This window comes from Clarias gariepinus, chromosome 12 (assembly GCF_024256425.1).
Source record: "Clarias gariepinus isolate MV-2021 ecotype Netherlands chromosome 12, CGAR_prim_01v2, whole genome shotgun sequence".
NCBI classification, from domain to species: Eukaryota; Metazoa; Chordata; class Actinopteri; order Siluriformes; family Clariidae; genus Clarias; species Clarias gariepinus.
In genome coordinates, this window is record NC_071111.1 from 2423531 (window position 1) to 2567709 (window position 144179).

General features: G+C 39.4%; 2 protein-coding genes across 2 annotated transcripts in view; both read left to right on the plus strand.

The window, feature by feature from the left end:
* The first annotated feature begins 26164 nt into the window (after positions 1–26164).
* Positions 26165–100214, plus strand: LOC128534668 (scavenger receptor cysteine-rich type 1 protein M130-like). The gene is given in 26 exon segments (XM_053509113.1): positions 26165–26257; positions 27757–28087; positions 29365–29660; positions 29775–30089; positions 30174–30494; positions 30597–30926; positions 74935–75243; positions 81353–81652; positions 87950–88258; positions 89479–89784; positions 91191–91502; positions 91610–91924; positions 92009–92329; positions 92464–92793; positions 92871–93185; positions 93353–93418; positions 94007–94312; positions 94506–94577; positions 94663–94785; positions 94868–94966; positions 96460–96522; positions 96824–96889; positions 97000–97077; positions 97278–97340; positions 97440–97502; positions 100146–100214. Coding segments are annotated over 26 exon segments (5523 nt in total). The 5' UTR covers positions 26165–26199; the 3' UTR covers positions 100202–100214.
* A 40322-nt stretch (positions 100215–140536) lies between these two features.
* The window catches only part of LOC128533928 (scavenger receptor cysteine-rich type 1 protein M130-like), a 14044-nt gene continuing 10401 nt past the window's right edge, over positions 140537–144179 (plus strand). The window contains exons 1-3 of the mRNA XM_053508164.1: positions 140537–140747; positions 143385–143702; positions 143814–144128. Coding sequence (XP_053364139.1) covers positions 140537–140747; positions 143385–143702; positions 143814–144128 — 844 coding nt within the window. The remainder of the gene's footprint in view (positions 140748–143384; positions 143703–143813; positions 144129–144179) is intronic.

Below are 144179 nucleotides of genomic sequence, written 5' to 3' on the forward strand. Positions count from 1 at the left end.
TCAAAGTCTCTGATGTACGGACACCTAGAGGAAGTTCATTCCACCACCTAGGTGCCAAAACAGAAAAGAGCCTGGATGAATGCCGCCCTCGATCCCTGAGAGATGGTGGGATGAGGCGAGCAGTGCTGGAGGATCGGAGGGAACGTGGTGCAGTGCGTGGTGTAATTAGTGCAGAGAGGTAAGTGGGTGCTGGGCCATTTTTAGCTTTGTAGGCAAGCATCAGTGTTTTGAATTTGATGCGGGCAGCTACAGGAATCCAGTGCAGGGAGCGGAGAAGTGGGGTGGTGTGGGAGAACTTGGGGAGGTTAAAAATGAGATGTGCTGCTGCATTCTGGATCAGTTGCAGAGGACGAATCGTGGACAGAGGCAGGCCTGCCAGGAGTGAGTTGCAGTAGTCCAGTCTTGAAATAATAAGGGACTGAACAAGCACCTGAGTAGCCTGTGAAAAAAAGAAAGGGGCGAATTCTTCTGATATTGTAAAGAAGAAATCGACAAGAGCGAGTAAGGTTAGCGATGTGTTGGGAAAATGACAAATGATTGCCCACGGTTACCCCAAGATTACGGGCGGTGGCTGAAGGAGTGATTTGGTTGTTGTCCAGGGATATCACAAGGTCTTGACCTGGAGATGAGTCACAAGGGATCAACAACAGTTCGGTCTATCTGGACGGAGGATGGGTTTCTGGCTCCTGAAGGGTTACCACCCACTACATCGGTTTTTAGGGTGGTAGTCGGTAGGTCCTGGCTAATGGGTGTCTGTTGCACAGGGCACTGGCTGGTTGGTGGTTTCACAAAACTGAGATTTAGGGGTACAGGTGACTTAGTGGAGGTAGAGGGACATAGAGAAGGAGGTGGGGGAAACACTGCAGCACAAGCTAGTTTAGAGAGAAAGCTGAAAATTTAGTTGTCACTTATGTGTCCAGTATGTGTTTGTTCATCACAAGTGTTTACCTTGTTTTGTGTCAACGGCTGTAACTTTTGCCATGACATCAGAGAGGAACATCTGGGGAAATACTCAAAACTATCACACAGTCCTCTCTCTGGAACTTTCTTGAAGGTCTCCATTGACTATGCCTTTCTAAACTTGTTTTGTGATGTGTTTTTATTTTTGTCTTTGCATTTAAGAATTTATAGCCATTAGAATGTGTTACAAAATTTTGCCTGTTGTTAAGATACCTGTACCACTGCTGTTGTTTTGTTGAAAAATGTAATTAAAAAACTATCACACAAATCACTGTTAACTTGTATTTATTCCAGTTCTTCCATTTACTTACCAGTTTTCATTCTTTCTGCAATTTCCTTGGAAACCCTAAGCGTAAAGGTTCTTCCTTTGCTGTCCTTCACATTCATTGTTATATTATTCATTTTGTTTTTTCTTGCACTTGGTAATGCATGGTCTTTATATATGCGAAGTGAGAGACCATGGGACTATACTCAAGGTGTGTGAAGCTACCGAGAAAAATCATAGATGCACAAGCACAATGTATTTGTCTTTATTATAATTTATACCAGTGTATAAAAGTGATCTAAATGTTGTATTTTTCAATTGACAATGCACACTAGCACAATGCAGCACATGCAAGTGAAGCAGCAACTACAGATTTCAGCATCAGTCAATGTTGACCACATTACATTAAATGTCTGTGACATTTTAGTTATTCCATAAAAAATATTACTTAAATATGCAGCTGAATACTATAAGTGGTCTGTATGAAAAAAGTACAATAAACTTATGCACAAATCCAACATAAAGAATTTAAAGGAAAAAATTTACTGCGGTCAAAAGATCGTAAACTATTTACGAAATGGCATGCACATTGATTTATTATGCAATTATATGGATTGAAGCACGAAACACTCGTGATCATCGTTATGTGGTGAATGTGGCCAATCATGAGAAGGTCTGACATCATCACAGCCTGGTGCAGTCACTCCTGAAATGCTGCGCTGGCTAAGCAAGCCGGCTGTTCTCGAAACGCTTTCGCGTTACTTTGATGCCACACGTGAACGTCACGTGGCGTCGGCGCCGGTTCAAGTCGGACAAAATTTCTAACCGGCATGCACTACTTCAAGTCAGCTGCCGATCGGTCTGTGCAGCGCCGCATGAAGTCGAACACACCTATTTTCTGCTCCTTTGTGCCACCAGCCAGACGCTCATAAAGTGGAAAGTACGTATAAAGTGCGTAAACATTCACAAACAGCACCACTACACTTCCTTTAATGAACTTCAAGAGAAAAGTCTGTAATATAAACCGCAAACACAAATGTAAAACAAATAAGAATGAAGTGTCCATATTAGAATTAACATCAAGGAAGAAACAAAACATAAACATTAAAGAGTTTTCCCTTATACATTTTCTTAAATAAAGTTCTTCCTTGTAAAACTTTTATAAGCCATCTATGGCAACACTGCCCTCTACTGCTGGAGGTAAAGACGACGTCCCACTTCTGTTCTTGGGGGGTTTAATGGTCATTTACAGTCCACAACTTTCAACAATTATAATAATCTGGTATTAAGTAAATTAAACAATGGACCACTTAATAATATACTGTAGACTGTATTATGAGGTCAAATTTAAGTGCAAAAATAAGATAATTGTTACCTGGTATATGCAATTTAAAGCATATAAAACCAACGATATTTAGTGCGACATCCTTCATTCTTCAAAACCTCCTGGATCCGGCTGGACACAGAGTCAGAATTACACGCTGCCAGTCCACACGCTGTTCAAAGACCCTTTCACCCTTTGACATTTCCTTTCCCACGCTGTCAGATTCTCCACCACGTGGTCTTGTTTTTCCTAGACAGTCATGTGTTTTTCCCCCACACCCCTTATCCACCCGTCTGCACACCAGTCTCACATCTCACTCTGATTACTCCAGGATTTAATCTACTCATGCAGCTACACACAGTCAGATCACACTGACAAACTCTGAAGTGTCATTTTATCCCCAATTACAGACAATTAGTATTTATATTTAAATTACCACAAGTGCTATCAGTTTCCCAGTGACTTTAGTGTTACTGAACATAGTTTAACTGTCCCTTAAATACTTGCCTTATCCATATTTATTTAAAAGTGACTCATTTCAGAATTATCACTTTGATAAATTATTATCCTGGACATTTTCAGTGTAATAATGCTGGTACGTCGCACCCTAGACTAATAATTACCTCAGTGCTGAAGTTCAGTTTAAAACACAGAAGGATAAAAAGGTTTTTAGACACTTTAGTAGCAGATTCTCTATTTTTGCCAGACTACATTTATGACCTTCTCACCTGCTGTTTCCATCACTTTAGGAATTAAAAGTTAGGAATGATTTGGCAGGATGTGTAGGATGTGTAATTCCTGAGTTTTAGGCATTTTGTACAGAGGTGGACACCCCGGCTTCAGAAACTAAAAGTCCTGACACTTATTGTTTCCATCAATTAACTAAAGCAGCTGATTATAATTAACACAACTCTTCACCCAGACCTGAACTAACTGGTGACGTCACCTGTTCTGTGCACAGAGAGAACTAATACATGGAGTATGCTGTCCCAATACTTTTGGACACCAGTGTGTGTGTGTGTGTGTGTGTGTGTGTGTGTGAGACAAACACCAGTCTGGGTCTCACGCTCACTAACCCAACTGTAAGTAAACTTTGACTAAATTCCTTTATCACAGTGAAATGACTAGAATATCTGACAGTATATAATTAGTGTAACACACTGCAGGTGCACTGACCGGGCCGCTGCCCTCACATTGCTTTTACTCTATTCAATTTTACTGCTTGAAATTTTCTATCTGAATTTCAGAATATTAAATTAAATGTGGATTGAAATCAAGACTTTTACAGGTTGAAATGGACTAATGAGAATTTCATGTAAATTTCGGAGGACATAAATTTACAGATGAAGCTTTTTAAAGTCAAATATTTCAGTTTAATAAATTCAGTAGTATTTAAATTTTAAAACTAAAGATTCAACAGTGATTACATTTCAGAATGTGTTTTTAAAGGCTGATTTAATTACAATAATTATGATTCTAATTTGCTTCCATATTCCTTGTTGATGTAGATGGACCATATGAATTTTGTGGCATTTTAAAGATTTCTTGCAAATTTTACATCCACAAACTCATAGGATTATTATTATTATTATTATTATTGTATCTTGTTTATTGTACTATTAAGTTTTTTTTAATAATACGTTTTAAAAAATCATCAGGAAAACATATTTTACCCAACAGAAGTGTCAGGTTAGAAGTACTTTACTGCCATCTTGTGGACTGTTATAAACATTACACTAATAATTTATTATTGTTAATAACAATTTTAAGGTTTATGTGTTTACTATATATTTTATAAATCATTTTATAGTCAAATGTATCAAATACTTTTAATAATGTTTATGAAATAATAGTGTGAGAGAGACTGTGTGTGTGCTTGTGTCCTGTGATGGACTGGGACCGTGTCCAGGGTGTCCAGGGTCCTTTACTTTATGTTGTCTTTTCTCTATAGAACTTAGATAGTTTCTGTTAATTTATAATGTTAATCTGTTTTGCCTCAGCTAGTCAGATAATTAGGTTTCTTAGTTAGTTAGTTAGTTAGTTAGTTAGTTAGTTAGTGTTAGTTTATGTTGTATGTAGCACCTTGGACCTGGAGGAACGTTGTTTCATTTAATCGTCTACTGAACTGTATATGGATGAAATGACAATAAAAGCCGACTTGACTTGAAATGACCCTGTCGAGGTGACCCTGTGTGTGTGTGTGTGTGTGTGTGTGTGTGCTGCAGTGGTGTATCAGTGTGTGTATCTGCTCTGTGCAGGTGTCAGGCATTAATGCTGTATGACAGCCGAGTGCTTCCTCTCTCTGAAATCAGTGTGTGATGTGGTCGACTCTCATCACTCACACCCCTCAGAGACAGGAGGCGGAGCTCTGTTCATCAGTCACACCCCTCAGAGACAGGAGGCGGAGCTCTGTTCATCAGCGCTGATGTTATATTGATATATATGGAGAAAGTGAAAGATGCCGCCTCTGATTTGTTATTTAGTCTGTATGATGTTTTTTCTAATAAGGTAATGTTGAGTGTGATTGGTCTCTCTCTCTCTCTCTCTCTCTCTCTCTCTGTAGGGGGCTGAGTGAGGGGACACACTTCTCTCTGTCTCTCTGGGTGAGTGGAGGTGAACACATCGTGTACAGTGAGGAGGGAGATGGAAATCTGTCTGACTTTTATTCTTCTCTCATCCACACTCACACTCACAGCAGCTGGTAAGTACACACTCATTATTCACACTAACACATCACACACTTCTCACTACATCAACTGGGATTATAATGTATATATATCAGAAAAATATATTTTCCCCTTCTTTTTTCACATTTTTTTTTCACACAAATGATTGAAATCATCAACACAAAGATAACCCGAGTAAAGACAAAATGCAGTTTTTAAATGATGAATTCATCAGATGAGAAATAACGTAATTGACGTGTATGAGGGTTACAAAGACATTTCTAAGGCGTTGGGACTCCAGTGAACCATCACTCACAAATGGAGAAAACCTGGTAGTAAATATTCTGTGGACTGATGAGACAAAAGTTAAACTTTTTGGAAGGTGTGTGTCCCGTTACATCTGGTGTAAAACTAACCCAGTGTTTTATAAAAAGAACATCATACCAACAGTCACACATGGTGGTGGTAGTGTGATGGTCTGGGGCTTTGCAGCTTCAGGACCTGGACGACTCGCCATAATTGATGGAACCATGAATTCTGGGCTCTACCAGAAAATCCTGAAGGAGAACGTCTGATCATCAGGTCGTGACCTCAAGCTCAAGTGTACTTGTGTTCTGCAGCAGGACAATAAACTGAAACACACCAGCAAGTCCACCTCTGAATGGATCTAAAATAAATGACATGAATGTTTTTGGAGAGGCCTAGTCACAGTCCGGACTTAAATCCTGTGACATGACCTTACACAGGACGTTCATGCTCGTAAACCCTCCAGTGTGGCTGAAATAAAACAATTCTGCATAAAAGAGCGGCTCAGAATTCCTCCACAGTGATGTGAAAGACTCATTGCTAGTTATCACAAACACTTGGTTGCAGTTGTTGTTGGCAAGAGTGGAGCAACCAGTTATTGGGATTAGGGGCAATTACTTTTTCACACAGGGCCAGGAAGGTTAGGACGGCTTTTTACCTTAATAAATAAAATCATCATTCAAAAACTACATTTTGTATTTACTGGGTTATTTTTATATACAGTAATGTTAAAAACTTTTTGATGATCAGAATCATTTAAGTGTAACAAATATATACAAATAATAATAATAATAATAATAATAATAATAATAATAAAAGCAAATGCTTTTCAATGGCTACACACACACACACACACTCTCTAACTCTCTCTCTCTCTCTCACGCATACACACACACACACACACTCTCTCTCACTTTCTCTCTCTCTCTCACACACACACAAACACACACAACCTCTCATTTACACACACACAAACACACATACACTCTCTCTCTCTCTCACACACACACGTCATTATCAGTCTTTGACTAGATATGCATTACAGAAGAATTTGAGGTAACTTTTACTTTGAAAGGAGCAGATTTTATGAGTATGCATTAAGTATCTGTGTGTCAAATCATTTAATGTTGCAAAACCTGGACAATTAATTTTGATGATTTCTATAAAACAGGGCATAACACACCCCTGGTTTTTATTTATTTTCAAGATAAGGTGATGTGAAGTAACCCCTATTTTTTTGAGTAACATATATACATACAGACCTTGGGTTCTGGGGGGTCGAAAAGGGGTACCCCCAAAAAACGTTTTTTCAGAAATATCTCCATAACCACAGCAGATAGCCAAATTCCGATTGCAGAATCTGAATCTACATAAAAACTTACATACATATACCCAGTTTCATCTCCATATGACATAAAGCAAGCGAGTTATCAAGGAAAAGAGGATTTCAAAAAGGGGCGTGGCATGTCTAAAAGCACTTTGAGGCCAATAATTGAGATGGCTGCCATTTTTCAACGAGTGGGAGTTGGGACAAAAAAATTGGGGGTTTTTATTTTCATGGCAATATCAACAATTGGTGAAAAAATCAGCAAAATCTGTGATCATGTGGTGGAACCCACTGGTTGATTTGAGATGGAATCACCCACATGTGATGGAGAGCCAACAGGAGAAGTCAGAAGAACCATCAAAAATCGCTTGCAGAGCTTCTTGTTTTTGGTGAGTTGGGACATTCTTCACACTATAAGAAAATGTACAGTTAAGTATGGCCGCAGGATGGAAGCGGATTGGGACATGTCTGTCTATGAACTGATGGCGTTCATCTCCATCCTTCTCTGGAGGGGGGTGATCAGAATTCCGTCGCTGGCTGATGCATGGGTGGCAACATTGGGGATCTCGCACGTCAAGAGCCCGATGGCCCGAAACCGCTTTCAGGACATCATGAGACACCTACGCTTCGATGACAAGGACACACGCACTCAACGGGTAGCAACGGACTAACTAACTGCATCAAGTCTTACAACCCGGGCCAGCACATCACTGTCGACGAGCAAATTTTTCCAACCAAGTCTCGCTGTCCTTTCCAGCAGTACATTGCCACAAAACCTGACAAGTTTGGAATCAAGTTTTGGGTTGCATGTGACTTGAAGTCAAAATACATGTGCAACGCTATCTTGGCAAGGACCTCAGTCGTCCCTCTGGGGAGAGACTGTCCGAGAATGTGGTCATGAAGCTGATGGAGCCTTTCATGGACAAGGGAAGAACTGTTACCACTGACAATTACTTCACTTCATTGTCACTTGCTGGACGACTGCTCAGCCGGAAAACTACCCTTGTTGGCACCATAAACAAGATTCGTCGTGAGCTTCCACAATCAGCCAAACAATCTTCGGACCGCAACGAATTCACCACACAGTTATGTTGTCGTTATTTTTATCTATTTTTATATAAAGTGCTGTATTATTTATTTGATCTATATTAATATAAGCATTTATATAAGTGCTGTTATTTTTTCTTTTCTATTTTGAACCTAGAGCAAGAGCTCCCAATTTCATTGTGCTATTACTGTATACTATATATAAAAGTGCAATCACTATAACATTTTATCTTTTCTTATCTTACTTATCAGGTGTTTTCAACAACTGGCACTACACTCACAGTTTATGCGCCCAAGCGGAGGAAGACCGTCTGCATCCTCAGCACCATGCACAACATAGTTGAGATTGGGGATAACAGAAAAAGAAAGCCAAACACAGTCACTGACTACAACACCATGAAGTGTGGCGTGGACGTTATGGACCAGAAGGTTTGACAGTACACCATACGGGCAGGAACACGGCGATGGCCAGTCGCTGTGTTTTACAACTTGATTGACATGGCAGCAATGAATGGTCATGTGCTGTATCAGGCATGCACTGGAGTGAAGGAGAGCAGGGTGGATTTCCTGGCGCAGTTTGCAACTGAGCTTGCTAAGCAGTTTATGCAAGCAAGGATGGTGGACAAGGAGCAGCTGCTTAGGCAACAACCTGCCACACCACACCCAGGGAAAAGGGCCAAGTGTCAGGTGAACTTCCAGTGCAAGAGAAATAATGCAAGCTTACGCTGTATAGCCTGCTACAAGTACACATGTGGAAAATGCAAAAAGGAAACTGAGTGGCAGTGCCAGATATGTGCCAACAGATCACACCAATGAACTGCTAAAATACTGGTCACTCACACACACACACACATACACAAACACCAGATGGTGCACACTTATGTAAATATATATTTTTCTATTAGTGGTAGTAGTTTTTATGCTGGGAGAAGGCTACGTGGAGATAAATGAGTGGAATTTACATACCATTTGTCTTCAGTATGCCTCTTTTATGCTTTTCTTTTTATTCTATTTTATTGTGTCAATTTGTTGGGCAGTCGTGCAATACATTTCACTTCATGCCGTACCGTGTGTGTATGTAAATGTGACAAATAAAATTTGAATTTATGTTGTATGTTTTTTGTTTAAGAAAATAAACGCTTTGAACTTTGGAATCTTTAAATAAATTTTTTCTACACCAATTGTACCCATGGTATGGCCCCTTACATATTGCTCCTAGATGACTGTGATCCCTGATTGTAAAGTCAATAGCACCTTGTACGTCGCTCTGTAAGTAATTGCCACATTTACAGAACAAAGGCAACTGTTCACATGTGATTAAGGATATTAGGTTAAAAACAACCGGACCAAATGGCCCCTCTCTGGTAGAGCTAGGGGGGTAGGGCCAAATGGCCCCTCTCTGGTAGAGCTAGGGGGATAGGGCCAAATGGCCCCTCTCTGGTAGTTCTAGTGTTCAAATCCACATCCTTATTTTTAAGAAATTATTATTAATTTGTAAACTAAGTATTGATGATTATTATGATATAATTCAGACTAAATGTATTTGCAAAGTAAAAAAAAAGAGGTTATGTAGTTGTGTGTGTAGACAAAGTGAGATTGTAAATACATTAGGAAATAATGTAAATGTTTAAATTTTTTTTTCAAAATCATTTTGGTTTCCTGAAATCGAGCTCCTTAACAACTTCCCCTACACATACAGGCGCCTCATCCACCAATAATGGCGCAGAGACGGAAATCTAGCGAGAGGTAGCATTACATAAACTCCATTAAACATTCTATAAACACTAAAGCACTTTGCTCAACATATTCCTAACAAAACACTGACTGGATAGTCAAGCAGACTCACCAAGTAAACACAATAGAAGAGGCTGTAAATATGAGGCTACATGAGCGTATCAGGTTCAGTAAACATGTCACGTGCACAATGAGCTAAACTAGCTGTAGCTTCTGTAATGGCGGCACACTACGATACTTTACAAGCCTTCAATAAAGTTTAAATTACATAGCTTTTTCATTTATACAAGAATAATATTAATAGCAACTGGTTTTTACATCGTCATACTATTTGGCTTCGCATTTTTCTGTGCTTTTTGGGGAATGCGCGAGTTTTCATGTCTACCATTCAGCTTGTTCAGTGAGTGGAGTGCAGGATGTTTAGACATTCTTCCTCCATCGTTAGCGATAATTTTACTTGTGATAGGTGTGTGTTAGCGAGTACTCTGACGGAGAAGATATTAGTGTTAGAGGAGCGCATCCAGACTTTAGAGAGGGTTAGAGAGCGCGAGAGTAGCGTTACTCCCGTAGCGGACAGTCTGGGTGCCGCAGGCGGAGATAACCAGCCCCCGAATCCGGCATTGAAGCCCTCACAGCGGGGAAAGTGGGAGACGACTCGGCGGCAAATTCGTTCAGCCAAAGCTAACGCTAAGGGTAGCCCACCGGAGCACACCTCTTCTGCGCTTCACGTGTCCAACAGGTTTGCTCTCCTCAGTGATGCACCAGCTGAGAAACCTGAAAGAGCTCTGGTTATAGAAGACTCTATACTGAGGCACGTGAAATTAGCTAGGCCTTTAGGGGCGCCAGCTGTAGTGGTTAGGTGTATCCCGGGAGCCAGAGCACCGGACATAGCAGGTAATCTTAGGGCTCTAGGACAGCATAGGTTCTCTAAGATTGTAGTACATGCTGGAGCTAATGATATACGCCTTCATCAGTCAGAGGTTAGCAAGAATAACTTTTCAGAGGTGTTTAAATTAGCAAAGGCGATGTCCGATGAAGTAATATGCTCTGGTCCCATCCCAATGAGACGTGGCGACAACTGGTGATAACTTACAGCAGGTTATGGTCGCTGAACCGCTGGATGTCCAGGTGGTGCTCCGAAAATAATGTGGGCTTTGTAGATAAATGAAAGACCTTTGAGGGCAAAACTGGCCTGTTAGGGCGGGACGGTGTCCATCCCACTCGGGAAGGGGCTGCTCTCATTTCCTGTCGTATAGCTCATAGTCTCAGAAGAGGCCTAGTTAATCGGTGACGATCCAGAGCCCAGGCCAGGGAGCAGACAGACAGGCTAAACCAACCGTCTGCTAGCTGCATAGAGTCGTCACTCAAGGCTCACTATATTGAGACTGTGTCTGTTCCCAGAGTTAAGCAAAAATGTAGAAAGACTCAGAAACTCTGTTTTAATAATTTAATTAACATAAAGACCACAAACTCGGATCACACTGAATGCGCAGCTGGCACCTCTGATCTGAAGCTAGGACTGTTAAATATTAGATCTCTCGCATCTAAAGCCATTATAGTTAATGAAATTATCACGGATCAGGAATTTGATATACTCTGTTTAACTGAAACCTGGATTAAACAGAACGAGTATGTAGCTCTAAATGAAGCTAGTCCTCCTGGATACAGCTACATAAACCAGCCTCGGTTAACTGGTAGAGGAGGAGGCGTCGCGGATATTTACAATGATAATCTGACTATCGTACAAAAACACGGACACAAATTTAATTCATTTGAAATGCTTTATGGTAACATAAGTGTATTTAGGTATATTAAGTCAGCTCAGTCGATTGCACCAATTGTCATTTACATTTAGGCATTTGGCAGACGCTCTTATCCAGAGCGACTTACATTTTTGTATCTCATTACACATCCGAGCAATTGAGGGTTAAGGGCTTTGCTCAAGGGCCCAACAGTAGCAACTTGGTGGTTGTGGGGTTTGAACCTGGGATCTTCTGAACCGTAGTCCAATGCCTTAACCACTGAGCTACCCCTGGCCCATTTACAGACCTCCAGGGCCGTATTCTGAATTTGCAGATTTCCTCTCAAACCTAGTCGTTTCTGTAGACAAAGTGTTAATTGCTGGAGATTTTAATATTAATTTTGAGAATCCAGAAGACCCACTGAGAACAGCATTTATGTCCATAATGGACCCAGTAGGAGTAAATCAGTGTGTAGTAGGACCCACTCATAAAGCAGGTCACATTTTAGATTTAATAATATTCTTCGGATTAAGTATAAAAACTTTATTCACAATTCCACTGTCTAAAGTTACATCAGATCACTATCTTATCTCAATTAAAGTGTGTCATAGTGATAATGTACGCACAGCGCCGCGCTACCATATTAAACGTACATTCACATCAACTACCACACAACTTTTTTAATAAGAAAATTTTAAAGATTAGGCATAAAATAGAGGCTTGGAAACCAAACAATGTAATTGATGCAGATGTTAAACTAGCCATGTTAGATCGGAACCTAGAATACTTTACTCCCCTTGAAGAGAATGTATACTAGAATGTATTCATTAACTTGTATACTAGATCCTATACCAACACATTTTCTTAAACAGATAGTACCAGCAATAACAGAACCCCTGTTGAGAATAATTAATTCCCCACTCAGCATTGGGTATGTTCCAAAATCTTTTAAATTAGCAGTTATCAAACCAATAATTAAAAAACCTGACCTTGACCCCTGTCAGCTGTCCAATTACAGGCCAATATCAAACCTCCCCTTTATCTCTAAGATTCTAGAAAAAATGGTAGCGGAGCAGCTATGCTCATATCTACATAGAAATGGCATACATGAACTGTATCAGTCAGGATTTAGGCCTCATCACAGTACAGAGACAGCACTCGTTAAAGTAGTAAATGACCTCCTATTGGCCTCTGATCAGGGTTGTGTAACTATGCTTGTATTACTCGACCTCAGTGAAGCTTTTGACACCATTGATCATAGTATTATTCTTCACAGATTAGAAAATGTAGTAGGAATTTAAGGGTACAGCCCTCTCCTGGCTCAGATCCTATTTCACTGAGACTTAAATGGTGATTATTCTGCATGCTCTCTAGTGGAGTTTGGCGTTCCACAGGGTGTGGTTTTGGCGTCACTGCTTTTTTCCCTTTATATGCTTCCTCTGGGCAACATAATCCGTAAGCATGGTATTAGTTTTCATTGTTATCCTGACGACACACGTTATATGTCTCAGTAAAACCTGATGAGAAAAACCAGCTTACTGAAATTGAGCAATGTGTGCAGGACATAAGAGATTGGATGCTAATTAACTTCCTTCTGCTTAATCCGGATAAGGCAGAAGTTCTAGTCATAGGACCGCATACAGCTAGGAGTAAAATTTTAGATTACACCGTAACTATAAATGGCCTTTCTGTTCCATCAAGTGCAACAGTAAAAGACCTCGGTGTGATTATAGATTCCAGCCCTTCATTTGAAGCTCATGTAGATAATATTACCACGATAGCATTCTTTCACCTCAGAAATATTTCCAAGATAAGAAATATATAGTCGCTAAACGATGCAGAAAAACTAGTTCATGATTTTATCACCTCTAGGTTGCACTATTGTAATGCCTTACTGTCTAGTTGTTCAGCTAGGTGCATAAACAAGCTTCAGCTAGTCGAGAATGCAGCAGCGAGAGTCCTCACTAGAACCAGAAGATATGAGCACATCACCCCTATCTTATCTTCACTGCATTGGCTCCCTGTGAAATTTCGCATAAAGCATTAAATGGTCTCACACCACAGTATCTGAGTGAACTGCTAGTGTCTAATGATCCGCCACGCCTACTTTGATCAAAGGATGACGGCTGCTCATCAGTACCGCGTATTATGAAAACTACAGCTGGGGGCAGAGCTTTTTCTTACAAAGCCCCAAAGTTATGGAATAGTCTTCCAAATAGTGTTCGGGACTCAAACATAGTCTCAGTGTTTAAGTCTAGGCTAAAAACCTATTTATTTAGCCAAGCATTTTTAAAAATATATTAACCTTAGGTAAAGGAGCAGATCTCACTCTCATTAATCACTCAGGTTTGTTGACGGTGAGGTGATTTTTTGCTTTACATCTCAGGAAGCCCTCATGTCTGTGTTTCCTTCTGGCTCTCCCTTTTAGTTATGATGTCATAGTTAGTCCTACCGGAGTCTCTGCTTGCACTCTACAGTAAATATACATTCACATTATACATTGTGTGACTGTGACCATACCTAACTGCTATCTCTTCTCTTTTGCTCTCTCCCCCTCTTTCTCTTCCCTCTCTCCCCCTTTCACTCTTTCTCTCTCTCTGTCGAGCTACACATGCCATTCCTGAGCTGCCAGTGATCCAGACTCCCTCTGCCCTCCGGACCAGTCTGACCCATCCTGGTGCCCCGCTTCTGCTTGGAGATCTCGTCACATGGATGCCCCGTGTGTCTCTTTGGGATGCGTCTGGTGTCTGAAGATGATTCTCTCTACCTAGAAGACGGTTCTGGCCTTGACTCTGGGGACTTGACAGTTCGATAGTTCAGGACTGGAACTTCCTACAAGTCTACCTGAGTCTCCAATAACTTCCTGGACTTCATATTAACATCAATTAACATCAATTAACATCAACTATTATAGCTGAACTGCCTGCCACCTAACACACTTTATAAATGCAGATCATTTCCTGCTCTCTGTTTCACCCAAATGAGGATGGGTTCCCTGTTGAGTTTGGTTCCTCTCAAGGTTTCTTCCTATTACCATCTCAGGGAGTTTTTCCTTGCCACTGTCGCCCTCAGCTTGCTCATCAGGGACAATCTGATCATTTTGATTCATACACATTGACATTTCATACAAAATAATTATTTTGATTGTGTAAAGCTGCTTTGCAACAATGACGATTGTTAAAAGGGCTATACAAATAAAATTGAATTGAATAACAAATTAAACCTGCCGACCGGCATCAAAACAACATCCCACTTACATCTACATCAGAGCCACAAGCTTTTCACCTCACTTGGTGAACTTTTTACCAGTTACTAACCTGTAAAGAACAGAGAAATGATGAGAGGGGAAATGTGTCACGTCTCCTTCCCTCGCTTCCATCATTCTGAAGATGAGGCAATGCCCCCTTGTGGTGAAATGAGGATACAGTCCCCAGAGCAAACACACAATACATTAAGTGAATAAGGCTCTCCTACAGCAATACACATTCACACTATAAAAGATTATTGATTATTTTATCACATAATGTTAACACACATTCATTGGTGTCACACTAATGTTAGGCTAATGCTGATCCACCGTACTTTGTGAGGACTCTGGAGAAAGCTGTTCTGTCGGTCAAGTCAAGTCAAGTAGGCTTTTATATTTATTTCAACCATATACAGTTCAGTACAGGATGAAACAAAACAATGTTCCTTCAGGTCCCAGGTGCTACACACAACATAAATTTACAACATAGGCCAGAGGCATTTGGGTTTGTGCGTTTGCTGGCTTTTACCGCTGAGTGGCGCTATATAACTATAGCCTGACGCCTCGGGCATCAGTCCATTCTCTCCAGGATTAATAAGACACAGCTCCTTTAGAGCTGCACGTACTAGCGGATAAAATCAAGTAAAACATTGTAGTTAAACAAATTTATAATCACAGTATTAAAATAACAGTACAAATGTAGAATTCAAATTAAATAGAATCTTATTAGGATCAAATTTAAGTGAAATAAATGTTAACACAGTGAGCCTTTAGCTGGCGTGTGTGTCTGGAGCCAAAAAGAAAACAAATAAACAGTTGACCTTAACCTTGGTCCTGATAACCGAGAACATCTCGGCTCTGTAGATACAGCTCAGTCCTGGAGAAATATCGAACAGGAAGTCGAACATGCCACAAACAAACAACACTATGTAAGACGACGGTGGACAGACGGGGCTACGGGTTCAGCTGACTTAAATACAGAGGTGGAAAGTGACGAATTACATTTACTCGTGTTACTGTAATGGAATAGTTTTTTGTGTACTTCTCCTTTTTAAAGTAGTTTTTAAAAATCTGTAATTTTACTTAGATACGTTTTGTATAAAGTATTGTACTTCGCTACATTTGAAATCATATTCGTTACTGAGTAAAAAAATAAATAAATGAAAATGAAAAAAAAAATCAAATAATGCAACGGGGAAGGAAAAAAAATGCACCCCGGAGACCACTGCACTGATTGATTGACGGAGAACAAACTCACAAAAACGATGGAGACGGACAAAACAGATGCCAGTGATGCAGAACCAGCTGAAAGTGAAATACCATCAAACTATTATGATCTTCCATGATTTTCTCTCGGCTATCCGGCGCAGAACGTCACACCATATTTAAGCGACCACTTTGATTTCAAGCACAAGAAAGGCAACAGCTTTTTTATGTAAAGGTGTTCCTTCAATTATAAACAACTAGTTTGAGATTTATATCTTCTTGTCTTTTTTTAACTACACTAGAATCCCCCACCCCACCCCCGCTGTTAAAAAAAGTAACTCTGTAACTTTTAAGCCCAATCCCAATTCTATTTTCTACCCGAATCCGAAGGGACGCGTTTTTAGGGATCACAGTAATTTTCTGGCCCACGATGATGACTGGCTTATTATCTATTTCAGATTTCCAAGAGCTATCCTCTTGGAGCTCTGTGCGGAGTTGGGTCCAAATTTGGAAAGAGAGACAGCGAGGAGCCACGCAATACCCGTTCCCTTACAGGTGCTGACAATGCTTGGTTTCCTGGCAACTGGTCCTTTCCAAGGGGAACTGGCAGACCGCTCAGGGTTAAGCCAGTCGTCTTTGAGCCGTGCAATGCCAGCTGTATGGGACGGGATCATCCGCATGTCTAGCAGGTATATAAGGTTTCCATACCATCCAGTTGACCAGCCAAACATTTAAGCGCAATTTGCAGTGATCGCCGGTTTTCCTAATGTAATCAGAGCGATCGACTGCACGCACATTACTATAAAAGGCGCCATCTGAAGACGAATTTGCATACGTGAATCGGAAATATTTCCATTCAATAAATGTGCAAATTATATGTGATGCTCAAATGCACCTAACAAATATTGTGGCAAGGTGGCCTGGGTCAACTCATGATTCATTCATCCTCACAAACAGCATGGTTGGGATGAGGCTCCAGAGTGGCAGGGTGCGCGATGGGTGGCTTCTTGGTGAGTAATGTATTTAAAGAAATTATTCCAGCTAAGTTCTTATTTTATTTTGTTATTAATTCCGGAGGACAAACTTGCAAATAACAGTTTATATCCGGTCTACCTCCGATAGGAGCACCTCCAATTCACATTCTGTGAAGTTTCTCTTCTTGCTTGTTTTTGCCATTGCTTTTTTCGTTTGGTTTTGCAGAAGTGGAGTCATTACCATATTTATACGGGGGAGGAGGCAGGGAGGGGTTTTGCGCTCATGCACGTGCACTCAATTTCACGTTAATTCGGATGTACAAAGAGAATATGCGTGGGATTATGCGTGCGTACGCACATTTACAGCTTTGTTCGTACGCAATGTTTTAGTATAAATTCATGGCAAGTCTTTGTACATAAGGCCCCAGATCTGTTGCCTTGGGGCCGGGATAGTGCAGGTGTGATAATGTGCAAAAACTATATAACAAAACTATATAAGACACATAGCCATTATAAGACTCTACTTTTATTGAAGTGCATCACAATGACGATAAAACGTTATGATGAGGATCACGATGATCAACATCCCAAACCTCATTTAAATTAAATTAACAAATATTATAAGTAAACATCAATTATACCGGATTTTTCTTTTTAGATTCTGTATCTCGCAGTGAAAATGTACCTATGCTGAAATTTGTAGAATCCTCCATGATTTCTAAGTAAGAGAACTTGCAAAATCACAGGATGATCAAATACTTATTGACCTCACTGTAGATATATACACTTATATGTGCAAATACCCAGTATGAATTACAATTGCGCTCAAAACTGAATGGCAGCCACATTCCTAAAAACAAATAAATGAATAAAAATGTTAGCCTATAACGTTCAGAGTAAATGGATGTGCAATTAATAAGTATGGACAATATATACAAAGAGGCCAAAAATGTATCCACACTTCAACATTTAAAATATACCCCTCTCTTCTGTAGGTCACATGACAGCATCAATGATGGTGATACACCTGACATTCTTAGAGGAAAGATAATAATTCAAATTGAGTTTTTTTTTTTTTTTTTTAAAGGCCATAGATAACAATTGTAAAAGTGTGTATACATTTTTGTGCCCCTCTGTGTCTGTTGATGGACCATAGACCATGTAGTGCATCTTAAACATTTACACCTGAGGCATTAGCAAACACCATCCACTGGACATGATTTACACACATATTTAACACATTCTAAACATTTACACCTAAGCAGGTATTTGTAAATACAAGCTAAACAAAATACATTATAAACATTTACACCACAGAAATATTCATAAACATCTCTTAGTTACATAAGGCAGTATTTTAGCCAGCTGGAGCTTGTTTGTGCTAAATAACATTACCAATAGCAGTGTTATAAGCTAATCAAATATTAGCAACCATAATCTAAAGCTATCTAAAACAAGGTGAAATACATTAGAACATTTATAAACATCTGTAAACTCCATAAGGCATTAGCTTAGCCACCGGGAAATATCATGTTTGTGCTAAGCTACATAAGGCAGCATGTTAGCATGATTTACCTAAACTATGTAAATTGAATTGAAAGCCAATGTGTCACATAAGCTGACAAGAGCTAGCTGAAGTGAGGAAAATATTTACTAATATTAGTTTAATATAATCAGAATAAGAGTTATATAAGACTTAATAACTTACACATTGTCATAACAGCTTGTTTGAATGTCCTCTGCTGGATCTGTTCTCTCTTCAAAATGCGTCAGAGTCACACAGTCTTCTTCTGAGGTAAAGGTAAACTCCGCCCACTGTCCAGAACATTCTGTAGCGCGCGTCATCTTCCAAACGTGCAGAAAAACTCACTGAATCAAGCCTGTGTGTGTGTGTGTGTGTGTGTGTTTTCATGCCGTTGCCCGGGGGGCGTGGCCTTGTATGTAAAGTACCCAGACTGTTTTCCGTGTGATTGACGTATGGGCGTGTCCTGCATCGGGTCATTAGCAGATAATGAAGTGCGACAGAAAGTCTGTGTCTCTCCTTGGTTTCACATGGATTACATAAACTGAGGATATTTATTATTATTTAAACTGCTTTATTTAAAAGTAGACACTTTAATCGTTCTATAGATATATTTATCATGTCAGTGTGTGTGTATTCGCAAAGTTTCAGTTCAGTTTATTGACGTGTTTCAAAAAGACTTTTTTTTATTTTACAAAAGCACAATGTTTTGTGGATATTGTGAGTATACATAAATAAAAGTAGACCCTTTACAGATTTAAATGATGTACTACACTTATGTGTATGATCAAACATGTCGGAGTATTGTAAACTCTTTTCACGGTTACCATAAAAAAACGCACGTGTCCCCGCCGGCGGCAAGTCAGACTCCTAAGGGTTAACCTACTGTAGCTTCCACTGCTCTCTCTCATAACTTCATGGTGGGGCTCATCAGCTTTATGCCTCTGTAGTTGCTGCAGCTCTGCATCTCCCTTGTTCTTTAATACTTAAGGTTATAAAACAATAGTTAGGGTCAAAACAAAAATCCTAAACACACTTTAAGGGGCTTCTCTCTTTGCCTGTGTGTCTCCTTATCTGAACAAACAAACAAAACAAACAAACAAACAAAGACAGACATGTTCAGACATGTGAGGCTTGCATAAGAGAAATTTAGTTTAGCGTTGGTGACTTGCAGAGTCACATCTCCTGTTTGCAGCAGTCAAAAATGAGAAGAAGATTTACAGTAAGCCAGGCTCTGGATCATATCTTTTCTGAAAATGAGGCAGAGGACACAGAACAGCATAGTGATACAGATGAGCAGGTTTCCGAGGAGGAAGACATTGTAGAGTATCTGCTCGTTCACTCCGACACTTTAAAGAGGAATCGTAGAACAAAGCAGGTTTAAACGGCAGAAATGAGCTGCAGTGTTTGGTAGTGTTTAGACACCGGGCTCTGTCAGTGTTTTATCTGTTACTGTATGTGAGTATTTTTAACATGATTAAACACTGCACGCTGCAGTTGGAAACTGTTTGAAAAACGTAAATGCATCAGCTGTGCATCCAGCAGCAGTAACACTACAGAGAGCAACAGCTCCGAGTCCAGTACAGCCCTGAGTCCAGTACAGCTCTAAGTCCAGCACAGCTCCGAGTCCAGTATAACTCCAGTCATGATTTACAGCACTAGAGGAGGCAGTTTGATTAGCAGTATAATGCTGCCAAAGAACCTAAAACTGATTTTCAATTGTTATTGTTTTTGTGTGTGTGTGTGTGAAACATATTGAAATATATAACATCTCTTTCACAGCACCAACACCACTAAAGAAGAGAAGTTAGAATGGAGGTAAATGTCAACCATTTTAATGTTACAGAAGTATTAAATGTGTAACCATTGAATCAAAGATAAAAATTAAAAAAAGGCTTAAAATATTTCACTTTACCTGTAATAAATCTAGAATAAACTGGATTTTCCATTAACTAAAGTAAAAAATTGATATAGTTGATATTAATGCCTAAATATTATTAGGCCATTAATAGCCATATTAATGCTGTGAAAGAAATGTTATATATTTTAATATGTTTCACCAAAAAAAAAAAAACTATTGAAAATCAGTTTTAGTTTCTTTTACTTACATATCACAACATACATAGCACAGATGTTCAAGTCAAAGCGGGACCTTTGCTTGTGCATAATAACAGAATACACTTAGAGTAAAAGCTCCCTTTATTTCTCTCTATATATTTGTTCTTTATATATGAGATTATGCAAAGTTTTGCAAAAGCAAAATGCCTTTGGTGATTAAAGCAGTTTTTCATAAAAGCATTCCACTGGAATGTTCCCCGGAATGACTGCAATGGGCTCTGTAAAATCAAATCAGGTTTATGTCTTCGTTTCAGAGAATTTATCACAAGTCCCACTTTGACTTGAACACCACTCGTAGATCAGTGTTATGATGTATATTAGTCCAAGAAGTATGTATTTGAATGGAAGTACCATTTTACAAGACTGGTACAGGCTTTACAGTAACAGTCACACTTGTACTTACTTGTACACTATTGTTCCTTTTTTAGGTGCCAGCTTATGGGACGGCGGTGTAAGCTCTGTGCATTTGTCGCATCATCAAAAGGAATTTCAATCATTATCGAGTGAAGCATGGTCATGTTAATCACATATTTTGAGATTTACTTGTTTAGCTTTCCATTTATATGAAAGTTATTTTTAAAAATACTTTTTTGCTTTTTACTTTGAAATAAATATATATGGGTCAAATTTGACCCGTAACACTTAATATTATAATAAAAATATATACAGTATATAACAAATTTATTTAAGTGATGTGTTCTAATACCCCTCAGTAATAGTCAGGTAACATAAACAACCTTTTATTTATTTAAATAATTCTCTTGAGGTTCATGTAATATATTTTTTTTTTATTGAAAACGAGAGGTATGCTGTTAAAGTAAAAGCTCATGAGGTCACAGCAAAAATATTAAAAACATTCTTTTAATGGACAAGGAAGCGTAACAAAGTAACCAAGAGGTAAGGAAAAAAATGGATGATAAATAATTGTTTTGAGGGTAATATGGCTGATTAAAGACACGGGTCAAAACCGACCCGTTAACATAAGAGATAGTAACAGAAAGCTAACATAAGAGGAAGGTTAAATAATCTACAGTAGTAAGCAGCTCCACTGCCAACTCTCCTAAACACTTCCATGCCTCCACTGGAATGTCATCTGGATCAACTACCTTTCCACTCTTCATCCTCTTCGTAGCGGTCTTCACTTTATCCTTACTAGTTCCATGTACTGCCTGATTCACTACCTCCACCTCATCTCTCTCATTCATCATTTTTTTTTTGTTTACCACAACATTAAATGAGCATTGTTTAATGATGTACTTTATATGATGACCTGGTCAAAAAGTATGCATGAAAATAGACCTTTAAATGGTGATAAATCTTAAAAACATTAGACAGAATATATATTTGAAAATTATTCAGCCAACACCATGGCATACTCATAACACATAGATGTTAGACTACATTATACACGGCCCTGTCAAAAAATAAGTGTCACTTTTGGTCCGCCTTTTGCTTTAATTACAACATGCATTTACTGTGGCATCATTTTGTTAAGCTCACGCAATGCCATAACATTAATTTCTCTCTTGTATTAATCTTGTATTGATGTGAGAGTCTGACCACTGTGTAAAAAGTCTCCAACACATCTCAAAGATTCTCAACATGTCACTATCTATGAGGAAATGTGAAGCTGAAGGCACCTAATGCTCTGGCCGATCATCAAAGTGGACGGCAGAAGTAACATTAACCGACATTAGTCAGTCTCCTCAAAGTGTCTGTCTTTGTGGACATCACGAGACTATGTGTGTTCAGATAAACTGACAAGGAATCCTGTCATTACATCTGTGACAGATCGCCTTAGGCATGTTACTAAAGGCTCCATCAGTTAGGGGTAAAGGAGCTGTGTCAAGTTCCTGTTGAACTGGAGCAACATAAATGGTAGTTTCCCCCCCTGGCTTGCCACCTTCAAAATCCATCTGTTGTAGCCACTGTCCTCTGGTCCAACCAGGGACATTTTGCAACTGCCCCACTCGGCTATAGATAACCAAAGAAACATACTCAGTTACCAGTTTATATAAAAAAAATCCTTGAAAAAATAGTGAAGGCAAAAACTGCAATGTGCGCGCGTATGTGAGAATCGAGGAAGAGTCTGTGTAAGATGAGAAGAAGGAGAGGGGAGCTTACTTTAGATTTACACACACACACACACACACACACAGCGCCTGCGTGCACAAACGGAAACACTTATCTGTCGGGATTTATTTTTACTTTTTTTTAAACGTAAAGTGCAGGTTAATTTATTTTTATTTTACTTAACACTTTGTGTTAATTATTTGTATGTATTTATTTTTTTGGGCTGTAGAAGGAATAATTAATTAATTAAAATTTCCATTATTTCTTATGGGAAAATTAAATTTGGTTTACGAGTGTTTTGGAATACGAGCCACTTCTGAATCAAATTATGCTCGTAATCCAAGGCTCCACTGTATATTAAACACTGACAATCTCTCCTTAGGTGCGAACTAATATGATTTTATTAATTGCAATCTTAACATCCTCCCTTTAGAGTGCAATTAAGAAACATAAAATATGCCAATGACCAAATAAATCATGAACTACTGTAAACAATAGAACTTATAAGGTAAAACTACAGTGCTGATAAGGTAATATGTTTAAACAATCAAATTTACCACACAATATAACTACCAAAAACTGTAGCTTGTGCCCTTTATCAGTCAGGAGCTGAGAGGGAGGAGAAAGGCTTTAATCATACAAGTTAATATCTGCTCCTTTGTGCCACCAGCCAGACGCTCATAAAGTGGAAAGTACGTATAAAGTGCACAAACATTCACAAACAGAGCCACTACACTTCCTTTAATGAACTTCAAGATAAAAGTCTGTAATATAAACCGCAAACACAAATGTAAAACAAATAAGAATGAAGTGTTCATATTAGAATTAACATCATGGAAGAAACAAAACATAAACATTAAAGAGTTTTCCCTTATACATTTTCTTAAATAAAGTTCTTCCTTGTAAAACTTTTATAAGCCATCTATGGCAACACTGCCCTCTACTGCTGGAGGTAAAGACGACGTCCTACTTCTGTTCTTGGGGGGTTTAAATGGTCATTTACAGTCCACAACTTTCAACAATTATAATAATCTGGTATTAAGTAAATTAAACAATGGACCACTTAATAATATACTGTAGACTGTATTATGAGGTCAAATTTAAGTGCGAAAATAAGATAATTGTTACCTGGTCTATGCAATTTAAAGCATATAAAACCAACGATATTTAGTGCGACATCCTTCATTCTTCAAAACCTCCTGGATCCGGCTGGACACAGAGTCAGAATTACACGCTGCCAGTCCACACGCTGTTCAAAGACCCTTTCACCCTTTGACATTTCCTTTCCCACGCTGTCAGATTCTCCACCACGTGGTCTTGTTTTTCCCAGACAGTCATGTGTTTTTCCCCCACACCCCTTATCCACCCGTCTGCACACCAGTCTCACATCTCACTCTGATTACTCCAGGATTTAATCTACTCATGCAGCTACACACAGTCAGATCACACTGACAAACTCTGAAGTGTCATTTCATCCCCAATTACAGACAATTAGTATTTATATTTAAATCACCACAAGTGCTATCAGTTTCCCAGTGACTTTAGTGTTACTGAACATAGTTTAACTGTCCCTTAAATACTTGCCTTATCCATATTTATTTAAAAGTGACTCATTTCAGAATTATCACTTTGATAAATTATTATCCTGGACATTTTCAGTGTAATAATGCTGGTACGTCGCACCCTAGACTAATAATTACCTCAGTGCTGAAGTTCAGTTTAAAACACAGAAGGATAAAAAGGTTTTTAGACACTTTAGTAGCAGATTCTCCATTTTTGCCAGACTACATTTATGACCTTCTCACCTGCTGTTTCCATCACTTTAGGAATTAAAAGTTAGGAATGATTTGGCAGGATGTGTAGGATGTGTAATTCCTGAGTTTTAGGCATTTTGTACAGAGGTGGACACCCCGGCTTCAGAAACTAAAAGTCCTGACACTTATTGTTTCCATCAATTAACTAAAGCAGCTGATTATAATTAACACAACTCTTCACCCAGACCTGAACTAACTGGTGACGTCACCTGTTCTGTGCACAGAGAGAACTAATACATGGAGTATGCTGTCCCAATACTTTTGGACACCACTGTGTATCTGTGTGTGTGTGTGTGTGTGTGTGTGTGTGTGTGAGAGAGAGACAAACATCAGTCTGGGTCTCATGCTCACTAACCCAACTGTAAGTAAACTTTGACTAAATTCCTTTATCACAGTAAAATGACTTTTCTATCTGAATTTCAGAATATTAAATTAAATGTGGATTGAAATCAAGACTTTTACAGGTTGAAATGGACTAATGAGAATTTCATGTAAGTTTCGGAGGACATAAATTTACAGATGAAGCTTTTTAAAGTCAAATATTTCAGTTTAATAAATTCAGTAATATTTACATTTTAAAACTAATGATTAAACAGTGATTAAATTTCAAAATGTGTTTGTCAAAGGCTGATTTAATTACAATAATTATGATGCTAATTTGCTTCCATATTCCTTGTTGATGTAGATGGACCATATGAATTTTGTGGCATTTTAAAGTATTTAATTCCAAATTTTATTCATTTATTTATTATTATTATTATTATTATTATTATTATTGTATCTTGTTTATTGTACTATTAAGTTTTTTTAATAATAAGTTTTAAAAAATCATCAAAAAAACATATTTTACCCAACAGAAGTGTCAGGTTAGCATCTTGTGGACTGTTATAAACATTACACTAATAATTTATTATTGTTAATAACAATTTTAAGGTTTATGTGTTTACTATATATTTTATAAATCATTTTATAGTCAAAGGTATCAAATACGTTTTATAATATTTATGAAATAATAGTGTGAGAGAGACTGTGTGTGTGCTTGTGTCCTGTGATGGACTGGGACCGTGTCCAGGGTGTCCAGGGTGTCCAGGGTCCTTTACTTTATGTTGTCTTTTCTCTATAGAACTTAAATAGTTTCAGTAAATTTATAATGTTAATCTGTTTTGCCTCAGCTAGTCAGATAATTAGGTTTCTTAGTTAGTTAGTTAGTTAGTTAGTTAGTTAGTTAGTGTTAGTTTATGTTGTATGTAGCACCTTGGACCTGGAGGAACGTTGTTTCATTTAATCGTCTACTGAACTGTATATGGATGAAATGACAATAAAAGCCGACTTGACTTGAAATGACCCTTTCGAGGTAACCCAGTGTGTGTGTGTGTGTGTGTGTGTGTGTGTGTGTGTGTGTGCTGCAGTGGTGTATCAGTGTGTGTATCTGCTCTGTGCAGGTGTCAGGCATTAATGCTGTATGACAGCCGAGTGCTTCCTCTCTCTGAAATCAGTGTGTGATGTGGTCGACTCTCATCACTCACACACCTCAGAGACAGGAGGCGGAGCTCTGTTCATCAGTCACACCCCTCAGAGACAGGAGGCGGAGCTCTGTTCATCAGTCACACCCCTCAGAGACAGGAGGCGGAGCTCTGTTCATCAGCGCTGATGTTATATTGATATATATGGAGAAAGTGAAAGATGCCGCCTCTGATTTGTTATTTAGTCTGTATGATGTTTTTTCTAATAAGGTAATGTTGAGTGTGATTGGTCTCTCTCTCTCTCTCTCTCTCTCTCTCTCTCTCTCTGTAGGGGGCTGAGTGAGGGGACACACTTCTCTCTGTCTCTCTGGGTGAGTGGAGGTGAACACATCGTGTACAGTGAGGAGGGAGATGGAAATCTGTCTGACTTTTATTCTTCTCTCATCCACACTCACACTCACAGCAGCTGGTAAGTACACACTCATTATTCACACTAACACATCACACACTTCTCACTACATCAACTGGGATTATAATGTATATATATATCAGAAAAAATATTTTCCCCTTCTTTTTTTCACATTTTTTCATATTTCTCACACAAATGATTGAAATCATCAACACAAAGATAACCCGAGTAAAGACAAAATGCAGTTTTTAAATGATGAATTCATCAGATAAGAAATAACGTAATTGACGTGTATGAGGGTTACAAAGACATTTCTAAGGCGTTGGGACTCCAGTGAACCATCACTCACAAATGGAGAAAACCTGGTAGTAAATATTCTGTGGACTGATGAGACAAAAGTTAAACTTTTTGGAAGGTGTGTGTCCCGTTACATCTGGTGTAAAACTAACCCAGTGTTTTATAAAAAGAACATCATACCAACAGTCACACATGGTGGTGGTAGTGTGATGGTCTGGGGCTTTGCAGCTTCAGGACCTGGACGACTCGCCATAATTGATGGAACCATGAATTCTGGGCTCTACCAGAAAATCCTGAAGGAGAACGTCTGATCATCAGGTCGTGACCTCAAGCTCAAGTGTACTTGTGTTCTGCAGCAGGACAATAAACTGAAACACACCAGCAAGTCCACCTCTGAATGGATCTAAAATAAATGACATGAATGTTTTTGGAGAGGCCTAGTCACAGTCCGGACTTAAATCCTGTGACATGACCTTAAACAGGACGTTCATGCTCGTAAACCCTCCAGTGTGGCTGAAATAAAACAATTCTGCATAAAAGAGCGGCTCAGAATTCCTCCACAGTGATGTGAAAGACTCATTGCTAGTTAACACAAACACTTGGTTGCAGTTGTTGTTGGCAAGAGTGGAGCAACCAGTTATTAGGATTAGGGGCAATTACTTTTTCACACAGGGCCAGGAAGGTTAGGACGGCTTTTTCCCTTCAATAAATAAAATTATTTAAAAACTGCATTATATTAAAATGTGTTTAATCATGTTGCTTTGTAGCCTGGTTGTTTCATCCAGCTGTATTTACTCAGTGCACCTTCCAAGTGAGAGATTTAACACCATGTCAAAAAAACATGGACAAAAATAATAAATAATATATTCAGTGAATTTGAAAAGGATCACTCCTCCTAAAATTGATTGATTGGTGATTATACGACTGTCCATGAGAATTAAATTATAAATAGATTATTTCAATAAGTCATAAAATAATAGAATATATATTAAAAAAAGGTTTTGTGAGTGTGTGTCTGTGTGTGTGTGTGTGTGAAAGAGAGAATTGAGTATATTTGCATGCGTATTTGTGTAAGATTAAAAAAAAATAGTGTGTGTTGTTTGTGTGAGAGAAAAAGGCATAGAAAGTGTCTGTTGCGTGTGTCTTTTTGTGAGTGTGTGAGAGAAAAACTGTGTGTGTGTGTGTGTGTGTGTGTGTGTGTGTGTGTGTGTGTGTGTGTGTGTGTGATAAACCCTCCCTCTCTCTCTCTCTCTCTCTCTCAGACAGTGTGAGGTTGGTGAATGGTGGACGTCGCTGTGCTGGGAGAGTGGAGGTTCATCAGGGTCAGTGGGGAACAGTGTGTGATGATGACTGGGATATGACTGATGCTGCAGTGGTGTGTAGAGAGCTGCACTGTGGGGAGGCTGTAGATGTGCAGAAGTTTGGACCAGGATCAGGACCAATCTGGATGGATGATGTGGGCTGTAGTGGATCAGAGTCGACACTGAAGGACTGTGGGTCACGAGGCTGGGGAGTGAGTAATTGTGGTCATCATGAAGATGCTGGAGTCACCTGCTCAGGTAAACTACTGACTTTAGGGAATAAAAACAATGAGTTAGATTATCAGCATGATTTAACTGTAATTCTATCCAGACATTATTTGAATTCCATTTTGTCTTTATTTAAATGTAAAGCCTGGTGCGACTCTACCAAAGAGCTGACTGAGCCTGAGTAAGGGTCCATTTGCAGGAGGTTCATTATGACAGGCAGTGGCAGAGCCAGACTTTTTTCATAGGGGTGGCCAGGCTGGGCCCAGCACTCACTTTGGGGTGGCACAGAGACTGAGGCCTAGGTTCAGGTTTTTATCTGTATGGTAAAGTGGAGGAGGACAAATACTCACTAATTTGGGTCTAAATGATCATTTGTATATGCAGGTAACTGTGACTGTTAAATATGTTTACAAATATACAGTGAGGACTCGTTAATAATAAATATTTTATATTTAATAGAACCTACAATAAAACCTCTGATATTTTTAGTTAATATCATATATTGTTAGGAATAAGGATTTTCTAAGAGATTAATTTAAAGTAACTACAATTAAAATGTTTCACACAAAACTCTACTAATTACAAAACAAAACAAACTAATGTGTGCAAAATTAATCTGCAGTCATTTAATTAATCAAAAATGTCAATTGAACATTATTGTTTAGGCCACATTGGAACCAGTTATATGACAAAATGTAACAAAAAGTAGCTTGGATTTCTTTTTACGTTTAGTTTTTATTTTATTTTGTTACCTTTATTAATTTATAATATAACTTATTAATTTCCCTCCTAAACTTCACTAATAACTAATGAGAAAAACAGACAAAAATACATGGGGCCTCATGCAGGAACATTTTCTTGTTCTTGTATTAAATATTTCTGACTTTTCTCTGTGAATGGTGTTTATATGAGTGTTTCACATCAGATTCATTAAACTACACACACTTGTGGTAAATCCCTGGTTTCAGACTGATTAGTGCCACCTGTTCATGAAGAGCAGCGCGTACATGAGATTTGATCATTCACATAATCAACACCCCTAAAATCCTCATCTAAGGCTCCTGGTCCACTCTGTTTGTGGGAAAGTTTCATTCACAAAAATGGATGAAGGACATAAAATCTGAAACCACCCACACATAAGATATATAAACTACATTAAACTAAATATATTTGTTACATGATTAAAATTTAACTGTAATTATATGACTGTGACTGCAATTAAACTTAGCTATGAGAGTTTAATTTTACAGCACACTTTTTTTTTTAAACATTTTTCTGCTGAATCATGCACAATATTTACACAATGAAATGAAACACAGCTCACAGAAAGCCGAGACTCAGTGCTGGTCCTCATCAGTGCTCTGGGAGAGTGGAGGTGTATCATGGAGGTTCCTGGTCCACAGTGTGTGATGCTGACTTTGACCAGCAGGATGCAGAGGTTGTGTGTCGAGACCTGGGCTGTGGGATTCCTGTGAAGGTGCTGGGATCAGCTGCTTTTGGCCGAGGGGAGGGTCAGGTGTGGACAGAGAAGCTTCGGTGTATAGGAAATGAATCTGACATTACCTTCTGTCCAACAATATCTTCACCAAAACACTCACACTGCTCCCATGACAACGATGTGGGATTAATATGTTCTGGTTAAGTATCATGATTTAACTTCTGTTTAAATAGAGACCACATACCTGTCAATCAAACTTTAAGGTGTCTTTGTTAATGTTCCTCTTTCACTGAGCTCTTAGCTGTTTGTTCAGGTCACACAGAGGCGCGGCTGGTGAACGGTTCTGACTCCTGTTCTGGTCGAGTGGGGCTCCAGTACCTCAGTGACTGGGGCACAGTTTGTGCTGTAAGCTGGAATATGAGAGCTGCAGATGTTCTCTGTGCACAGCTGGATTGTGGGAGCGCTGTGGCTGTGGTGGGGGTGGACTGGTTTGGGGAGGGGAGTGGCCACATCTGGGCTGATGTGTTTGATTGTCAGGGGAATGAGACACACCTATCACAATGTGGCATCTCATCATGGAGTCGAGCTGCATGCTCTCATAAACACGATGCTGGAGTCATCTGTAATAGTGAGATATTAACCTCACCTACACCATGTTAGTGAATAAACTCAGTGTTCATTAGAATATTTAAATGATGTTCTTCTGTTTCAGGATCATCCATGGCGTTTCATGAGGGGCGAGTGCGGTTGTCTGGAGGGAGCGAGTGTCAGGGGGAGGTGGAGATTTATTTCAGGCAGGACTGGAGGAGAGTTCTCCTGGACTCGTGGAGTCTGTCTGAGGCGTCTGTGCTCTGCAGACAGCTGGGCTGTGGCTCTGTGCTGAACTACCGCTCCTCTCCATCCACCACTGAACACAAACACATGTGTGTAACGGGTTTCAGCTGCTTTGGGAGTGAAGCTCATCTGGGGAACTGCAGCAGTGCACAACCTGTCAACTGCAGCTCTGGGGAACAGCTGTACATCACCTGCTCAGGTAAGCAGGTATTTTTCATTTTCTATTAAATATGGAGTAATTATATAAGATTGGTGAAATAGCAAAATTATTTAGACTTTAATATTTTGGGTCATACCACAGGTATCTTGAACCGTGCCATCAGCTCCATCAGGCTGGTTGGTTCTGGGGGAGACTGTGCAGGAAGACTGGAGGTTTTCCACAGTGGCTCATGGGGGACAGTGTGTGATGACTCGTGGGATATTGAGGATGCGCAGGTGGTGTGCAGACAGCTGCAGTGTGGAGTGGCCCTCAGTACCCACATACCAGCCTGGTTTGGTCCTGGAACTGGGTCCATATGGCTGAATGAGGTGGAGTGTGAGGGGAACGAGACGTCCCTGTGGAACTGCAGATCTCAGCTGTGTGAAGAGGGGGAATGTGGACACCAGGAGGACGTAGGAGTCGTCTGCTCAGGTACAGTGTGATGTCTGAGATTCAAACTGTCACATGGTAAATATGGACAAGTTAATAAGATTTTCTTCTCTCCACAGAGTTTAAAGAGATGCGACTCACAGAGGGCTGTGAGGGGAATCTGGAAGTGTTCTACAATGGAACCTGGGGTAATGTGTGTTACAATCAGATGGATGATGAGACAGTAAACATGGTGTGTCGAGAGCTGAACTGTGGAAGGCGTGGCAGTCTGTCACCCACTGAAGCAAGAGTCAAATCTGCTCCTAACTGGCTGGATTATCTGAAGTGTAGGAAACACGACTCTAATCTGTGGCAGTGTCCATCTTCACCCTGGGGACAGAACACATGTGATAATAGTGATGAAGTGGCTCATATTACCTGCACAGGTGGGTGGAGTCAGACTTCTCTGGTTCTGTACATTGATATAAACTGCAGTGTTTCATTGTGAATAGTGTTTAACTAATGTTACTGAGATATGAAGTTAAAAGTCTGATAAAAGTCTGCTCTGAGAGATAAACCTGCTGTGTAACATTTCATTAATGTGTGTATTTTATTACTGCAGATGATAAAACGTCTCTACATACACAAGAAAAGTGCTCTTCACTTCCCTCTCAGAAACACTGCTCAAGTAAGGAAACATAAGGAAAAGCTTTTAGTGCTGTTCTTCATTTACAGTCAATTTCATTACTCATTGTAAGAATGGATTTCCTCCTCTATCCATGAAATCATTTGCTGAGAACTTTATTGAATCATCCTGAGGTCATTATTTTTCCTCACATTTCATAAAAATAAAAGCAACAGAGATAAAAGCAGTAAACAGAACCCAAAGCTCATCTTCTTGCTTTAAATCATTTTATTCAGTGACCAATTCATTAATTTTTAACATTTTATATTTTCAGGATGTTTGTAATTTGGTGGTATAAAATCTTTATACAAACAGTTTTTGTTAAACTTGACTCATGTGTGATGTGTGTAATGTAGAGCACTGGTCTCTCAGGCTGAGTGGAGGAAAGGGAAGCTGCTCTGGGAGGTTGGAGGTGTATCATAACGCTACGTGGGGCTCCGTTTGTGATGATCAGTGGAACATCAGTAACGCTCAGGTGGTGTGCAGACAGCTGGGCTGTGGCTCGGCGCTGAGTGCTGATAGGAATGTTAGCTTTGGTCCTGGTGAAGGGACTATCTGGCTGAACAGAGTGAAGTGTCGAGGGGATGAGATTCACCTGTGGGACTGTCATCATTCCCTGAAGAAACACACTGACTGCTCTCATGCTGTAGTCACCTGTGCAGGTCAGAGGGGTGTGCTAACTTTTCAGCTTTCTCTCTCCACTCACTACACTTTTCTCATAGGGTTAAGACTCGATAACTTTTATTTATAATCTTAGATGTTAGCTCGATGTTAGCTTGAAAGCTCAGCAAGCCAGAAACCTGATCTAGTGAGAGTGTTTTTTTAATGCATTAGTTTTTTTGTCTGCAAATACAGACATATCCACAGTGTCCACTACTACACCCACCACCACCACCACCACTACAACCATCACCACCACATCAGGTATGTATATTTGTTACAATACAATATTTGTTACTGTTCACTATTTTTCTCGTATTAAGATCCTCTTCTGTGTTTTTGACTTCAGGAAGAGGCGCTCCAAATACCCCACCCACCCCTCCACTGGTTCTCTTTGTGTTGGGAACGCTGCTCTTCCTGGCCTTAGTGCTTCTGGTGGTACTGTTTTACCAGAACAGAGTGCTCAGGAGAGGTACCACACATTCACACAGTTTATTTTCTCTACAACACCAGTTATTATTATTATTATTATTATTATTATTCTGCACTCCCAGTTGTCTCTAAGACGAGGCGTAAGACTCAGCCTGAGGCAGTCTATGAGGAGATCAACCACAGATACATCACTAGAAGAATCACGAGCTCCACTCAAAGAGGTGAGTGATATGTGGACTGTTCTACATCACACTTATTGTATTCCATTTAAACTTGGAGCTGAAATTCACTGCATGCAAATGATCAAATCACTCAATACTAAATACACCCCTCAATGCAAACTCAGTGATTAAAGCAGGATTTTACCCCAAATCCAGTCTGATTCATTTATTTACAAAAATATTATTATAAATGTGCAGTTAGAGTACATGTGGTCAGTGGAGGATTTAGATATTGGTGACATGGGCAGTCATGGGCAGGGGACAGAGTGTGTGGTGAAAAAAGAAAATAAAAATGTAAAGGGATGATAACATTTGCACAAACAGTTTTCTGTCACTCATTTGCACATCAGACGTTTTATGTCACATTGTGGGTCAATTAATATCATTAATCTCAGATCATTCACAATACTGTGGGTATTTACTGTTGTATTATGTGTATTATTATATTATGTACACACACACACACACACACACACACACACACACACACACACGCACACACTCATAGAACGGGCGTAAGGCAGATAGAGGGGGATGCACCTGCACAGGAAAACTCTTTCTCTCTCTCACACACACACACACACACACACACACACACACACACACACACACACACACACACTTGCACTAAATCAGAACTGTTAATAGATGTTTATCAGCAGAATTCTGTCTCAGTGCCGGATCTAGTGTGTGTGGCAAATCTCCCCTTCAGAACGCTGACAAAAAATAATTAATAAATAAAAACTTTTCAAACTTTTTCAATCAATTTGAACAAAACAAAATAATTATCATAACTTTTATATGAAAAAAAAATGCAATTTTATGTAGTCAAGCAGAATAATAATAAGTTAATAAACACAAGTGTGATTAAAGTCTATTTTATTACATACATGATATTACACTCATAAAGTGATGACAGCTGCATTATTATTATTATTATTATTATTATTATTATTATTATTATTATTATTATAAAACTTACTTTAGTCCTGTCGTGTGCTGAATCAATACTTGTTAAAAGCACAGATATATGATTAAGTGAACACACACACACACACACACACGCCGTGGTGTAACGACCTGATCACATGGTGCGTCTCAGCTTGTATTGTGAGTTAAACCGTGTTGCTTTGACATTGTGGATAAAAAGATCCTTCACATTATTATCAGTCTAAATGAATCCACTGAATCCAAATCTAGGATCTTGTTAAAAGTTGAATGTGAGATGTTACTGGGGCTCAGCAGATCAGTACTGGGGCACGTGCCCCGGGGTTCCTGCAGGAGACCTGAGGTGATGTCCATCTCATCCGCTCCCTCCCCATCTCGTACAACTGAGTGGGAGAGCTTCAGTCAGTCCCCTGCCTCGTTCACAAACTAGAATCAGGGCTGGAGATTAATGTCCCACACGGTGACATGAAAATATGTGGCACGCAAAAGAGTGATAGAAAACTGATCATGCAAATGTTATCACCATCCTGCGCATTCAGATCAGTGCCGCCGCTGGCAGGATGTCACCCCGGGTAGCTGTCACTCATCCCCTTTCTCTCTGCCTTACTCCGTGTGTGTTAGTGTGTATTAGTGTGTGTTGTGTTGTGGTGCAGTGACTCAGGACCAGTTGGACGAGGGGACTGATGATGGTATCTTTGCTGGACTCTTGGTACTGCAGAGCTTTATAATGGAGTGGGTGTGGCTCGCTCTTTTTTGATGTTTCCAGAATTTAATGTCCCTTGAGTGTATTTTTATCAGTAACTTCCGGTTTCAAACTCTGGCGTGTCTGACTGCTGCTGCTTTCCGGTGTATGTTTTTGAAGCTCTGTAGCTTGTTTGTTTTTCGAGTTTTATCTAGTCTCACCTGGATTTGTTTTATCATAACGTTTTACAAACTTACCTGGATAACACCTTCAGTAAGAACTGTACTTGGCAATCGCGAGCTTTTGCCACCACGCAACGGCTGTTCTACTGTCCTCCGTGGGTAAGTTAATACTTTTTTTCGGGGTGTCGGTTGTTGGCTGCTGGTCATCGGTCATGTGCTTGTCTTGGCGGAGGTGATCTTAAAAAGGGCTGCCTTGCCAAGTAATTGCATTGTAAAGTGGCCAGTCTTTCTTTTTTTCTTTGGTGTGTTGGCTAACGTGTGTTTTTAAAACCTGGCTAGTATATGTGGCTGTAGGATGTTTTTTCTTCTGATGCTCGTTGGAGGTTTGTTTGTTTTTACTACTTTCAGCGTGGTCTTGCAGGATTCATTACTGCCTTTTGGCTTGTGGAATTATTATAATATGCCATTTTATTTATCTTTTGACTTGCATTCTTTGAACTTTAAAATCTTTCCAAAACTGCATGTGGAACTCCGCGATCACTGTATCGCACTTGGAATTGCCCGCCGGCCCCGTTATATACACCGAGGCTCCCAGTGTACAAAGACTGCTTCCACTGTCTTAGCTACTGGAGTTACGATACCTGCTGTTTGGTCTTCTTCTCGCCGATGGCATACAAAAGCACGTCGGGAAAATGGGACCGTGAACCTTAAGAACCTCCGTCATCTGGGATCGGTTTCATCGGGTGCTCTATTAGGCACCTCCACTTCGTCAACGATTACTCACCCACCAGTCAAAATGGCTCTAGTGAATGCTAGGTCACTGGCAAATAAAACTTTTATTTTAAATATTTTTTTTTTTATTTCTCATACCTTGGACTTTTTGTTTATGACTGAAACTTGGGTAAAAAAAGTGTGACATGTCATCTTTTGGTGAGCTGTACAGCACTCCCAGACCAAGTGGACATGGTGGTGGTGTGGCCACTGTTTTTAGAAACTCATTCAAATGTAGGCTTTTGCCTGTTGATGCCTTTCTCAGTTTTGAGGTGCAACTTCTAAAAATTGATCTAAATGGACCTTTGCTTTGTGTGTTAGTCTACAGACCACCTAAAGTCTGTTCAACATTTATTCATGAGTTTTCGGAGTTTCTGTCTACTCAAGTGTCTCGTTGTGACAGAATATTGGTGTTAGGGGACTTTAACATTTATGTTTGTTGTCCTTCTAAACCTATGGTTAAACACTTTATGAGCCTTATGGATTCACTTAATTTTGTACAGTTTGTCTCAAGTCCTACACATAATGGAGGCCATACGCTGGATCTAGTCTTGACTCGTGGTTTCTCTGTACATATCTCAGAAATATCCGATGCTGGCATTTCTAATCATTATCCTGTTATCTTTGAGCCTGCTATTTCATATATGCAGCCTATTCTTTCTCAGTCTGTACACTCCTCTCGTGGTTTTCATGCAAATACTACTGTTGAATTCTGTGAGTCTTATTCCGAGTTTATTTCAAATTCAAATGCCTCTCTGTCATCTTGTATGGATACTGAATTATTGGTTGAAACGTTCAACTCTGCCTGTTATTATGCTTTAAATATAGTTGCTCCACTTAAGCGCAAAAAGCTTAAGCTTAGTCCTCAACCCTGGTTAAATGCATTCACTCGCACTCTCAGACGAGAGTGTAGGAGGGCCGAGCGCAGGTGAAAAAAAGATGGACTTCAGGTTTCCTACCAAATTTTTAAAAACTCCTATCAAGATTCTGTTAAGGAGGCAAAATCCAAATATTTTTCAAACTTGATTGCAAAAAATGCCAATAGGCCCAAAGTTCTTTTTAAAACCATAAATTCTGTCCTTAATCCTGCTGCTTGTTCAGTTCCTGATGTCAATACTGAGACTTGTAAACAATTTTCAGACTTTTTTGTTCAGAAAATAGAAGACATTAGATTACAGTCCTTTTCTGACTTAGAACTTACTAATCTGGCACACTTAACCAGTAGTTTTATAAACTTTCAGCCAGTGTCTTCATCTCAATTGCTCAAAATAATCTCTCAGATGAAACTCACATCTTGTCAATCTGATGTATTGCCAGGTTGTTTGTTTAGAGAGGTTTAAGGCACAATTAGTCCCATTCTTTTAGCCATTGTAAACAGCTCTTTAATAAATGGGGCATTTCCTGAAAGTTTTAAACATGCTATTATTCAACCCTTATTGAAAGGCCCTCATCTTGACCCCGCAGTACATAACAACTATCATCCTATTTCTAAACTTTCGTTCATCTCAAAGGTTTTGGAAAAAGTTGTACTATCACAGTTTACTTCATACCTGTATACACATAATATTCTAGATCCGTTTTAATCTGGTTTTAGAGCACTGCATAGTACTAAGTCTGCATTGCTAAAGGTCTCAAATGACATTCTGTTGTCCATTGATTCAAGATCTTCTGGTATTTTAATACTTCTGGACTTAAGTGCTGCATTTGATACGGTTGATCATAATATTCTTCTGAATCGACTTGAGTGTGTTATCGGGGTGCAGGGTTTAGCCTTAGAGTGGTTTGCCTCATACTTAAAGGGGAACTTTTTCTGTAAATATTGGATGTTTTACTTCTCCCGTTGCACCTATCCAGTGTGGTGTTCCACAGGGATCCATTCTTGGGCCTCTTTTGTTCTCCATGTATATGCTTCCTCTGGGTTCAATTTTTCGGAAACATAATATTAAATACCATTTTTACGCTGATGACCTCCAGTTATATTTTCCCTTCAAATCAGGAAATGACTTTTCATTTGATCATCTTTTGTCATATCTTAGTGATGTCAAGACCTGGATGGCAAAAAACTCTTTGCAATTTAATGAAAATAAAACGGAGGTGCTGCTATTGGGCCCTACTGCTATTAATAACTCTATCAAAACACAGTTAGGTTCTCTAAGTAACAACCTACATGACTACGTTAAGAATCTTGGAGTCCATCTTGATCCTTTTCTTCATTTTGACAAGCATATAAATTCAGTTGTAAAGAATAGTTTTTCATCTCGGATCATTGGCTAAGGTGAAACACTTTTTATCCAGTAAAGACCTTAAAATTGTAATTCATGCGTTAATTTCTTCTCATCTGGATTACTGTAACTCTCTGTATGTTGGCCTACCTCAATCTACACTCTCTCAGTTACAGAGGGTTCAAAATGCGGCAGCCAGATTCTTAACAGGTACTAAGAAAAGGGATCACATCACCCCAGTTCTTGCTTCATTGCACTGGCTTCCTATAAAATTCAGAGTTGAATTTAAGATTCTTCTTTTTGCATATAGGGCATTGCATAATTCTTCTCCAGACTATATCTGCAATCTTATCACACCCTATGTAGCTTCTAGGTCTTTAAGATCAAATGATCAGCTAATATTATCTGTCCCCCATTCACGTTGTAAAACGAAGGGTGATCGGGCCTTTTCAGTAGTTGCCCCAAAACTCTAGAACAGTTTACAACTGCATATCAGAGCTTCTACATTATTGGACGTTTTTAAATCAAGTTTAAAGACACATTTTTACTCATTAGCATTTGAGTGATGTTGTGCATGTATTTTGCATAATAAATTTGTGTTTTGTGAATTTTCTTTTTAATTCCTTTTATATTTGTTTTATTGTTTTATTTTTTGCTGTTTATTTTTATTGTAAAGCACTTTGGATCAACTACGGTTGTGTTAAACCTGTGCTCTATAAATAAAATTTGACTTGACTTTGATTAACTGATCTCGGCCTTATTCTGCCCTGCACGTGTTATTCCTGGTGTTTCTGTTAAAATCATTCTGCATGCAGTGTCTCGATTGTGTGTTTGTCCCATGTGTGGACTTGGTGCTGTGTGAGTGAGACCCACACTTCACTGACACACAGGGTGATGGGTTCAATCACTGATTCAAATATTTTGAGCCAAATTCTAATTGGAATTTCTACAAATGTTTGTCTTTAAATGGTATAGAATTATATGTAAATGTTTTGTTACTATAAAGTTCAGTCTCGTGTGTGTAGTTTAAATGAGTGTTTTGTTCCCTGAGAGCTGGATCTTTTTGGAAGATGACAGTTTCAGTCTTGTTGAGGTTGAGCGTCAGGGTCCAGGTCTGACAGGACTGCTGCAGCAGGTCCAGGTTCTCCTGTAGTCCCTGAGCGCCAGGGGACAGCAGGACCAGGTCCTCTGTGTACAGCAGGAGTTTAATCTCTGAGACGTGTAGAGTGAGACCGGGTGCCGCAGACCGCTCTAGGACAGAGGACAATTTGTTTATATATATTAAATAATGTTGGACTTAAACTACAGGCCTGTGTCACTCCGCGCTCCTGAGAGGTGAAACGTGTTTTCCCCCTACACCACTCTCTACCACTCTATAGAACAGGCCTTGGTGTCTAATGAAGTCAAAAGACTCAGAAATCAATAAAACAGGCCAATATTTTAGAATTTTAAATATCATGTTTTTGGGTAAGTGTGTGTAGGTTGTACATGTGATCATTGTAAAGTCAGGACATTGTAAAGTCTGACTCTCACACCCTCACACACACACACACACATACTCTCTCTCTCTCTCTCTCTCTCTCTCTCTCACACACACACACACACACACACACACACTTTCTCTCTCTCCAGTTACATTATAAATGTAATATCCCAGAGACACACACTCTAGTTCCCCCATAGTGCCGTTTTGATTGTTGGATTTTTGCTTTAGAATATTTCCGACCCCGGTTGGTTGTATGGATAGTTTTTGATGAATTTTGTTAGACCTGGTGGTTCTAGTGTGTATGGTGTCCTGGGGGAACTCACCTTCAGCACCGCCAGAAAGAAAGAAAGAGAGAGATAAATAGAGAGCGCTGGGTGTGAGAGCGTGCAGAAGGCTGTTTGGCGTCCTGCCCATTCTTTTTTTTTTTTTTTTTATGTGTTACACTTAAAACGTATAAAGTTTAAGGTGAGAGAGAGAGAGCAGGCCCCATGGCCTCTGAGGCCGGTGTGGAGACTCTGTCCCTCCGGCATGGCGCCAGGTGCGTCCCAAAGGACGGCGTGCGGATTGAGGACATGTTAGCGGTGGGGGAGCAGGTCCGGTGTGAGAACATCCACTTTGCCTTCTGGATGAATAAAGCCGTGGTGGTGTGTGTGAACAGGGTTGACCTCGCGAGCGCACTGCCACGGAGCACAATATGTGTAAGAGGAGCCGCTGTTAAAGTCACTCCTGTCTTTCTCGCGGCGCAGGCGGTCATATCCAACATGCCTCCGTTCATAAAGGACAAGGCAATGATGAAGGAGCTGGCCCGTTTCGGGAAGTTCGTCGGCCCCATGAGAGCCACATCCCGCTCGGTGGTAAGAGCTCCAACATGTGGCATGTCCTGTCCTTCCGCAGGCAGGTGTTAATGATTTTAAACAACGAAGATCAGGCGCTGGACGTGAACTTTAAATGCAAAGAGGGAGACAGCGGCTACACCGTCCTTGCCACCACGGAGCCGCTGAGGTGCTTCGAGTGCGGGGATGTGGGACACAAAAGGCTGAGCTGTCCGCACGGACAGTCAGCTGGAGAACCCAGCGGGCCGCAGCGACACACCGCAGCCGTGACTCGAACAGGTCAGCCCTGAACACACCACCATCACCACAGAGACACACACCGGGAGCGGAAAACAACACGGACACCACTGTACACACTGTGAGTACAGTATCTACCACAGACAATGACCACGCCCCTAACACAGACTCCGTCCCAACCCAGGAGGAAAAGAGAGGAACTGTTCAATACAAAACACATCAGTAAACGTAAAACCCGCAGTCAGACCCTGAGTAAAGCAGCAGCACAGCAGATTCGGACCCAGACACAACCATAGAGATCCAGGAGCAAACAAACCGAAACCTACAGGAACTAGACCAGCTACAGATACAGGAATTAAAAAAGAAACATTTAGCAAGAATATCAGTAATAAATGAAAAAAGCAACAGAAAAAGAATCATAAAAACCCACCGACACTCAACAGGAAGAAAAAATGGACAGAAGCTAAACAAAAAATAAGACTGTATGACTGAACCTTAAATAAAAAGAAAAATTAAGACCAAAAAAAAGTTGTTGGTGGGATGAAGGGTCACGGGTTCTGTCCTTATATATATTTAAATAAAAGTACATTATATATTGTGTATAGGTGCATGTATAGGTGTGTATGTGGTGTGTGTATGTGTGTATATATATGAATACAGTATGTAAATTTGTATATATTTGGTAAAATAGTCCGCTTTTTTAAATTTGTAATAAAAAAGTTGAGTTTAAAACCTCAACCTCAACCTCTCTCTCTCTCTCTGTGTGTGTGTGTGTGTGTGAGCGTGCATTCAAGAGTGCAGGCTTTCCTGTGCAGGTGCATCCCCCCACCCCCCTGCCTTACACCCGGTGTGTGTGTGTGTGTTTACGTGACATGTATCTTATTTGATGGATGTTCAAACACTTTTAAGTTCATCTGTGTGTGTGTGTGTGTGTGTCTGATGCCTGTCCTGCTCTCCTCTAACAGGAAGTCTCCTCTCTGAAGAACAGTATTCTGGGTATGAGCATGTGGATGATGAGCTTCTCTCAGGTAAAAAAGGCCAGAGTGTGAGTTTGTCTGACTCCATTAACTGAAAGATATTCGAATTGCAATTAAAGATGAGAAATGACTAAATGTGTCCTTTCTGAGACGTGATTATGATGTATTGTATAGAAGAATTACAGTAACTCCAGTGTTTTAATGCTGACACATGAGATCTCACAATCAACCTTATCTTACTTTAAGCTTCTGAAATCCCTCTTATCACATTTATCAAAGCTTCTTTGGATGAGGATTTTATTGAGTATAAATGTGTTTAAAAGCCCAAACACACAAACTCTTCTTTTTCCAGTAAAGTCTGGGATTGGAGAAAAGGCTGAGTATTATGATGATGTCATCGACACCAGTGACTTCATAAGTGGGTGCAGTTGTTAACTGATCAGATAAATTGAGTGACTTGACATTAAACCATGAGGTCAGAATGTGATGGAGCTGTTTGTACAGAGCCTCTGCTTTTATTTCATTTAGGTGATACAGGAAGAGTTGAGCCACCAGAGGACTACGATGATGCCGTCACTGCTGGACCCATCGCTGATAACGTGGAGGGTGTGCTTCTGTTTTGGGATTTGTTTTAGAGAGCACACACACACACACACACACACACACACACACACACACACACACACAAATCCACAGTGTACAAACTGCCACTTCAGTAAACTTTAAATCTCTTTAAATCTCTGTGTTTTGGTGTAGAGGATGAAGCTGAGAATTATGATGAGGCCATTACAGCTGATCAGAAGTCAGTTATACTGACAGGTATGATAATAATGTGACAGTGTTGCATCCACAAGCATCCAAATGATCATTAATGACATTCATGTGGATTTAATAGCTTTTATCTCTACATTCTGACAGAGGACGTGTCCGAGAACTATGATGATGCAGTTACGGCTGAAACAAACACAAACATCACCACAGGTCAGGGAGTTTCTCTGTTATTAAAAAAATCCCCTTAAACATTTCTATAATAAACTTTAAACAATGTGCTGCTGAATTCTGCATTCTGATTGATGTTGATTAATTTTCTATAACAGCAGCTCTGACATACTGCAGCTGTAAATCACAGGTTTATATTAATGCACTCGTTCCACTACATTATGGTTTCTATAGTAACAGCTCATCCACAGGGACGTGTACAGCAGACGCTTCACATTAACTGATGAAAAACAAACACACAACAAAAAAGTCTTGCTATAAGTGTAGTAAAGTGTAGCTCCAAGAGCTCACAGTGCTGAGACGCTAAATGCTGATTAACATCAACATCTCGTCTGCTGCATTTGACAGAAGTCACACTCACATCTAAAAGAACTCAACAATTCATAATGTGGGGAATTAATTCATGCATTTCATTTTAAATAATTACACAACTTTCTTTTTAATGTAAAGTTTAATTAAGCTTTTTAACTTACCCATGATATATTTATTTATTTTCATAATGCTGCTGCGATACAAGTCACACCCACATCTAAAACAATCAGAAGTAAATAATGTAATTATTGTCATTAATAAAATTACTTCTGTCTATCATTTTATCTTACAGTCCGAAAATGTATTTGTTTAAATACTAATAGTTTAATACCATTTTCCATTAATTAATTATTAGAATTAGTGCCCCATCTGCTGTGTAGCCCACAAGTGGCACCATCACGTTCTATAGAGTAGACCAGCTTCAGAAGGTTCTAGGTTTGGCAAGAGCCAAGAGTTAAGTGATGCACTGAGTCAGAAACCCAGGACACAGTAGTAAAATTTAACTATTTATATTTACTAATTAAGGGTGTGTATGGTTAACAAACATCACAAAGGGAATGCAATTTACACCACAATGTTTTTAAAGAGAACTCTAGTGATGCATTCAATATGTAACTAAAATAAATAAATAAAAAATAAAAGAGTGCGCACATGAAGAAAATAAAACCGGCCCGGGTCTACTAGAGTCTTAGTGCTCCACTTTGGATCATCACACGAATTTCCATTCGGTTCGTTATTGTGTGTGGACACAATCCTTCCTACCGCACTTGAAGATCAATCAACTTGATAGTATCTTATGGGCTCGTCATCCATGACAGGGAAAAGTAATCCAAGGAATCAATTCGAAAAGGTTCTGGGTCCAGTCTCGACTAAAAACCTGACCTATGGTCAGAATCCCCAAAATCAATTCACCAATTAAATATTACAATGGCTTATGGCACTGGTTGAACTACTGACAACAAAGTAAAATGCAATAAAAAACATAAAATATCATAAAGCTTAGGTTAAATAATAATAATATAAATCATTCACAACAGTAATACAATGTGACGTAGATGTACATCACTCAGAAAAATAGATGCCACATGTTATCATTAACACCGGTGACATTAAACACGTGGCTTAGCATCGGACAATTAGCTTAGCAACTAGCAAGTCTCCAGGCTGCTGTCCACGCTAGAGCAATACAAACCAGTAGACTGTTAACATGTTAGACCCTCACTGTTGCACTCATCAGATAAATGTCATCACATTTAACTCCAGGAACAATTTGCTATGATTTGCTCCTAATCGTGAGGGAAAAAACACAAATCCATTCGCTTCTTCAAGTCTAGAAAGTTCCAGCGCTGCGCGCGCGTTCTTTTGACCTTTCACCCAATAGGGACAGACAACCAGCTGGGACAAACCATTTAGTAAATAACCACAGGGGGGATCTTTAGAAACAACTGATTTCAGGACAAACCACATGCTTGCACGGGGGGATTTCAGAGTCTGTCTATTTGTCTACTTCCATCTTTCACTGTCATAATCAAAACCTTTATTAGTTTGGATTCTTTAATATTACTTTAATATAATTATTATTTTCCATCATTTTAGTAACCAGTCTATAATTTTCTTATGGCTAATTATGAACACTGGGTTACAGCTGCATTTAATATAAGCCACACCCACATCTAAAACAATTCAGCTAAATGTATTTTACATAATGAATTAAGCAATTTAACAATATTTTTGAACTAAAAAATCTACATTAATATCACTGAACAATAAATAATTAAATAATATTTAATGGCTTTTTATTTAATCTATTCTCTGTAACATATAATTATTAATTTCTACAAAAGTATCACTTGAGCAAATCCAAACTAAATTTAAAAATGCTGATGAAAAGAAGCAACAAGTTATAATTTTAAGCCCTTAAATGAGATTGACATGAAAAGCGTGGCAGTACCACCTACTGGCCCAGAGTGGTACTGCAACAGAGGAAGGGAAATACACATGAGCTCCATATATGTACATATAGCACTTACACTCATGCAATGTTACATTTTAATTATTAATGGAACAAAAATTGAATATTTAAATATGTTTATTTTTTAAATATAATTTGTTATTTATTTATTTATTTATTTATTTATTTAATGTGAATAGCACCTATTGGTCACATAGGAGAGCAAGTGTACTTAATAATGATTTTTTTTCCCCTTTAGCAGTTAAAATTAATCAAAATACATTCTGGTTATTGTGGTAGTTAAACTTATTAAAAAAAAATTCTTAAGTAGTAAACCTTTCAATTTCCAATTATTCTGAACGTGATGAGGATATAAACATAATATATCAAATAAAAAGCAGATATAATACAAATTATAAAAATAAAACTGTGGCTGTTAGATGAGATTTTAATATCACAATCTACAAGTAAACAAATGTTTCTGTAATTTTAATAAATATTGCCATACAATACATTTATAATATTCTTGCTAAAAATAAATCAATGAATAAATAAGCAAGCATGTTAAAGAAGGCTAAAATTCCATCTTATAAAGAGTGATATAATTTCTTCTCCTCTTACTGCAGTAAAGCTCCAGCAGGCGACTTCATCAGCTCTCACCTCCATATCTCGGTGGTTATAGTGGAGTCTCTGGCTAGTAGCTTTCACACACTAATGGGAAAATGCACCGTTCCTATTGATTAATCCTTTTTCTCACTACAGCAGCTGGTGGACAATAAAACATCATTAAACGTTTATAATTTAATAGTGTATATATTTAAATAGTTACTTTTCGCTCCTCACTTGCATGGAATACTATTTTAATATAGTGTTAATATAAAATCAGTATAATCAAGTTAATATGTAATAGTTTATATATTTAAATTATTTCTGTTATCTTTATTTTTCATATAAACGTCGTGTTCTACTCAGTAACTCAGTATTTTACTATAAGATCAACACACACACTGGTTTATTACTTCTTCATTTATTTGTTGATTAGACAATCCAGAAGATTATGATGATGTCATCACTGAGGAACAGGATGGAGGAGAGACAGAAGGTGAGTGACTTCTTGTTTATTCTGTAATGTACATAAGTGCACAGGCAGCAAAGTCAAAGATTAGATTATATATGATTAGATTATATATGGTATATAATAAATATCAACTTTCAGAAGAGTTTTTAGAACAAATGTTCTCTCTGTTCTGTCATTTAACAAGTGCATTTATTAAAGAGTTTAGATAAGACCTACTGTAAATATTACCTGTGATATATAATATAAACATCAGCTGACTGTTTTTAGAACAAATCTCTGTTCTGTCATTTAACAAGTGCAGCCAGATTTATTACACACTTTAGATAAGACCTGTATATTTATGGCTCTTTTACTTCCACATTTTTATAAACACAATCTTGTAAGGACTGGAATCTATTTATTCCAAACATTTAACAGGAAAATAGAAATGTAATACTATATAAAATGTATTATTGTTTTGTAGCATTTCTACAGTTGAATCAGTTTGTAAAATGATGTGAAATTTGATGGACATCTCTATCACATCTTATACACATGGCGTGTGTTAATATTAAGAAAACTCATCTGATAAATGTCCTCTATTCTCTTCATTTATTGTTTAAAGATCAAAGAAATCCTACATAGTGCATCATTTACTGTATTTGAAGGTTTTACAAAACAATGACTATTAATCCAATACAAAGGAGATATTAAAGAGGTAAATGTGTTTATTTTACAGAATATGATGAGGTGGAGGAGAAATCTCAGAAAGACAGGGACCATGTGACTGAGACACGCCCCCAAAGGCCTTTTCTCAGGAAATTACATTTCAACTTTTATAAACACAAACAATGATTTGATTCTACTTCCAATAATTTCATGCATTCTGAACCATGTTCATTTTCTCACCTTGTTATTAGCAAATAGATTAGGGAGAGTTAAATCAGCTCCATTATTACTGAACCAAATGTTTCCAGCTTTCCTTTTACAACACATTTCTGACAATTCATCTGAATATCTTGTCTTTGTAAACAATATGCAAGCAATATATACGTCTAGGTTTCATGCTGTGTGTTTAACTATAAAACATATCATTGAAATGAAGGTTTTGTTGCAGTCTCTATTAGGGAGCTGTGTATGTTGGAAGTTTCATTACGGATTCTCAGATTTTCATGTGAAATTCTCAGGTTTCCTTTAAACTCTATAATTTCTTTCCTTATTCTCAGGATTTTGTTTAATAATATTATATTTCTTTAATATTCTCAGATGTTTGTTTTGTGATCTCAGGTTTTATTCAATATTCTCACTTTTTAATGAGTGACGGCTCGTTAATTTTAATGTTACATCTTAATAAACAATATACAAGTAAAGGTGACTTTTTAGCCTCGCAGAATGAGAACAATTCAATATTTTGCATTATGCAGAGTTTTATTTGCTTTTTCTCCTATTGTGTAACAATCATCTATTTTTATACAATTAATGAAATGAAAGTGTTTTAACGTTTATTAATTTTGTAGATTGTGATGATCTGTGTTTGAGTTGAGTAAATCACATGCAGGGAAAAATTAATATCACACAAGTGTATACTGCTCTACTGCACCATGTTTATGTTTTTATTGTGTTTATTTTAGGACTTTTTTGGAATTACAAATCAAATGTCACTGTTCTTGTACAATAACAATAAAGATTCTATTCTATTCTCAGAAACACAGATAAATACACAAACTCACATAATAAAAACATTTACATTATTTTAAAATAAATCAGAATTAAACACATGATGAGGACTTACATTAACACCAACATTACACACATCATAACTCCAGATATAAACACTATTATTCATGGGTTCATATATCATGGCATTTTTTCTTTCATAATTAATGATAACTCCAATATTAGGGTATTTGCTATTTTATTATTAATAATAACAATAATTCTGCTTCTTATTATTAATCAGTTGCCTAATTACAGCGCCCTCAGCAGGTCAACTGCAACAAAATGTTTCCCTAAACTGAAGTGATTTACTGCCATCTAGTGGATGAAATATGCTATTAAAATCCACATCATTATTTTAAGAAATGATTATTAATTTGTAAACTAAATATTGATGATTATTATGATAAAATCCAGACTAAATGTATTTGCAAAGTAAAAATAAAAACATCAGTAGGTGTGTGTGTGTGTGTGTGTGTGTTACATAACCTACTCACTCACATAGTGCAGAGAATACATCCAGGACTGAGTGGAGAGAGACACAGATGATCTTATACACAGAATGTACATTTGAGGAATAAATATGAAGTGAACATCACATACCTGACATTTCCAGGGGGGTTTTGCTGCTTACCATACACTGATTTACAACACACACATACACACACACACACACACACACCCTGTGACCAGCAGTGACTACATTCCTGTCCACCGAGGTCAGTCCATGTGCTGGTTGTCCCCAGTCACAGGTGCAGACAGAGACTTATCGTGTGTCAGAACAGTGGACCTTGAGGAGGTGGATGTGTGTAAGGGAGAGTGCACACCCAAGAGTCAGCTCCCTTGTGATGAGACAGTTTTTGATGTCTGTGTCTCACTAATGTAGGAGAATGGATGCGATGATCCGACAGATGCTTTTGAAGCTGCAGAGCTATACACCTCACTAAGAACACTGATACTTGAAAATATCTAAAGATAGGCTGTAGTTGTCCCCATTTATCAGTTGCTCTGCTGTGTACTCATTATTACATGGTGTTACTGGTGTCTTAATGTATAATAATAATTCAAACTGGAATATCAGTTTTCTTTCTCCTGGTACATTTATAAATAATAAAGTAGACCTAACAATGGTTATAAAATTATTGCAAAATTCTGATTATATAGCAGAGACATTATTCAAATCTCATGTAGTGTAGTCTAATTCCACCTCAAAAACTGTTATTAAAACACATCCGCAAGTATTAGTGAGGTATTGCCCAGCCTTGTCACAAAATGTAACACACCTACCCTTCACTCTTCGTCAGATCAGGTATAACTATGAGTTTATGTATATTGTTGTTTTAAGTGACCTGCATTATACAAAATAGTTTTCATTTAACAAAACATATTTTCCTGCAGCTTCTTTCCAATAAACATTTATTGAACGTAATTGTGCCTTTTTTATGCTAATAAAAGCATATATACAGCAGTCTGGGTAAGTGAGAATTGTTCAGGCTGAATTGCACATGTACTGTAAACAATACATAAACCTATTTACATGAATACCTAACAGTTCTGCAAGAGAAAACAGTGCAGTACATAAGTACATTAAGAAACTACAAAAACTAAATATTTCAAAAAGTAAAACTTAGAAATAAGTCAGTCAATTATTTTTACAGTATAACAAAACGTTTTGTAGCAGTTTCAACTTTTAGTTTCTTTGAAAGAAAAATATGTGCTGTATATAAACATCACCAAAATAATAACACAGATAAAAAGGTCAAACTAAATGTAATTGCCTGTAAAATTCTCTAAAACAAACAAGGGCAAATGAGAGCACACAAGAGCTGAACGTGAGCTACACAATGTCCATAATCCATATGTTGCTTTCCAACACTGAATTGAATTCAGACCAGAAGGCTGGGAAACTGTCATAGCAGTCAGCCATCTCTAGAACCCCTCCACATGTGTGTCCAACAGGCCTTCTTGTGAATTCGGACATGTTTGTAAACATGATCTCAATTCTGTCAGAAGTGACCTCATCACTTCCTGTGGTGAACCTTAGAAACTTGCCAAGTTTCTCCTCATCTAACTCCCTGATGTACCTTTTAAGGTGGTTCTGAACCTCTCTTTGCTTTGGCGCCATCACAGGGAACTGAAGGAGTCCCAGTACTTTCTTAGGAGATGGTTTAAGGTTGTCATACATCTTCAAAAGCTCATCGTGGTTAAAGGTGAAATTTGGCTGCATCACCTCCTTCCAGCAGTCTATCACATACATTGGCTTTTGCACAAGCTCTTTGTGTGCAATCTCCATCAGGATGTCTTGGAGCGTCTCAGCTGCAACTTCATAGTTGTCTAAGACCTCTAGTAGCTCATCAGTATCAACAGTGGAAAAATCTTTGAGAGCCCTCTGAAGGATGTCATGATCTTGGCAATTTACAAAATGCATGAAGGTTTTAAGTAAGTTACTGCACACTGATCTATACAAGATTGCTTCCATAAGGGGAAGAGCTAGCTTGATTGGTAGGTATTGACATGTTTGGTAAACTTTCACCAGAATTCTGCCAATGGCCTTCAAGGTTTCATAACTGAAGTCATGCCTAATGAAAGGGACTTTCACTGTTGTTCCTACTTTGAAGCGATCATAACATTCCCGCCAAAAAGAACAATACACATCTCTAACAGCACCTGAACCAGCACCATTTTCCTCTGTATTATCAGGAAGTTATTCTTTTATAATTAAGAGTTGTTTAAGCACTGCTGGATCAAAGAATTCCTTTATCATTTCATTTAGGCAGTTGCCATGATGTACAGTATGGTTACTACTTTCGGCAGTCTAGATGTGGAGAGTGGCTGTTGTGAAAGTGCTTCACTGGAAACATGTGACATAGAGCGAGGTGGCTGTTGTGGAAGTCCTTCACCAGACACATGTGACATTGGGGGTGGCTGTTGCCGCAGCATGACATCAAAATCATATGGTTCTGTGTCATTGTTGTCACTTGTATTTCCAGTATCACCTGGACCGAATGTAACGTCCTGGTCAGACAGATCAGATGTGAGGTCAATGTTTGGAATAATGAGCTGCATTTTATCTGTTACACTGTAGAAGTGATCAGTGATGTATTGAGGACCTGTGATACCATGAGAGTCAGTGACTAATAATAAGGGGCTGTCCAGTTTCCCACCTTCCATGACAATATTTGAGGATTCATCATTTTGCTCATACAGTAGAGCAGGAGGTTATGCTGTTCCTGAAAATCATCACCACTCTGTTGACCAACATCATTCTCTTTCTCCATATCATCAGCATCCAGCTGCAGATTATCTTGATCGTCATCATCGTTTAACTTTTCTACCTCATCATTGTCTTCTGTTTCATCTGTGTCAGTATCACTTTGTAACTGCTCCTTGGGAAAAGTAGCAATATAGACACATAGCCTGGCTATGCAGAGAGTATCATAAATTAATCCAATGGTTACATCCTCAGTGACTCGATTTTGTATGATGCCACACTTAAAAGTTTAAATCTGTTTTATGCCCTTTGGTTGACATTCCATTTGGGAAGAAGAGATTCTTTCCTTTTTGTAAGACAATATCCATGCCACATTTTACTCCAAGCACTATTGTTCTTGTGCCTCCTCCTTGTTTTACTTTCACTTGCTTTAATTGTCAATTCTCACTGTGCAGCCACCCTATTTTGCGATGAGTAGCTTTCCCTTTCTTTATTGCAGGACCTGAAGATTCAGTGTTTTGCACTTGATCATTAGTTTTATTTGGATCAGTTTCCTCTCTCATCTGGAACTTTGTCCTGAGCTTTTCGAAAAGACCCATCTTTTTTTCTGAACAGCTGCAATTCATTACAGGTAACATCCACATGGTAAGGAATTTATGTTGAGTTTGTCAACAACTTTAACTTTTGTTTCATTTTTTTATACTTTTGAGGTGATAAATAAATATTAGCAAACATCCTCTTAATGAGATAGTTTGTCAAATTATTTTCTGTTAGCCTAGATAAATACATTTGATTATAAAATTGAATTTAATAGTTATATTTGCAGTTTAAATTGCAATTTTAATGTATGTCAAATAATTGCAATGTGATTTTTCTTTTAATCAAATCCTAGAGTCCTAAAACTGACAGTACATTCCTGACATGCACTAACGTCTCTAAGCTACACTAAGCTCAGAGTTAATCTTTGTAATGTTATTTGTACTGCAAAGTGCTATATGATGAGTCCATCCTGATAAACCAAACATTTATTTCACATATTAGTACCTTTTCCTCCTCCAGACAGCTGATTACATCTTCAGTGACATTGTGTTAACGTAAAAAATCAGAGACCGTGATGACTCTATACATTGGCAGTGCTGTGAAGAACAAATACAGTAATCAATATCCAACATCTGAAAGAGTTGCTTTTGTAAAGTTAGCACAATATAATATATGCCAATGATTAAATATGGCTTGGTTTGTTCTTATAAAATCATTCACTATTACCGGTCCTATGTAAACATTATCTGGCAGGATATGGAGAGCTACTAGAATCCATGGCTTTTATTATTGAGAAGCTTTGCACTGCGTTACAGTGATGATGAATGTCCTTTTAGAAAAAACAAAAAGCTTGCAGTAAATTGTATAAAACTGATCTGCTTTCATCCTCTTGTATGAAGAAATATTTACAAAGCCTTCATCATATCATAGGTTTAAATTAGTTTCATAAACCAGTTCTGCTTGCATTAAAATAACACAAATCTATAAATCTCCTTAATATTTAATACCATGTACAGTTTGCAACGACATCCTCATTAGTACATATGAATATACATGATTATACAGTGAGATTCCTGATTTGGTAAATAACTTGAGGTGCACTTTGGCATGTCACATTAAGTGCAAGAAAGATCCCAGAGCACAGAATGGGTGCTGATCAAGTGGGTCAGAGTGAGAGGAAAAAATTAGGGATCAAACAGTACCTGAAGCACGATGGACAATGTTTAAACAATGTAAGAAACAAAGATAATCAGACCAATCAAAATAATCGATTCATCACTCCAAATCAATAGAGAACACAAACAGGCCACATAAAACTTAAACAAGGGTTACAAACACACAAGCATGGCCACTACCAGGCAGAATACATGCACAACACATGCACAAATACACACTTTAGCTATGAAAGAAGTGAACCCAAAAGTCACCTGTTCTTTAGCCTGGGTTACAGAACCAATATACCACTGTATCAGTCATACTGACTGAGACTGAAAGCTACTGACAACCGAACAAGTTTACAGGGTTGTTAACATTCAGGCGTTTCACTAACTTTACCTTGCAGGTGATCAATATACTTTACCATGAGGTTATATATCTAACTAGTGCTGCACTTCCGAGGTTACCTACCAATTTCATTTATTTTACTGTGTAAACTTACCTGATGCAGCCATGGTTCCCCTGCACTCTGGTGTGTGTGTGTGTGTGTGTGTGTGTGTGAGGGGTATCCTTCAGATAGAAAAGGCTTCAGTTTAGTGTTTTTTTTTTTCCTCGCGAAATTCTTTTGTTATTTTTCTTAAAACCTTTGAAGTTTTAAACTCGGACATTCCCTGCTCCTCCCCTTCCAAGTCTCTTATTATTATTATTATTATTGTTGTTGTTGTTGTTGTTGTTATTATTATTATTATTTTTATCCCATCTTGGCTCTAACACTCCGTCGTACCTCCCACTGTCTAGAACATTCTGTAGAGCTCCAGAACCCCGTACAGCGCGTGACATCTTACACACGCGCAGGACACTCACTGAATCTGTGTGTGTGTGTGTGTGTGATGGTCGTTCATGAACGATTCGTTTTTTTTTTTTTTAATGAATCTTTAACGTGACTCAGATGAATGAATAGACTCGGAGAGTGATTCGTTCACTTTCTACTGGGCGCGCATGCGCAAATTAATTAATTATATTATAATTAAATGTAGACGTATTGGGAGTCTGTTTATTGAAAATGCAACATTTTAGTTTATTTCTGATCAAAAGAACGAAATGAACTAAATGACTCAAAAAAAGATTCGTTCATTTTAATCAACAGGATTCAAAGAACCGAGTCACTAAAATGATTCATACTTCCCTTCACTAGTGTGTGTGTGTGTGTGTGTGTGTGTGTGTGTGTAGGGGGCGTGGCCTTGTATGTAGATTACCCAGACTGTTTGGACACAGAGTTAGTTTGAGATGTACAGAGTTAACATGTGCTCGATGCAACCTAACTCACATCTCTTGTAGACGCTTTGTTTTGTTTCTTAAACGCTCCGATTGGATGAAATGAAGATGAGTGACATCAATCCATCTAATGGTGTAAAAGGGGGCGGGACCCTAATATGTGTTGACAGTGAAGTCCGTCACGGAGAGACAGACGCTGTTGGAGTCTTAACGAAGCACAAGCTGAGGTTCATTGTTGAGTAACGCAGCCGCTTTACCACTGAAAGTCTTTAAAAGCTGCTTAAGGTCAATATGTTTCATCATCTGAGTGGTTTTGTGGAGTTAGTTACACATCTTTTGTTCAAGCTGAAGTTATAACTCGTTTCAGTTAGCATTTCTTAGCATTGTGTCACACAGTGATCACGTGGTGTCATGACTAGACCTGTTCCAGTGATTAGAATAAATGTCCTGTGTCTTCATCTCTCAGCTGACCGAGTTGTAGATGTGATATAAAAGCGCTCGGACAGTAATGTTACAGTAGGTAGTCAATGAGAATGTCCATTACCGCCGCGACGGGTGTTTACTCGGTGTTACGGACGCGTTTTGTCCCTCCAGTAAAATTGTCTCCCAGATGGACTGAATGAGCCTCAGCTTCCCCGAACAAGGTTTGTCTGCCCCCCTTATTGGAACGTTGAGCTAAGTTGTACGGTATGTGTTTTTAAAGTATTTTGATTGTTTTCACTTGTCGGCAATCGTGTGTTCCTTATTCTGTTTTAAATGTCATTTTATTGCCTTTATATGCCTTCATCTGACTCAGATTATCTGAACTGCAATCAAATGACACCTGGGGTCCGTTCTTCAAATGTCGCTTGACACACCCGAGATGAATTGACACATCTAAGATGAGATTATCGTGATAATTACGATCTGACTAAGTCGGTTCTTCAAGCACACCTGTTGTTGAAGATTAGTATAGATGGATTGAGTTGTCTAGGATTATTGCGCATTCATGCGTTGGTTTAAAAGGCGATATGCATCGACAGTAGAAACACTAATCACAAGCCCTTCGATTGGTTGACGAAATGAAAAAAGAGCGGCTCAATTTTTTTGTAACGTGTTATGCACTGAAATGCCCATCCCCCCGCCCCCTACAGAATCCCTATCAAATATTATATTAAAAAATAATTTCATAGGTTAATGGCTTACAAATTACATGAGACAATAAAATAAAATAAGCAATATAAAATAGCAATAAAAAAATATTTCATATATGTTGTATATGAAAAAATCGGAATATTAATTTATTATTCATTTATTTGCATATTCACGACAAACCCCTGAAAAATAAATTTTAAAAAATTAACATTATACAGGTTCATTATAATATTAATATCATATTTGATAATAATAAATCTGTAAATTCATGTTCTAATATAATATTTGATAGCGATTATATGTATATATATATATATATATATATATATATATATGCAAGATACTTTTCTTTTCCCATGTGAGTCAGTCCGCGTCAGTCGTGCTTTTTAACCAATCAGATGTGACCTCACTATTTCAACCAATCATAACCCACCAGGAGCACAGCCTAAATCCTGTTTACATGAAATAAAGCTGCTACCGAGCAGGTTCAAGCTTACGGACATGTTGCTATGACAGCAAATGCGAAAAGCGCATCAAGAATGAAACAATCTAAGATTGGGACAAATCCACAACAATCAAATCCAGCTAACTGGGTTAGCGACGTATGAAGAACGGACCCCTGCCCTGCAGTTTGGTTGTAACTATTTGTCTGAGGACAGTGTTTATGTGTGAAGTGATTTCAATTGATTACTTTTTAAAAATTTGCACTTATTGCCAGTTTATTTATATAAAAGGTTTGTGCTGTGTTTTGTGACAACCTAGCTGATATTTAATAATTTTAAAATAATGCATTTACATGTTTTTAGAAAATTTATTATTTCTATAACTTGTATGTAAATATAAACATTTAAAGATAACACTACACAGTCCATGTATTTACAACACACTCTATTTTCAGTACTAATTATTTTGAAAAATATGAGATAATAAATGGTAATCAGTTTTACCCAGCGAAACATTGCTGGTGGCCCAGAAACAGTAGCTATACCTCGTTGGTGAACTTATCAGCACAGTTATGCTGGTTCACCAGCTAAAGCAGACCGTCACTACCCAGTATTAACCAGCACAGACCAGCATCTAAATCATGCTGGATTTTCAGCAGGGGTACAAAATCAAATCAAATTACTACTGACCCACTGAGGGCACATGGGACGTGTTGGAAAAAAAATCTGAGGAAGAAAAAAAAAGACTTAAGGAAAAAAAAAAAATGGTCCAGCAGGTGGCTGTAGTGCCAAACTTGATCCTTTACCGGGAAGGGGAGGGTTTTTTATTTTTTATTTTTTATTTTTTTAACAGATATTTACACTATTATTTTAAGACAGGACACACACACAAAAAAACACAGCAAAATACCTATAATACTAAAGAAATACACATCAGAAATAACATTCAGAGCATCTTAAAAAAACGGACATTAAAAAAGCAGTGATTCAGGAATGTGAGTATATACACTTCTAGCCTCATCTTATTAATATATTCCAAAGACTGGAAGTATTTAACAAAATTACACATAAGCAAGATAAAGGAGGGAGTTTTACCACTTACAGCTATGAATGTGGTATTTACCCCAAATTAATACAAGATGAACAGTGTCTGACATACTAGAACCAAGATTATCCATAAAATATACAATATCTATATAACTAAAAGAAGGTATATTATAGGGCTGCAACAACTAAACGATAAAATCGATAATTATCGATAATGAAATTCGTTGTCAACGAATGCCGTTATCGATTAGTTGGGCTGCTCACGTCACTAAGGAGCGCGACCACAAGATGCACAGATACACACAGATACACAGCCGCTTGCGCAATCAAGGTTACAGAAGCGTCTGCAGGAAAAAGCGCGCGCCCCGAGTCCTCCAAGGTTTGATAGCAATTTACATTAAACGCCTCTAAGAAGACGGTAACCTGCACGCTATGCAAGACCGAGCTTTCATGGCATGTCATGCACGAACACTTAAAAAGAAAACATGTTGGTGTTACGGATGGCGAAACGTCAGCAGGGTCGGTAAAAACTGTATCTCCATCGTGTAAAAGTTGTATAGTTTAAGTGCTTTTGTTTAAATTGTTTGCTAACTTCGGGACAGTCGCGCTAGATCGGGCTACTCGCTAGCATCACATTGCGCAATCACCTCATGAGCAATAGTGAATAGTTAAATGGCGCTACTTTAGATTAGCTTAAATTACACGGTGCGAATAACAGGAGAATATTACATTTAGTGATTGTTGTGGTTTTCAGCGAATGCAAATAACAGTATATTTGTGACTATTAGCTTTTTGCATTTCTACAGTTTTTTTATAGTCCACTACAAAGTTAACTTGTAATTTACTGTGGTTTTACTTATGCATACATCATTTTATTATACAAAATTACATTATTTTAGCTGTTTATATCTTATCAACTGAATATATCAGTGTATTTTTTAAACTCTCTCTCTCTCTCTCTCTCTCTCTCTCTATATATATATATATATATATATATATATATATATATATATATTGTATATATTATATACTACATTTCATTTAAGGTTTAAAATGTCAAAGTTAAAGATTATTAAACTCTATATGTGGCTTTTGCATTTTTAAAAGTTTATTTTTATACATAAATAATACCCTGATTTATGTTTTTTTAATAGTTATAAACAAAATATAAAATTAAAGAAGCGGTTAGGTTTTTTAAATCTGATTAATCAAAAACATAATCGCCCAACTAATCGATTACCAAAATAATCGTTAGTTGCAGCCCTAGTATATTATACAATTTAGTGACAACCAGCTGTGTACATCTGACCAAAAAGACTTAACAAAAGGGAATTAAAAAAATGATCAAGAGTTTCTGTCTCAGAAGAACAAAATATACAGAAATCTACATCAAATTTAAATCATTTAGATAAAAAGTCACTGACATGGTGTATAGGCGATACTATTTTAAAATGGGTTTCTTTTATTTTTGGGTCAATGGGACTTGATAAATAAAAAGAAAAGTATTTTTCCCTTAAAGAGACTTTTTAAGAGAATTTTCTCTTACAATGCAAGATTTAAAGTTTTCAAAATGTTTTTGTGTAAAGACCAGACTGATTAATCTGTTATTGCAGTTTTTGTTTAAAAATTAACATCACAGATTTTTAGAGAATACAAAGAAGGTTTTCACCAAGAAAACTGCATACAACCTTCTAACATTTGAAGAAGAGGTATAGAGACTGCTATACAAACTTTTTTATATTCCTTTCTTGATGTACTAACCCCATATTCCCTGAGAAAATCATCGTAAGATAATATTTGATCCCTGGTGCTCAATAAATCATAAAAAAAATTTACGCCACTGTTATACCAGTCAGCTTTATGAAAAGACTTCCTGTATAGAAATAGCGCCGATATTCCACAATAACAGATTGTGTGGAGAAGAGCATTTTCCTGAAGAGCAAGGCTTGTTTATGGAAGTCAGATAACTTCACTGGAATTTTTGCCACCTCAAAATCACATTTAAATGAGAAATCAATACCTCCAACCTTGTTAAAAATGTTATTATGGATACGGTACCATGTCGAGTGAGGCTGACAAATTCACTCTTTTATCCATTCGATTCTAAAAGATGCATTTACAGATTCAAGTTCCACGGCTTTTTGCAATCCTCGACTAACTGAGTTTTGCGTAGGTAAAGAATTTTATTCCTCCATATAAATTTAGATATTATGGAATTAAATGATTTTATTGCTTTGGGTGAAGTATAAAGGGACTGACACGAATACAGTGCATCTGGATACAGTTTTTACAGCGCATCACTTTTTCCACATTTTGTTACGTCACATTAATTTTTTTCCTCAGAATTCTACACACAACACCCAATAATGACAACATGAAAAAAGTTTACCTAAGATTTTTGCAAATTTATTAAAAATAAAAAATTATTGAGAAAGCACATACATACGTATTCACAGCGTTTGCAAAATGGAGCTCAGGCGCATCCTGTTTCCCCTGATCATCCTTGAGATGTTTCTGCAGCTTAATTGGAGTCCACCTGTGATAAATTCAATTGATTGCCCGGCCATCTACACTGAGCGATCGGGGGAGAAGGGCCTTAGTCAGGGAGGTGACCAAGATCCACCAATCAGGCCTATGTGGTAGAGTGGGCAGACGGATATGGAAGCAGATCAGTCTTATAAACAATTCACACAAAATACACGATGCACACATGCGTGAAACGCAATTCACGTGCACAGAAAAAAAATATTCACAAAAAAAACCTCACGTGCACAATATATATATATATATATATATATATATATATATATATATATTTTTCATAATATACAGTTCACAAATGCAAAACACAATTCACATACAGTGGGGGAAATAAATATTTGATCCCCTACAGATTTTCTAAGTTTGTCCACTTACAAAGAAATGAAGGGTTTTTTTTATTATAGGTTTATGGTAAAGGATTGAGACAGAATATCAACCAAAAATCCAGAAAAAGCACATGTTTAGTCTGCTGTGTGTGTGTGTGGCATGAAATTTACACAAATTTAAAAAGAGGCCCGAATCACTGCAGGTCTTCAGAAGAGCCTCAGAGGCTCTTAACACCAGAAGCGCCGCTCCAGTGTCACCCACTTTTAATGCGGTTCACTGGTCATTTTGACCGCCTATTGTTTTGAATGGGAAGCTGTTGCTGACACACAATGATCGCTAGATGGCGCTTTCACCCAAAGCAAATAGTTTAGCTCCAAGATCAAGTTGCACTTGGACAATGCGCCATTCATTCCCGCGTTGATAATCAGCTGTATTTTTTTTTCATATTCAACTGAGAAAACCTACTACAGAGTCTCTAAGGGGACAAAGGAAGAGAAAAAAAACGGCAGAAGTAAACAAGTCATGTTTTGCATTATAACCCAAACTTCTGGCGTTTTTTCTCCTCTTTTGTCCATCTAGGGGCTTCATACAAAAACTATTTGAAGCTTCTGAACTTTTTGGATGTTTTTTAGTGTGACAGTGCTTTAGATGGAGCAGGAGGAAGAAAAAAAAGCTGTATTTTGTTTGTTGGTGAAATATGAATCAGGCAGGCTCTGACGGACAAGTAGCCAACGATTAACACCTCCCAACCCCTTCTCAGAAGAGTGCCATAGTCCATTGTTAGTTTTAATGATTTGGCTGAAACTAATTATCACTAAGTACCCTACCATCAGCTGAAGCTAATTCTATACATGTAACAGAAAATGTAGATGCAGATTGCAAATATATAAATATGCATGCTATTTTGAATAATGTATGTTGCAATCGATTTTGTCAACAAAGCTTTGCGGATGTATAGGCTTTGACAATAAAATCGTTATAACTTGACCCTAAAGTTTAGGACGGAAAAACAGAAACGTTCTTTCTGGTAAATCAACAACTGCATATGTAGTTTATTTGTAATGACGCAAATGATCAAGTGTTTAATTGTTGTTGTCGTTTTCTCAAACATGATTTTCCAACTTGTTTATAAAGATTCAGACAGACTGAATTTAAGAATGCAGCCCCAGGAACCTAAAACCCCCACACACACACACTGAAGAGCAAAGCGGAGATGCGCATTCACACCTCTGACCGTCTTTTGTCTTGTAAATGATTATCCTCATTCACCTTCCAATCCCCCCAGCGCACACACTCTGTACACTGTTGCTATGATTGTTAGGGCCCTCGGTTATATACAGCACTTTAATGTATGGAACACTTACTTCCTGGTTTGTTTTGTTTTATTTTGAATATTGCTTATTACCATATTCCGCGAAATAAACAATGATATCATTGTGTAAATTATTAACATATTGGTGTCTTTTAATTAAGGACAAAAACAGACCCTGCGCTTGTGTTTAGGACTGATGCTGAACAGCTGTGTTCATAGGTTTAATCAACGATTTACAAGACAACAGTTAAAGCATTTGTGGATGGAGAGGTGTGTGTGTGTGTGTGTGTGTGTGTGCGCTCCTGCATTTCTCAGTTGGCTTTAACACAAACACATTTGCGCAGACAGGTCTAAAGAACCCCTCCCCCCGCCAAAAAACACACACAGAGCAATTGGCACCATGTCATAGTCAGTATTCTCCACTGAGGTTTCCCTCCTTCCACCCCTCCTAAGTTCAAGTAAATGATTTTTTAAATACCCAAACAATCCCCCAACAATTAAAACACGCACACATGACTTTAAAAATAAAATGTATTCTTGTAAAACTAGTTAAAGGTAAAACATTAATTTGTATGAAACATGTGAATACTTTTATTTATTTTTGCTTAAAGGTCATTAAAATTCCCGGATAACACCAGCTGCTTATCAGTCTCTATCTGGTCCTTTTATATTAAAATATCAATTTTTAAAAACTATCAAAACATGTAACAGGTTTAAGTCTTTGTTTCCCACAAAGTATCAGACGTTTTGTAGTTCCATGTTCAGAATATAGACCTGACCAAACATCATTCTAAATCTGAGCACTTTCTGCTTGCTTGTCTTTTATTTTTATTATATTTTCTTTGTCTTTGGCCCTGACACCTTTTACCGGTGCTACCTAATGATCACACGAAGTGGCGAGGTATCAGGACCCTTTATATAAACACGCTGATTGCCTGACGGCGGCGTTGCCTGGCAACCGTGTGTATAAATGTCCGCGCCTTTGCCTGTTCAGAACTCCGCATGGTAGCGGCCTGCAGATCTGCCCGTTCTGAACAGTTTATGCGCGGCTCTGCCCCTCGCGAGAGCTACGTTGTTACACAAACATTCCCCTTGTTAATATTTTAACTATTTATTTTAACTATTTAAATCTTTAAACTATTTATTTTACTATTTTGACTATTACTGTTTAATTTACATCAAAATAACATTAAAACAAGAAAAAAATATTTTTTTAAACATTGTTGATTACATTTGGGCTAAAAAAACTGTTGTCCTCTAAAATGTAACCGATGAGGACTCATGTCCATCAATTTGATATACAGTACATTATGCTGGAGAAACTCCCAGGTGGGAAGACACTGCTTTGTGTAGTTTAAAGACAAGAAAACCTTTAAAACAAACATCAACAGCCTCCCCCAAAGAGTCAGGATATAACTCTTATAACTATATAACTATAGACTGACGCCTCAGGCCTTAGTTCATTCTCTCAAGGATTAATGAGACGCAGATCCTTTAGAGCTGAACGTAGTAGAGGATAAAATCAAGTCAAACATTTTAATTAAACTAGTTCATAATCACAATAGTACAAATGTAGAATTTAAATTAAATATAGGAGTTTCTTATTTAAATTGAATTTAATCAAAGTAAATGTTAACACAGTGAGTCTTTATATTTTATCACGTGTAACACTCGCATAGCCAGAAAACTCTGAGTGTGTATCAGAAAAAGTGGGTGTGTTGTTGTTAGATTAATGGGCAAAAACTATAAACAGGGGGCGCTATTCTGTATTGTTTTCAATGAACTTGAGCATCAGAAAATAAACCGAAACTCTGTGTATACTCATTTACATTTACATTACATTTAGGCATTTGGCAGACGCCCTTATCCAGAGCAACTTACATTTTTATCTCATTACACATCTGATCAGTTGAGGGTTAAGGGCCGCACTCAAGGGCCCAACAGTGGCAACTTGGTGATTGTGGGGTTTGAACCTGGGATCTTCCGAACCGTAGTCCAATGCCATAACCACTAAGCTACCCCTGGCCCATGATAAATTAGTGATGTCTTTGGTTTCGGCTGTAGTGATGAAGGTGATGATGTCATCTCGTCGTCTCCACAGCAGTGGACGTGTCTATAATTCACTTTTCATACAAATTACATCATCTGAAATTAGTTTTCCATACGTTTATATAAAAGCAGACATTTCTCTTTCTGTAAGTATATATTTTTCACGTCTGTGAGGCGGTATACCCATTGGACATATGGATTATGGACATCTACACACACATGCACATTTTCACACTTCCTGGTTTTCCACTTATTTTCCATTTAAATTCATCTTTATATATTTTTTTTATTGTATAGATAAGTTTTTTTTATATTTCTTATATATATTTTGAAATATTTTTTTTATAATTTGCTCTATTTATTTCTTGTTAATTGTTTTAAAATTTTTAAGATCACAGGCGGTCGTTTAAGCATTTCACTGCATATCGTACTGTGTATGACTGTGTATGTGACAAATAAAAATAAAATACATTTTATATAGTATTACATTTCTATTTTCCTGTTAAATGTTTGGAATAAATAGATTCCAGTCCTTACAAGATTGTGTTTATAAAAATGTGGAAATAAAAGAGCCATAAATATACATAAATATACTGTATATATTGTAATTTTAGAATAAGGCTGTAACATGACAAAATGTGGAAAAAGTGATGTGCTGTGAATACTTTCCGGATGCACAGTTTATATATACATATATATATATATATATATATATATATATTGTTCTTTCATGTCTTCTGGTGCTCAATGTCGACACATTTTTACGTTTTAAATAAGATATTGTAGCATTTTTACGCCGGAAAGAATGCTGGAGAGAGCTTCCTGGCTGCCCAATGCAAATGGCTGGGAGTATTTTATTGAGCAACAGCACATTCCACAGTCACTAAACAGACATCTAACACACACACACAACCTGGCCGAAGCCACTACCCCAAACACCTTTCCCCAACACGGTGAACACATCATAACGCCTCCCGCAAAGCATGATGGTCATCTGTCAAACCCCACCCACGCCACACTGCCCCCACCCGAGCTGTGACCGTCCCCGGTCAACATGGCGAACTCAGTCTTGGAGGCGTGATGGTGGCCGGCGCTGGCGTTGTGAACGCCGAAGTCCTTCCGCGGGGGAAGGAGGGGTGCAGCCCCCCTCCCGAGGCGGACCGGCCTCCACAGAGTTCAATGTTTCACTGGCGTTGGGCCGCTAGGGAGCAAGACGGTCTCGGTGGAGCACGACCACTCGCGACCGCCCCGTCAACCGCACCCGGTAGACTACATCGGAGAGCTGGGCAATGACCGTGCAGGGGCCCACCCAGTGAGACATGAGCTTAGGCGAGAGCCCCCTTTTCCTTCCGGGGGAATACACCCACACCTGCTCCCCAGCAGCAAAGTCTCGCCCCTGGCTGTGAGTGTCATACACGCGGCGCTGCTTAACACCGGCGTCCGCCAAGTGTCTACGTGCCAACTCGTGGACACGGAACAGTTTGTCTTTCAGTAAAAAAAAAATAATCCAACCCCGGCTTCGTGGGTAAATCCACTTGTGGGGGGGACCCGAACACAAGGTCCACGGGCGTGCGCAACTCGCGACCGAACATTAACGCAGCTGGCGTCAGCTGTGAGGACTCCTGCACTGCTGTGCGATAAGCCCAAAGCACGAGAGGCAAATGTTCGTCCCAATCCTTTTGACGGTCGCTGGTAAGCACGGCGAGTTGGGTGGTGAGCGTTCGATTGAAGTGTTCCACGAGGCCGTCACTCTGCGGATGAAGGGGCGTAGTGCGGGTCTTTTTCACCCCGAGGCGCTCGCACACCGCTGCAAACACCTCCACCTCGAAGTTACGCACCTGATCGCTGTGCAACTGCTCCAGGGCGCCGAATCGGCAGAACACCTCATCCACCAGCACTCGAGCCGTGGTGGAAGCGCTCTGGTCAGGGACAGCAAACGCCTCCGGCCACTTGGTGAAATAATCCATGGCCACCAGCACATACCGGTTCCCGCGATCGGAGATAGGAAACGGCCCAAGAATGTCCACGCCCATACGCTCCATAGGTGCCCCCACCCGAAAGTCTTGCAGGGGTGCCCGCGAGCGCTGGGTAGGTCCCTTCTTTGCCGTGCAGACGTCGCATCTGTGCACAAAGAGTTCAGAGTAGAAGCGAGCGCGCAACCGCCGCAGCATTTTAGTGACTCTGAAGTGTCCCGCACACGCATGCCCGTGTACCATTCCCAACACTCGTGACCGCAGGTTCCGCGGCACCAGCAGCTGAAAAGATTTGCCAGCGCCGCACGGTCGTTCCCAGTGATGGTAGAGTAAACCTCTCCGCAACACTAGTCGGTTGAACTGCGTGTGGAGAGCTTTTTCCTCGGGCCCCAGGTGAGCAACCGTGGCATAATTCGGTCTCTGGCCCGCGTTAACCCACCCCAGTACCCGCTGCAGCGCCGGATCCTTCTCCTGCTCGGCAGTTAGCTGATCACAGTCCATCTGTGGCACAGGCGAAACGGCTACCGGCGATGGTTTACGCGACGCGATAACTCAGCTGCACACCGGATCGGACGGCTGATTACCGACGGGGGCTCCTGAGGACTGCGCAGGGAGAACATTCGGCTTCACGGGGGTCGGAGAGTGTTCGATGTCGCGATCACTCACGCGCTCCTCCACCCGCTCGCAGTGCCGACAACGCTCTTTGCTGCACGGCCGGCGGGATAAAGCATCGGCGTTAGCATGCAGTTTTCCTGCTCGGTGCTGAACGGTAAAATGGTAGTCCTGCAACCGCTCGAGCCATCGTGCTAACTGCCCCTCGGGCTCTTTAAAACTAAGCAGCCACATCAGCAAAGCGTGATCGGTCCGCAGCAGGAAGGATTGCCCGTATAAATACGGCCTAAAATGTTTAAGGGCCGCGACGACCGCTAGCAGCTCGCGCCAGGTGACGCAGTAGTTCCTCTCCGGTCCTGACAATAGCACGCTCTTTACCTTTGGAAACCTGAGACAGGACGGCCCCCAGCCCTACATCGCTTGCGTCCGTGTCGAGGATAAACATACGAGATGTATCAGGATATCCGAGAACGGGCGACGTGACCAAAGCTTCCCGTAACCGAGTAAAAGCACGCGCGTGCACCCTGTCCCAGCGAAATGGCTGATTCTTTCTTGTGAGCCCGTGCAGCGGACTGGCGATCGTGGCAAAATCCTTCACAAACCGGCGATAGTAAGAGGCTAACCCGAGGAAGGTGCGCAGTTGTGACACATTTGGCGGTTCAGGCCAATTCTGTACCGCCGCAATTTTTGCTGGATCGGTGGCAATACCTCTAGCACTAATTACGTGTCCTAGAAAAGCCGTCTCCCGCCGCAACAGCTGGCACTTTTTGGGGTTGAGCCGCAAATTCGCCCACCGGATAGCCAAAAATACTTCACGTAAGTTAGCTAGCGCGACCTCAAACTCCTTGCCGTGCACCAATAAATCGTCCAGGTAAACGACACAACGGTTGCGAGGAATATCTGTCAACACTTTCTCCATCAACCGTTCGAACGTCGCTGGAGCGTTACAGAGGCCGAACGGCATGCGCCGAAATTGCCATAGCCCTTGCCCGATCGAGAACCTTACCTTACCTGGACGATTCGTTTAGCTAATGGGAGGCGTCTCGGATGTAGCCGAACAGGCGCTGCGTTACCCGTATCGATCGTGTGCTGCACCAGATTGGTATGTGTGCACTCGCGCTCATCTACCGCGAAAATATCCGCGAACTCGTGCAAAAGGGACTTCACGGTGTCGGTCTGTGACTGGCTAAGCCCTACACTGCTACGCTGCATTAGCTCGGCCATTATCCTAGCTCGGTCGGCTACCGGATGTTTACATGGCGCGTCCACCGGAAGTTCCGCCCCCCTGGTGCGTGCTTCTAACCCGTCCGGCTGCGCTTTGGGCACTAGCAACCTGGCTAACCTGAAGTTACCGCTCAGAGTTCCATCCACGAGATTCAGTACCGCACCCCACCTTTCCAAAATGTCTAAACCCAAGATACAATCATCCTCGATGTCTGCCACAAAGAACGGATGGGAAAGAATGATTGCACCTACTTGTATTAGCACTGTGCGACAATTCAATTCAATTCAATTTTATTTGTATAGCGCTTTTAGCAATTTTCATTGCCGCAAAGCAGCTTTACACAGTTAAAAGAATTATTTAAGTTTGTATGAAATGTGAATTTGTATGAATCAAAATGGTCAGTTTGTCCCTGGTGAGCAAGCCGAGGGCGACAGTGGCAAGGAAAGACTCCCTGAGATGATAATAGGAAGAAACCTTGAGAGGAACCAGACTCAACAGGGAACCCATCCTCATTTGGGTGAAACAGAAAGCAGTAAATGATCTGCATTTATACAGTGTGTAGGGTGGGAGGCAGTTCAGCTATAATAGCTGATGTTAATTGATGTTAATATGGAGTCCAGGTAGTTATTGAAGACCCAGGTAGACTTGTAAGAAGTTCCAGTCATGAACTATCGAGCTGTCAAGTCCCCAGAGAAACAGTTGCCAACACCAGTCAAGGCCAGAACCATTTTCTAGGTGGAGAGAATCATTCCCAGACACCAGACGCATCCCGGAGAGACACACGGGGCATCCATGTGACGAGATCTTCAGCCAGAAGCGGGGCACCAGGATGGGTCAGACAGGTCCGGAGGGCAGAGGGATTCTGGATCACTGGCAGCTCAGGAACGACATGTGTAGCTCGACAGAGAGAGAGAGAAAGAGTGAAAGGGGGAGACAGGAGGAGAGAGGAAAAAGAAAGAGGGGGGAAAGAGAAGAAGAGGAGAGATGGCAGTTAGGTATGGTCACAGTCACACAATGTATAATGTGAATGTATATTAACTGTAGAGTGCAAGCAGAGACTCCGGCAGGACTAACTATGACATCATAACTAAAAGGGAGAGCCATAAGGAAACACAAACATGAGGGCTTCCTGACATGTAAAGCAAACAATCACCTCACCGTCAGCAAACCTGAGTGATCAATGAGAGTGAGGAAGACAGCATCCAAACATACCAGTTCACCATAATACTCTACGTCCATGAGTCCCCCAGATCTGCTCCTTTACCTATGGCAAATCTATTTATAAAAATGCTTGGCTAAATAAATAGGTTTTTAGCCTGGACTTAAACACTGAGACTGTGTCTGAGTCCCGAACACTATTTGGAAGACTATTCCATAACTTTGGGGCTTTGTAAGAAAAAGCTCTGCCCCCAGCTGTATTTTTCATAATACGCGGTACTGACAAGCAGCCTGCATCCTTTGATCGAAGTAGGCGTGGCGGATCGTAAGACACTAGCAGTTCGCTCAGGTACTGCGGCGCGAGACCATTTAATGCTTTATATGTCAAGAGTAGTATTTTAAAATCAATGCGAAATTTCACAGGGAGCCAATGGAGTGAAGATAAGATAGGGGTGATGTGCTCATATCTTCTGGTTCTGGTGAGGACTCTCGCTGCTGCATTCTGGACTAGCTGAAGCTTATTTATGCATCTAGCTGAACAACCAGACAGTAAGGCATTACAATAGTCCAACCTAGAGGTGATAAAAGCATGAACTAGTTTTTCTGCGTCGTTTAGCGACAATAAATTTCTTATTCTGGCAATATTTCTGAGGTGAAAGAATGCTATCCTGGTAATATTATCTACATGTGCTTCAAATGAAAGGCTGGAATCAATAATCACACCAAGGTCTTTCACTGTTGCATTTGATGGAACAGAAAGGCCATCTAAAGTTACGGTGTGATCTAAAATTTTACTCCTAGCTGTATGCGGTCCTATGACTAGAACTTCTGTCTTATCCGGATTTAGCAGAAGGAAGTTAATTAGCATCCAATTTCTTATGTCCTGCACACATTGCTCAATTTTAGTAAGCTGTTTTTTCTCATCAGGTTTTGCTGAGACATATAACTGTGTATCGTCAGCATAACAATGAAAACTAATACCATGCTTACGGATTATGTTGCCCAGAGGAAGCATGTAAAGGGAAAAAAGCAGTGGACCTAAAACTGAACCCTGCGGAACGCCAAACTCCACTAGAGAACATGCAGAATAATCACCATTTAAGTCTACATACTGATAACGATGGGTCAGATAGGATCTGAGCCAGGAGAGGGCTGTACCCTTAATTCCCACTACATCTTCTAATCTGTGAAGAAGAATAGCGTGATCAACGGTGTCAAAAGCTGCACTGAGGTCAAGTAGTACAAGCATAGTTACACAACACTGATCAGAGGCCAATAGAATGTCATTTACTACTTTAACGAGCGCTGTCTCTGTACTGTGATGAGGCCTAAATCCTGACTGATACAGTTCATGTATGCCATTTCTATGTATATATGAGCATAGCTGCTCCGCTACTATCTTTTCCAGAATCTTAGAGATAAAGGGGAGGTTTGATATTGGTCTGTAACTGGACAGCTGACAGGGGTCGAGGTCAGAATTATTGGTTTGATAACTGCGACAGGCCCGTATCTTCAAATAACTTCCCGATACGGTGCGAATGCTCAAAGCCGGGTCCGGCAGCATACAACCGCGCTCACCTTGGTCTACTACTCCCCAGCACAGCAGCGAAATCGTAGAGCCAGTGTCCACGAGCGCCCGTAGCGAAACGTTGTCCAGGCCACAGTTCACGTAGACACGTCCTGACCGGAAGTTGAACCCGGCCGTTGGGGAAGCAAAGACGGCTGTAGCAGGCGGCTTCTCCTCGGCTAGTTTTAACGGCTGCTGGAGTACGTTGTCCTCAGGCCTAAGAAAGTCGCAGCGGTAGTCCGTCAGTCCCTGGCCTCGGCGTGGTCGCGGAATCTCGGAGGCTGAGTGACGAACGCCCCTAGTGGCTCCGAGGCGCTCCGCACGCGGGTTGCCAGCTCCTCGCACGCGGCCTCGTTACGGTCATTCGCGCCGAACCGGAAGTGCAGCGACTCCCGCAACTTCGCCCAGTCCTTTTAAAGCACGAATTTGGGCATCTCATTTCATTATTATAAAAATAATATGTACCACATATACACACATTCATCATGAAAGATCTGTTGTAAAGCAAAATAAAATTCATGTTTGCTTCAGCATTGGAAACAATATTGTTTTAGGCTAAGTAATTATACACAGTTCTTCGTTGTACAGTACTTGGTCCGGCTTTTAGATAAAGTCCTTTCATGCGCCATCTGGCGGATATTCAATGAAGCACAACATATTTATTTAAATTCCCGAATGTTGCTTGAGGGATTTCGCGACATGGTGCGCGCCAAATTGTGGCATTTCGCGGGAAAAAATGCACATTCTTAATGGCCACATCTGTACAATAATAACAATAACCCTGAATCATATAACAGCGCCCTCAGCAGGTCACTTAAGTGAAAAACTCATTTCACTAAACAGAAATCATAGTTTCAAAGTAGTTTCCTGCCACCATGTGCATGGAACTGTACACTCATCGATTTTTATTATTAATAATATTAATGTTTACTATATTCATAGTTTTGTGGTTCTACTGTGAAAATAATATTTATCTAAAAGGATATTTTTCAAAACAATTAAATCTATCAAAAATTACTCTCACTCACTCATCTTCTATACCGCTTAATCCTGTATTCAGGGTCGCGGAGACCTGGAGCCTATCCGTGGAGACTTAGGGCACGAGGCAGGGTACACCCTGGACAGGGTGCCAATCCATCGCAGGGCACACACACACACACACACACACACACACACACACATTCAAACACTACGGGCAATTTGGGAATGCCAAGCAACCTAACCTGCATGTCTTTGGACTGTGGGAGGAAACCGGAGTACCCGGAGGAAACCCACCAAGCACAGGGAGAACATGCAAACTCCATGCACACAGAGATGGGAATCGAGTCTGGCTGGGAATCGAACCCGGACCCTGGATGTGCAAGGCGACAGTGCTAACCACTACACCAGCGTGCCACCACTAAAATGACTAAAAATGCTTAGAAAGTAATTGTTAAACTTTGAAAAATGTCTCCAAATTGTTAACATTATATAAATATAACATTATAACACACACACTGCAACTACCATAACTATACCTTGTATATACAATATTAATCAATGTCTGTCTGTCTGTGTGTGTGTGTGTGTGTGTGTAAGGTATATTTAGCTGATGTAGTTGCAGTGTGTGTGTGTGTGTGTGCTGCAGTGGTGTATCAGTGTGTGTATCTGCTCTGTGCAGGTGTCAGGCATTAATGCTGTATGACAGCCGAGTGCTTCCTCTCTCTGAAATCAGTGTGTGATGTGGTCGACTCTCATCACTCACACACCTCAGAGACAGGAGGCGGAGCTCTGTTCATCAGTCACACCCCTCAGAGACAGGAGGCGGAGCTCTGTTCATCAGTCACACCCCTCAGAGACAGGAGGCGGAGCTCTGTTCATCAGCGCTGATGTTATATTGATATATATGGAGAAAGTGAAAGATGCCGCCTCTGATTTGTTATTTAGTCTGTATGATGTTTTTTCTAATAAGGTAATGTTGAGTGTGATTGGTCTCTCTCTCTCTCTCTCTGTAGGGGGCTGAGTGAGGGGACACACTTCTCTCTGTCTCTCTGGGTGAGTGGAGGTGAACACATCGTGTACAGTGAGGAGGGAGATGGAAATCTGTCTGACTTTTATTCTTCTCTCATCCACACTCACACTCACAGCAGCTGGTAAGTACACACTCATTATTCACACTAACACATCACACACTTCTCACTTTAATAACAGGGAGTTTAAATCAAACAGTAAAGCAATATATTTATGAACATTTAAATTATTAAAATTCTAAAACCTTTACAGAAATCTATATATTAATCTTAAGTGTGTGTGTGTGTGTGTGTGTGTGAGAGAGAGAGAGAGAGAGAGAGAGAGTGAGTTTTGGGCCTGTCGTCCCTCACAACGTTGCAAACATTGTCATACAACATTGTGGTAAAATTCAAGCATTCATGCATTCTGCCTGTTCTCACATTCCTGCACACTTTTCTTTCTGTCTTGTGGGAACCAGTCTTTATTTTCTCCTATTCTATTCCAATTTTTATATCCCAAATTGGGGACTGGACACAATACAGTAAATATAGCTTTGTGGTTCCTTATCAAAACTCATCAAGAAGGCCAAAATATTCTCTGTACATTGCATTTGAATTTGGAAGAGAGGAATGCTTTTGATGATGATGTAGAGGAAGAGGTTTCTGTACATTCAGAGTCTAACAGTGACTTTAAGGAAGGAGACTGAGCATCAGCTTGTTCCAAAATGAAGACAAGACGCAGAACCTGCCGTCAGCAGTCAGCTCCAGAAACAGAAGCGCGTCAGCAGCTAGCAAGTGAAAAAATATGGATGTTAAAAAATGGTGAAACTGGATGGTCTTCTGGCCAAGAAATGAGCGACCCTTCATGGCTGCCAATGGAGTAATAATGCAACCAGGGCCAACAGGGATGGCAGTTATGTGCAGGACATCAAGTCTCATTATTCTGGATTGTAATAATTTAGAATAAAGGCGTTTTTTGAAACGCTCACTTTGTTTTGCCGACTTTTGGTTCTTATCCTTGCTGGAGTTTTCAGGTCGGTGGGGGAATCCACAGAATCCTGGTAGGAGGCAGAAACTGGCTGACAACATTTCCATGCAACAACGTCCCTGGAAAACTTCTATATAATTTTCAGGATTATCCACTTTGATAAACAAGACGACAGATCAGCTTGACGGCAGAGAGACAACCTAGCTGGCATCAGGACAGTGTGGGACAAGTGGGTGCCCTGCTTACCGCTATTTTACAACCCTGGGTCTATTATTCTAGGTTGCAGCCAGCAACAACAAAATGAAGTACTGTGAAGTGTGTGGACCCAAGATGGAGAGAAAAACACTATGTACTGTACATGCATCAAGAAGTACATATGCAACACATACACAGTAAAACTCTGGTATGAAAGGCTGGTATGAAAAGACAATGTGTTGAGTGGGGCAGATGTGTCGTCTAGACTGCATGGTTCAGCTTGTGAAAGGGTTAAACTTCTAATTAAGTTTATATAAATCAAAATCAATAGTTGTTGAATTTGTGAATCTGTTGATTTTTTCACTCATATTGATAATTGATCTTTTTTATTACATTTTATTAAAAAAGAAAAAATTAAATGAGTAGCACACTTTTTTTCAAATCACTGAAAAAAAACACTGGCATGATTTATTCACATGTAAAACATAAGAAAACAAATATATTTAATAGAAATTATTAAACCATATATATGTCTGTGTTTGCGAAAAACTGTTGTTGTTAGTAATACAGTACTTATTACTGTATAATTGAATTTAATTAGAAAAGAATACAAAATAGAAGCTTTTGTGTTCTCAGATAAGTGGACTGTTGGTTGCCTTACTGTGGTCTAACTATCACACTTTACTTTTAGACTTTGGTGACGATGAAGAGATTGAATATGGTGAGTTTCTACACAGTTTATTTTATATTTTAGAATTCTATTATACAGTGAAACGTAAATCAAACCAAATCTTCTCATAAGAAATGATGGAAACTCAAATTAATTGTCCTCCAGCCCAAAAAAAAAAAAAACGTAAAAATAATTACAATACAAAATATAAAGTAAACTAAAACAAATTAACCTACACTTTACCTTTAAGAAGAATTGCGACATAGCAGTGCATAGCAGTGCTTCTGTGTAGAGAGAGAGTGTGTGTGTGTGTGTGTGTGTCTGAAGCCGAGATGGGGTGGGGTGTGTGTGTTTAAAGGCGTGTGCGTGTGTGGGGGGGGTGTTGGGGGGGCGGGTCACAGTGTTCAATGATAGTCTTCAGATCTTAAACATCCCTAATGACCAGGGGTTTTGCTTCATAAGAATTTAGCATATCACTTTTAGCTGTGTCTGCATCACTGACATCTGTTTTGTCCGTCTCCATCATTCTTGTGAATTTAGCGCGTTTGTTCTCCATCAATCAATCAGTGCAGTGGTTTCTGGAGTGCATTTTTTTTCCTTCCCCATTGTATTATTTGTATTATTTTTCAGTTTCATTCATTTATTTTTTACTCAGTAGTGAATATGATTTAAAATGTAGTGAAGTACAATATTTTAAACAAAACATACTTAAGTAAAGGTAAATTTACAGATTTTAAAAAACTACTTTAAAAAGTAGAAGTACACAAAAAATCTACTCAATTTCAGTAATGCGAGTAAATGTAATTCATTACTTTCTACCTCTGCTTTTGATTTACACGCGCGCTGTACACAAACGCATATAGACACACAATAAAAATGTTTTACACGCACACATGTGGTCACAGTGTTATAGTCAACAGTACACGCGTACACAGATGTTGATTATACCAGTAAGAGACGAGCGCTTAGACCCAGAAGAGGAGACGATTACCCACAATTCCACAGCGCTGGCTCAGTTGAACAAGAAGCGTATGCGTGATACATGATACTCGGTACTTGTAAATCAAGACTTGCTCGTTTTTCAAGTCAAAATATGTTAGTCTTGTGGAACGCTCACAAACCGCGTTACTCGCAATCTGAGGTTTTACTGTGTATATATGCACACATCCAGATTTGCCATAACATTAGCAATGATTAGCAATTACTCATGTGTGTGTGTGGCCAGGCTGTTTGGTACTATTCTACAGAAATGTCAATGCAACACCAATTAATGAAAAAAGTCAATGTCTGGATGTAATAGAAAGGCACCAGAACACCCATTGCACCACAGCCCACCTCACATGGAGATCAGCAGGGTCACTGACCCAAACTCTGACCAACTCAGATCCCAATCTGATAGAGAACTCATGGGAGTTCACTGGTTGTTACACTGGACAAACATAATCAATCCACAGGGGTCCCCCAGCACACACTAGGTGCAGTATGGAACCACACCCCAAGGGGCCGGAGCTGCCCAGGTGGCACAAAGATAAACCAAAACCTACATGGTTATAATGTTACTGATTTTACTGTCATAATTGATCAGTGTATGGTACACTTACAGGGTGTTCTGAACATTTTTTCAGCTGCACTGAAAACCCCACAATTTGTGCTGCACTGGCTTGTGTGAACGCTTGTGTGGCTTGTGTAATGATTCTGCTATCAGCTTACGTGTGTATAATTGATAATCACTCTTAGTGGTATGTTAATCATTTTTATGCACTATATGATGTTTTGTTATATAATAATGTTTATTATGACTTAAGCAGCTAAAAAAAAGTTAAATTGTTTGTGTTTTGGTGTAGACTACACAGACTTTGATGACCTTACAGATGATCAGAAAACAGGTACAGTATGATAATATGACAAAGTGTGTGTGTGTGTGTGTGTGTGTGTGTGTGTGTATTTACCAACCTTATTGTAAAGTTATGTCTAATTGTTATGGGAAGCCAATCTGAGTTAAATATTTCTGACAGATTTCCAAAGGTTTCGTAAATGTTAATTTTCTTCATAATCACCTGCACACTCATAAATCACAATCACCTGGACAATACCAGAAAAATATTGACCCCTAAAAATGGACTGTGGTATTTGGCACTAGGCCATTAGCAGGAGATAGCAGGTGTAACAATATAACATTTTTATCCATATGTATAATAAACAAAAAAATAATCTGCTTAATCAATATATTAAAATAACAAACATTATATAACTAAATTTAATAAACATATTAAAACCCTTTCTCTCTCAGACCCTGTGAGGTTGGTGGATGGTGGAAGTCACTGTGCTGGGAGAGTGGAGGTTCTTCATGGTGATCAGTGGGGAACAGTGTGTAATAATAGCTGGGATATGAGAGACGCTGCAGTGGTGTGTAGAGAGCTGCAGTGTGGGGAGCCTGTAGACATGCAGTATCTCACACACTTTGGACCAGGTTCAGGACCAATCTGGATGGATGATGTGGGCTGTAATGGATCAGAGTCGACACTGAAGAACTGTAGCTCAGCAGACTGGGGGAGAAATGACTGTGATCATAGTGGTGATGCTGGAGTCACCTGCGCAGGTAAAATGGTTTTAATCTAAACATTTATAAAAAATAAATAAATTTTCTGATTAAATATTGTAATTACTCTATATGTTTAAGCTTTATGTAATAAATACGGATTGTAATAGACTGCACTGCCAGGGTCCAGTGTAAAGTTCACATTGATTATGATGACAGCGTGTTGGACACAGAAATCAGACACACGTGGGCGGAGTTTATCTGTAACAGAGGCGTGTCTTTGCTGCACTTTATTCAGATATAGAACTTAAGAATGTGATTATTTGTGTGATGTTGGTGTAACTGAAGAGCAGCATTAAGTTCAGTTGAGTTCAGTGTTGTGTGTATAGTGCAGGGATCTTCAGCTCCAGTCCTGGAGGACCAGAGTCCATCACACTTTGGTCATTCTTCTGCTCAAACACACCTGATTTAACTGATCATTTAAAACTGATCATTTTCAGGTTCAGTGAGTGTGTTTAAGTGTTAGTGAACCATCCAGGTTGTTGCCTCTGAGCTACAAAGTTAACTAACGTCTAACACAAAACTGGATCCCAAATCCCCCTCTAACCCCTGAACATGTATAAAATAAGTTTCAGAGTTTAAAGTTTACACATGATTTATTGGAATTGAAAAACATGTAGCTAGCATGAGACAATGTGTGTGTGTGTGTGTGTGTGTGTGTGTGTGTGTGTGTGTATATGTGTATGTATGTATATGTGTGTTTGCATGCATGTGTGTTTGCATGCATGTGTGTGTATTTATGTAAGTGTGTGTGTGTGTGTGTATGTATATGTGTGTATGATGTGTGTTTGCATGCATGTGTGTGTATTTATGTAAGTGTGTGTGTGTGTGTGTGTTTGTGTGTGTGTGTGTGTGTGTGTGTGTGTCTTTGTGTTCATGTGTGTTAGTTTTTTTCTGACATTCTTCCGACACCATGCTAAACAGACAGCTCCCTGCCACCTCAGAGTCCATGATGTCTCTCTCGCTCTCTCTCACTCTAAACTTTTATCAGCTGCCAGAATGTGTTCATTAATAACAGTGAAAAAATAATCAGATAGAATTACAAAAATGTGGCAGGAAGCCAAACAGATCTCAGTGTGTTCTATGTGTGTGTTTAAATTCTAATTTTATTAGTCACGTACACAACCATAAAAATAAGATATGCATTAAAAGACTTATATGACTGTTTATGACCTTGAGAATAAACATGTGACCCTGTTTATGAAAGATTCCACTATGATCTAATGAACTGCACTATATAGTGCAATTAAATTAAAAATAGAATTTTTTAAATAAAAGTAATAAAAGACTAATAAACATTATAAAACATATTTTTAAAAATCCTGAAAATGTATAAAAACCCTCGCATCTTGAACGTGCATGTGCATCAGTCGACAGGGCGGAGCTCCAGCTCTCTCCATACTGCAGGAAACCTCTCCAGGTAAATAATTCCATATGAGTAAATCAACACGCTAATAGTATGTATGTTAGTTTCTAAACTGACTGACTGTTTAAGTTTTAAAATGTATTCACAAAAAAATGTAATATGATGTTGTGTATTACATGTCCTTTAAAGGATTAATAGAATAGTATGTGTTAGTTGTGTTAGAAGCTTAGTTAAATAACTTTGTTGGTGTTTTTGTTTAAATTTTATTTAACTGGTGTGTTTTAGAAGTAGTGATTTAACTGTTATTTACCATGAATAGTGATGTATCCTTTTTTCTGGTTTTCATTTAGGGTTATCGACCTTGCTCTCTTTCCCTCACTTAGTCAAATCTATTTTAAACAATTGGGGTGTAACCTGCAAAGCTGTCAGACACAAGAATTAAAAGTGATTCCAGAGTTGATTCCTGTGTCCCCTGTAGTTGGCTATGGCTTTTTTTCGAGTTTAAAGCAGAGGCTGATGTGCAAATTCTCAGATAACTTGACAGGCGATAACCAGGTGTAGCAGTGTGGACAGAGATCAACAGATCAGTAAAGTCCGGAGACAAAGCACTGCTGACAAAGGTTAAAGAGGATAATATCCTAGCAAAATGGCAAAAGAAACCTTTGGAAAAACAGTTAAGCAACTGAAAAGGGAGAGAACTTCTGCAAAAAGTAGCTTCACCAAGCAAGCTAACTTTCTCAACAGAGAAGCACATAATTTGCCAGAATCAGAACTCAAAAAGGAATTCAAAAAGCTCTCCGCTGGAGGAAGGAAAGTTTTTAAAACCAATGAGGATTACAAGGCTGGGTTACTGGCAGAAATCAAAGCTCACCTAAAAGACAGTGAAAAGGTTTCGCTTTCAGCACAGCAAGAAGCTGATTTTAAAGAAACAGAGGAAGAATGTAATGCGAGGCTTAAGGAAATTGATGAACTAGTGCAAACTAACCTCTGGAAAAGATATGGACAAGCCAAGATGGCGGCTACTATCTCCGCGGCAGAGACAGCTTGTGAACGCGCTATCACCATGCCTGTCGATACCGTCGGCTATAGTATGCAACTGGAACTCTTGATGAGACTGGTGAAAGAGGCAACCAAGGCTCTGGCAAACTGGGAAAGGTGGACCCCGACAACTGTAAGAGCAGAGTTAGAGGGTCGCGTATGCAAGCTGAGAGAGCTTAGTAATGAGTGTGAGGCAAGGAAAATTCAATTTGCATGTACTCAAAAGATTACAGAGAATGCACAAGCATGAGAAACCGATGTGAAACATAAGGTGGATGTAATAGCGTCTGCAGCTCAAATTATGCCAGTAGTAAAAATTAAACCTACAAGCCTACCTACGTTCAGTGGTAATAAGAGGGACTTCTACCACTGGAAGAGGGACTGGGAAAACCCTCAAAGACAAGGAGAACCCACAGGGTCGGCTGAGGTTAAAAGGATTCAACTGGTGGACAGCATCGACAACAAGATTGCCAAAGAGCTCAGGCTTTCCTCTTACAACACAGCTGCTGACATCTTCAGAGTGTTGGAGAACCGCTATGGAAACAGGACCACAATCGCTATGGAAATTGTCGAGAAGCTAGAATAGATTCCTGCAGTGAGAGATCATCAGCCAAGGAGGGCTATATAGTTAATCCAAATGGTAGAAAAGGCCCTGGCAGATCTGACGGACCTTGGAAATATCAGCGCAATCAAGAACCCACTTGTGATAATGTCCATTGAGAGCAAGTTACCTGAGTTTGTGAAAAGACAATGGTTTGTCCATATGACGGATCCTGCAAATGGCATCACACCTGAGAAACACTTTGATGCACTACTAGAGTTCCTAAAGAAAGAAGTCCAAAAATTCTTGAAAGGCTCGAGCAGTTTAAGATCTCAGAAAAGGCAGAAAGGCCAGAAAAGAAGTCTGAGAAGTATAACTTCACCAGAACGACAAAGAAAGTTTTAACAAAAAGTGGATGTGTCGTGTGTGGAGAAGAGAAGCATAGAGACAAAATCTTCTTCTGCAAAAAGTTCAAAGAACTAAAACTAGCAGAAAAGAAGTCCATTGTAATGGAACTGGGTGCGTGTAAAAAGTGCTTGGGATGTCACAAGGATGGTAACAGATGCAATGACAACTATCTTTGCAGAAACAAAGACTGTAAAAGGGGAGCCCCGTCACACCACCATTAACTTCTTTGTCCAAAAGGGGAACTCAAGAATATGGGTGGGGAATGGGTGCTCTCTCAGAGCAGTCTACCATCTTAGCTTTGTTGGTGAATGCTCCTTTGAACTTTTCTGCTAGTTCTGGTGAGAGTTCTGCCAAAAGGTCCTCTTGCTCATCTGTAAATCTACTTCCTTTCCTGGGGTCTCTGGTGGTGGCTCTTTCAATTCAATTCAATTCAATTCAATTCAATTCAATTCAATTCAATTTTATTTGTATAGCGCTTTTAACGATTTACATCATCACAAAGCAGCTTTACACAATTGAAAGAATTAAGTTTGTATGAAATGTGAATGTGTATAAATCAAAATTATATGTTTGTCCCTGATGAGCAAGCCTAGGATGACGGCGACAGTGGCAAGGAAAAACTCCCTGAGATGGTAATAGGAAGAAACCTTGAGAGGAACCAGACTCAACAGGGAACCCATCCTCATCTGGGTAAAAATAGATAGCGGGGATTGATGTGCATAATAAGCAAGACTGGAAGTTCAGTATAAGAGGAGATGTGTAAGATTAAAGTCCATTTTGTTCCTGGAGGCTCAGGTAGACTGTGAGAAATTCCAGTCCTGAACTATTGAGCGACTGAAGTCACAGGTCCTCAGAGAACAGCTGACTGCATCAGTCGAGGACAGGACCACCTTCATGGAAAAGTGGAACCAACCCCAGTCACCACACGCATTCCAGGCAGACCACACGGGGCATCCATGTGATGAGATCTCCAACCAGAAGCAGGACTCCAAGATGAGTTAGACAGGTCCAGCGGGGAAAGTGGGTCTGGATCACAGCAGCTCAGGAGCGACATGTATAGCTCAACAGAGAGATAGGTAGAGAAAAAATGGAGAGACGGAGAGAGAGAGAGGATAGAGCAAAAAAGGAGAGAGCAAAAGAGATGGAGAAATAACAGTTAGGTATGGTCACAGTCGAACAATGTAAAAGGTGAATGTATATTTAGTGCAGAGTGCAAGCAGAGACTCCAGCAGGACTAACTATGACAGCATAACTAAAAAGGGAGAGCCAGAAGGAAACACAGACATGAGGGCTTCCAGAGATGTAAAGCAACCAATCACCTCACCGTCAACAAACCTGAGTGATCAATGAGCATTGTGCAATTAGCTATGCGTGAAACAGCACGATTGGCAAAGTTTGCTCATTTGAAAGAGGAGTGCAGAGTACTTGAGGAGGATAGCTATGTGGACGACATCCTCACATCCCAAAATGACCAGGAGAAACTGACCATGATAATAAATGGACTTGAAAAGATTCTGATAGCCGGCGGATTTGCACTCAAGCCATGGGTTAGGTCAGGGGAACGTGGGAGGCAAGTGACTGGTGCACAAACACAAAGTCAAGCAATCATACTTCCGAACCAGATGAAGGAGGAAGAAAATAAAGATTTGGGAACAGGGTACTTGGCAGAAGATGACAAACTCGATCCTGCAAGTTCTTGTCACAGAAATGGGGCAACAGAGACCACTGTTTGCATTGTACAGCGAGCAACACAGATAAAACAGAGAAGGAAATCGACAAACAAGAATGTCTGAACAAAGTTTTCTTGGTTCCGGCAGAAGAACAGGCAGAAGAAAAATAAGTGTGAACTACTTGGGTTCAAGAACCAGTAGTTCAAGTGGGAGGTGTAAAGTTAAATAAGTGAAAGACTCAACATACAAGCACCATCTGCGACAGAGATTCGCCACTTCACAGTATCTACTATGATGTAGCTATGATGTTACAGTATAGGGTCTGTGTATAAAAACTTGTGTGTAGGAGACTGCAGTCAGTAACATGTGAAACAGGGAAGTGCATCGGGTGCTGGTCATCTCAGGGACACTGATGGTATGATAATACCGCTCTTTACTTATACGAAAGACTGATCACATGAATCTTGATTGAGTTACTTGCTATTTAATAAATTTACTATAGTGCTCATAAAGAGAAGGAGTAACTTATGCTGTGATTGTTGTTTAAGTTTTTAAATGTATTCACAAAAAATGTAATATAATGTTGTGTATTACATGTCCTTTAAAGGATTAATAAAATAGTATGTGTTAGTTGAGTTAGAAGCTTAGTTAAATAATTTTGTTGGTGTATTTGTTTAAATTTTGTGTTTTAGAAGTAGTGATTTAACTGTATTTACCAGGAATAGTGATGTATCCTTTTTTTCTGGTTTTCATTTAAGGTTATCGACCTTGCTCTCTCTCTCTCTCACTTAGTCAAATCTCTTTTGAACAATTGTTGTGTAACCTGCAAAGCTGTCAGACACAAAAATTAAAAGTGATTCCAGAGTTGATTCCCGTGTCCCCTGTAGTTGGCTTCCCAGATAACTCGACAAGTAATGTGTTACAGTCTGGGTCAGGGTGTGTGTTTACTGTGTGGATGTACAAAAAAAAAAAGTTTTTATTTAGAACTTTTGGTTAAGGGCAAGGATATGATTGTGTGTGTGTGTGTGTGTGTGTGTGTGTGTGTGTGTGTGTGTGTGTGTGATAAACCCTCCCTCTCTCTCTCAGACAGTGTGAGGTTGGTGAATGGTGGAAGTCACTGTGCTGGAAGAGTGGAGGTTCTTCAGGGGGAACAGTGGGGAACAGTGTGTGATGATGACTGGGATAAGACCGATGCTGCAGTGGTGTGTAGAGAGCTGCGCTGTGGGGAGGCTGTAGATGTGCAGCAGTTTGGACCAGGATAAGGACCAATTTGGATGGATGATGTGGGCTGTAGAGGATCAGAGTCGACACTGAAGAGCTGTAGGTCACGAGGGTGGGGAGTGAGTGACTGTGGTCATAATGAAGATGCTGGAGTCACCTGCTCAGGTAAACTACTGACTTTAGGGAATAAAAACAATGAGTTAGATTATCAGCATGATTTAACTGTAATTCTATCCAGACATTATTTGAATTCCATTTTGTCTTTATTTAAATGTAAAGCCTGGTGCGACTCTACCAAAGAGCTGACTGAGCCTGAGTAAGGGTCCATTTGCAGGAGGTTCATTATGACAGGCAGTGGCAGAGCCAGACTTTTTTCATAGGGGTGGCCAGGCTGGGCCCAGCACTCACTTTGGGGTGGCACAGAGACTGAGGCCTAGGTTCAGGTTTTTATCTGTATGGTAAAGTGGAGGAGGACAAATACTCACTAATTTGGGTCTAAATGATCATTTGCATATGCAGGTAACTGTGACTGTTAAATATGTTTACAAATATACAGTGAGGAACCGTTTATAATAAACATTTTATATTTAATAGAACCTTCAATAAAATCACAGATATTTTAAATTTAATATTATTTTATTAGTAATAAAGAGATATATTATTAGTGATAAAGAAACTTGAATAAAATTACAGTAATAAGAGTTATGAAATTAACTGACTGGCACATAATTAATCTGGAAATATTTTATTGTGTAGGGCGTATTTTAAACACAAATCTGACAAAATTTAACAAAAAATAGCTTATTTTCCTTTTTTATATTGTTTTAAATCATGTTAGTTTGACATTTGATTAAATCATAATATAAATAATTTATTTGCCTCCTAAACTTCACTAATAACTAGTGAGAAAAACACAGACAAAAACACATGGGGCCTCATGCAGGAACATTTTCTTGTTCTTGTATTAAATTTCTCTGACTTTTCTCTGTGAATGGTGTTTATATGAGTGTTTCACACAGTGGTGTCAAAAGTATTCACATTCATTACTTGAGTAGAAGTATAGATACTAGGGTTTAAAAAGACTTCTTTAGAAGTTGAAGTATTAACTCAAGCTTTTTACTCAAGTAAAAGTGTAAAAGTACTGGTTTCAAAACTACTTAAAGTATAAAAGTAAAAGTAACGCGTGGGGGGAAAAGCATTAAGGATAAAAGCTTAGGCTTTGCCACGGGCCTATATACTGCACTAACACCTCATAAACAAAAAGAAAAATGTGTTGTGTTCTGCTATCAGCTTACGTGTATATAATTGATAATCACTGTTAGTGGTATGTTAAACACACTATATGGTGTTTTGTATATAATAATGTTTATTATGACTTTAGCAGCTAAAAAAACTTAGATTGTTTTGATGTAGACTACATGGACCTCTATGACCCCACAGATGATCAGAAAACAGGTATGATAATATGACAAAGTGTGTGTGTGTGTATTTACCAACCTTAGTGTAAAGTTGTGTCTAATTGTTATGGGGTATGTGTGTGTATGTGTTTTTGTGTGTTCATATGTGTGTATTAACACACACAAAAGGAGACGATTACCCACAATTCCACAGCGCTGGCTTAGTTGTGATCATGTGAAGCTCGGTGTCAAAACAAGAAGTGCATGCGTGATACATGATACTCAGTACTCGTAAATCAAGACTTGCTCGTTTTTCAAGTCAAAATATATTAAAAATCGTTGCTCATCTTGTGGAACACTCGCAAACCGCGTTATTCGCAATCCGAGGTTTCACTCTGTATATATGCACACATCCAGATTGCCATAACATTAGCAATGATTAGCAATTACTCGTGTGTGTGTGACCAGACTGTTTGGTACTATCGTGGGCCAGGGGTAGCTCAGTGGTTAAGGCATTGGACTACGGTTCGTAAGATCCCAGGTTCAAACCCCACGACCACCGAGTTGCCACTGTTGAGCCCTTGAGCAAGGCCCTTAACCCTCAACTGCTCAGATGTGTAATGAGATAAAAAAAAAAATGTAAGTCGCTCTGGATAAGAGCGTCTGCCAAATGCCTAAATGTAAATGTACTATTCTACAGAAATGTCAATGCAACACCAATTAATGCAACACCAATTAATAAAAAAAGTCAATGCCTGGAGGTAATAGAAAGGCACCAGAACACCCATTGCACCACAGCTCACCTCACATGGAGCTCAGCAGGGTCACTGACCCAAACTCTGACCAACTCAGATCCCAATCTGATAGAGAACTCATGGGATACACTGGACAAACAAAATCAATCCACAGGGGCCCCTTAGCACACACTAGGTGCAGTATGGAACCACACCCCAAGGGGCCGGAGCTGCCCAGGTGGCACAAAGATAAACCCCAACCTATGTGGTTATAATGTTACTGTTTTTACTGTCATAATTGATCAGTGTATGGTACACGTACAGGGTGTTCTGAACATTTTTTCAGCTGCACTGAAGTACCACAATTTGTGCTGCACTGGCTTGTGTGAACGCTTGTGTGGCTTATGTAATGATTCTGCTATCAGCTTACGTGTGTATAATTGATAATCACTGTTAGTGGTATGTTAATCATTTTTATGCACTATATGGTGTTTTGTATATAATAATGTTTATTATGACATTAGCAGCTAAAAAAACTTAAATTGTGTTTTGGTGTAGACTACATGGACCTCTATGACCTCACAGATGATCAGAAAACAGGTATGATAATATGACAAAGTGTGTGCGTGTGTATTCACCAACCTTAGTTTAAAGTTGTGTCTAATTGTTATGGGAAGCCAATCTGAGTTCAATATTTCTGACAGATTTCCAAAGGTTTCGTAAATGTTTAAATGTGTTTGTGTGTGTATGTGTTTTTGTGTGTTTATATATGTGTATTAAAACACACAAGAGGAGACGATTACCCACAATTCCACAGCGCTGGCTTAGTTGTGATCATGTGACGCTCGGTGTCAAAACAAGAAGCGCATGCGTGATACATGATACTCAGTACTCGTAAATCAAGACTTGCTCGTTTTTCAAGTCAAAATATAATAAAAATCGTTGCTCGTCTTGTGGAACACTCGCAAACCGCGTTATTCGCAATCCGAGGTTTCACTGTGTATATATGCACACATCCAGATTGCCATAACATTAGCAATGATTAGCAATTACTCGTGTGTGTGTGGCCAGGCTGTTTGGTACTATTCTACAGAAATGTCAATGCAACACCAATTAATAAAAAAAAAGTCAATGCCTGGAGGTAATAGAAAGGCACCAGAACACCCATTGCACCACAGCCCACCTCACATGGAGCTCAGCAGGGTCACTGACCCAAACTCTGACCAACTCAGATCCCAATCTGATAGAGAACTCATGGGATATACTGGACAAACAAAATCAATGCACAGGGGCCCCTTAGCACACACTAGGTGCAGTATGGAACCACACCCCAAGGGGCCGGAGCTGCCCAGGTGGCACAAAGATAAACCCAAACCTATGTGGTTATAATGTTACTGTTTTTACTGTCATAATTGATCAGTGTATGGTACACATACAGGGTGTTCTGAAAATTTTTTCAGCTGCACTGAAGTACCACAATTTGTGCTGCACTGGCTTGTATGAACGCTTGTGTGGCTTATGTAATGATTCTGCTATCAGCTTACGTGTGTATAATTGATAATCACTGTTAGTGGTATGTTAATCATTTTTATGCACTATATGGTGTTTTGTATATAATAATGTTTATTATGACATTAGTAGCTAAAAAAACTTAAATTGTTTGTGTTTTGGTGTAGACCACATGGACCTCTATGACCTCACAAATGATCAGAAAACAGGTATGATAATATGACAAAGTGTGTGCGTGTGTATTCACCAACCTTAGTGTAAAGTTGTGTCTAATTGTTATGGGAAGCCAATCTGAGTTAAATATTTCTGACAGATTTCCAAAGGTTTCGTAAATGTTTAAATGTGTTTGTGTGTGTATGTGTTTTTGTGTGTTTATATGTGTGTATTAACACACACAAGAGGAGACGATTACCCACAATTCCACAGCGCTGGCTTAGTTGTGATCATGTGACGCTCGGCGTCAAAACAAGAAGCGCATGCGTGATACATGATACTCAGTACTCGTAAATCAAGACTTGCTCGTTTTTCAAGTCAAAATATAATAAAAATCGTTGCTCGTCTTGTGGAACACTCGCAAACCGCGTTATTCGCAATCCGAGGTTTCACTGTGTATATATGCACACATCCAGATTGCCATAACATTAGCAATGATTAGCAATTACTCGTGTGTGTGTGGCCAGGCTGTTTGGTACTGTTCTACAGAAATGTCAATGCAACACCAATTAATAAAAAAAAAAGTCAATGCCTGGAGGTAATAGAAAGGCACCAGAACACCCATTGCACCACAGCCCACCTCACATGGAGCTCAGCAGGGTCACTGACCCAAACTCTGACCAACTCAGATCCCAATCTGATAGAGAACTCATGGGATATACTGGACAAACAAAATCAATGCACAGGGGCCCCTTAGCACACACTAGGTGCAGTATGGAACCACACCCCAAGGGGCCGGAGCTGCCCAGGTGGCACAAAGATAAACCCAAACCTATGTGGTTATAATGTTACTGTTTTTACTGTCATAATTGATCAGTGTATGGTACACATACAGGGTGTTCTGAAAATTTTTTCAGCTGCACTGAAGTACCACAATTTGTGCTGCACTGGCTTGTATGAACGCTTGTGTGGCTTATGTAATGATTCTGCTATCAGCTTACGTGTGTATAATTGATAATCACTGTTAGTGGTATGTTAATCATTTTTATGCACTATATGGTGTTTTGTATATAATAATGTTTATTATGACATTAGTAGCTAAAAAAACTTAAATTGTTTGTGTTTTGGTGTAGACCACATGGACCTCTATGACCTCACAAATGATCAGAAAACAGGTATGATAATATGACAAAGTGTGTGCGTGTGTATTCACCAACCTTAGTGTAAAGTTGTGTCTAATTGTTATGGGAAGCCAATCTGAGTTAAATATTTCTGACAGATTTCCAAAGGTTTCGTAAATGTTTAAATGTGTTTGTGTGTGTATGTGTTTTTGTGTGTTTATATGTGTGTATTAACACACACAAGAGGAGACGATTACCCACAATTCCACAGCGCTGGCTTAGTTGTGATCATGTGACGCTCGGCGTCAAAACAAGAAGCGCATGCGTGATACATGATACTCAGTACTCGTAAATCAAGACTTGCTCGTTTTTCAAGTCAAAATATAATAAAAATCGTGGCTCGTCTTGTGGAACACTCGCAAACCGCGTTATTCGTAATCCGAGGTTTCACTGTGTATATGCACACATCCAGATTGCTATAACATTAGCAATGATTAGCAATTACTCGTGTGTGTGTGGCCAGGCTGTTTGGTACTATTCTACAGAAATGTCAATGCAACACCAATTAATGAAAAAAGTCAATGCCTGGAGGTAATAAAAAGGCACCAGAACACCCATTGCACCACAGCCCAGCTCACATGGAGCTCAGCAGGGTCACTGACCCAAACTCTGACCAACTTAGATCCCAATCTGATAGAGAACTCATGGGATATACTGGACAAACAAAATTAATGCACAGGGGCCCCTTAGCACACACTAGGTGCAGTATGGAACCACACCCCAAGGGGCCGGAGCTGCCCAGGTGGCACAAAGATAAACCCAAACCTATGTGGTTATAATGTTACTGTTTTTACTGTCATAATTGATCAGTGTATGGTACACATACAGGGTGTTCTGAACATTTTTTCAGCTGCACTGAAGTACCACAATTTGTGCTGCACTGGCTTGTATGAACGCTTGTGTGGCTTATGTAATGATTCTGCTATCAGCTTACGTGTGTATAATTGATAATCACTGTTAGTGGTATGTTAATCATTTTTATGCACTATATGATGTTTTGTTATATAATAATGTTTATTATGACTTAAGCAGCTAAAAAAACTTAAATTGTTTGTGTTTTGGTGTAGACTACATGGACCTCTATGACCTCACAGATGATCAGAAAACAGGTATGATAATATGACAAAGTGTGTGCGTGTGTATTCACCAACCTTAGTGTAAAGTTGTGTCTAATTGTTATGGGAAGCCAATCTGAGTTAAACATTTCTGACAGATTTCCAAAGGTTTCGTAAATGTTAATTTTCTTCATAATCACCTGCACACTCATAAATCACAATCACCTGGACAATACCAGAAAAATATTGACCCCTAAAAATGGGCTGTGGTATTTGGCACTAGGCCTTTAGCAGGAGATAGCAGGTGTAACAATATAACATTTTTATCCAAATGTATAATAAACAAAAAAATTATCTGCTTAATCAATATATTAAAATAACAAACATTATATAACTAAATATAATAAACATATTAAAACCCTTTCTCTCTCAGACCCTGTGAGGTTGGTGGATGGTGGACGTCGCTGTGCTGGGAGAGTGGAGGTTCTTTATGGTGATCAGTGGGGAACAGTGTGTAATAATAGCTGGGATATGAGAGAAGCTGCAGTGGTGTGTAGAGAGCTGCAGTGTGGGGAGCCTGTAGATGTGCAGTATCTCACACACTTTGGACCAGGTTCAGGACCAATCTGGATGGATGATGTGGGCTGTAATGGATCAGAGTCGACACTGAAGAACTGTAGCTCAGCAGACTGGGGGAGAAATGACTGTGATCATAGTGGTGATGCTGGAGTCACCTGTGCAGGTAAAATGGTTTTAATCGAAACATTTATAAAAAATAAATAAATTTTCTGATTAAATATTATAATTACTCTATATGTTTAAGCTTTATGTAATAAATACGGATTGTAATAGACTGCACTGCCAGGGTTCAGTGTAAAGGAGTTTATCTGTAACAGAGGCGTGTCTTTGCTGCACTTTATTCAGATATAGAACTTAAGAATGTGATTATTTGTGTGATGTTGGTGTAACTGAAGAGCAGCATTAAGTTCAGTTGAGTTCAGTGTTGTGTGTATAGTGCAGGGATCTTCAGCTCCTGTCCTGGAGGACCAGAGTCCATCATACTTTGGTCATTCTTCTGCTCAAACACACCTGATTTAACTGATCATTTAAAACTGATAATTTTCAGGTTCAGTGAGTGTGTTTAAGTGTTAGTGAACCATCCAGGTTGGTGCCTCTGAGCTACAAAGTTAACCAACGTCTAACACAAAACTGGATCCCAAATCCCTCTCTAACCCCTGAACATGTATAAAATAAGTTTCAGAGTTAAAAACCATGTAGCTAGCATGGGACAGTGTGTGTGTATGTATGTGCGTGTGTGTAATTAAATTAAAAATAGATTTTTTAATAAACATGAAAAAAACTCATTATAAAACAAATGTAAAAAATCACCTGAAAATTGTATAAGAACCCGCGCATCTTAAACGTGCATGTGCATCAGTCGACAGGGCGGAGCTCCAGCTCTCTCCATACTGCAGGAAACCTTTCCAGGATAAATAATTCCATATGGGTAAATCAACACGCTAATAGTGTGTATATTAGTTTCTCTCAGTGGAAATAAACTCACTGGTGACATCAAGGAAATATTGTTCATCTTTTCATTTCAGTACTGTTTATTCTGGCGCATACAGTGTTTACAAACTTTATCAAAATGAAAGATAATTAAAACAGAAGTGTATAATGATGCAGAATGTACAGACTGTAAACTCTGAGGTATAAAAGTGTAAGAATATAGAAGTGTAAAAGTATGTTGTGTGTGTATGACAGCAGCAGTGTGACTGAAACATGAAGTATGAAATAGATGGTACTGATGTGTGTGTTGGACAAAAAACAAAAAAAACTTTTTATTTAGAACTTTTGGTTAAGGGCCAGGATATGATTGTGTGTGTGTGTGTGTGTGTGTGTGCGTGCGTGCGTGCGTGCGTGAGATAATAAAACCTCTCTCTCTCTCTCTCTCTCTCTCAGACAGTGTGAGGTTGGTGAATGGTGGAAGTCGCTGTGCTGGGAGAGTGGAGGTTCTTCATGAGGAACAGTGGGGAACAGTGTGTGGTATTGGCTGGGATATGGACGATGCTGCAGTGGTGTGTAGAGAGCTGCGCTGTGGGGAGGCTGTAAATGCACCTGTCAGTGCTCACTTTGGAGAAGGATCAGGACCAATCTGGATGTATAATGTGGGCTGTAGTGGATCAGAGTCGACACTGAAGAACTGTGAGTCAGATGGTAGAGGGGATGACTGTGGTCATAGTGGTGATGCTGGAGTCACCTGCTCAGGTAAACTGAATTTAGTGAATAAAAACAATGAGTTAGATTATCAGCATGATTTAACTGTAATTCTATCCAGACATTATTTGAATTCCATTTTGTCTTTATTTAAATGTAAAGCCTGGTGCGACTCTACCAAAGAGCTGACTGAGCCTGAGTAAGGGTCCATTTGCAGGAGGTTCATTATGACAGGCAGTGGCAGAGCCAGACTTTTTTCATAGGGGTGGCCAGGCTGGGCCCAGCACTCACTTTGGGGTGGCACAGAGACTGAGGCCTAGGTTCAGGTTTTTATCTGTATGGTAAAGTGGAGGAGGACAAATACTCACTAATTTGGGTCTAAATGATCATTTGCATATGCAGGTAACTGTGACTGTTAAATATGTTTACAAATATACAGTGAGGACTCGTTTATAATAAACATTTTATATTTAATAGAACCTTCAATAAAACCTCTGATATTTTAAATTTAATATCAGTTTATTAGTAATAAAGAGATATATTATTAGTAATTAGAAAGTTGACTAGAATTACAGTAATAACAGTTTTTTTTTACATAAATTAACTGACTGGAACAAAATAAATCTGCTGTTATTTTATTGTGTAGGGCGTATTTTAAACACAAATCTGACTAAATGTAACAAAAACAGCTAATTTTCACAGACACAAACACATCGGGCCTCATCAGGAACATTACTGATGTGATGAAATCTGACCATAAAATCTCTAAAATCTAAAATACATCTCAGTCACTTGGCAAGTCATGATGATGGTGATGTAGTGAACAGAGAAATGGGTTTAAATCAAGATGCTTAGAAGAGTCTCTTAGATTTCTTAAAATATCATTTAAACATCTGTGTTCAGGGGAAAAAAATAATAATAATTGCCAGTTTTATGGAACATGATGGTTACGTTCTCACTGAACCACAAAAAAACTGAGGCCACCGATCAATAAGATACATAACATTACACTAAACTAAAGATATTTGTTACATATTTAAAGTTCACCTGTAATTATACTGAAGCAGGAGTCAGTGAGTGCTGAATGCAGAGTGGTGGAGAAGAAACACTACACCAGATACACTGATAAAATTAGTCTCCATGGGAACAGGGTCAAAGCAATCAAGTCTAGTCCAAGTCTAGGCATCCAAACCCAGCTCACATTGAAGTTAAAAAGTAGGAGTGGGGCAACACCACTATACTAATTATTAGAGGTAAAATAAAATAAATAAAAAAATCAAGATAATTAAGACTGTCATATGCTAAAAGATTATGTCAGTTAGTAAAGGCTCACAAGTTCTGTCCAGGTTAAAGATCAAAGCTACTGTAGATGGTACAGCAAATACACTGTAATGATTTCTTCATGTACTGTTATGGTGAAAACATGCACAATATTTACACAATTAAATAAATTCCAGGTAAAAATGTGAGACTCAGTGCTGGTCCTCACCGGTGCTCTGGGAGAGTGGAGGTCATTCTGGGAGGTTCCTGGTCCACAGTGTGTGATGCTGACTTTGACCAGCAGGATGCAGAGGTTGTGTGTCGAGAGCTGGGCTGTGGGATTCCTGTGAAGGTGCTGGGATCAGCTGCTTTTGGCCGAGGGGAGGGTCAGGTGTGGACAGAGGAGCTTCAGTGTAGAGGAAATGAATCTGAGATTTACTTCTGTCCAACATCTTCAATCAAACACTCACACTGCTCCCATGACAACGATGTGGGATTAATATGTTCTGGTTAAGAATTATGATTTAACTTCTGTTTAAATAGATACCTGTCAATCAAACTTTAAGGTGTCTTTGTTAATGTTCCCCTTTCACTGAGCTCTCGGCTGTTTGTTCAGGTCACACAGAGGCGCGGCTGGTGAACGGACCGGACTCCTGTTCTGGTCGAGTGGAGCTCCAGTACCTTAGTGACTGGGGCACAGTTTGTGCTGTAACCTGGAATATGAGAGCTGCAGATGTTCTCTGTGCACAGCTGGATTGTGGAAGCACTGTGGCTGTGGTGGGGGTGGACTGGTTTGGGGAGGGGAGTGGCCACATCTCGGCTGATGTGTTTGATTGTCAGAGAATTGAGACACACCTATCACAATGTGACATCTCATCATGGAGTCGAGCTGCATGCTCTCATAAACACGATGCTGGAGTCATCTGTAATGGTGAGATATTAACCTCACCTACACTACGTTAGTGAATAAACTCAGTGTTCATTAGAATATTTAAATGATGTTCTTCTGCTTCAGGATCATCCATGGCGTTTCATGAGGGGCGAGTGCGGTTGTATGGAGGGAGCGAGTGTCAGGGGGAGGTGGAGATTTATTTCAGGCAGGACTGGAGGAGAGTTCTCCTGGACTCGTGGAGTCTGTCTGAGGCGTCTGTCCTCTGCAGACAGCTGGGCTGTGGCTCTGTGGTAAACTACCGCTCCTCTCCATCCACCACTAAACACAAACACATGTGTGTAACGGGTTTCAGCTGCTCTGGGAGTGAAGCTCATCTGGGAAACTGCAGCAGTGCACAACCTGTCAACTGCAGCTCTGGGAAACAGCTGTACATCACCTGCTCAGGTAAGCATTTTTTATGTCCACTGGAATTTGCTGTGCAATTATAGAAGCTGTATAAGTCTTAAACACTTTTAAAAGTAAAGATAAATGATTTGGACTTATATTTACTAATAATAATATTTTGGGTCACACCACAGGTATCTTGAACCATGCCAACAGCTACATCAGGCTGGTTGGTTCTGGGGGAGACTGTGCAGGAAGACTGGAGGTTTTCCACAGTGGCTCGTGGGGGACAGTGTGTGATGACTCGTGGGATATTAAGGATGCGCAGGTGGTGTGCAGACAGCTGCAGTGTGGAGTGGCCCTCAGTACCCACATACCAGTCTGGTTTGGTCCTGGGACTGGGTCCATATGGCTGAATGAGGTGGAGTGTGAGGGGAACGAGACGTCCCTGTGGAACTGCAGATCTCAGCTGTGTGAAGAGGGGGAATGTGGACACCAGGAGGACGTAGGAGTCGTGTGTTCTGGTACAGTGTGATGACTGAGATTCAACCTGTTACATGTTAAATATGGATAAGTTAATAAGTTGTTCTTCTCTCTCCAGAGTTTAAAGAGATGCGACTCACAGAGGGCTGTAAGGGGAATCTGGAAGTGTTCTACAATGGAACCTGGGGTAATGTGTGTCACAATCAGATGGATGATGAGACAGTAAACATGGTGTGTCGAGAGCTGAACTGTGGAAGACGTGGCAGTGTGTCACCCACTGAAGCAAGAGTCAAATTTGCTCCTAACTGGCTGGATAAACTGACGTGTAGGAAACACGACTCTAATCTGTGGCAGTGTCCATCTTCACCCTGGGGACAGAACAGATGTGATAATCGTGATGAAGTGGCTCATATTACCTGCACAGGTGGGTGGAGTCAGACTTCTCTGGTTCTGTACATTGATATAAACTGCAGTGTTTCATTGTGAATAGTGTTTAACTAATGTTACTGAGATATGAAGTTAAAAGTCTGATAAAAGTCTGCTCTGTGAGATAAACCTGCTGTGTAACATTTCATTAATGTGTGTATTTTATTACCGCAGATGATAAAACGTCTCTACATACACAAGAAAAGTGCTCTTCACTTCCCTCTCAGAAACACTGCGCAAGTAAGGAAACATAAGGAAAAGCTATTAGTGCTGTTCTTCATTTACATTCAATTTCATTACTCATTGTAAGAATGGATTTCCTCCTGTATCCATAAAATCATTTGCTGAGAACTTTATTTAATCATCCTGAGGTCATTATTCTTCCTCACATGTCATAAAAATCAAAGCAACAGAGATAAAAGCAGTAAACAGAACCCAAAGCTCATCTTCTTCTTCTTCTTTGTCTTTCGGCTGTTCCCTTTCAGGGGTCTCCACAGCGAATCATCTGCCTCCATCTAACCCTATCCTCTGCATCCTCTTCTCTCACACCAACTAACTTCATGTCCTCTCTCACTGCATCCATAAATCTCCTCTTTGGTCTTCCTCTAGACCTCCTGCCTGGCAGTTCAAACCTCAGCATCCTTCTACCGATATATTCACAATCAGAACCCAAAGCTCATCTTCCTGCTTTACATCATTTTATTCAGTGACCAATTAATTAATTTTTAACAGTTTATATTTTCAGGATGTTTGTAATTTGGTGGTATAAAAATCTTTATACAAACAGTTTTTGTTAAACTCGACCCATGTGTGATGTGTGTGATGTAGAGCACTGGTCTCTCAGGCTGAGTGGAGGAAAGGGAAGCTGCTCTGGGAGGTTGGAGGTGTATCATAACGCTATGTGGGGCTACGTTTGTGATGATCAGTGGAACATCAGGAACGCTCAGGTGGTGTGCAGACAGCTGGGCTGTGGCTCGGCGCTGAGTGCTGATAGGAATGATAGCTTTGGTCCTGGTGAAGGGACTATCTGGCTGAACAGAGTGAAGTGTCGAGGGGATGAGATTCACCTGTGGGACTGTCATCATTCCCTGAAGAAACACACTGACTGCTCTCATGCTGTAGTCACCTGTGCAGGTCAGAGGGGTGTGATAACTTTTCAGCTTTCTCTTTCCACTCACTACACTTTTCTCACAGGGTTAAGACTTGATAACTTTTATTTATAATCTTAGATGTTAGCTTGATGTTAGCTTGAAAGCTCAGCATGTCAGAAACCTGATATAGTGAGAGTTTATTTTTAATGCAGGTTTTTTTTTTTCTGCAAATACAGACATATCCACAGTGTCCACTACTACACCCACCACCACCACCACCACCACTGCAACCACCACCACCACATCAGGTATGTATATTTGTTACAATACAATATTTGTTACTGTTCACTATTTTTTTCTTATCAAGATCCTCTTCTTTGTTTTTGACTTCAGGAAGAGGCGCTCCAAATACCCCACCCACCCCTCCACTGGTTCTCTTTGTGTTGGGAACGCTGCTCTTCCTGGCCTTAGTGCTTCTGGTGGTACTGTTTTACCAGAACAGAGTGCTCAGGAGAGGTACCACACATTCACACAGTTTATTTTCTCTACAACACCAGTTATAATTATTATTATTATTATTATTATTCTGCACTCCCAGTTGTCTCTAAGACGAGGCGTAAGACTCAGCCTGAGGCAGTCTATGAGGAGATCAACCACAGATACATCACTAGAAGAATCACGAGCTCCACTCAAAGAGGTGAGTGATATGTGGACTGTTCTACATCACACTTATTGTATTCCATTTAAACTTGGAGCTGAAATTCACTGCATGCAAATGATCAAATCACTCAATACTAAATACACCCCTCAATGCAAACTCAGTGATTAAAGCAGGATTTTACCCCAAATTCAGTCTGATTCATTTATTTACAAAAATATTAATAAAAATAAGTGAAATTAATGTGAAAGGAAATGTGCAGTTAGAGTACATGTGGTGTAAAGATGGAATTCTGCTGATAAACATCTATTAATGCTTCTGATGTGAGTGTGTGCGCTTGTATGTATGTATGCTTTCCTGTTCAGCTGTTCTTGTCTGTGTGTGTGTGTGTGTGTGTACATAACCATGTGTTTATGTATTTTACTGTTCAGAAGTTTAGATGACTGTTTAGATGATCAGAAAGGAGAGTCTCATAAACATGGTGATTATTAAATGTCAGAACAGAGCAGAACATTTACAGACAGACGGACACATGATTCCCATCTGTAGACGATGTAGGACGTAAAAAGCAGTGAGGCGTGTTGCCAGATTGGTCGAGTTTACACACTGGGCTACTTATTTATCATCTTGGGGTCGAAAAAGTGTTTAGTGCAGGTGATGGAAAAAATCATGGTGTGTTTAAGCTCAGGAATGTTGAAATTATTCGTCTAAAAGGTGGCAAAAACGATTCATATATGTACTGAAGTAGTCTCTCTCACACTCTCTCTCTCTCTCACACACACTCTCTCTCTCTCTCACACACACTCTCTCTCTCTCTCTCACACACACACACACACACACACTCTCTCTCTCCAGTTACAGTATAAATGTAAAATCCCAGATAAACACACTCTAGTTCCCCCATAGTGCCGTTTTGATTGTTGGATTTTTGAATATTTCCGACCCCGGCTGGTTGTATGGATAGTTTTTGATGAATTTTGTTAGACCTCACTTGTATAATAGAATCTCACGAGAATGGCAAAGATCACGCTGTACTGTGTGTTTTACCGCGCGGTCTCGAGGCATGTCTGAATGAAACCGTGAGGAACATTTACATAAAGGTGAGGTGTGTCTGAATTACAGAAACAGTGGAGGTTCTAGTGTGTATGGTGTCCTGGGGGAACTCACCTTCAGCACCACCAGAAAGAAAGAAAGAAAGAAAGAAAGAGAGATAAATAGAGAGATAAATATCTGCCAATGTGGCCACTGGACAGAAAGACTGTCTGTTATGAACTGATAAAACTCCAAATGTTAAATATCATACGTCTGAAAAGGCCTCTGTGTGTGTGTGCGCGCATGTGTGTGTGAGCGTGCATGCAAGAGTGCAGGCTTTCCTGTGCAGGTGCATCCCCCCCCGCCCCTCCCTGACTTACACCCGGTGTGTGTGTGTGTGTTTATGTTCATGTACCTTATTTGATGTGTGTTTTCCTGAATCAGAGTTCATGAGTGTGTGTGTGTGTGTGTCTGATGCCTGTCCTGCTCTCCTCTAACAGGAAGTCTCCTCTCTGAAGAACAGCATTCTGGGTATGAGCATGTGGATGATGAGCTTCTCTCAGGTAAAAAAGGCCAGAGTGTGAGTTTGTCTGACTCCATTAACTGAAAGATATTCGAATTGCAATTAAAGATGAGAAATGACTAAATGTGTCCTTTCTGAGACGTGATTATGATGTATTGTATAGAAGAATTACAGTAACTCCAGTGTTTTAATGCTGACACATGAGATCTCACAATCAACCTTATCTTACTTTAAGCTTCTGAAATCCCTCTTATCACATTTATCAAAGCTTCTTTGGATGAGGATTTTATTGAGTATAAATGTGTTTAAAAGCCCAAACACACAAACTCTTCTTTTTCCAGTAAAGTCTGGGATTGGAGAAAAGGCTGAGTATTATGATGATGTCATCGACACCAGTGACTTCATAAGTGGGTGCAGTTGTTAACTGATCAGATAAATTGAGTGACTTGACATTAAACCATGAGGTCAGAATGTGATGGAGCTGTTTGTACAGAGCCTCTGCTTTTATTTCATTTAGGTGATACAGGAAGAGTTGAGCCACCAGAGGACTACGATGATGCCGTCACTGCTGGACCCATCGCTGATAACGTGGAGGGTGTGCTTCTGTTTTGGGATTTGTTTTAGAGAGCACACACACACACACAGACTGCAGATCAGTGTGTTTATTGGTTTGTGTGTAGTGAAATTTTTGACATGTATACGATGTCATTTCACATTGTGTCATCAAATCCACAGTGTACAAACTGCCACTTCAGTAAACTTTAAATCTCTTTAAATCTCTGTGTTTTGGTGTAGAGGATGAAGCTGAGAATTATGATGAGGCCATTACAGCTGATCAGAAGTCAGTTATACTGACAGGTATGATAATAATGTGACAGTGTTGCATCCACAAGCATCCAAATGATCATTAATGACATTCATGTGGATTTAATAGCTTTTATCTCTACATTCTGACAGAGGACGTGTCCGAGAACTATGATGATGCAGTTACGGCTGAAACAAACACAAACATCACCACAGGTCAGGGAGTTTCTCTGTTATTAAAAAAATCCCCTTAAACATTTCTATAATAAACTTTAAACAATGTGCTGCTGAATTCTGCATTCTGATTGATGTTGATTAATTTTCTATAACAGCAGCTCTGACATACTGCAGCTGTAAATCACAGGTTTATATTAATGCACTCGTTCCACTACATTATGGTTTCTATAGTAACAGCTCATCCACAGGGACGTGTACAGCAGACGCTCCACATTAACTGATGAAAAACAAACACACAACAAAAAAGTCTTGCTATAAGTGTAGTAAAGTGTAGCTCCAAGAGCTCACAGTGCTGAGACGCTAAATGCTGATTAACATCAACATCTCGTCTGCTGCATTTGACAGAAGTCACACTCACATCTAAAAGAACTCAACAATTCATAATGTGGGGAATTAATTCATGCATTTCATTTTAAATAATTACACGACTTTCTTTTTAACGTAAAGTTTAATTAAGCTTTATTTTTTTACCTTCTTATGATATTTATTCATTTTCATAATGCTGCTGCTATACAAGTCACACCCACATCTAAAACAATCAGAAGTAAATAATGTAATTGTCATTAATAAAATTACTTCTGTCTATCATTTTATCTTACAGTCCTTAAATGTATTTGTTTAAATACTAATAGTTTAATACCATTTTTCATTAATTAATTATTAGAATTAGTGCCCCATCTGCTGTGTAGCCCACAAGTGGCACCATCACGTTCTATAGAGTAGACCAGCTTCAGAAGGTTCTAGATTTGGCAAGAGCCAAGAGTTAAGTGATGCACTGAGTCAGAAACCCAGGACACAGTAGTAAAATTTAACTATTTATATTTACTAATTAAGGGTGTGTATGGTTAACAAACATCACAAAGGGAATGCAATTTATATCACAACGTTTTTAAAGAGAACTCCAGTGATGCATTCAATATGTAACTAAAATAAAAAATAAATAAGAGTGCGCACATAAAGAAAATAAAACCGGCCTGGGTCTACTAGAGTCTTAGTGCTCCACTTTGGATCATCACACGAATTTCCATTCGGTTCGTTATTGTGTGTGGACACAATCCTTCCTACCGCACTTGAAGATCAATCAACTTGATAGTATCTTATGGGCTCGTCATCCATGACAGGGAAAAGTAATCCAAGGAATCAATTCGAAAAGGTTCTGGGTCCAGTCTCGACTAAAAACCTGACCTATAGATATGGTCAGAATCCCCAAAATCAATTCACCAATTAAATATTACAATGGCTTATGGCACTGGTTGAACTACTGACAACAAAGTAAAATGCAATAAAAAACATAAAATATCATAAAGCTTAGGTTAAATAATAATAATATAAATCATTCACAACAGTAATACAATGTGACGTAGATGTACATCACTCAGAAAAATAGATGCCACATGTTATCATTAACACCGGTGACATTAAACACGTGGCTTAGCATCGGACAATTAGCTTAGCAACTAGCAAGTCTCCAGGCTGCTGTCCACGCTAGAGCAATACAAACCAGTAGACTGTTAACATGTTAGACCCTCACTGTTGCACTCATCAGATAAATGTCATCACATTTAACTCCAGGAACAATTTGCTATGATTTGCTCCTAATCGTGAGGGAAAAAACACAAATCCATTCGCTTCTTCAAGTCTAGAAAGTTCCAGCGCTGCGCGCGCGTTCTTTTGACCTTTCACCCAATAGGGACAGACAACCAGCTGGGACAAACCATTTAGTAAATAACCACAGGGGGGATCTTTAGAAACAACTGATTTCAGGACAAACCACATGCTTGCACGGGGGGATTTCAGAGTCTGTCTATTTGTCTACTTCCATCTTTCACTGTCATAATCAAAACCTTTATTAGTTTGGATTCTTTAATATTACTTTAATATAATTATTATTTTCCATCATTTTAGTAACCAGTCTATAATTTTCTTATGGCTAATTATGAACACTGGGTTACAGCTGCATTTAATATAAGCCACACCCACATCTAAAACAATTCAGCAAAATGTATTTTACATAATGAATTAGGCAATTTAACAATATTTTTGAACTTAAAAATCTACATTAATATCACTGAACAATAAATAATTAAATAATATTTAATGGCTTTTTATTTAATCTATTCTCTGTATCATATAATTATTAATTTCTACAAAAGTATCACTTGAGCAAATCCAAACTAAATTTAAAAATGCTGATGAAAAGAAGCAACAAGTTATAATTTTAAGCCCTTAAATGAGATTGACATGAAAAGCGTGGCAGTACCACCTACTGGCCCAGAGTGGTACTGCAACAGAGGAAGGGAAATACACATGAGCTCCATATATGTACATATAGCACTTACACTCATGTAATATTACATTTTAGTTATTAATCAAAAAGTATTGAAATATGAAGAAATGTGTAATATAATAAAACAATTTTATATAAAATGTAATTCATTAAGTAATGAATACATTTATGCATTTATTTATTTAAGGTGAATAGTGGTCACACGGAAGAGAAAGCTTTAATATTGTTTATTTTATACCAAATTTATGGTAAATGTATATATATATAATCATGTAGATAAGGGCTAAAATTCCACCTTATAAAGAGTGATATAATTTCTTCTCCTCTTACTGCAGTAAAGCTCCAGCAGGCGACTTCATCAGCTCTCACCTCCATATCTCAGTGGTTATAGTGGAGTCTCTGGCTAGTAGCTTTCACACACTAATGGGAAAATACGCACAAGCAAACATACACATACATCAAATACACCATTGTAGTTATGTGCAATATTATGAAGGAACATTTTACATTTTATAGTGATGTGCAATACTATGGTGGAACATAGGGGAACCACCATAACTGGGCAAAGTGCAATTTAAAACATTTAAAAATTTAGAATATTACTGTAAATGCCTGTCATTCACTCTCTGTATGTATACATATATTCATTGAGTACAAACATATTACTTAGTCAACTGTGTTTACTTATTGTCTAAATATATGTTTATGTAAATATTTTTTACTACACAGATGTCCATATTTTATAGCCAGATTGTATAGTATACATTTATACTGTTAGTATTTGTTATTTTATTTTATTTCCCCTATTTTTATCCTATTTTACTTTATTCTGTTGTTTCTTAATTTTTAACTTTGTACTGTCCACTTGCTGCCGTGGCAAAACAAATTTCCCATTTGTGGGACTAATAAAGGTTTATCTTATCTTATCTTATCTTATCTTAAATGCACCGTTCCTATTGGTTAATCCTTTTTCTCACTACAGCAGCTGGTAGACAATAAAACATCATTAAACTCTTATAATTTAATAGTGTATATATTTAAATAGTTACTTTTCGCTCCTCACTTGCATGGAATCCTATTTTAATTTAGTGTTAATATAAAATCAGTATAATCAAGTTAATATGTAATAGTTTATATATTTAAATTATTTCTGTTATCTTTATTTTTCATATAAACGTCGTGTTCTACTCAGTAACTCAGTATTTTACTATAAGATCAACACACACACTGGTTTATTACTTCTTCATTTATTTGTTGATTAGACAATCCAGAAGATTATGATGATGTCATCACTGAGGAACAGGATGGAGGAGAGACAGAAGGTGAGTGACTTCTTGTTTATTCTGTAATGTACATAAGTGCACAGGCAGCAAAGTCAAAGATTAGATTATATATGATTAGATTATATACGGTATATAATAAATATCAACTTTCAGAAGAGTTTTTAGAACAAATGTTCTCTCTGTTCTGTCATTTAACAAGTGCATTTATTAAAGAGTTTAGATAAGACCTACTGTAAATATTACCTGTGATATATAATATAAACATCAGCTGACTGTTTTTAGAACAAATCTCTGTTCTGTCATTTAACAAGTGCAGCCAGATTTATTACACACTTTAGATAAGACCTGTATATTTATGGCTCTTTTACTTCCACATTTTTATAAACACAATCTTGTAAGGACTGGAATCTATTTATTCCAAACATTTAACAGGAAAATAGAAATGTAATACTATATAAAATGTATTATTGTTTTGTAGCATTTACATTTACATTTACATTTAGGCATTTGGCAGACGCTCTTATCCAGAGCGACTTACAAAAAGTGCTTTAATGTTTACATAATTGGATACATACTTACACTGGGTTAACTAGGTTAATAACTAAGTGCCATTAGTCCAACACAACTAAGTGTTTTTTTTTTTTTTTTTTTTTTTTTCGGTGGGGGGGGGGGGGGGGGTTAGTCCAAGTACTGGAGAAACAGATGAGTCTTGAGTCGTCGTTTAAAGATAGTCAAAGTCTCTGATGTACGGACATCTAGAGGAAGTTCATTCCACCACCTAGGTGCCAGAACAGAAAAGAGCCTGGATGAATGCCGCCCTCGATTCCTGAGAGATGGTGGGATGAGGCGAGCAGTGCTGGAGGATCAGAGGGAACGTGGTGCAGTGCGTGGTGTAATTAGCGCAGAGAGGTAAGTGGGTGCCGGGCCATTTTTAGCTTTGTAGGCAAGCATCAGTGTTTTGAATTTGATGCGGGCAGCTACAGGAAGCCAGTGCAGGGAGCGGAGGAGTGGGGTGGTGTGGGAGAATTTGGGGAGGTTAAAAACAAGACGTGCTGCTGCATTCTGGATCAGTTGCAGAGGACGAATCGTGGACAGAGGCAGGCCTGCCAGGAGTGAGTTGCAGTAGTCCAGTCTTGAAATAACAAGGGACTGAACAAGCACCTGAGTAGCCTGTGAAGAAAGAAATGGGCGAATTCTTCTGATATTGTAAAGAAGAAATCGACAAGAGCGAGTAAGGTTAGCGATGTGTGGGGAAAATGACAAATGATTGTCCACGGTTATCCCAAGATTGCGGGCGGTGGCTGAAGGAGTGATTTGGTTGTTGTCCATGGATATCACAAGGTCTTGACCTGGAGATGAGTCACAAGGGATAAACAACAGTTCTGTTTTACTGAGGTTGAGCTTCAGCTGATGAGCAGCCATCCAAAATGAGATGTCTGCCAGACATGCTGAGATCCGGGTGGAAACCTGAGTGTCAGAGGGAGGAAAGGAGAGAACAAGTTGGGTGTCGTCTGCATAACAGTGGTATGAGAATCCATGCGATGATATGACCTTACCAAGAGACCGGGTATAGAGGGAGAACAGAAGAGGACCAAGTACTGAGCCCTGCGGGACACCAGTAGAGAGTCTACGTGGGGCAGATGTAGATCCCCTCCATGTTACCTCATATGACCTATCTTTTAGGTAAGAAGCAAACCATTGCCACGCTGTTCCACAAATTCCAAGGCTTGTAAGAATAGATAATAGAATCTTGTGGTTCACCGTGTCAAATGCAGCTGACAGGTCCAGGAGGATGAGGACAGATGACAGTTTAGCAGATCTAGCAGCATGGAGCTTCTCAGTGACTGACAGAAGGGCAGTCTCTGTGGAATGTGCCACTTTAAATCCAGATTGGTTTGGGTCATTAAGGTTGTTCTGTGAGAGATAAAGAGACATTTGATTATAAATGGCTCTTTCAAGAATTTTGGAAATAAAAGAGAGCAGTGATACCGGGCGATAGTTGTTAACTTCTGATGGGTCCAGGCAGGGTTTCTTAAGGATGGGAATAACCCTCGCCTTCTTAAAAGCGGCAGGAACATGACCAGATGATATGGATTGGTTGATGATGGCTGTGGTGAAGGGAAGGAGGTCCCGTGAGATGGCCTGAAGCATTGTGGAAGGGATTGGGTCTAATGAACAGGTGGTGGGGTTAGATGACGAGATTATCTGTTGAATCTCATCAGATGACAGGTTGGAAAATTCTGCTAAAGGAGGGAAGGAAAGGTCCTGAGGTTCTGCCGTAGGAGCTTGGTTGAGAGCGAAGGACTGGCGGATTGCTGCAATCTTCCCATCGTAGAATGTGGCAAAATCGTCAGCAGTCAGAGAGGAAGGGGCAGGAGGAGTCGGTGGGTTGAGTAGTGAGGAGAAGATGTTGTGGAGTTTGCCAGGATCATGTGCAGAGGCTTCCAACTTTTGTCTGAAGAAGGTAGTTTTGGCAGAAGTCACATCACTTGAGAGTTTGGAAAGAAGTGTCTGGTAAGAGATGAGATCTGCATCAAGTTGTGATTTCTTCCATCTTCTCTCCGCAGTTCTTAATTCTCTCCTGTTGTTGCGCAGTACATCAGATAGCCAAGGAGCAGGACAAGACGTTTTCCTTGGTTTAGATGACAGCGGGCAAAGGAGATCTATGGAGGAGGATAGAGAGGAGAGGAAAGTTTCAGTCGCTGTCTCTAGTGGTAAAGAGGAGAAGGAGTCTGGGTCTGGGAGGAATGATAGGGTGTATGAAGAGACAGAGGAAGGCGAGACAGAGTGAAGGTTTTTGCGGGTAAAAGAGACATTTTGGTGGTTAGGTTTACATAGAATGGGAAGGGTTATGGTGAAGGATACCAGGTAATGATCAGATTTATGAAGAGGAATAGTAGTGATATCTGTGACTGGGGAAGGGCGGCAGAAAACAAGGTCAAGAGAATTTCCTGCCTTGTGTGTAGGAGGGCAGCTGTTTAGGGTTAAAGAGAAGGAGTTAAGGAGAGGGAGAAGGAAAGAGGATTGGAGTTTATCAGATGGAAGGTTGAAATCTCCTAGAACAGTGAGAGGAGTGTTAGCAGAAGGAAAAAGACTAAGAAGTATGTCCATTTCATCTAGAAAGTTTCCTAGAGAGCCAGGAGGACGGTAAATAACCAAGATGTGGAGGTTAATTGGAGAGGTTACCTGAACTGCATGAAATTCAAATGATGAAAAACTGAGATGAGATAGGGTGATAGGCGAGAAGGACCATCTCTTGGACAACAGGAGACCCGTACCACCACCTCTGCCAGTTTCTCGTGGAGTGTGAGAGAATACATAGGCAGAGGATAGGGCAGCCGGTGTAGCATTTCTACAGTTGAATCAGTTTGTAAAATGATGTGAAATTTGATGGACATCTCTATCACATCTTATACACATGGCCTGTGTTAATATTAAGAAAACTCATCTGATAAATGTCCTCTATTCTCTTCATTTATTGTTTAAAGATCAAAGAAATCCTACATAGTGCATCATTTACTGTATTTGAAGGTTTTACAAAACAATGACTATTAATCCAATACAAAGGAGATATTAAAGAGGTAAATGTGTTTATTTTACAGAATATGATGAGGTGGAGGAGAAATCTCAGAAAGACAGGGACCATGTGACTGAGACACGCCCCCAAAGGCCTTTTCTCAGGAAATTACATTTCAACTTTTATAAACACAAACAATGATTTGATTCTACTTCCAATAATTTCATGCATTCTGAACCATGTTCATTTTCTCACCTTGTTATTAGCAAATAGATTAGGGAGAGTTAAATCAGCTCCATTATTACTGAACCAAATGTTTCCAGCTTTCCTTTTACAACACATTTCTGACAATTCATCTGAATATCTTGTCTTTGTAAACAATATGCAAGCAATATATACGTCTAGGTTTCATGCTGTGTGTTTAACTATAAAACATATCATTGAAATGAAGGTTTTGTTGCAGTCTCTATTAGGGAGCTGTGTATGTTGGAAGTTTCATTACGGATTCGCAGATTTTCATGTGAAATTCTCAGGTTTCCTTCAAACCCTCCAATTTCTTTCCTTATTCTCAGGATTTTGTTTAATAATCTAATATTTCTTTAATATTCTCAGATGTTTGTTTTGTGATCTCAGGTTTTATTCAATATTCTCACTTTTTAATGAGTGATTGCTCGTTAATTTGAATGTTACATCTTAATAAACAATATACAAGTAAAGGTGACTTTTTAGCCTCGCAGAATGAGAACAATTCAATATTTTGCATTATGCAGAGTTTTATTCGCTTTTTCTCCTATTGTGTAACAATCATCTATTTTTATACAATTAATGAAATGAAAGTGTTTTAATGTTTATTATTTTGTATATTGTAATCTGTGAGTTGAGTAAATCAAAATGAAAAACGATGTTTACATTTTTTATTTTGTTTATTTTATAACTTGAAAATCAAAGGTCACTGTTCTTGTACAATAACAGTAAAGTTTCTATTATATTTTCAGAAACACGGATAAATATATATAATTTTAAAATAACGTTTAAAAAAAGTTAAGCACATGATGAGGACTTAATACCAATATTACACACATCATATCTCCAGACGTAAACACTGTTCAGGAGTTGTGTCTGTATTATTATAAATAAAGTAAAACTTTAGAATTAAACATTAAAGCAAAACAGTGCAACCCCAAGGCACAACAAAGCCTTGAAGCAATGCTTTTAAGCAAATCCGCTGCATCTTCCAATAATAATTTCCACATAGCACCCTTACAGGAAGTTAATCAAACATAGCAATGCCACTAGTCTGCCTGTAAATAAAACTACATTTAAAACAAAATAAAGAGCACACAATAACCAACAAATAAAGGAAATAAAAATGTTTTTACTTTAAAAAACACATACCGTGCAACTTAGTTCTACGTTCCAATCAGTGAGGCAGACAAACCATGAGTGGGGAAGCTGAGGCTCATTCAGTCTATCTGGGAGACAATTTTAACGGAGGGACAAAATGTGCCTATAACACCAGGTGAACACCTGTATCCGTTGTGCTGAACCAGTCTTGCTTGGTGCTTAGACTGCAGAGGACCAACCTTAGCCAAGTGCCAACCATGAGACTTCTTCCATAAGCTGTCCCATAAAAGATACACTAATTTAATCTTCAGTGTGCAGCATTCACTCACGTGCCTGGATGACAACTAGACACGATGCTAGAAAAAAGGGGGGTACTTAACACTCGACCACCTTACTAAGCACTTTATATTATCCTTATATACTGTTCCATGATAGGACAATCTAAGAGCCACCAGCCAACCCGACATTTAGTAGAAAGAGCTTTGCTCGTCCTGCCACACATGCACAATGAGCTAAATTATCTTAAGCTTCTGTAATGACGGCACACTACAATATACTTTACAAGCCTTAAATAACAAATTAAACCTGCTGACCAGCATAAGACCCCCCCACAATCCTGTACACAGAATGAATTTATAAATTACATAGAATTTACAGAATGTACAACATTTTTATTATTTACAAATTATTATATTGTGATGTATAAAAATAAAGGGTATAATATGGTGAGTTAGAAAGACAGCAAATATTATAATTAAAACAAGAAGTATGAAATGTGTCTCAGCAGCACTGTGTTTGTCCATGTTTCAAAGTGCAAGTTAGTCCTCACTTTATGTGTAAATGAGCAGTGTGCAAACAAGAACATGAAATGTACAATGTATCAAGAACATTTACCGGAGGGTACAGTGAGTACAGCAGGGGGCTCTGGACACAATCCTGGGAATCAAACAGAAACAAACAGATTAAACAGAACTCTTTGTTTGGAAAATCTTTACTCCTATCTTGTGGCTACAACATGGTCATGGTAACAAGTTTTTCTTGATCCTTTGCACACTAAACCTCCGAAACATGATGCTATCAAAAGACAAACTAATTTCCCAAACCTATAAACACTAGTCTCTTTTTCACTCATGTTTCAGATTCAGGGCAGTGGGGGATCACACGGTTAAAGCTCTAACTTACTGATCTAATGTTTGGAGGAATAAGCCCCTGCATGAAAAGCTGCCACTGTTAAGCCTTTCACCATATCTGCTGAAGCATTGTATCCTGGCTGTTGGTGAGCACTGACCACAGCTTCCTAAGTGGGATCTGTAAAACAACAATTACCTCTGCTCTAAAGTACATGTGATAACTGAATTTTAATCTAATTTCAACATTTTGTGCAAAACTGTACACACAAATCACTTTATATATCACTGGCTGTGCCATGTGCTCACTTATGGTATAAAGTTCAGCCACTTGGAATAATTACCTTATCACAGCTTGACAGTAGAGGAAAAGAATATGGAGGAAGAAGACAATTAAAGAAAGAGGACAAGTGAGAAAAGTTGAAAGAGAATTAAATGAAGAAGAAACTGAAAATGGACAAGAGAGAGGTTTAAAAGTAGAAACGGATATAAAAAAAAAAATCCATATTAGTTGTTGTTTCCTGCAGTGTGCAGAAGGTGCTTTTATTTTGATATTTGTTACAAATAAATCCAAGCACCTGGCTTTCCCTACTATCTTACAGAGTGTGATGGATTTAATGCACAGGTGGCACCACAGACACACGGACACTGGCTCGGAGTGTGTGGGAGGAACAATGTGGTCTGGTACCGCTGGGTTCAGTCATGTCTCAGTTAAGCAGAGAAGACCGCAGTCCTGAATGTCACTCTGGAGCTTTACCCTGGCCCTGAGGTCATCAAGCAGGATTCCTGCCAACTCGTTTCCCCCAGGGCTGCTGCTTCGGGTAGCATCCTTTGTTCTCTATCAGGATCTTGAAGTTTTCATGTGACAAACCAAAAAAGTAAAGTGACAAACCAAATAAGCCTCATGTCATACCACAAACATTTTTAAACGAGATATCCATAGGTGGCAACGCCCATGAGAAGAGGAATTCTGAGGTAATTTATAATTAGTTGCCTAGTGCCAGCGAATGTACCTGCTTGGTTGTTGATTTTGCACTTACAGGACATTGTTGAGCTTATGGTAGCTCCAGTGCATTCTGATGAGTCTAGCATTCCTCCAGTTTAAGATTTGCGAATACAGAAATCGATACCACAGGATGTAATAATACTTATAAGAGCCCTTATGCTGGGCTTTTAAGGGGCCGATGGAATAGGACTGTATAGGAGTGCTTTTGACACACACAGGAAGACCTTTGGGCCCCTAAGTGGCACAGTAGTAAAGTGCTCCCCTATCATCCAGAGATTGCTAATTAGATTCCTGGGTGATGCTGTAGCCTTCCGCAGCCGGGGGCCTAGAGAGCTTATTGGCCAAGCTCTCTCAGTGGGGTGGGATGAGAGGCATTAAGTGGTCTCACATCAATCACAGCGCTACAGCCAATCATGGATGTCTGTGAGCTCACGCAAGCAGAAGAACTGCATAGCACTGTCCTTTAATTATGTTATGGCCACCCCGAACAGCATAACAATATGTGATACCGATATTATTTTTGTTTAGGGACACAGTATTGCTTAGTCCTAGTGTTTATTGTTCTACCAGTATACAATTTCTGCATTGAGTCCAAATCTTTAAGGTTGTACTGTTGGGGTTAGACCAATGGATTGCTTTTACCTTGTTTAGTCCTAATTAGTTCCATTCTTTCAGTAGCTCTGAAAGTTAGCTACTATCAGTTTGTATGCATCTGTTTTGTCCTGGTCTTCACAGCTCTAAAACTGACTTGGTCCCAGTTTTTAGGGTTCTATCACTGTGTAATACACTTGGCTAGCACCTGTCTTTAGGACTCTGCCACTTAGCTACTCCCAGGCTTTTCAGCTCTGACATTTGGTTTCTTCCAGTCTTTAGAGCTCTGACATTGAGATGTCCCAATCTTTACGGCTCTAAGGCTTTGTTAGTCTCAGTGTTTAGTGCTCTAACACTAAACCTGGAAAGAAAGTAGTATGAATTTTTAGGACTCTGATACTGAGTTGATCCCAGTCTTTATAACTTTGATACTAGGCTGGTCCTAATCTCCATGCTTTTATAGCTGTGACACTTGTCTAGTCTCAGTCTTGTAGCGCAACCACATAAAAGATTTTCATGATTTTCGGGAACATGGCAAATCATTATCCAGTGAATTTTCTTCCAATGGACACATTCACAGGACAGCACTTACTCCAGTCTCATGTTTCTAAATATCATCTACAAACCGGTCAGGCATGTCACCAGACTTTGGACTCCCTCATTCACTTGGACAGTTATTCATTCATGCATTACAGTTGTATATTGTAAATATTGTTGTTGTTGTTTTTTTTGTTTTGTTTGGTGCACCTTTTTGTTTTGTTTTTTTGTTTTTCTTTTTTTTTTATAATCCAATCTTGGGTTTGCTTAATGGTCATTGCATCGTCTCTCTTGCTTTTTGCTTTTAATGCATTATCAGCACATAAAGATCTCAAATAGTGTAAACTTATTTAATAATTCGTTATTCAGAGCATTACAATCTTATGCTTCTTGCTTAGTCCCAGTCTATAGGGCTTTGACACTTGGTTTGTCTCAGTTTATACAGCCCTGACAATTGAATATTTCTAGTCTTTATGGCTCTAACTCTTGTTTATTTCCAGTCTTTCTCCACATTTTCGTTTTCTTTCTCCACATTAACACTTTGGGTCTCAGTGTTTAAGGCTATCTGGATTAGCAGCAGCAGCGACGAGCTGGGCTGGCAGGGTGCAGAGGCATATGCTCTTCCGGTGCGCTTTGCACTGGAGTTCACTGGAGTTCACTCTCGGAGTCTGAAAGACGTGACAAATGGAACACAGCGTTAGCGGCTTTACTGTCCCATGCATCCCACCCACTGGACTGGAGTTTTGTTCTCATTTTATAGGCGCACAATGTCTCCAGGGAGGAGAATGAAAATAGGAAGCCAGCTGTGTAGAGATACGGCGCCCCGCTCTTTTTCTGCTGTCCGTGGTGTTAAACTGTCGTTTAGTGCATGAAGAAGTATGTAGAGTGGAAAAGGTGTACAATCCCCCGCCACAACATCTATTTTAGACTTTTTTTTTTATTACTGCATAATGTAGATTTTCAATTAATCAAGTATTGACAAATATAATGTCAAAACTAATAACACAAAAGCATTTTAAAAAATGTATTGTAGCGTTTTTCACCGCCACGCAGGAACTTGGAGAGACGAGTGAGCTTCCTGGCTGCCCAATGCAAATGGCTGGGAGAAGTCTATTACAATCTCACAATAATAACACATCCACACTAATTAAACAGACAACTAAACACACACACACACCTCTGGCCGAAGCCACTAACTTAAACACATTTTCCCAACAGGGTGAACACAAAGCAATCCCTCCCGCAAAGCATGATGGTAGCCCATCAAAACCCCGCCCACGCCACAGTATTCTAAATAATAATAATAATAATAATAATACCACATTTTATTCATTTATTTATTTAAACGACCACTCTGCATGCCTTAAATTGCCCCATATGAATTGGTAACATCAACAGCATGTTCATTTAAAGAAAAACACTAAAACAAACAGTTGTAGGTGCTTTACTGCCATCTTGTGGAAGGGATTACTTATAACTATGAGGCGCCAGATAGGGCTTAAATCAAACTTCACTCATGCACACATATATAAAACAGTCACACATACATATATACTTCTGAGTGCTTAGACAACTACATATGAAATGCGCGCACATACACCTATGAGATGCGCGCGCATACACACACACACACACATACATACTCTCTGCGCACACACACACACACACACACATACATACTTTCCGCACAAACACACACACACACATACATACTCTCTGCGTACACACACACACATATATACTCTCTGCGCACACACACACACACACACACACACACACACACACACACACACACACACATTACATAAGTCATTACATATCACTGGAGTGTGAAAAAATTAAACAAAAAAAATGATTTATATTTTTATTATAATTATTATTGAGGATGACAGCATATAATTAGGACACAATAATTTACATTTTAATTTAATTAAGAAACCATTCATATGATATAGGCTAGTAATCTGTAAAAATAAATAAATAAATAAATACATCTCCGTACATCATGTAACTTAATCGAATAATTTATTCGTAAGTTATAAACGTTTCAATACGTTATATATTTTTTAATGGTATCAGTTTTTGTTTCAATAAATGATCTATATTTAATGTCCGTAGCGTGAAATTTCCACAGCAGCAGCGACAGGTATCCGAGGTGCTTGTGTTACCATGGTAACGCAAGGAGGAAGTGACGTTGCATGGTGTTCTGAATGGTGGAATTTTGTAGAGTGAAGTTCCCTTATCAGACATTTCCTGCGCAGGGAGTAGGGTGTAGGGTGTAGGGAGTAGTAATTTCAATGTATATGAACTTCATTCTCCCTGATTAGTAGCGTTTCTTAAATAGACCGTTAATAGACAGTTTAGAAGACAACGAGTGATTTATTTATCACCACAAAAGTGGGGGATATGGAGGGTCGGAACAATGTTTGTCCCGTGGGATTCCGATGAGTTAGTTATTGTTCATATTAGCGAAGGCGAGGAAACACATTTCACAAAACAGTATTTGTTTCTGTTGTAGGATCCGACATATTAGCCACAGATTCCGTGCTTCAATTTTCTTTTTGCAAATCATCACCTGCGTTTTCTGCCGCTGAAATATTTAGACATTATGTGGATAGTTCTGAATACGCCATGTGATTGAGCAGTGATGATCATTATACTGTCCCACTCTGTTTACAAACCAGTACTACCGTTCAGGGAGAATGAAGCGAAAAGTCCGTCTACACTGAAATGCCTTCCGTTACACTGAGAATCTCATAGGTGTGTGTGTGTGAAGAGTTTGTATGTGTGTGTGTGTGTGTGGAAAGTATGTACTGTATGTGTGTGTGTGGAAAGTATGTATGTGTGTGTGTGTGTGTGTGTGCGGAAATTATGTATGTGTGTGCGGAAATTATGTATGTGTGTGTGCGTGTGTGCGGAAAGTATGTACAGATGTCGGCATTAAAAACGCACGTTTCGAGAAAAGGAATCCCGTGACTTGCCGCGGCTTTGCGCGGCTGCGCACGGCAAGCTGTGAAAATGCCCTTCATTACCTGTAGGGGGCAGTCGTGTTTCAGTCTGAAGTATTGTGTGTTTACTGAGGCTGAAAATGTGTTCTCTCTCTTAGGCGCTCATTGACAGCAAGCGATGGAGCTCATAAACGTGTCGAGCTCAAACTGTAAATACTGATATGTATTTATTCTTCATTTTCTTCTCTCCTTCAATGATGATACTTCTTCGACTGCGCTTTTTTCATTCAGTATTATAATTATTTTTAGTAGTTGTTCTCCAAATTTATTATTGTTAATATTCTTATTATTATTGTAACGCACACGCACGTGTGTGCAAAAAGACTACAATGATGTATGATATGTGTTACAATTGTTTTATTGTTTTTATGTGCTTTAAATATACAATCTTGTGCAAAGTGAAAGTGAGTTGCACGTGCGGCTTTTTGATCAAAAGGCTGATAAACGCGTGCGCAGATATGAGCAGATTTATCAATAAAACAACAGACATGAAATGAAAAAAATAACCACAAAAATATGTACTATTCTCTAAATACAACGTGACAGCATGCAGAATCCCCGGGCTTTGACTGCACTTCATTCGTTAGTACTGTAGTAGTACACTAAAAAAATGCTGGGTTTCTGTAAACACATCGTTGGGTTGTTTATGCTGGGTTAAAATTCTGTGTTATTTCGGGTACTTTAATCACGCTGTTGGGTTGCTTTTGCTATAAATACTAAAAGTGCTGCATGATTAAACTCAACGCAAAAAAAAATGAAAAAAGAAACTTCTCTGTTTTGTCCCTAGACCTTTTGTTCTGGTGTTTATGCAGTAAACCCATGGGTGAACACGATGATTTAAGAATTTAATTAAACACAAATATAAGTGGCATTTTAATTCAAATCCAACATTTTAATGGTTAGTGACCGGTGCATGGGCGTCAACTCGCACGTTCTGCGATATTCCATTGTCCAAGTGTTACTGTATTTGCTTTGCAATGTCAGACACATTCAAATGCAAATAATACACCCTCCCCTGGTGTGAAAACTAAAATGCACTTCTCCTCACTGTGCATGGTTTAAGCAAAGTGGAGGATCTTGGATCCTGCTTCAGGCCTCTTCTTAAATTTGTGTAAATTTAAAATCTTCTGGATTCTACATTTTAAAAGTTGACATTGTTACCGTTTTTATTTAAAAAATAAATAAATAAACAAACCAAATAAATTATTCTATTTGTATTTACCCTTGTAAAATAGCATTAAAAAATTATGGGTTGTGTATCGAGCGATTAAAAACAATACAAGACATGTTACGATAAGGACTATCTCTTCCATTCCAGTGATAAAAAAACAGCTCATCAGCCGTGCCTAATTCCGTCATGTCTTGTGTCCTCTTCTTTAATTTACTACGTAGTCTAAATCAGCTTATTAAATTAAATTATTTGCTTATTATTGATAGCTTATTTGCTTTCAAACATTTACAAAATCATAACGTTTTTTCGTTATTGTGAGTGCGTTTAAATAAAAGTCTTATAAAGACTTTGTAGTCTCATATAGTTTTATTATAGTTTTTGCACATTAATCAGAGAGTCGTCATCTGTTACATTTTTGAGGACAATGGGGTTTTTAGCCTGTCACGGCATGCGCCCAAATCAATATCACTCCTCGCTCACTAGTTAGGCGTCCTCCCCTTCAGATATGCGAAGAAGCGGGGTTTAGTTAGAATTAGACACTGCTGGTGAGCTCTCCTTGCTAATGATCACGGCTTGCACCCCGCGCTATAAAATCCTCGGGGTTTGTTGGTTTACAGTGGATTTTACTACACGGTGCAAATGCGACGCGCGCGCAACAACGCGGAAGTGCGGCATGCAAGCGGGGCAAATGGAACGCGCCCCAGGGAGGAGGATTAAGTGGAGTGGAGGAGTTGCTGGAGCTGCTGTCCTCGCGGGCCCACGCTGCCACTCTGTCTGCTGCCCACCGCTCACCAGGCCGTGCCCGCATGGCAACCAAACCTGCACGTGCACATTCCTTCCTTTCCATCCTCACTCCTTTAACCCTTTTCTTCCCATTTTTTCCCGTAAGACCTCGCCTCGAGTCCGTGCTTCACTGTGCACTTAGAGTCAAACCCGTTACACGGCCCAAATGTAGTCAACAATATATATTAAACGTTTTATTCTTGTTTTAATGTTATTTGGAAGTTAACAAAATAGTAATAGCTAAAATAGTAAAATTAATAGTTAAAATATTAACAGGGGGAATGTTTGATGTCATGTGGGGATTATAAGATTTGTATTGAAAACTTCTAACTAAAAGGTGGCTGCTGGCACGCCTAAAAATAGATGCAGGTTAATTTTTTTATAGTCTAAATAAAAATTCTTCTCTTCAATTTCCTACATCTTAATTTCCTACATTCCCAACAGTCTAATCAGTAATCACTAAATAATATTTATGCAGTAAGGGCCTCTTATTCCTATTAATCCTGGGTTGTCGCACCCTCCCCAGGTGTGAATCAGCTGTTCTCACCTATACATTCAGAGGAACTGAAATGCACTTCTCCCCACTTTAAAAACCTCTTGAATCTGAGGCTCTTCTGGAGACTTTCAGTGATTTAAATTTGTGTAAATTTTATCTTCTGGATTCTAGATTCTAAAGTTGACATTCTTACCGTTTTTAATCCTTGGAATGGAAGAAATTGAGATTTTCTGTATGATAGCATAAATTGCATTGTTTTTAATCACTCTATACACAATAATATTCTTTGGTATTTTTATATAAAAAAAAATAAAAACGGGTATGGGGGCTATCTTGGTTTATTAATCCTCGTGTCTGGCTTAGGTTTAGTATTCAGTGCGCACCGTTTGTACATCTGTTATTTTAACTATATCATAACACTCAGAAAGACCTTTTATTTGGGGTTAAGTGACTGATGTGCCTAACATTTTTCAGCAGATCCTCTGTTTCACTAAATAATCCTTGACTTTTCATGAGTATGTAAGACCTCTTGACACCTCTCTCTCTCTCTCTCTCTCTCTCTCTCACACGCACACACACACACAGCAGACCAAATCGTCATTAGCCCCTCCCTCCCCCAAACAGCGCAGCCATTTACTTTCTTTCCATTTACTTACATCTGAACTGAGTTGTTTACATAAGTCACTGATCAATAGCTCATCATATCAATTTATTCATACAGATGTTCCTGTTTTACATGGAAATTTACAGGTTTGTTACAGAATAATTGACTCTGACAGAGCCACCAGAACAGTGGCAGTTGGAACACCTAAAACACATGCAGGGTTATTTTTATATATAATAAAAATGCTTTTCTAAACGTGGGCTATTGGTATTTACTTACAATATTTGTTAATTTAATTTAAATGGGGTTTGGGCTCCGGGATGTTGAGCATCGTGATCCTAAACTTTACTTTCTGTGACGGCGTGCGCCTGTGATGGGTGTGCGCCCAAATCTACTATCGCTACTTGCTCACTCCGTAGGCTCCCTGAATTCGTGCCGGCTGGCTAAAATTAACGTTAATAAGATTGCGGGCTTATAGAGTTACTGCATTATGTTTCAAGACATTCTTAATTGAGATTTTTCTCCTAATTACATGTCCACAAATACTTTGACATACACTTATCAACTTATCCACATACACTTATCAACAGAAACTCTCCGTGTTATCATGAATTGTATTTTATATGAATGTTACATTTGAGACGCGCGCACAAACACATACTTATATAATATATATTTACATACAAACACATACTGTATACACATAAAAACATAGGCTAATATATTTAGTAAATTTGTGAATGACACTCAAAGTAATTATGAAGTCTGATTTAATTGGTACCATTAAACATTTTATTTCTATATATTCTATGTTTTGCTGGCGAAATACATTTTAGGCAGAAACGTCTGCTCGGTCTTGTTAAATAGTTTTAAACCCCTCAATTCTGCCAATTCCCCCATCTGCGAAACCGGTTTGATAACTTCACACCTACATCAAAGGTGAGAAGAGGGATGATAACTGAGCACGCTGTCGCGTTGTATATACTGTACACACACACACACACACACACACACATATATATATATATATATATATATATATATATATATATTGTTACGTCCCCAGGTCTAGGGTCCCAGGGCGTAATAAATAATAAAATCTTAAACGACCAACCAACCAACTTTTGTCTTTTTCTCTTTTATTTATTTTTACACACGCACACACCGGAAGCTCTCGGCTTCAGGGTTGGGCCAAGGCCAAAACAATAAACAAAAACCCCTGCCCTATCTCCTCCCAAAAACTAACTAAGCTACAAAGAAAACTAAACCAAAAACACAGGGCTAAACTAACTCCCTAACTAAACATTCAAAACAGGAGAAAACGGGTCTAACTGAAATGGCACCCAACCCCTACTGCTTCCACAAAAGAAATACATATATAAACAAAAAGATAACTATTAACAATATCTACAACATTAACATAAACACAAAAGAGACCAAAACACACACCACACACTCACACCACACAAGCTCACAACACAGGCGCGACCCAACAGCTCTATTTTCAATACACAAACAAACACAAGCAACAATCTCCAAAACAACATCACACAGCGCGCGCTTCCGGCTTTCCTCTGCGATCTTAAAAAGACGCGCAGGTCCAAAGACGGCCAATCCTGGCGCACGTCACGCACGTCCAATCAGGGCGGAGCCACCTGCATGAAAGAGAAAGCAAGAGAGAGAGAGAGGAAAGAGCGCGCGTGCACGCCGCCACCAGCATCCGCGCCTCTACACTTACATGCCACACACACGGGCATGTAACACCCCCACCCATAAAAGTCAAAAATCCTATTTTGACTAAAAACAGACAGAACAACAACTAAGGATACCCAACAACAGAATAAAGATATGCTTCGCAATTTTTTACACCAGATAACACCTTTTGTATTAACCTTTGAAAGGTAGCTAGAGCGTTTCGCATACCAAAGGCCATAACGGTATATCGCAAGAAATTATCTGGTGTTACGAACGCGGAGACATCCGAAGCACGCTGCGTAAGTGGCACCTGCCAATAACCTTTTAACAAATCCAATTTTGTTACGAAGAACGAGGCACCAACACAGATCAGCACAGTTGCACAGATTAAAATAGTTGCAAAACATGTAGGTAATGATGGACCAGCCTTCTGCGCCGCCGCTAACTGCGAGCGTCCCATCTGTAATGGTAAAACGTCATGGTTGGGTAAAATTGGTTTAACACACAGTTCTCCAGTCATAGCAGCAAATTCCCGCGCTTGTGCTCGTGTAACCTCACATGATGAGAACGCTGCTGGAAATTGAAAAGCGAGGTCACTTTTCACATCTGTTATGGGGGTATCTACAACAATTGGTTGTGGAAAAACAACACCACCAGCTAAGTCATTTCCTAAAATAATCTCTACTCCGTCAACAGGGAGTTCAGCACAAATTCCAACACACACTTCACCCTTTACGATGTCAGTTTGAAGGTAGACAGTATGGAGCGGAACTTTAACACAGCCTGCTCCTATACCCCGCAAAATTACATCAGCCCCCGTGTACGTTGTCTGTGACAAAGGTAGTGTGCCAGCTAGCATCAAGCTTTGGGCTGCACCTGTATCCCGCAGAACAGTCACTGACCTGGGAATTCCTTCCGAGCTGTCTGCCACCCATCCCTGCAACATGAAGGGTTTATATGCTGCTATTGTTGGATCAGGTAAAACATGTTCTCTTTGTCTTTTGATAAAACCTACACTCTTAGATTTCGCTGATGCATTTTTTTTCTTTTTCCAGGCTTCGCAGTCTGAAATAAGATGATCTTCACTGAGGCAATAAAAACAGACTCTACCTCCCCCCGTGCGATACTGAGAACTTCTAAAAACTCCTCCCTTTGCCGGTCTCACACTACCAGCCGAAGGTTTCACCTGCCCTTCAACCCCACGGACAGCAAATTTATCAGTTCTCAACGTAGGAGTAAAAACTGTTCGGTGTGTTAAAACGAACTCGTCAGCCAGCACAGCGGCTGCTGAAAAAGACGTGACTTTTTGTTCGTTTAAGTGAATGACTATATTTTCAAATATACAGTTTTTAAAGTCTTCTAGTAAGATTAACTCTTTTAAGGCTTCAAAGGTAGTAGTTTTAGTTGCCGCACACCACTTTTCAAAAAGAGCTTGCTTTTCTTGGGCGAACTCAACAAAAGTTTGTTTGTCTATCTTCTTATGGGCTCTAAATTTTTGTCTATATGCCTCCGGTACTAACTCATAAGCACGGAGGACAGTTTGTTTAACCACGTCGTAATCTAGACTTTGTTCTATTGGCAACGCTGAACAAACGTCTTGCGCTTTGCCGGTTAGCTTACATTGTAAAAGTAGAGCCCACATCGCTCTTGGCCACTGCAAAGTAGCTGCCACACGTTCAAAGGCTATAAAATAGCTATCCACTTCGGTTTCTCTAAACGGAGGGACTAAATTAATATGTTTGCTCACGTCAAAATTCGGCAAAGAAATAGTTACTGGGGCAGAAACGACACTAGAAGAGACCGGCGCAGGCCCCGTAGGTAACTGAGCAAAGGACGGAGAAGCAGGGGAACTCTCCAACGCGCTCTCAGCCCGGTGAAGCCGGCTGTGATCCCGCTGAAAACGCTCCCTCTCCATCTCAAGCTCTAGCTCCCTTAAACGAAGCCTTTTTGCCTCAGTTTCTTCTCGTTTAATTTCCAATTCTATTTCTTTTGCTTTTAAATTTAATAGTTGGTCCGAATTTGTTAATAATGACGTGGGAGGTGGTGCAGTTAATTGGTACCTGGAAGTTGTGGGTGAGTGTGGCGTAGATGGTGGCTTCACGTCGACTTCCGTCGGCGTTGAAGAGCTCCTATCATCAGCATCCCTTCCAGAATCCTCAGGCAGAATCTGCTGTTTAACCAATTGTTTATATAATATTTTTTTCACCTCCGTTTTTGAGACATTATGTGGCACGTCAACTCCAAAAAAATCAGCTATTTTAAACAAATCGTCTTTACGACAGCGATTAAACTGTTCCGTGCTAGGAGATAGCGTAAAGGCAATTAGATCAAAATCCATTTTAATGTACCAACTGTACAAGCAAACTAAAGAAGGCAGGCAAACAAACTATTGTATTATCCGCAATCACTAAGCCCTCACTTTATTAATGAGCCACCCACTTTTTTACTTGCAATGGATGAGCTTCCACTTTCTTATTCGCAATGGACGAGCCCCCACTTTGTTACGTCCCCAGGTCCAGGGTCCCAGGGCGTAACAAATAATAAAATCTTACACGACCAAACCAACTTTTGTCTTTTTCTCTTTTATTTATTTTTACACACGCACACACCGGAAGCTCTCGGCTTCAGGGTTGGGCCAAGGCCAAAACAACAAACAAAAACCCTGCCCTATCTCCTCCCAGAAAACTAACTAAACTACAAAGAAAAAAACTAAACCAAAAACACAGGGCTAAACTAACTCCCTAACTAAACATTCAAAACAGGAGAAAACGGGTCTAACTGAAATGGCACCCAACCCCTACTGCTTCCACAAGAGAAATACATATATAAACAAAAAGATAACTATTAACAATATCTACAACATTAACATAAACACAAAAGAGACCAAAACACACACCACACACTCACACCACACAAGCTCACAACACAGGCGCGACCCAACAGCTCTATTTTCAATACACAAACAAACACAAGCAACAATCTCCAAAACAACATCACACAGCGCGCGCTTCCGGCTTTCCCCTGCGATCTTAAAAAGACGCGCAGGTCCAAAGACGGCCAATCCTGGCGCACGTCACGCACGTCCAATCAGGGCGGAGCCACCTGCATGAAAGAGAAAGCAAGAGAGAGAGAGAGGAAAGAGCGCGCGTGCACGCCGCCACCAGCATCCGCGCATCTACACTTACATGCCACACACACGGGCATGTAACAATATATATATATATACAATATTTATGTATGTGTGTGTGTATATATATATATTGTTCATTCATGTCTTCTGATGATGGCGACACATTTTTACGCTTTAAATAAGATATGTTGGCATATTCACGAATCAGGACATTCACATCGTTAACACTATCAGATTATAAGGTACAGTAGCCTACTATCAGGTAATTAAATTAATTTAAGACCATTTAAACCAAGGCATTGCCATGTCTTTTATGAATTTGTCCCTGTTAAGACATTACAAAAACTATATAAGAAACTTACTATGAATTTCAAAGCACGAATTTGGGCATCTCATTTCATCCTTATAAAAAAAAATATGAAGCACATACATTGTATATGAGACGCGCACGCGGACACACATAAACTCTCTGTACATACACACACACACACACACACAAAAAATATAAAAATAAAAATAACCAGAGCTCCGCCATCTACGCGAGAATGGACGGGATTCTGGAAATTAAAACAAAAAACTAAAGATGTTCCCGGGGCTAACTGTATGCCCTTACTGAGGATTTATAGGAAGAGAGAGTTTGTGCTTTGTGCGCTTGAACCTGAAAGCGCGCGCAAAACTGATGCGAATCCCTCACTTTCTCGCCGGTGTCTTAGACAGACAGAGGCTTGGGCTTTGCCTGTGTCTTCTTCAGTGTGCTTTGTCTTTGGCCCTGACACCTTTTACCGGTGCGACCGAATGATCACACGGAGTGTCGCGGTATCACTACCCGGCCCGTTCTGAACAGTTTATGCACGGCTCTGCCCCTCGCGCGAGCCGCGTTGTTACATACATATCCACAAATACTTTAACAACATACACTTATCATGAATTGCATTTTATATGAATGTTACATATGAGACACGCGCACAAACACATACTTATATAATATATTCACATACAAACACATACTGTATACACATAAAAACATAATATATTCAGTAAAATTGTGAATTACACTCAAAGTAATTATGAAGTCTGATTTGATTGGTACCATTAAACATTTTATTTTTTATTTATTCTATATTTTGCCGAAATACATTTTAGGCAGAGACGTCTGCTCAGTCTTGTTAAATAGTTTTAAACCCCTCAATTCTGCCAATTCCCCCTGCCAATATTTAACGTTTTAAATAAGATATGTTGGCATATTCACGAATCAGGACATTCGCATAGTTAACACTATCAGATAGCCTACTATCAGGAAATTAAATTAATTTTTAATACCATTTAAACCGAGGCATTGCTATGTCTTTCATTATTTTGTCCCTGTTAAGACATTACAAAAACTATATAAAAAGTTTTAAAGCACGAATTTGGGCATCTCATTTCATCATTATGAAAATAACATGAAGCACATATGAACACGTTCATTATGAAATATCTGTTGTAAAACAAAATAAAATTCATGTTTGCTCCAGCATTCATAAAGTCCTTCCATGTGCCATCTGGCGGATGTTCAGTGAAGCACAAAACATTTATTTTAAATTCCCGAATGTTGCCTCCGGCAAGTCGAGGCGCGCCGCGCGCTAAATTGAGGCATCTCGCGGGAAAACATGTGCGGTCTTAATGCCGACATCTGTACAAGTGTGGGACATTGTGCAGTGAACAGGAGAAAAGCTATTTTTCAGTCTGTTATTGCGGACTCTGATGCACCTGTAGCGCCGCCTGTTGGTAGCAGAGTGAACAGTCCATGATTTGGGTAAGGGGAATCTTTGATAATGCCTCTCGCCCTTTTGAGACAGCGTCTCTTGTAAATGTTTTCCAGGTTGGGTAGCTGGGTGCCAATGATTTGTTGGACGGTTTTCGCCCCTCTGAAGAGCTTTACGGTCCTGAGCAGTGCAAATGCTGTACCACACTGAGACGCAGTTTGTAAGAATGCTCTCAATGGCACAGCAGTAAAAGTTCTCCAGTGTTCTGGATCACAGATGGGACTTTAAAGACGCTGTTGTGTCTTGTTGATCAGGAAAGAAGAGTTCAGAGATCAGGTGTGGTCCTCAGAGATATAGACTCCAAGGAACTTGAAGCTGGTTACACACTCGACAGCAGCTCCTTGATGTCAGTGGGAGCAGAAGTGTGATTGCCAGCTCGTCAGAAATCCACAATGATCTCTTTCGTCTTCTTAGTGTTTAGTTCCAGATTGTTGTCTTCACACCATGATACCAGATGCCTGATCTTCTCCCTGTAAACCGTCTCGTCATTACCTCTGATCAGGCCCCCCACTGTGGAGTCATCTGTGAACTTGATAATGGTGTTGGAGGCAGAGGCAGTCATAGGTGAAAAGGGAGTATAGGAGAGGGGACAATACACATCCCTGAGTGCTGAGGGTGAGACTGGAGGAGGTAAGGTTATTTAGACTGTGGTCTGTTCATAAGGCCCAGTGGAGTGCTGATGCCAAGCTGTTTCAGCTTCAGGTCTAGCTTGGAAGGACTCACTCTCACTCACTCAATCACTCACTCATCTTCTACATCGCTTTATCCTGTATTCAGGGTCGCGGGGACCTGAAGCCTATCCCAGGAGACTTAAGGTACGAGGCAGGGTACACCCTGGACAGGGCACCAATCCATCACAGGGCACACACACATACACACACACTATGAGTGTGAGTCATATTCACAGACTGAAGGATTGAAGCATATAATCTATATTGAAATAGAACAAATATGAATTTGTGAAATACAAGATCAATCATTTGATATAATTTTAGCTTTTTGTTTAAATTTTTTTTACTTTTTTTCATCTTACATCGTACAATCAGAGCTGCTCCCAGTAAACCAGTCTCCATATATCACACTGTTGTATACTGTTATATATTGTTACAATATCTACATTTAAAAATATAGTTACAATATGTTAAGTATAGTAATAATATCTTACAATGTTTCTGTTTCTCCAGTCATCTTAGATTCCCCTTACTGAGCTACAGAGGCTAATTCAGTTAGAAAAAGAAAAAAGTGATCTTGAGATTAAAACCCTGCAATGTGAGGTTTTATTGAGCAAAAGAACCAGTTAGGGTTTGGTGTTCATCCTACCTATTCAGTACCTGGCCCACGGTCATTGATCCACATAGACACCAATCATAAACTAATTCGGAAAGTTCTTCTCTTTGACTTTACAGTCTTATATTTTAAAATGTTCTTTTTCATGTATGTTAAATGTGTTTTGCAGTCTATGTAAAGTTCTGTCAGTAATGTGTTTTTTCTTTGTGTGTGTTTATAAAACTACAGCATTGTAATCTTCGGCATATCAGATGGTTTTTCATGCAGGGTAAGTGTGTATTCCATGATTTAGTTTAATGTCTGTAATATCAGATTTTTATTAAAAGCTTATAGTTCACTTGTGCTGCAGTTAATGTGTCTTGGTGCAGCATCAAACCTTCAGGCGTCAATTACTTTGACCTTCTTCCAACAGTCTGTCGAAAGATTGGGTTTTCCACCCCAGTGTGTGTGTGTGTGTGTGTGTGTGTGTGTGTGTGTGTATCCTGTGTGTTGTGACGGTGGGCTTAAAGCCAGCACTCTATACAACGCTATCGTTTTTCGCTACAAAGGGAGACAGCACCATGGACAGCTACTCAGGGGCGGGGCGACAAGAGTCACAACGGCTGGTCATTCATAATTATCTCTCCTCCCACAGTCGGTGGCTCACTATAAAAGGCTCGTGGCCGAAGCACATGGTGAGTAGGATGCAGCTGACGTTTCTGTTGTTAACCCTTAGGAGTCGGCCGACCCGGCGGCGGCAAAACTTGCTTTTTTTTCTGGTAGTGTAGTACATCATTTGAATCTGTAAAGGGTCTACTTTTATTTATGTATACTCACAATATCCACAAAACATTGTGCTTTTGTTAAATAAAGAAAATAAACAGGGTGCGCTTTCAGCCGTCTCAGTCTTCGCGAAAATCTTTTTGAAACACGTCACTAATATGAACTGAAACTCCGCGAATACACACAAACACAGACATGAGAAATATATCTATCGAAAGATTAATATGTCTACTTTCAGATAAAGTAATTTAAATGAAAAATACATATTCTCAGTTCATGTAATCCATGTGAAACCAAGGAGAGACACAGAATTTCTGTCGCACTTCATTATTTGCTAATGATGGTTACTAATATATATTTGGCTCAGTTTTGGTTAGCTTATAACACTGGTATGCTATTTAGCACAAACAAGCTAGCCCCAGTTGACTAAAATACTGCCTTATGTAGCCAAGAGATGTTTATGGATTTATGTGGTGTAAATGTTCATAATTCAAATTATCATGTAAATGTTCAAATGTTTGTTTAGCTTGTATTTACAAATACCTGCTTAGTTGTGAGTGTTTGGAATGTGTTAAATATGTACACATATGTATGTTGACTAAGGAGAATAAAAAACATTTTTTGTTCAATAAGAATGTATTCTTGAGTCATCCACCATCATTTTGTGGTTTTTGTAAAGTATCGGTTCAGGCACTGTTTTGGCACCGGTACCGTTTTAAGAGTATCAATTTGGCACCGTTATCGAAAAAAAATAAAACGATACCCAACCCTATCCAAACCTATTAATTGCACATCCATTTACTCTGAACAGTATAGGCTAAAAAATGTTTTATTTATTAGTTTTTAAAAATGTGTCTGCATTAACCTTGCTCTCACCAGCACCTCACATCGGGACATGCAAGCACCATTCAGTTTTTTACAGCATTATTTATGATCATTCACGCCTTCTCACATACGGCCTTTCTAAACAAAAAGTGTCTTAGAACATTTAAATGAATGTATTGTTTTCTGTAAATGAGTGAGCGAGATGATTGACACATCATTTTGAAGTGAAACCTCTACACTACAAGATCCAGGCCACAAAAGTCTTGTACACAAATGTCATGAATGTGTTTTGTGGTCTTATTTCAGTAACTTATTTTTTTGTTGTTTTCAAAAATCACGCATAACTTTTTTTTTCAATATACAAACTTGTACATACATGCTGCTCATATATTATTGTAGCCCAGTTTGTGTTGAATACAATATTATTAGACTTTAGACATTTATGTTTATACAGTGGGAGCCACGTCAAACAGCCGCCTGGACCATGACAGGACCATGACAGGTCCATGAGAGAACCATGACAGGACCATGAGAGAACCATGACAGGACCATGACAGGACCATTCTCAATCCGTGCACGGAATGTGATCCCCTGCGATGACGTAGTTAACGATGCCCCGCCCAATAAACACCCCCATGCGCTTTCTAAAAAGATGGTTGCAATGCTGTATAATCCCGCCAGATGAAGCATTGACTGCTTCAGTTAACTGCAGTGTCCAAGCATTCAGTTACTCTATTTAATATATAACATAACTTACATCAACATAGTTTCATAAATAGATGATGTGGTTAAAAAGAGGGAAAAAACGATAAATAAAACAGATTTAAATCACTCAATACACAACCCATGATGCTTATGCTATTTTTAATTAAATAATTAAAAAACGAATTATTGCAATATTTTTCACAACATCCTTAACAATCTTTAAAGACATGGTAACATCTATAATTTATCTATACCGGTCGTTGTAGGTACGAAATACAAGTGCGGGCTACAGTATGTACAGTATTTTACATTACGGTGTATTTTATTTATTTCCGTTTAATACACTGGTAGACAATATTTTGCTGCAAAGTAAAGCTTAAAATTTTACTTCTGCTTGGGTTTGTTTTCGTTATATTTTTGATGTTTTCGCTGATGTTTTTTTTCGCTCTCATGGTTTCTTCCTACTACCATCTCAGGGAGTTTTTCCTTGCCACTGTCACCCGCGGCTCGTTCATCAGGGACAATCTGACCATTTTGATTCATGGACACTTATATTCCATACAAACTTAAATAATTCTTTTGATTGTGTAAAGCTGCTTTACGACAATGACAATTCTTAAAAGCGCTATACAAATAAAATTGAATTTAATTACATTTATCACAGTAAAATGAGTAGAATATCTGACAGTATATAATTAGTGTACACTGTAAAAAATGTCAGTAAATTTAACAGTAAAATACTGTATAAATGCTACAGAATAAAACCGTATTCCACAAAACATGTGATAACCGTAAAATTTACAGTCAAAAACCGTAATTAGTTTTACAGAAGTAATACCTTACATTTAACAGTTAAAAACATATGAAAATACGGTTAAAATGCAATAATATACTGTATTATCCCTTACAGAAAATACATGAATTTTACATGTTTTTACATGTGCAAAAATGTGTTTTTGGAACATTTTTGTGTGAAACCCATGGGATCACATGTAAAAACCCATGAGATAAACATATTGTTATTATTTTGTTAAAAATTAAACCTGCTTGTGTTAATTTCAGTCAATGCTCTCTAAAAAACATCCTGGAGAAAAGCGTTTTAACATATTTTTGCCTCGAATTTTTGTAATCTGTACAAATTAGAAAAGAATTTAGTTAAAGAATACTTAGTTGTTATCATAAAATATTGTATTGTAGTGTTTTAAAAAACAGTAAACACAAAAAAAAATTACAAGGCAGGTTGTGAACTTTACATAATATAATTACTTTCATATACTCAAAATAATCGTATTTGTTGACGTAAAGTGTTTTTTTTTCGATTTAGGGTAAAGTAATTTTGTAATTACGGTCAATTCGACCGTACAAATTCTTAATACGTTGTCTAATCACAAACCATTCATGTTAAGTCAACATTTCATACAGTACAGCAGGGGGCAGTAGCGAGACCCCAGCTGTCATGAACCGCTAATGAAACAGAAGAGCGAGACAATTCAAACTACACCTGCGCTGGAGTTAATTGACTCTCCGCCCGCGCGCGCATTACCCCCTGCAGTTCTGTCCGTTTTAACAGAGGAGGTCAACACACGAAAAGGTAAGATATTAGATTTTTTTTTTCGCCAGTACATATTTTTATATGTGATAATATATTGTAGCGTTTTTACGCCGGAAAGGATGGTGGAGAGACGAGTGAGCTTCCTGGCTGCCCAATGCAAATGGCTGGGAGTACTTTATTAAGCACTGGCACGATATAGCATAATCAGCACACTCAATAGTCGAGAAAGCACACATCTAACACACACACACACACACAACCTGGCCGAAGCCACTACCCCAAACACCTTTCCCCAACACGGTGAACACATCATAACCCCTCCCGCAAAGCATGATGGTTGTCTCTCAAACCCCACCCACGCCACACTGCCCCCACCCGAGCTGTGACCGTCCCCGGTCACCATGGCGAACTCAGTCTTGGAGGCGTGACGGTGGCCGGCGCTGGCGTTGTGAACGCGGGAGTCCTTCCGCGGGGGAAGGAGGGGTGCAGCCCCCCTCCCGAGGCGGACCGGCCTCCACAGAGTTCAATGTTTCACTGGCGTTGGGCCGATAGGGAGCGAGACGTCTCGGTGGAGCACGACCACTCGCGACCGCCCCGTCAACCGCACCCGGTAGACTACATCGGAGGGCTGGGCAATGACCGTGCAGGGGCCCACCCAATGAGACATGAGCTTAGGCGAGAGCCCCCTTTTCCATCCGGGGACATACACCCACACCTGCTCCCCAGCAGCAAAGTCTCGCCCCTGCCTGTGAGTGTCATACACGCGGCGCTGCTTAACACCGGCGTCCGCCAAGTGTCTACGTGCCAACTCGTGGACCCGGAACAGTTTGTCTTTCAGTGAAAAAAAATAATCCAACCCCGGCTTCGTGGGTAAATCCACTTGTGGGGCGGACCCGAACACAAGGTCCATGGGCGTGCGCAACTCGCGACCGAACATTATTGCAGCTGGTGTCAGCTGTGAGGACTCCTGCACTGCTGTGCGATAAGCCCAAAGCACGAGAGGCAAATGCTCGTCCCAATCCTTTTGCCGGTCGCTGGTAAGCACGGCGAGTTGGGTGGTGAGCGTTCGAATGAAGCGTTCCACGAGGCCGTCACTCTGCAGATGAAGGGGCGTGGTGCGGGTCTTTTTCACCCCGAGGCGCTCGCACACCGCCGCAAACACCTCCGCCTCGAAGTTACGCCCCTGCTCGCTGTGCAACTGCTCCGGGGCGCCGAATCGGCAGAACACCTCATCCACCAGCACTCGAGCCATGGTGGAAGCGCTCTGGTCAGGGACAGCAAACGCCTCCGGCCACTTGGTGAAATAATCCATGGCCACCAGCACAATCTCCCGCGATTGGAGATAGGAAACGGCAAGAATGTCCACGCCCATACGCTCCATAGGTGCCCCCACCCGAAAGTCTTGCAGGGGTGCCCGCGAATGCTGGGTAGGTGCCTTCTTTGCCGTGCAGACGTCACATCTGTGCACAAAAAGTTCACTATCCGTGTGGCAGCCCGGCCAGTAGAAGCGAGCGCGCAACCGCCGCAGCGTTTTAGTGACTCCGAAGTGTCCTGCACCCACATGCCCGTGTACCATTCCCAAAACTCGTGACCGCAGATTCCGCGGCACCAGCAGCTGAAAAGATTCGCCAGCGCCGCACGGCCGTTTCCAGTGGTGGTAGAGTAAACCTCCCCGCAACACTAGTCGATTGAACTGCGAGTGGAGAGCTTTTTCCTCGGGCCCCAGGTGAGCAACCGCGGCGTAATCCGGTCTCAGATAAAACGATAAAATTGTAGTCTTGCAACCGCTCGAGCCATCGCGCTAACTGCCCCTCGGACTCTTTAAAACTAAGCAGCCACATCAGCGAAGCGTGATCGGTCCGCAGCAGGAAGGATTGCCCGTATAAATACGGCCTAAAATGTTTAAGGGCCGCGACGACCGCTAGCAGCTCGCGCCGGGTGACGCACTAGTTCCTCTCCGGTCCTGACAACGCGCGGCTGAAGTAAGCTATAGCACGCTCTTTACCCTCGGAAACCTGAGACAGGACGGCCCCCAGCCCTACATCGCTTGCGTCCGTGTCGAGGATAAACATACGAGATGTATCAGGATATCCAAGAACAGGTGACGTGACCAAAGCTTCCCGTAACCGAGTGAAAGCACGCGCGTGCACCCTGTCCCAGCGAAACGGCTGATTCTTTCTTGTGAGCCGTGCAGCGGACTGGCGATCGTGGCAAAATCCTTCACAAACCGGCGATAGTAAGAGGCTAACCCGAGGAAGGTGCGTAGTTGTGACACATTTAGCGGTTCAGGCCAATTCTGTACCGGCGCAATTTTTGCTGGATCGGTGGCAATACCTCTAGCACTAATTACGTGTCTCAGAAAACCCGTCTCTCGCCGCAACAGCTGGCACTTTTTGGGGTTGAGCCGCAAATTCGCCCGGCGGATAGCCAAAAATACTTCACGTAAGTTAGCTAGCGCGACCTCGAACTCCTTGCCATGCACCAATAAATCGTCCAGGTAAACGACACAATGGTTGCGAGGAGTATCTGTCAACACTTTCTCCATCAACCGTTCGAACGTCGCTGGAGCGTTACAGAGGCCGAACGGCATGCGCCGAAATTGCCATAGCCCTTGCCCGATCGAGAACGCGGTTCTCCGCGAAAATATCCGCGAACTCGTGCAAAAGGGACTTCACAGTGTCGGTCTGTGTCTGACCTAAGCCCTAAGCCCTACACTGCTATGCTGCATTAGCTCGGCCATTATCCTCGCTCGGTCGGCTACCGGATGTTTACATGGCGCGTCCACCGGAAGTTCCGCCCCCCTGGTGCGTGCTTCTAACACGTCCGGCTGTGCTTTGGGCACTAGCAACCTGGCTAACCCGAAGTTACCACGCAGAGTTCCGTCCACGAGATTCAGTACCGCACCCCACCTTTCCAAAATGTCTAAACCCAAGATACAATCATCATCGATGTCTGCCACAAAGAATGGATGGGAAAGAATGATTGCACCTACTTGTATTAGCAATGTGCGACAGGCCCGTATCTTCAAATAACTCCCCGATACGGTGCGAATGCTCAAAGCCGGGTTCGGCAGCATACAACCGCGCTCGCCTTGTTCTAATACTCCCCAGCGCAGCAGCGAAACCGTAGAGCCAGTGTCCACGAGCGCCCGTAGCGAAACGTTGTCCAGGCGACAGTTCACGTAGACACCCGCGCGATTTCCTACGCGTCCTGACCGGAAGTTGAACCCGGCAGTTGGGGAAACAAAGACGGCTGTAGGAGGCGGCTTCTCCGGCTTCTGAGTCGAGGCCTAGCCGCGACGGGTAGCCCTGTCCCCGGCTAGGTTCACCTACCGAGCGGCCCCGAGCCACGGGAAAACGCTCTGCTCTTTCGCCGTGGTGGTCTGCCATGATGGGCTCTGCGCGCTCGGCTTTGCGCAGCGCCTCAAACAGGGAAGCCGGTGCCGCCAACCGGATGTGCTCGCGAAGCCGCGACAGCCGAATTCCCCGCAGGAACGCACGCCGTGCTAGCTCTTTCTGCTGGACGGGCCCGAATTCCGGGTAGCCCCGGCGTGCGAGAGATCTCAGGTCCATGGCGAACGCCCCTAGTGGCTCGGAGGCGCTCCGCACGCGGGTTGCCAGCTCCTCGCACGCGGCCTCGTTACGGTCATTCGCGCCGAACCGGAAGTGGAGCGACTCCCGCAACTTCACCCAGTCCTTCCGCTCATCCGGCCGGAGGTCTTCCAACGCCCGGAGTGCTTCGCCCTCCAGCGAGAGGGCCACCCGGACGGCTGTTTCCGCCGGGGACCAGCCCGCGAAGTCAGCGGCTGGCTCCACCTGGGCGATGAATGCGTGGGGCTCGACAGTGCCGTTGTAGGACGGCAGGTGCAGCTGCAGGTCGCCTCGCCGGTTGACGGCGCACGGAGCTGTAGCTTGCTCCGGGGTGCGCTCTAACCCGTTACTCTCCATCCCACTTCTGACACCAAATGTAGCGTTTTTATGTTGCCGAAAGCTGCGCAGTTTATCAATAAAACGTTATTTTGGTGGCTTAAACCATTCTGGCCAAGCGAATATGTACTATACCATACTTAGCAGGTACCCAACTATAAAGTAAAAGTGAAATTGTCCAAGCCCAGATTGATTTTACACTTTAAAAATTAAATGGAAATATGTCATTCTATTATGCACAATGGTGTGAATAAGAAGCCAGATTTCCAGGACCATTTTAGTAGCTTAAATCTCTCTGGGCCAGGCAAATATGAACTATACAACATCTAGCAGGTACCCAACTATATAGTAAAGGTGAAATTGTCCTGGGCCAGATTGATTTTACACTTTAAAAAGGATGGAAATATTTGACTATTTAATTGTATTATTAAATCGACTTTTGAATTAAATATTCGTTTTATTTAATTTTTTTCATTGTTTTTTTGAAATGGTAGTGATTTTAATGTCAATTGAACTTTAGAACAGAATTTTCCAGTGTATGGAGCTCTCTGACTGATTAATGCATATGTATTAATTATTCAGCAATCACTATATTTTTACTATTTGCCTATCCCTTACTTGCTATATAAACTCGCTAAATTATAAGTAGGAGAGTATGCTACTATTCCAACTGATAAATTTTAATTATTTTATACAGCACATTAATGATTGTAAAAATGTTGCACATAGCAATGATAACTAATAATAACATTTATTAAAAAATTACCCAAACAGGTATTAACAATACAGAGATGCACATCCAAAATGCAATGACAAACTATATGGGATTATCCTAAATTTTTTTACAGTAAACTAATTTAATTTTCATTGTATCTCTTACATTTTCCAAAAACACTAGCATGTCCTTCATTTCGGAGAAGATAAATGAAAAATTCACTAGAATATCTTTCTCATCTTCTCCAACATTTTCTTGTGTCAAATTTACACAGGGCCGTCTCTGCTTTATCCTTGTTCATGTACAAGAGGTGAAGCAACATTTCCACCAGAAAAGCTGTTTATTTTCATTGCGTCACCTCTCAGCTTCCAAAATGCACTGATATACCAGGTGACTCTAAAATCTGAAAATATATTAATCTCAATACATATACAGTGATTAACACAGTGATTAGTTTACTGCTGATGTTGACGGCAAAAAAGAGAATAAAATAGGCTGTATCTCAGTTTGTTACAAAAACCTTAAACACTGTTCAGTCTATGGCAGTAAAACTTTTGATCCCATATCTTTTGTTTAATCACTGAATATGCTGAAGACAGGATAGACAACCACACAGGAAAAACAAACACACAAACTAATTTAATTAGCATATATACTACATTTTACATATATTACACACATTAATATACATTATACGCATTACCATAAATGGAGGCTGATCTGAATGGTAACCCACTTCTGAATTGTCCTGCTAAGATAACAGTACAATTGTACAATTAGAAGCAAAATTAGACCTGGTAGTTTGTTGATAAAATGTGAAAATGGTTGATAAACATTTGCAAACTCTGTTCTGACACTGACTCTTGCAGGATGATGGATATTTTTATGTTACTAAATGCTTTATATTTGACTATTTAATTGTATTGATTTTAATAATACAATTAAATAGTCAAATATTTCCATCCTTTTTAAAGTGTAAAATCAATCTGGGCCAGGACAATTTCACCTTTACTATATAGTTGGGTACCTGCTAGATGTTGTATGGTTCATATTTGCCTGGCCCAGAGAGATTTAAGCTACTAAAACGGTCCTGGAAATCTGGCTTCTTATTCACACCATTGTGCATAATAGAATGACATATTTCCATTTAATTTTTAAAGTGTAAAATCAATCTGGGCCAGGACAATTTCACTTTTACTATATAGTTGGGTACCTGCTAAAATAACGTTTTATTGATTAAACTGCGCAGCTTTCGCCAACGTGAACACTCCCGTTAGTAACGAGGCGAATAAGGAGTTAATATCAGCCGCAGAGTGAGACGCTGCGCAATAAGAAGCCAAACGAATCGGAAGCTGCGAATAAGGAGCTAACTTCAGCCTCGTGTGTCACAGGTCCACTGCATATATTTCCATTATTTGGCAAAAAGTATATAATTATATATAGTAATAATTGTCATCTTAACTTATATCTGTGGTTTGAACAAAACAACATTGTAATAAAATGCTTGATAAAAGGGCTGGTGGTATAATTACCAAATTTTAAGATACCATGAATTAAACATTGGCCTGTTTTTACATGTTTTTTTTTTTTTTTTTTTACAAATGCTAAAATAATGGTGTACAATATAAAAATGGTCTTGCAATAAAGTATATTTTTGTGTATAATGGGCAAATTTTTATACTTGATGTTAACCTAATTAAAATGTTAACGTCTTTATAATTTTTTTTTTCCTTTGCAGTTTTTCTGGTCCTTAATAAAAGGTGTGCTTCACTCACAACAGGTAAGATCTACGTCTACTAATGGAAATCCTGTTTCTTACATGACATTTCATTTGTTAGTTCTGAGTAGCTTGTTACTTTTTATTTAGTTTTATTTACGACATTAGACATGTGCCTAATTTCATAGTGAAATGTTACTCACTTAATAGGATTGTATTAAGTATATTGAGTACTTTTTTTTTTTTTTTCTCTGTTTTTTTTAAGAATGCAACTGCTGAGAAGAAAAGGGAGTGCCTCATCAAGGCACTTTGTGTCTACCTAAATGAAGAACCGGACAGTCTCTTCAAAGAATATCTGGTAGGTAATGCTAATGATTACTGCAGAAGTACTGGTATCATTGGGCTCTTCAGAATATCACAATATCCATTTAGTCTTCTTAAATTATAAGTTAAAGCTGCTATTAGATGGCATCAGATCACAGGTGTACTTGAGAAAGGAATGTGAGAAATCAGTGTGGACCAAATGTTAGTGATTTAAAGACTAGAAAAACAATTACCGGGAAAAATGCAATGCAAACAGGCTCTTTGGAATTCTGTATTAGTCTAGTGATTTCATTTTTGCTTTTTTGTGTATCAATATACAGATGGCTGTGCTGCAGAGAGGATCTTAAACATGTTGTATTTGGCTTCTACAGCATCAATGTTGCAGGTGATGCCACTACCTATCCAGCTGATGTTGGAATTGTTATTGAGGGTGTTGAAGTGCTTCATGACTTGGGAGACATCGCTACTGCATGTACGGTCTTAATGTCTCCAGTTATTCTCAGGAACTGAAAACATTCCCTGAGGTACTGCAGAAGATCTTCCTCCAGCTGGATGCTACCAGATTTTCACCAAAAGTACAGATGCTTAAAAACAAACTTTAAGTATAAACCAACATCGAGCACCTGAGTTGAGTTCCCAATGAAGGCCTTTTTGGCTTTGGATGCAATATATTTGGGCTTTGTTAGAAAAAATAGGGGTAAATGATCTTAATTTTGTTAATATGGTAAATTAACAAATGTTTAGTTAGTATTATTGACGTTAAGGACAGGGTTGTGCATTTTCCTTTTTAATTTTTTTTTTTTTTTTTTTTAAGATTCATACAGTGAGAACCTTTTTTGTTTTTTTATTTTTTTTGTGGGTGACATGATTTTTTTTCTTATGTAAAACATGTCCAGAATACTGTTTTAATGTTTTTTTTTGTTTTTTTTTATGTGCCAAACACACATTTTTTCCCCCTCTTTAAATGTGTTAAAGTTGGGGAAAAACGTTAGAATATGTTGCATTTTGTGTGCAGTATGTCTTTTGTATAGTTGGACCATAATATTCTCAATTTCTCAATCGCACGTTGTGAACATATTTGCATGGCTTGTCATGTCAAAATACATGCCCGCTGCAGACATCTCGAGAAGGTTTAGGGTAAGAGATGATCGCCTTTACAATATACTAGAAAGACACCTGCTTAACTCTGATTTCACAATAATATTAAGCGAGTATACAGCAAACTCAAATGTCTCTATCATAAACCCCTTTGATGGATCTGCAGACATGTATTTTCACAAAAAAAGACAATTTATGATTTAATTTAGGTTTGTCTAAAATAATTAATAGTTTCTTAAAGGTAAAATTTCAATGTTTAGCAATGTAACTTCTATCTTTTCTTGCTCCCAGCTTATGTGATAAAATAGTGCTTTGACAGAATTGCAATGTTCAATTTATTTATATTAAAAATAAGTTTTTTCCTTAGTTTAAATGGTTTTCTGTCTGCTTTGTGAAATAATTATAGGTTTTAACTGTATGTATTACAACATAAACCTTTAAATTAGACAGTTCTGAACTGTAAAAAAGATGTTCATGAACCGTAAATATTTCAGTGTAAACCCTGGAATGTGACGGGTATAAACTGTTTTTTAGCAACATAAGTATGTTAATTAGACAGTTATAAACTGTAAAAAAAAACAATTAAAATCCGTAAAATACACAGTACAGTGGTTGCAATCCCGTAAAACTAATAACGTTGCTACCGTATTTTTGACGGTAAAGTTCTGGCAACCACAGCTGCCAGTTTTTTACCGTAAAATTTACGTTTTATTTTTTACAGTGTAACACACTGCACATGGTGAAAAGGCAACTGTATGTCTGGCACTTAAACACTTCTTACACACGTGTGTACAGTTCCCTGGACATATACCTCTGCATGTTGTTAGAGGAGTTCCACAGAGTGCCAGGTTTCTCCTTTGTAGTAAAATCGATGACTCATATTTAATATGTAGTCATACTATTTATATACATGTATTCATCCTGCACACACACACACTTGATCCTTCCATATATGACTTTCTATTTCAGGGTTTCCAAATGTAATTGGGTGCATTGATGGCAAACACATTCCTATTAAAGCTCCTTCAATAAATGAGGGAGACGATGTTAATAGGAAATCTATTCATAGTATCAATGTTCAGGTAACAACTTAATTTTGTGTCCTTAATTTTTGGCTTGTTAAAATCATTAAAGTCATTACTTTTTTCACTAACTATAGGTAATATGTAGGTAATATGTGAGGCAACCCACATCATTACTAATTATGATGCAAAATGGCCAGGATCTGTGCATGATGCCAGAATTTTCCACAAGTCATCATTATGCCAGACATTTCAGCAGGGTATGTTTTGCTTTATACAATGTTTTTTTTTTTTTTTTCTTTTTACTATATTTGTATTGTACACTTGAATCATTACAGGACAGTCCAATGGTTACTTGCTGGGGGACAGAGAATACCACAGACATACTTTAACATGGCTCACAGCCGAACACAGGCCGAGGTGGAGATGACCATAGGGATCCTCAAGTCTAGGTTTCAGTGTCTGCGTGGGCTCCGGGTCAGTCCAGAGAGGGCATGCAACATCATAGTGGCTTGTGTTGTGCTTCACCACATTGCCACTATAAGAGGAGAGAGACACCTTCCTTGTATTGAAGAAGAGGCCCAGAGGAACCTCTACAGATTTTTGCACACAACATGGAAGTGATGGAAGACAGAATTTGTCAAAATTACTTTTATTAAATAGTTTGCACTGGTCTGCTGCACAGTTCATTTCTTTATTTACTGAAAAACAATGAAAGTAAAATGAAATAAAATGTGTTTTTTTAAATGACATTGCTTTATATACACAACACTTTTAATATGCAACAGATTAATATACGCACAAGTTCTCACCTTAAGGTGACGCTCCAGTAATTCAATTTCTAGTGTTGCTTTTTTAATGGATAACCTTTTCTCTTCCATTTGAAGCTGTATAAGGTCCTTCTCCATGTCACTTTTTCTCATTTGTTTTTGAAGACGGACCTCATACAGCTTCTTTGCTGGCAACTAGGAAGGAAACTAGGAATTATTATTAAAAAATAATTAAATAAATTAGATTCTGTCAGACAATAAAATTTAAATATGGATAACTGCACATAAATTAGATAAATTAGAGAACTTACACTGATTAGATTGTGCATTGAGGTTAAAGGACCTTCATCTGTGTGTAAATCCCCAGGTATGTCCTGTGAAAGAACAATGACAGTTTGTTACTCTAATGTAAAAAGGGGGCATGCATTATAATAGTATGCATCACACCTCAGTGGATCTACCAGCATTGTCCACTTCTGTCACAGCAGATGTGGTCTCTTCATCTTCATCCTTCAGTGGAAATATGCAAGTATACGTTATCTGGCAAAAAGAAAAAAAAATCTAAAAGCAACTAAAGGTACCTGACAACAAAACATTTTCTGTAGCGTCCAATAATACAATCCCTTTATCAGTATCTATAAGAAAATACAACCCATAGAATTCTCAATATTATCAAAGGAAAAACCAATAATGCAGGAAAAACATGTCAAAGTAATACAACTAAGATCACAGTAGCCTATACATCATATGCAGTTAAATACAGTAAGCCTGCATAAAAACATAAAGCATGTTCAAAAGCCTTTAAGTGACAGAGATAGTCATTTATTAAGTGGTATAATGAAAATAAATCATAGTGGTAAACTTACATTTCACCATGTTAGTGTCATTGGTCACCCTTTATTAAGGGACAGAGGCGCTCCTCAGATGGGGGGAGGGGAGGGGAGGTGGTGGTGGGCCCCCGCCAGTTAGACGGACTTCAACCTTCTTTCTATTATCTACATGACAGAAAGAATATACTAAATCATGTTTAATAAATAGTTCAGTGATCGTGTAATCAAATATTACCTTTTTGCAGAATGTTTTTGTGTTTCATTTTCACTTGGCTTCTGCCTCCAGACTGATTACACCTTATTAAATAAGAAACCATAAATTCCTAGTCAGTATACATTGGTATTTTAACCTAAAGAAATGAATGGCAGGAAAAGTAAATACTTTCATTTAACAGTCAAAAGGATGCGGATGGAATGTTTAATTATTGTGCATTATAATAAAAGGGGAGGCGATGTCAAATTTGTAATTTAATACACTCATACATTTACTCTGTCCGTTATTTTTTGCCAAGCCAATTCTCTTTCTTTAGCCGGTGCAGCCGTATTGCTTTATTTCATTATTATTGGCTTAAATCCCTCATATGCATTCATTAAAACCTCTGTGAAGTATAATAGACTCTGTGCCGCTCTCTTTATTTCACTTTGATTTTCCATTTTGACTCGTGACATCGGCGATCCATTGAAAATGTCTTTATGTATGCACCGTGCACGCTCACTAACTCTGGGTAACCAGTAGGAGGTGATTAAAGTTACTCTGCTCAGGGGGTTTGGAACCGACCTACTCACGGTAAGCGGGTTTGGGGTTAATCAACCCAGAGGTTAAGATAAACCAAATGGTAAGTTAACCAAGCTTTCTGGAATACACCCCTGAAGACGTCCTGTGTGTGTGTGTGTGTGTGTGTGTGTGTGTAGAAGGTATATTTAGCTGATGTAGTTGCAGTGTGTGTGTGTGTGTGTGTGTGTGTGTGTGTGTGTGTGCTGCAGTGGTGTATCAGTGTGTGTATCTGCTCTGTGCAGGTGTCAGGCATTAATGCTGTATGACAGCCGAGTGCTTCCTCTCTCTGAAATCAGTGTGTGATGTGGTCGACTCTCATCACTCACACACCTCAGAGACAGGAGGCGGAGCTCTGTTCATCAGTCACACCCCTCAGAGACAGGAGGCGGAGCTCTGTTCATCAGTCACACCCCTCAGAGACAGGAGGCGGAGCTCTGTTCATCAGCGCTGATGTTATATTGATATATATGGAGAAAGTGAAAGATGCCGCCTCTGATTTGTTATTTAGTCTGTATGATGTTTTTTCTAATAAGGTAATGTTGAGTGTGATTGGTCTCTCTCTCTCTCTCTCTCTCTCTCTCTGTAGGGGGCTGAGTGAGGGGACACACTTCTCTCTGTCTCTCTGGGTGAGTGGAGGTGAACACATCGTGTACAGTGAGGAGGGAGATGGAAATCTGTCTGACTTTTATTCTTCTCTCATCCACACTCACACTCACAGCAGCTGGTAAGTACACACTCATTAGTGTGAATAATGTGCGGTATGCTGCTCACTTTGGACGTGGTGCAGGAAAAATCTGGAACTGAGTCAACACTGAAGAAGTGTAGGTCAGCAGGGTGGGGGGAAAATGCCTGTAGTCATGTTAGTGATATTGGAGTCACCTGCTAAACTTGTAAAATATTACATTTTATATTTTTTCTTGACTTATATCAACTGGGATGGATATAAGTCAGGAAAATATATAAAATATAATATTTTACAAGTTTACTAAATACTGTATGGAAAGGGAGAGAGTGTGTGTGTGTGTGTGTGTATGAGAGAAAGAGTTGAGAAATGATCGACATCCTTTTGAATAAAAAAATTGTAATGCCTATTTTTTTACATTTTAATTTTTTTATATCCATATTTTTCAAAATATCATAAAATTCAGTTTTTAAATGATCATTGAATCTATTAAGGGGAAAATTCTACCTGGTAGGTACCTGGCAATGAGTCCACATTGCTGTGGAGTAATTATGGACCATTTCTCTTTGCAGAATGTTTTAATTGAGCCACATTAGAACATGAACAGCATGTTTAAGGATCACAATCGAATTAAAGTCCCGATTTTTGAATAGGCTACACCAAAACCTTATTTTTTATAATTAAGACAGGCTTGTGATTAAATGTGAACAGGCCATTACACTACCACCATATTTGACTGTTGTTATGATGTTTTTTTCTTCATGAAATTATGTTTTATGGCAGACATAACAGTGGTTCATTGTTGACTGGAGTCCCAAAGCTTTAGAAATGCCTTTGTAACCCTTTACAAACTGATCCATCTCAATTATTTTGTTTCTTATCTGTTGTGGTATTTTTTTTTATCATTTTGATTGTTTAGATCTTTAACATCAACAGGTCTAGCAGTAATCAGGCCTGGATGTGGCAAGTAAAATATAACTTAGATTTCCAAAAATCATAGTTCATTCATGACTTAACAATGTTATTTATTTTTTTTTTTTTTACACAGGGCCAGGTAGGTTTGGACAGCCTTCTCCCTTTATAAATAAAATCGTCATTTAAAAACTACATTTTGTATTTATTCAGGTTATCTTTGTGTAGTATTAAAATTAGTTTGATTATTTCAATAATTTAAGTATTACAATACACAAAATGTACAAAATTCAGGAAAGGGGCAAATAATTTTTTATAGCACTGTATTAAAACATGATGGGATCTAAAGAAACATACTGTACACTATATCACTTTTTGTCCACAATTCACGATTTTGGATCAAATTCCTTAAGCCAATTATGATAATGACTAGTGACAGCAATTTGGTAGTATGCTGTATGCCAGGAAAAAAAAAACAACAAATGGTTGTAAAAATATTTTTATTGTGTGAAAGCTGATATAGATTACACATTTACATTTTATAAAATGAGTCCATGAGATCAAATGTCAGGGAAATACCTACCTGAAGAATAACTCTCTCTCTCTCTCTCTCTCTCTCTCTCCCTCAGACAGTGTGAGGTTGGTGAATGGTGGAAGTCACTGTGCTGGGAGAGTGGAGGTTCTTCATGATGATCAGTGGGGAACAGTGTGTGGTTCTGCCTGGGATATGAGAGATGCTGCAGTGGTGTGTAGAGAGCTAAACTGTGGGGAGGCTGTAAATGTGCGGTATAAAGCTCACTTTGGACGCGGTGCAGGAAAAATCTGGATGAATTATGTGCACTGTAAAGGAACCGAGTCAACACTGAAGAAGTGTATGTCAGCAGAGTGGGGAAAAAATACCTGTAGTCATGTTAGTGACGTTGGAGTCACCTGCTCAGGTAAACTTATTAATTTGTTACAGACTGGTCAGTAAGGTTTTGTTTAGTTTCTCTGGCACAGCAGCATAAATTTTACCAGCACCACTGTCTGATATGTGACAATATGATACACTATACTTTCTGTTTTGGCTTTAGATAATCAATTTAATAATCTATAAAATGCTATTCAGTATGTCAATATTTAAGAAGGATTCCAGCTGAAAAAATAAAATTTAATATATTAATTGTTGTTTATACTATTGTATTGTACCGGACTGTTGCCTACTCTCGGCAATTTAAAATAATTAATTAACTTATCTATTATTTTTGTTTTCTAAAATATTGGACTGTCCTCACTATCACTATCGTGTGTGTGTGTGTGTGTGTGTGTGTGTGTTTTAGGGTCCATTATGATTTACACATCCTATGTTACCTAAACTTTAAATATCTGTTTTGATAAAGGGGAGAATAAGGAGGAAGCCGTTACAGCTACACAGCAGTCGAGTATACTGACAGGTATAATATTAATTTATAGGAAATGTTCTGAAGGGTTTTACTTTTTAATGAAAGTAGATTTATTCAGACTGTTTTGATGCTGCTGTTACCAATGGTACAAAAGTATAAAAAATCGAACCATAAAATATGGCAGTGCAGAGGATGACACCTGTTATTATTGAAATATTGCATATTTTAATTGTGATTATTAGAGTATTGACTACTGTTACCTCCCAAATGTCAGACAGGTTCAGTATGCATGGAGCACAGTTAAACATTACCCACCACAATTTCACATGAGTATATCGCATTAACCCTATGGTCTCAACAATTTCAATGCAAAAGAAGAAACAGGGAGTGACATAAATAGGACTGGGTCTTACCACAGCAGCAGAGGCTAGTTTACTACAAACAGGCATCCTGACAATACACATGAGCACACACGACACCATCCATACAACACCTTAGGAGTTTTAACAGCACCAGGATCTCTGAAGAAACACCACAACCAGAAAATCTACTTCAGCCAACATCTCTCGTCCGCACAGTAGAGAAAGAAATATTAACATTAACAGTTCACAAAACAACAAAAAGGTGAAATTTGAGTACAACCAAACAATAATAATAATAAAACTTTAAATATCTTCAGACCAGGTTAGAAACACTTTTGTCCCATGCACTAAAGCTGGATCACATGGATAAGATTTGTGATAAAATTAAAATACTTAATTGAGCTGATGGTTAGAATCTAATGAGCTATTATTACTTACTCATGTGATTTTTGTGACATCTCTCTCTCTCTCTCTCTCTCTTTCTCTCTCTCTCACTCTCACACACACACACACACACACCACACACACACGGACACACGTACACACAGACAGTGTGAGGTTGGTGAATGGTGGAAGTCGCTGTGCTGGGAGAGTGGAGGTTCTTCATGATGGACAGTGGGGAACAGTGTGTCGTTCTGCCTGGGATATGAGAGATGCTGCAGTGGTGTGTAGAGAGCTGTACTGTGGGGAGGCTGTAGAGGCACTGCATTATGCTCAGTTTGGAGAAGGATCGGGACCAATCTGGATATACGATTTGTACTGCAGAGGATCCGAGTTGACATTAAACAATTGTAGCACACAAGGGGGACATTACTGTGGTCATGTTCATGATGTTGGCGTCATCTGTTCAGGTAAACTGCTGTATTTATTTGCAATAAAATACATTAGGACCATGCCTGAACTGACAATTGTTAATTATACCCATTAATGTACTGTATTTTAACAAAGTTTTGATTTTATCTTGTTTTACTTCATTTGGCAACTTTATAGAAGTGATTTTGTAATATTTAAAATTATTTAAATTGCAGAACATACGCTATAAGTAGAGATGTAACTTCATACATTTTTAGTGTGACTTCTGTACTCACACATTTTTGGGTCAGGTTTTATGCTTTACAAACTGTTTTTCATGGTAAATACTTCAGCAAAAACACAATATATAAATGCGTGGTACACTCATAAAAATAATCCCCTAGCAGCTATAAGGTTAAGGTTATATAGGTTTCCCTAGAACCTGATAACTGTTCATGTTCAGCATCAGTGAAAAGGACAATTAGCTGTAAATGACTTAAAGTAGGACATTATGACCAATACTGTAGACTGGAACCCATCTTCTTTTAGATGAATAGAGTGTATGTCCGTACTCTTCCACATGTAAGATTATTTTGGCTTATTTTCTAAATCCATCCCTTTTGATCCCACATCTGACTGTAATATTCAAGATCAATTGTATTGTTATTGTAAAATATTTATGACAAAATTCAAGTGCACTCCCTAAAACAGGACTCAAACGTTTTCTACAGACACACACACACACACACACACACACACAATCAATAAAATAAATAATAAATAAAAGTATTACAAATAGTAAAATACTTCAGTCATATAAATAAAGATGTGAGTATCCCAGTACACGTACCAAAAATACTATGATGTACATTATATTAATATAATATTCATGATATTATCATAATATTATCATATATGTATATATATTACCTCAACAAAATATTAACACGTAACATTGACATTTAGATTACAAAGGTTGCCTAACATGCAGATAGATTCTCACACTTATTTGGGTTTCTATTTGTGTGATAATACACAGGTCACAGTATAGCAAGACTAATTGGTGGTCCTCATCAGTGCTCTGGGAGAGTGGAGGTGCTTCATGTAAAGACCCGGTCCACAGTGTGTGATGCTGACTTTGACCAGCAGGATGCAGAGGTTGTGTGTCGAGAGCTGGACTGTGGGATTCCTGTGAAGGTGCTGGGATCAGCTGCTTTTGGCCGAGGGGAGGGTCAGGTGTGGACAGAGAAGCTTCAGTGTGGAGGAACTGAATCTGACATTACCTTCTGTACAACATCATCTTTACCCAAACACTCACACTGCTCCCATGACAACGATGTGGGATTAATATGTTCTGGTTAAGTACCATGATTTAACTTCTGTTTAAATAGAGACATACCTGTCAATCAAACTTTAAACTGTCTTTGTTAATGTTCCTCTTTCACTGAACTTTCGGCTGTTTGTTCAGGTCACACAGACGCGCGGCTGGTGAACGGACCGGACTCCTGTTCTGGTCGAGTGGAGCTCCAGTACCTCAGTGACTGGGGCACAGTTTGTGCTGTAAGCTGGGATATGAGAGCTGCAGATGTTCTCTGTGCACAGCTGGATTGTGGGAGTGCTGTGGCTGTGGTGGAGGTGGACTGGTTTGGGGAGGGGAGTGGCCACATCTGGGCTGATGTGTTTGATTGTCAGGGGAATGAGACACACCTATCACAATGTGGCATCTCATCATGGAGTCGAGCTGCATGCTCTCATGAACACGATGCTGGAGTCATCTGTAATGGTGAGATATTAACCTCACCTACACCACGTTAGTGAATAAACTCAGTGTTCA